This window comes from Bubalus kerabau, unplaced genomic scaffold (assembly GCF_029407905.1).
Source record: "Bubalus kerabau isolate K-KA32 ecotype Philippines breed swamp buffalo unplaced genomic scaffold, PCC_UOA_SB_1v2 scaffold_50, whole genome shotgun sequence".
NCBI lineage: Eukaryota > Metazoa > Chordata > Mammalia > Artiodactyla > Bovidae > Bubalus > Bubalus kerabau.
Window position 1 is genome coordinate 1012563 of NW_026577904.1, and position 121896 is coordinate 1134458.

At 41.2% G+C, this 121896-nt stretch overlaps 2 protein-coding genes and 3 long non-coding RNA genes across 5 annotated transcripts; 3 read left to right on the forward strand and 2 right to left on the reverse strand.

Annotated features, from left to right (window-relative positions):
- Positions 1-36271: 36271 nt before the first annotated feature.
- Positions 36272-41597, reverse strand: LOC129640881 (uncharacterized). Its single transcript, XR_008709019.1, has 3 exons — positions 41517-41597; positions 38820-38886; positions 36272-36452 (listed from the first exon to the last, which is right to left on the reverse strand). It is a non-coding gene; the product is annotated as an uncharacterized LOC129640881 (long non-coding RNA).
- A 33252-nt stretch (positions 41598-74849) lies between these two features.
- Positions 74850-82950, reverse strand: LOC129640886 (uncharacterized; the record flags this gene model as incomplete). The annotated part of the gene is made up of 5 exons (XM_055565858.1): positions 74850-75904; positions 76583-76686; positions 78393-78511; positions 81322-81468; positions 82452-82950. Coding segments are annotated over 3 exons (762 nt in total), but the record flags the coding sequence as incomplete, so codon positions are not given.
- A 6187-nt stretch (positions 82951-89137) lies between these two features.
- On the forward strand, positions 89138-89696 carry LOC129640887 (uncharacterized). Its single transcript, XR_008709021.1, has 2 exons — positions 89138-89270; positions 89406-89696. It is a non-coding gene; the product is annotated as an uncharacterized LOC129640887 (long non-coding RNA).
- Positions 89697-89784: 88 nt separating this feature from the next.
- LOC129640885 (translation initiation factor IF-2-like) lies at positions 89785-108716 on the forward strand. The gene is made up of 2 exons (XM_055565857.1): positions 89785-91344; positions 107919-108716. Exon 1 carries the CDS (start codon positions 90127-90129, stop codon positions 90658-90660), a length of 534 nt encoding a protein of 177 aa, XP_055421832.1. The 5' UTR covers positions 89785-90126; the 3' UTR covers positions 90661-91344; positions 107919-108716.
- A 5481-nt stretch (positions 108717-114197) lies between these two features.
- LOC129640879 (uncharacterized) lies at positions 114198-117050 on the forward strand. Its single transcript, XR_008709017.1, has 3 exons — positions 114198-114304; positions 114412-114542; positions 116526-117050. It is a non-coding gene; the product is annotated as an uncharacterized LOC129640879 (long non-coding RNA).
- The last annotated feature ends 4846 nt before the right edge of the window (positions 117051-121896 follow it).

The following is a 121896-nucleotide window of genomic DNA, read 5'->3' on the forward strand; positions in this document are numbered from 1 at the left end:
TGGGCGGTTGACATCCGCTGGGACGGTCGCAGCCAGAGATCAGCTCCCCAGAAGAGACACACGGCCCACCTGAGACGGGCAGGCCTGCTGCCACCCAGGAAATCGAGCGGCTGGGATGGGGGAGGTGATAAGACACACCACACTTGGGGGGCACTGTGCTGGCTAAGCACCTGGTCGCCTGAGCTGCTCGGACCTGGGAAGGGCACAAAACGCAGGTCCGACTGAGTCTGTGCCTTTGTGGAGTACCTGAGAACCTGAACCTGAACGGCTTAGACCTGGGAAGCGCACGCAACCCAGGGCCCGCCTCAGACAGTTGCACACAGAGCAACCTGGAGTCTGAGCCGCGTAGACTGGGAAAGCACACACACCGTGAGCGGGGTCTAACCTAGTACGGCCAGGACGCTGTGAGCACACGCCAGGGATATTTGTTTGCAGTGCCCCTCCGTCCCCACAGCACCACTGAATAAGTGAGCCTAAATAAGTGACCACCTTCGCCCCCATGAGTCAGGGCGGAAATTAGACCCTGAAAAGACCAGCAAACAGAAGAATTTAAAATAAACAGAGGGATCCGCTCTGGAAAAGACAGGTGCAACAGATTAAACCCTTGTAGTTAGCACTGACTACATTGGAAGTGGCCTAGAGATCTTGAGAAGTATGAGCTGGATATGGAACTATCTGAAACTGAACTAACACCGCACTGTTCACAACAACTCCAGAGAAATTCCTAGATATATTTTTACTATTATGATTAAACAAAATTTTTTTAAATTTTTAAGTCGTCTATTAGTTCTTTAATTTTAATTTGTATAACCTACTATTACCTTTCCAAAAAAAAGACCGAATTTTTAATGCAAACTTCACATATATATATTTTATCAATTTTTGTGATTTTTTTTTTAGTAGTGTATTTGGGATACTCTAACCTTTACTGTAGACTTGTAATATTTGCTTTTTGGTATTTGTTATCAATTTTGTACGTTTAAGAACCCAATCTTCACTACCCATTTTTACTTGGGAGTTTGACCACTGCCTTGATTGCTCTCTCCCCCTTTTGACTCTCTTTTTTCTCCACCAGGACACCTCTATGTCCTCCCTCACCCTTTTCTTCCCTACCCTATCTGTGAATCTCTTTGTGTATTCCAGGCTATGGAGAACACTTTGGGAACTGATTACAGGCTGGATTTGTCTCTCTCCTTTTGATTCCCTCTTTTCTTGTCCTGGTCACCTCTGTCTACTTCTTCCTTCTCTTCTCTGTGTAATTGCATGAGCCTCTCTGAGGGGTCCAGATTGTGGAGAGCACATATGGAATTGATTACTGGCTAGCTTGCTCTCTCCCCTTTAGATTCCCCCTCTTCTTCCCCTGGGCAACTCTATTTCCCTCCTCCTATTCTCTTCTCCATCTAGCTTGGTGAACCTCTCTGGGTGTCTCTCACTGTGGAGAAGCTTTTCATCATTAATCTAGATGTTTTATCATCGGTGCTGTACAGATAGAGAAGTCTTGAGGCTACTCTAAGAATAAGACTGAAAACCAGAGACAGGAGGCTTAGGTTCAAAACCTGAGAACAACAGAGAACTCCTGACTCCAGGGAACATTAGTGGATAAGAGCTCATCCAAAAGCCTCCATATCTACACTGAAACCAAGCACCACCCAAGAGCCAACAAGTTCCAGAGCAAGACATACAACGCAAAGTCGCCAACAACGCAGGAACATAGCCCTGAGCATCAATATACAGGCTGCCCAAATTCACACCAAACCCGTAGACATCTCAAAACTCCCTACTGGACACTTCATTGCACTCCGGAGAGAAGTCCAGCTAAACCCACCAGAACAGGGACGCAAGCTTCCCTAAGCAGGAAACCTTGACAAGCCACTCACACAACCCCACCCACAGTGAGGAACCTCCACAATAAAGAAGACCCACAAGCTGCCGGAATACAGAAAGGCCACCCCAAATACAGCTATGGAACTGATGCTGAAGCTGAAACTCCAATGCTTTGGTCACCTGATGTAAAGAACTGGCTCATTGGAAAAGACCCTGATGCTGGGAAAGATTGAAGGCAGGAGGAGAAGGGGATGAGAGAGCATGAGATGGTTGGATGGCATCACCAATTCAAAGGACATGAGTTTGAGTAAGCTCTGGGAGTTGGTGATGGACAGGGAGGCCTGGTGCGCTGCAGTCCTCGACCCCAAGGACTTGGGGTCACTGTAGTCCTTGGGGTCCCAAAGAGTCGGACACGTCTGAGCAACTGAACTGAACTCAATGAATCGTGATGTCTCCTAAAGCTGTACTAGTTGCTTTTGTAATCAGAACAGTCTTAACCTTGCTTTGCTCTCACAAGTGGGAAACTTCCCATGTCTTGGAGCAGATGGAAATTACTGCCCTTAGAATGTGCTTTGGGCTCTAGGATCTCCCATTGACCCCTGGCAGCCTTGCTGTCTTTGGCATCAAAGCCAGTTACATTATTCACGTACCTGCAACCTTCTCACTGTTATCGGTAATATCAGTGATATCACTGTTATCAGAACTCACTGAGGTCTCTCCAAAGAGAGAAGTGATATCTTCTCCAAATATCTTGAGACAGTTTTCAATGAGAAATTGTACGAAAGAAATCTGTAACACAAAGGGGCAAAAAACTGGGTATTACTGTACATATGGTGTAATAGTAAATCACATTTCATGCATGAATCTTGGCTCTAACTAAAAATGCAAAGAAATCTTAGAAAAATTCAGACTTGACTAAAAAATATATAAATATATTATATATACATCAGCTTTTTCTAAGACATAACTGATACTTTGAACAGTAGTTTGGCCTCAAATTTTAAAATTCTTTGAGTCAGTGGGCTAAAGGTATATACTATGTAGCCTGGTTTAATAGCTAAAATTTTGTAATGATGGTTAACATGCTTAAAACTAGGATGATTTTTAAGTAGCCTGCATAGGATATTTGGGACAAAAATGTATATTCTCTTATTCAGTTTTATTTATTTTTAATAAAATTTTTTCTAGTTTTATTGAGATAGATTTTATATATCTCCTATTATTAAAATTTATAAAGTATCGAATACAACACCAATTGTGAATTTCATTTCAGTGAAGAAATGTCTGAAACTTGGGTAGCAGAGGTTTCTGTGTGGGCCGGGGTGTTTGGGAGCAAAGAAAGCATCTGGAGAGAAAACATGTCTGTCTGTCTTAGCACATTCCCTTGCCTCACACTTGCTGTCCGGGGGAGCTTGGAGAAGAGCTGTGATCTTATTAGGCATGTTGTGGCTCTGTTAGGATGTTCTGAAATATTTTACTAGCTTCCTCATCCTCAGGCTGAGACACAATAGCAGCCAAGTGTTTTCCTGAATGAGCCACAGCTGGCAGAGTGCGGCCAGTTATGTGTGGAGCCTCAGGTGCTCATATTGCCCAGGCCGCCAAGATGTGCCGACAGTGACCAGATGTATTGGGTGTTGTCATCATTGGGTAATGATGAAATCATAGTTTGGAGGCTTGCACACCCTCAGAGATTAGGCTGAGAGTTGAACCTTGGCTCTCTGATTCCAAAGCCAGGTTCTTTTCTATCATATCATCCTACTCTTACCTCTCTATCGTTTAATCTCTTGGATGGCAAAGGGGAAGTGAGTCAACTGTTCTCAGTTATAATACACCTTCCCATGCCCAACCAGAGTAGGACTCTGCCACCCCAAGGCAGTGTAATTAAAATGTGCACTTTAAAAACTGGTTCATCAGAGTTACTACTACAGACTTCAGGTTCAAGATGGGGACTCTGCTCTGCAAGGCATAAAAATGAGAGCTCTCGTTACCTGTTTGGTGAGGTTTTCTGAGCTGCCAGAATTAGGCAGACAAAGAAGGCTTGATGTTATACACACTGATAAATTATAAGCTGTCATCTGATTGGATGAGGAATGTTGCTCAATATTGTGTAAAACTGCAAAAAGATATCGCAGAAAAACTACATTGGCTCTGGGCAGCTGGTCTAGAAGCCTAAGGACAGAAAAAACACTTATAAATAAAGCGAGTCATTTTGCTTAGTAAGTGGAAATACAGAGAACAAAGTACTTCTTTTTATACCATGTACACAGTCCATTCTCACAGTTTCAGGCATGAATGCATACAAAAATGTTTCACTGAATTTAATTCCTGAACCAGGTAAGACCTACTCTGGTTAGTTATGTGTTTGTATTTAAGATCATACCACTGGCGGATTGGTTCTTTATCATCTCATTTTAGACCAGTGGGTTTCATCTCCAACAGTTTCATGTATTCAGAAGGTGTAAAATGGTCAAGCATTCCATGTTAATAAGATTAGGAGAAAAACACCAATTACAGTGTCACCAATAAGGCATGCATCTCTCTTCAAACTGGCTTCCATGGGCATGATCAAGTGAAACCCCATGATACTGATCATTATTTTCGAGGACACAGTTGTAAACTATAAGCTAATATTTTCCTAAGAGTTGTTGGTTGTATTTTCTCAGAGTTGAGTAATTATTGCATCATTACCTCTGGGTCGATGTTATTTTCTCCTCCTTGTTCCCTTGATCAATAACATCAAGCCATTTATCATAGAGACTGGTTGTAAATATGCTTCCTTGGATATTTCGAAGAAAATCCTTATATAGATCAAAAAGTATATATTATTCTTAGGATAAATTCAATGGAGAAATTGCAAAGAAAATATTTAGTGGAAAAATTCAATTCAGTCCACAATTCCTTCACAGCCACGCAGACTGATTCCCACAGAGCTTGGCTGTCATTCTCCACAGCCTTGCACACCCAGAAGTACTGGATGGATTTTCCCCAACTAAAATTAGAAGCATAAAAGCAGAGTCTGGGCTGCAGTGAGAATGAAGCTAAAGCTCCTTCTATCGCCTGGAACTTACTCTTTGTGTACATGTTAACACATTAGTACAAACTGGCAAGGTCTGGTGATAACTCATCCTAAATCCTATTAGTTTCTTGAAAAGAAACGCACATGCCCATTTTGTTTGTTTCCTTCAGACACATGCTTGCTCGTGATTCAAGAAAGAGAATTCTGAAATAAAACAAACAAAATTACACCCCTACATGCACTTATACAAATATTAAGAGAAAACCTGAAGTATGTGTGCTGTTTGGGAAAAAGCTAGTATTGAAATAGCTTCAATCTTTCTCTTAAAAAAAAAAAAAACCATATAAAAATTCAGTTCTACAGACTTATAAGCAGCAGGTGTTAGGAATAAATCAAAAGCCCCAATGGTAAACTACATGTTACCCTTACAACTCTTTGAATGGAATATATCCACCCAAAGAAGAAACTGAAAATTTAGATACATTGCAACTTGACACCTGTGGGATAGAATATGCAAATGTCAGCTTCCGAAGAGGAGGCCTGGAAACTATCCTGATGACCAAGTCTTAATATCTTAGAATGGGGCCTATTAAAATAGATGAAGTTGTAACCTGTTGTGCGAGACTGAGGGGAAATGATTGCATTGCCTTGCCAGTTTCAAAGGCACAACTTGCTTCCACTGGTCTTAATATACAGCCTGACTTCTCTTAATAGTATCTTCTTTAGGCAGTGTTTCTAAGGCAACTATCATGATTGTAATCCTGTTAGTGTTCGCTTGTTTCAGGACTTATTGAGCTGCTGTTTGTGTCAGGCACTCTCTTGAGTACTGAGGACAGAGTATGAAGATAATGTACAAAGTCTCAGTCCTCGCATACTTTTTCTTGTAATTGGTATACAGTACCCAATGATGGTCATCAGGGTTTCACTAGGCTTCTTATGGAGTGTCCGCAGTACATTTGGAAGGAGGAAGCACTCCATTTCAGTTCAGCCATTCAGTCCTGTCCTACTCTTTGCGACCCCATGGACTGCACACCAGGCTTTCCTGTCCATCACCAACACCTGGGTCTTGTTCAAATTCATGTCCATGGAGTTGGTGATGCCATTCAACTATGTCATCTGGCTTTGACTTCTGGGAGTCTGGGAGTGTGCAGCAGGGCCTATGCTTTGTGTGCCAAACTACATGCACTTGGAGTGTGTCTCCTCTCTCCTGAACCCTGTGCTGTAGAATCGATTGGTGAGACTGAGTATGGCTAAGCCAGGACATGACTCATGCAGAATATGCCATGGGTATTTGCTATTGGACCACTGTTTATAGACAGTTTATTGAAAAACTCAATGTGGTTCTGACTATATATTCCTTTCTGATTTAGACCATCTCCATGGTTGCTTTGACATATGGTATTCTCAAGGCCAAAGTTGCAAGGTTTGATTCCCCACCAAGATCAATCAACTTTAGGAAGAGAAAAGTGTGGGACTGTCAAAGACCTGTACCCATAAGTAGCCACCCTCTTACTAGTCTGTGCTTATAGCATGGAAACAGGCAAGAGCCTAGTAACACTTGCTCAAAAGTCAAATCAGTTCCAAGTGTGCACCTTTGAGAGGGTGGCACTCTACTTGCTATTTGCATACCTAGTGTGTATTAGTATGGGTCAAGTGTAGTAGGGGTCAACTCTAAATCATATCTGCACTGTGGCTATTATCATACAATCGAACATTAGTAGGGGACAAGGAAACACCATATGTTATTTGGTTTCTAAGATAATTTTAATAACCTGTCTGTAGTTATTACTACATCAAAATATTTTTGTTCATAGCTGCTAACAAGTACCAAGATGGATTGATTAATTTTTTTCTTTCTGTTGTATTATCGCCCTGGTAGAAATTTAACTACACACTTGTGATTTAGCTGTATCATTTCAATCTCAGTCTATTTTTTGTATAAATCTATTGAGTTTTGCAAAATTCCAAACAGATTTTGATTTTTGCACTCACTTTAAAAATAAGATGTATAAGATTAGGCACGTAGTAAAACTGGTTACCATGTAACTGTAAGCTTGGGTGGTGGGTTAAACTTACAAGTGTTAACAAAGCCCATTAAAGACAGTAAGGGAGATAAAAGGAGGAAAAAGGAGGAACAAACGGTGGCGTCATCCCTACAGTAATTTTCAAGTAAAAGGCATTGAGACACAGGGCAAGGAAGGATGATGAAGTGATCAGAGATTTTGGTGGCCTCACTAAGTGTTTTTTGATCCATTGTAAGCCAAATGGGCTTCCCAGGTGGTGCTAGTGGTAAAAAACCTGCCTGCCAATGCAGGAGATGCAAGAGATGCAGGTTCGATCCCTGGCAGGAAGATCCCCTGGAGAAGGGCATGGCAAACCACTCTAGTATTCTTGCCTGGAGGATTCCATGGACAGAGGAGTCTGCTGGGCTACAGTCAATGGGATCACAGAGAGTCGGCTGCGACTAGGAGACTAACACACACAGACACACACACACACACTCACACACACACTAAACACATGAGTTTACCGTAGTGAGTAAACATCTGTCCTGCATCCATGCTAAGTTGCTTCAGCCGTGTCCAATTCTGTGCCACCTCATGGACAATAGCCTGCCAGACTCCACTGTCCATGGGATTCTCCAGGCAACAATACTGGAGTCGTATGCCAGTCCCTGTTCCAGGGGATCCTTGCAACCCAGGGATGGAACCCAGGTTGCCTGCATTGAAGGTGGATTCTTTAGTGTCTGAGCCACCTGGCAAGTTACTTCTGTTAACTGTTTCCAAAAGCTTAATAGGAATTTTCTTTTGGAAATGTAGCCTTCATTAGGAAGGTGATGAGGAAGTCACCCAAAGCAGGAAGCTTGTTTTGGTAAACACTCAATGTGTAAGTGGGTATTTTGAAATATATTGTTATTCCTTTGCATGGAGTGTTCCGGAGTCAAGATGTGCAATGAAAAAGGAAAATATCTAATGTATGGGGCTTATAACATTTGAGGTACCTTCCTTCAGTTTTGGCTTTGTGAAGTGTTTTTCACTTTTCAGATCCTTCCTCTCTTATGCCTATTAGGGTTCTTGGGCACTCATAATGAAGGATCAGTCATATAGCTTCGGATTTACCGTGTGTGGATAATGCTCAAACTTTCCTTACCTTTAAGACCCACGCTATGACAAGAATTGGTTCATCTTTCAAGTTCACTGTGTCTCCACAGTTTAGTTTCTTCTTTAGGGCTCTGCATGATTTTATACTGGCTGATTTTCTAAAGATGCCTTGTGTGAAGGGCCCTTTTTGATTGATAAAGGAAAGCATATCCTATAGGGAAGGAAAGAAAAGAAAACTGTGGGACGTTTCATGCCTAGAAGCCCAGAGCACAAGCTTGCTCCTGTTTTGACAGAGCTGTGGTATATGAGGGTACAGTTCTAGAACAGCACCGAAGTCAATTTGAAATTTTTTCTTCAGTGTCTCTAAATATATTTTCGACCCAACAATCGATTTGACATTCATACACTGAAACATTTTAAACACTTGTGTAATCAGATTTTCCGTTTCAGTGAATTTACTGTGTTAAACGTCTCTGCTTTGAGGCCTTTGTAGATTCACCCTCTCCTCCTTCCCCGCTCCTTTCTCATTATTCCCTATTACAGAGGCTCTTCCCTAAGTGTGGAAATCTTTTTGCCATATTCATGCTCTATTCATTTATTCTCCTTCCAGGGACTGTCCACCCCGTTCATTCCTGTTTCCTGTATTCCCTCCCCTCAAAATCAGGCTCAATATGCCTCTCCTCCTTCTCCGATGACATTCCTCTCTCATCAGCCTTTCTAGTTCATTTTCCTGTAGTTTCATGTCCTCTGCTGTCTGCAGAGTTAGAGAAATAACAGATATTGGAGCCAGGTTTTTCAAGAAATGTGGAGTCTGTTATGCCAGTCTTCCACTCTGCGACTATGGGCATAGCACATACTTGGGTGAGGCTCTTTTGTTTTTCATTTATGAAGTGGGGGTGATGATAGTCATGGCTACTCCCTAAATTTTCTGTGAAAGACGCACGGTCTGGGGTAGTAGCTAGCACGTAGCTAGTATGATAAATTTCTTCATATATACGATAAAATTCCCTGCATCTAGTGTAGTGCTTGCAGAGATAGTGGACAGTGACCAAGAGTTAATGCTTACAGTTCAATACACTAATGTGATATAGCACAGTCCAAACTCTGTGGCTCTCTTTTGACACATTCTGTCAGGAGCACATGATTCATCTTTGGCAGAGGATGCGTAATTTATGCTTAAACACTTGAGTTGCATATGAAATCCGTGCGAGACATTTTGCATCATAAGGGGGAGTAGACTCAGCTGAAGGAGTCTTGAGACTCGTGTGGACTTCAAGGGAGGAGATGAGGAGACATATGAGGATGAGGTGGACTCTCAGAGATTCTTACACACAGAGTCTGAAGGAAAGCTACGCAGCTCAAAATAGCCTGGAGTTCAAAATCTCCTCCAGGAACTCCCCACCATTCTATGCAAAACAAGTACTCTCTCACCCAAAGGAAAAAAATGGACACTGGGTGGACTTTGCCCAGCTCCCAGCCAGTCCCAGCCTCTGGCTGACCTCCAGAATTCCTTGCCGCAGCTGTTTAAGCGATAACTACTCTGAAGAACCTTGCACAAGAACAGGCCCCCTTAAGACAGGAGGTTTCCACCTACGTGCCTCTATATACTTCTCTTTTCTTGGGTAAGGGCAGCAGCTCACTAATCTGACTGCTGCCCCTTCTCACCTCATAAAGGTGATCTGTAAAAGACTGCTGTCATTCTTTTTCTCAACCTCGCCTTCTCTAACTGTCTTAACTTATAGAGTCTATGTTAACTGGTCTGAGCTGGTATAGATGGGTCTTTGTTGAAATCAGCGGAATGGATGAGAGTATCTTTTCATCTTGTAGTTGCCTTCTGACTCTGCAGTACCTAAATCAGGTCTTATTCTTTCAAGTAATGTTATGAGTCTTATCGGACAAAGTCAGACTTCTTCATTTGGGAGTAGATTTGGAAGAGAACACTTGATCTCTCAGAACTCCCCTTCTCAGGAAGGTTACAGAAACCAAAATAAGACCTACCAGAATTGGGGTGGGCAGGGTGTCATTATCACATACATCCTCAAGAGCAGCTCCAAAGAGCTGTTTTGGCTTTGTGGGTGGTAGACAAGCGTGTTGGTTGTCCTCGCGGGTCCTTGATATACACCCAAAGGCCCACTTTTTGAGAGAATTCTTCCTAACTGTCTTCTTGTCTGAAACTAATGTAGAAGAGAGATTTTCACTACTAGTAGCTTAGCTTATTTAGCCTGATTTCCACCACTTACATTCAGCAGCATGTTCATGGCAGAGGCTGAAAGAGAGAAACTGAGCCGTTTGTCATATAACATTCCCCTCATTCTGAAGCAGGCTATTTGCATCCTTGTGGTGTTAACATGTTCTTCCCCATATTCGGCAAGCCAGTAGTTAAACCTAGAGGCGTGATCAGACTCAGGGTTGATTCTCCCTGTGACAGTATTCCCCCAGACAGTGCTCTCTATTCCCTTTGCCCTGTGTCATGAGGCACTTAACCTATAGTTATACAGGTTTCCTAATGTGAAGTATTATCAGTGGATTCTGGTTTCAGATCTCATTAGAAAAGCCAAAATTATTTAATATTCAAATCAAGCAGCATTTGTAGTAAGTTTCCTTCCTCTGTTCAGTTACCTGTTTGGCTTTCTGAATACCCAGTCATGCCCAATTTTCTCCCTTGAAAGGAGTCGCCTTTCACGAGACATCCTGCCTGACAGTACTTATCAGTCAGCCTCTGGACCTCTCCTCTGGTAGGCCACACACCTCAGTCAGCTCCAAGGATGACTTCCTGCCCTCAGGGTCCTTGAGAAGTAGTCATTAATTGCAGACAATGTGGTTAGATTACAGGGGCCCATTTTTTGTGTGTGTGTGACACCTTACTGAGCTAACCCAAAGATGAATTTTAACTACCAATAGCCCCAGTCAAAGGAATGCTTTTCAAAAAAGAGTGATCAGCAATGAAAAATTGAGTTCAAAGTGTCTCGTGCCCAGCTATGAATATTTTCCTGATATTTGCTCAATAAACCTGCTTAATATTTCCTTAAATAACCTGCTTAAATAACCAGCTACAGAAGTCAATCAGAGGAGCCCAGTTGTAGAAAAATAAACAGAAGAATTTAACCAAATCTTTTAAAATGCCCATCCACTTGTCTTTCGGAGACATAGTGAGTGCGTCACCATGTCCATTCAAGTGAGCGAACCACTTGTGGAGCTGGGTGAGAGAACCAGAAGGCTCCTATTCTGCCTCTTAATTGGATGAGTTACCTAAAACTCTTTGAGCATCAGTTTGCTCAAATGTAACATAAATTATGCTACTTACACCTCACTGGACTACATAACATAATGTACTTCCCAGCACAAGACATGGCACATAGCAGCCTTAATAAAGGTAATTTCCCTCCTTCAGAAGGCCTAAGGCAGCTTAGACATCAGTCACCTCCCCCTAAGCAGACCCCACCCCCATTCTCCATTTGATTGTGCAGCCTCCAGAAGGTGTGCATTCCTCAAGGAATGCCATCACTTTGCCTTAGGCTCTTCCTGCCCTGACATTCATACTACCATCATTTTCAAAGGAGAGAATGAAGAAAGCAAATGCATTCTTAAATTCAGGAAGAGATTCTCCTAATTAATATGTACAAATGTTAAAAAGATACAGGTTTATATGGGTTGAGTTGCTTTATGCACCCTGGTTTCCCTACTCTTAACCTGATTCTTTTATTTCTACAGTACCCACAGGTATTCATGTATTTCAAATGTATTCATTCATTGTTCAGTTTTAATTAAAAATACTCTTAGGAAGAAAGCTCTATCAGTTGGTACATAGCTATATGGCTAGCTAGACTATAAGCATAGATGCAAAGCAAAATAGACATTAAAGCCTACGCTTTTATTTTCAGGCCTAGATGGCCCTTTCGTAATGTACATTGGTTGGCGTTAGAGTTCTTGTGGGCTCTGTGACCAATAAAACTCTATACTATAGCCACGAAATGTATGGTGCTCAGTTGTTCAGTCATGTCCAACTCTTGCCACCCCATGGACTATAGCCTGTTAGGCTCCTGTCCGTGGGACTTGCTGGATAATACTACTGGAGTGGGTTACTAGGGACTGTTAATCAGGTTAACTTTACAACCTCATCTTTCTTAAAGAATCCTGGCAAGATTTAGGTTAGTGTTTTTCCTCATGCTCATAGTAGGGTTTGAATGATAAAAAATGAAATTTTGTAACTGTGTGGGTATAGAATAACAATTATAAGAATACAAATACTTTAAGTAGAAATACTATTCTGGTCCCAGTACTTGCTAAATTAGTAAGACATTTTATTCAGAGAAAGAAATGTCAATGGGACAATACTGGAATGGTAGCAGGGATAATTGCAAGAAGAAAGACTTAAAAACAAACAGACATATAAACATTCAGTCCAGTTCCGTTTGCAACCTAGGTCTGAAGCAGAATGGAACGAGAGCTTGCTGTGGAGGTAGAATCCAGAGTTCAAGTCTCAGGGGCGGTCCTAAAGTGGCGGAGGAATAGAACAGAAAGACCACTTTCTCCCCACAAATTCATCGAAAGAACATTGAATGCTGAGCAAATTCCACAAAACAACTTCTGAATGCTGGCAGAGGACATCAGGCACCCAGAAAGGCAGCCCATTGTCTTCGAAAGGAGGTGGGACAAAATATACAAGAGAAAAAGAGAGACAAATGAGGTAGGGACAGAGATCTGTCCTGGGACGGGAGTCTTAAAAGAGGAGAAGTTTCGAAACACTGGGAAACACTCTCACTGGCAGGTCAGTGGGGAGGTTTGGAATCTCAGAGAGTAACATAACGGGGAGGAAAAAGAAAGAAAGAAAGAAACCCCACAGATTACGTGCCTAACATCAACTTCCAGCAGGGAACTCGTCCAGACACTCACAATTGCCACCAGCAAGCGGGGGGCCTGAACAGGGAGGTGCGGGCTGCATTGCTTAGGGTAAGGACCAGGCCTGAGTGCCCTGAGGGCAATCTGAGGGAGCTAATGTGAGATAGCAACCCAAATTGTGGGATAGCCAGAGAGAGAGAAAAAAAACTATCCTGTGAAAAGCCCTAAACTAGGGCACTTCCTGGCCCACTCACAGAGCAGAGGACTGAGAGAACACCAGAGCAGAGTTGGCTGGCTGTGCACTGATTCATCTCGCACCAGAGACAGGGAGGCAGGTGGGGGCAGCCAGAGCCTGAAAGGGGCAATCTCAGCCCCAGAGAGGCATCCTCTACAAAACTGCAAGTAGGCTCCCATTTGCTAACCAAGACTTGTTGGGATACTGGGCGGTTGACATCCGCTGGGACGGTTGCAGCCAGAGATCAGCTCCCCAGAAGAGACACACGTCCCACCTGTGATGGGCAGGCCTGTTGCCACCCAGCAAATCGAGCAGCTGGGATGGGGGAGGTGATAAGACACACCACACTTGGGGGGCACTGTGCTCACTAAGCACCTGGTCACCTGAGCTGCTCGGACCTGGGAAGTGCACAAAACGCAGGGCCGACTGAGTCTGCGCCTTTGTGGAGTACCTGAGAACCTGAACCTGAACGGCTTAGACCTGGGAAGCGCACGCAACCCAGGGCCCGCCTCAGACAGTTGCACTCAGAGCATCCTGGAGCCTGAGCAGTGTAGACTGGGAAAGCACACACACCGTGAGCGGGGGCAAACCCAGTACGGCCAGGACACTGTGAGCACATGCCAGGGATATTTGTTTGCAGTGCTCCTCCGTCCCCACAGCACCACTGAATAAGTGAGCCTAAATAAGTGACCACCTTCGCCCCCATGAGTCAGGGCGGAAATTAGACACTGAAAAGATCAGCAAACAGAAGAAGTTAAAATAAACAGAGGGATCCGCTCTGGAAAAGACAGGTGCAACAGATTAAAACCTTGTAGTTAGCACTGACTACAGTGGAAGTGGCGTAGAGATCTTGAGAAGTATAAGCTGGATCACGGAGCTATCTGAAACTGAATTAACCCCGAACTGCCCACAACAACTCCAGAGAAATTCCTAGATATATTTTTACTATTATGATTAAAAAAAATGTTTTTTAATTTTTAAGTCCTCTATTACTTCTTTAATTTTAATTTGTATAACCTACTATTACCTTTCCAAAAAAAGACCCTATTTTTAATGCAAACTTCACATATATATTTTTTATCATTTTTTGTGTCTTTCTTTTTTTTTTTTTTTTTAATACTGTATTTGGGAGACTCTAACCTTTACTGTAGACTTGTAATATTTGCTTTTTCGTATTTGTTATCAATTTTGTACGTTTAAGAACCCAATCTTCACTACCCATTTTTACTTGGGAGTTTGACCACTGCCTTGATTGCTCTCTCCCCCTTTTGACTCTCTTTTTTCTCCACCAGGTCGCCTCTATGTCCTCCCTCACCCTTTCTTCCCTACCCACTCTTTGAATCTCTTTGTTTATTCCAGGCTATGGAGAACACTTTGGGAACAGATTACTGGCTGGATCTGTCTCTCTCCTTTTGATTCCCTCTTTTCTTGTCCTGGCCACCTCTGTCTACTTCTTCCTTCTCTTTTCTGTGTAACTGCATGAGCCTCTCTGAGGGGTCCAGATTGTGGAGAGCACATATGGAATTGATTACTGGTTAGCTTGCTCTCTCCCCTTTAGATTCCCCCTCTTCTTCCCCTGGGCAACTCTATCTCCCTCCTCCTATTCTCTTCGCCATCTAGCTTGGTGAACCTCTCTGGGTGTCTCTCACTGTGGAGAAGCTTTTCATCATTAACCTAGATGTTTTATCATTGGTGCTGTACAGAGAGAGAAGTCTTGAGGCTACTCTAAGAATAAGACTGAAAACCAGAGACAGGAGGCTTAAGTTCAAAACCTGAGAACACCAGAGAACTCCTGACTCCAGGGAACATTAGTGGATAAGAGCTCATCCAAAAGCCTCCATACCTACACTGAAACCAAGCACCACCCAAGAGCCAACAAGTTCCAGAGCAAGACATACAACGCAAAGTCGCCAACAACGCAGGATCATAGCCCTGAGCTTCAATATACAGGCTGCCCAAATTCACACCAAACCCGTAGACATCTCAAAACTCACTACTGGACACTTCATTGCACTCCGGAGAGAGGTCCAGCTCCACCCACCAGAACAGGGACGTAAGCTTCCCTAAGCAGGAAACCTTGACAAGCCACTCACACAACCCCACCCACAGTGAGGAACCTCCACAATAAAGAAGACTCACAAGCTGCCAGAATACAGAAAGGCCACCCCAAATACAGCAATCGAACTGATGCTGAAGCTGAAACTCCAATGTTTGGTCACCTGATGTAAAGAACTAACTCATTGGAAAAGACCCTGATGCTGGGAAAGATTGAAGGCAGGAGGAGAAGGGGATGAGAGAGCATGAGACGGTTGGATGGCATCACCAATTCAAAGGACATGAGTTTGAGTAAGCTCTGGGAGTTGGTGATGGACAGGGAGGCCTGGTGCGCTGCAGTCCTCGACCCCAAGGACTTGGGGTCACTGTAGTCCTTGGGGTCCCAAAGAGTCGGACACGTCTGAGCAACTGAACTGAACTCAACGAATCGTGATGTCTCCTAAAGCTGTACTAGTTGCTTCTTGTAATCAGAACAGTCTTAACCTTGCTTTGATCTCACAAGTGGGAAACTTCCCATGTCTTGGAGCAGATGGAAATTACTGCCCTTAGAATGTGCTTTGGGCTCTAGGATCTCCCATTGACCCCTGGCAGCCTTGCTGTCTTTGGCATCAAAGCCAGTTACATTATTCACGTACCTGCAACCTTCTCACTGTTATCGGTAATATCAGTGATATCACTGTTATCAGAACTCACTGAGGTCTCTCCAAAGAGAGAAGTGATATCTTCTCCAAATATCTTGAGACAGTTTTCAATGAGAAATTGTATGAAAGAAATCTGTAACACAAAGGGGCAAAATACAGGGTATTACTGTACATATGGTGTAATAGTAAATCACATTTCATGCAGGAATCTTGGCTCTAATTAAAAATGCAAAAGAAATCTTAGAAAAATTCAGACTTGACTAAAAAATATATAAATATATTATATATACATCAGCTTTTTCTAAGACATAACTGATACTTTGAACAGTAGTTTGGCCTCAAATTTTAAAATTCTTTGAGTCAGTGGGCTAAAGGTATATACTATGTAGCCTGGTTTAATAGCTAAAATTTTGTAATGATGGTTAACATGCTTAAAACTAGGATGATTTTTAAGTAGCCTGCATAGGATATTTGGGACAAAAATGTATATTCTCCTATTCAGTTTTATTTATTTTTAATAAATTTTTTCTAGTTTTATTGAGATAGATTTTATATATCTCCTATTATTAAAATTTATAAAGTATCGAATACAACACCAATTGTGAATTTCATTTCAGTGAAGAAATGTCTGAAACTTGGGTAGCAGAGGTTTCTGTGTGGGCCGGGGTGTTTGGGAGCAAAGAAAGCATCTGGAGAGAAAACATGTCTGTCTGTCTTAGCACATTGCCTTGCCTCACACTTGCTGTCCGGGGGAGCTTGGAGAAGAGCTGTGATCTTATTAGGCATGTTGTGGCTCTGTTAGGATGTTCTGAAATATTTTACTAGCTTCCTCATCCTCAGGCAGAGACACAATAGAAGCCAAGTATTTTCCTGAATGAGCCACAGCTGGCAGAGTGCGGCCAGTATGTGTGGAGCCTCAGGTGCTCATATTGCCCAGGCCGCTAAGATGTGCTGACAGTGACCAGATGTATTGGGTGTTGTCATCAATGGGTAATGATGAAATCATAGTTTGGAGGCTTGTACACCCTCAGTGATTAGGCTGAGTGTTGAACCTTGGCTCTCTGATTCCAAAGCCAGGTTCTTTTCTATCATATCATCCTACTCTTACCTCTCTATCGTTTAATCTCTTGGATGGCAAAGGGGAAGTGAGTCAACTGTTCTCAGTTATAATACACCTTCCCATGCCCAACCAGAGTAGGACTCTGCCACCCCAAGGCAGTGTAATTAAAATGTGCACTTTAAAAACTGGTTCATCAGAGTTACTACTACAGACTTCAGGTTCAAGATGGGGACTCTGCTCTGCAAGGCATAAAAATGAGAGCTCTCGTTACCTGTTTGGTGAGGTTTTCTGAGCTGCCAGAATTAGGCAGACAAAGAAGGCTTGATGTTATACACACTGATAAATTATAAGCTGTCATCTGATTGGATGAGGAATGTTGCTCAATATTGTGTAAAACTGCAAAAAGATATCGCAGAAAAACTACATTGGCTCTGGGCAGCTGGTCTAGAAGCCTAAGGACAGAAAAAACACTTATAAATAAAGCGAGTCATTTTGCTTAGTAAGTGGAAATACAGAGAACAAAGTACTTCTTTTTATACCATGTACACAGTCCATTCTCACAGTTTCAGGCATGAATGCATACAAAAATGTTTCACTGAATTTAATTCCTGAACCAGGTAAGACCTGCTCTGGTTAGTTATGTGTTTGTATTTAAGATCATACCACTGGCGGATTGGTTCTTTATCATCTCATTTTAGACCAGTGGGTTTCATCTCCAACAGTTTCATGTATTCAGAAGGTGTAAAATGGTCAAGCATTCCATGTTAATAAGATTAGGAGAAAAACACCAATTACAGTGTCACCAATAAGGCATGCATCTCTCTTCAAACTGGCTTCCATGGGCATGATCAAGTGAAACCCCATGATACTGATCATTATTTTCGAGGACACAGTTGTAAACTATAAGCTAATATTTTCCTAAGAGTTGTTGGTTGTATTTTCTCAGAGTTGAGTAATTATTGCATCATTACCTCTGGGTCGATGTTATTTTCTCCTCCTTGTTCCCTTGATCAATAACATCAAGCCATTTATCATAGAGACTGGTTGTAAATATGCTTCCTTGGATATTTCGAAGAAAATCCTTATATAGATCAAAAAGTATATATTATTCTTAGGATAAATTCAATGGAGAAATTGCAAAGAAAATATTTAGTGGAAAAATTCAATTCAGTCCACAATTCCTTCACAGCCACGCAGACTGATTCCCACAGAGCTTGGCTGTCATTCTCCACAGCCTTGCACACCCAGAAGTACTGGATGGATTTTCCCCAACTAAAATTAGAAGCATAAAAGCAGAGTCTGGGCTGCAGTGAGAATGAAGCTAAAGCTCCTTCTATCGCCTGGAACTTACTCTTTGTGTACATGTTAACACATTAGTACAAACTGGCAAGGTCTGGTGATAACTCATCCTAAATCCTATTAGTTTCTTGAAAAGAAACGCACATGCCCATTTTGTTTGTTTCCTTCAGACACATGCTTGCTCGTGATTCAAGAAAGAGAATTCTGAAATAAAACAAACAAAATTACACCCCTACATGCACTTATACAAATATTAAGAGAAAACCTGAAGTATGTGTGCTGTTTGGGAAAAAGCTAGTATTGAAATAGCTTCAATCTTTCTCTTAAAAAAAAAAAAAACCATATAAAAATTCAGTTCTACAGACTTATAAGCAGCAGGTGTTAGGAATAAATCAAAAGCCCCAATGGTAAACTACATGTTACCCTTACAACTCTTTGAATGGAATATATCCACCCAAAGAAGAAACTGAAAATTTAGATACATTGCAACTTGACACCTGTGGGATAGAATATGCAAATGTCAGCTTCCGAAGAGGAGGCCTGGAAACTATCCTGATGACCAAGTCTTAATATCTTAGAATGGGGCCTATTAAAATAGATGAAGTTGTAACCTGTTGTGCGAGACTGAGGGGAAATGATTGCATTGCCTTGCCAGTTTCAAAGGCACAACTTGCTTCCACTGGTCTTAATATACAGCCTGACTTCTCTTAATAGTATCTTCTTTAGGCAGTGTTTCTAAGGCAACTATCATGATTGTAATCCTGTTAGTGTTCGCTTGTTTCAGGACTTATTGAGCTGCTGTTTGTGTCAGGCACTCTCTTGAGTACTGAGGACAGAGTATGAAGATAATGTACAAAGTCTCAGTCCTCGCATACTTTTTCTTGTAATTGGTATACAGTACCCAATGATGGTCATCAGGGTTTCACTAGGCTTCTTATGGAGTGTCCGCAGTACATTTGGAAGGAGGAAGCACTCCATTTCAGTTCAGCCATTCAGTCCCGTCCTATTCTTTGCGACCCCATGGACTGCACACCAGGCTTTCCTGTCCATCACCAACACCTGGGTCTTGTTCAAATTCATGTCCATGGAGTTGGTGATGCCATTCAACTATGTCATCTGGCTTTGACTTCTGGGAGTCTGGGAGTGTGCAGCAGGGCCTATGCTTTGTATGCCAAACTACATGCACTTGGAGTGTGTCTCCTCTCTCCTGAACCCTGTGCTGTAGAATCGATTGGTGAGACTGAGTATGGCTAAGCCAGGGTATGACTCATGCAGAATATGCCATGGGTATTTGGTATTGGACCACTGTTTATAGACAGTTTATTGAAAAACTCAATGTGGTTTTGACTATACATTCCTTTCTGATTTAGACCAACTCCATGGTTGCTTTGACATATGGTATTCTCAAGGCCAAAGTTGCAAGGTTTGATTCCCCACCAAGATCAATCAACTTTAGGAGGAGAAAAGTGTGGGACTGTCAAAGACCTGTACGCATAAGTAGCCACCCTCTTACTAGTCAGTGCTTATAGCATGGAAACAGGCAAGAGCCTAGTAACACTTGCTCAAAAGTCAAATCAGTTCCAAGTGTGCACCTTTGAGAGGGTGGCACTCTACTTGCTATTTGCATACCTAGTGTGTATTAGTATGGGTCAAGTATAGTAGGGGTCAACTCTAAATCATATCTGCACTGTGGCTATTATCATACAATCGACCATTAGTAGGGGACAAGGAAACACCATATGTTATTTGGTTTCTAATATAATTTTAATAACCTGTCTGTAGTTATTACTACATCAAAATATTTTTGTTCATAGCTGCTAACAAGTACCAAGATGGATTGATTAATTTTTTTCTTTCTGTTGTATTATCGCCCTGGTAGAAATTTAACTACACACTTGAGATTTAGCTGTATCATTTCAATCTCAGTCTATTTTTTGTATAAATCTATTGAGTTTTGCAAAATTCCAAACAGATTTTGATTTTTGCACTCACTTTAAAAATAAGATGTATAAGTTTAGGCATGTAGTAAAACTGGTTACCATGTAACTGTAAGCTTGGGTGGTGGGTTAAACTTACAAGTGTTAACAAAGCCCATTAAAGACGGTAAGGGAGATAAAAGGAGGAAAAATGAGGAACAAACGGTGGCGTCATCCCTACACTAATTTTCAAGTAAAAGGCATTGAGACACAGGGGAAGGAAGGATGATGAAGTGATCAGAGATTTTGGTGGCCTCACTAAGCGTTTTTTGATCCATTGTAAGCCAATTGGGCTTCTCAGGTGGTGCTAGTGGTAAAAAACCTGCCTGCCAATGCAGGAGATGCAAGAGATGCAGGTTCGATCCCTGGCAGGAAGATCCCCTGGAGAAGGGCATGGCAACCCACTCTAGTATTCTTGCCTGGAGGATTCCATGGACAGAGGAGTCTGCTGGGCTACAGTCAATGGGATCACAGAGAGTCGGCTGCGACTAGGTGACTAACACACACACACACACACACACACACACACACACACACACTAAACACATGAGTTTACCGTAGTGAGTAAACATCTGTCCTGCATCCATGCTAAGTTGCTTCAGCCGTGTCAAATTCTGTGCCACCTCATGGACAATAGCCTGCAAGACTCCACTGTCCATGGGATTCTCCAGGCAGCAATACTGGAGTCGTATGCCAGTCCCTGTTCCAGGGGATCCTTGCAATCCAGGGATGGAACCAAGGTTGCCTGCATTGAAGGCGGATTCTTTAGTGTCTGAGCCACCTGGCAAGTTACTTCTGTTAACTGTTTCCAAAAGCTTAATAGGAATTTTCTTTTGGAAATGTAGCCTTCATTAGGAAGGTGATGAGGAAGTCATCCAAAGCAGGAAGCTTGTTTTGGTAAACACTCAATGTGTAAGTGGGTATTTTGAAATATATTGTTATTCCTTTGCATGGAGTGTTCCGGAGTCAAGATGTGCAATGAAAAAGGAAAATATCTAATGTATGGGGCTTATAACATTTGAGGTACCTTCCTTCAGTTTTGGCTTTGTGAAGTGTTTTTCACTTTTCAGATCCTTCCTCTCTTATGCCTATTAGGGTTCTTGGGCACTCATAATGAAGGATCAGTCATGTAGCTTCAGATTTACCGTGTGTGGATAATGCTCAAACTTTCCTTACCTTTAAGACCCACGCTATGACAAGAACTGGTTCATCATTCAAGTTCACTGTGTCTCCACAGTTTAGTTTCTTCTTTAGGGCTCTGCATGTTTTTATACTGGCTGATTTTCTAAAGATGCCTTGTGTGAACGGCCCTTTTTGATTGATAAAGGAAAGCATATCCTATAGGGAAGGAAAGAAAAGAAAACTGTGGGACGTTTCCTGCCTAGAAGCCCAGAGCACAAGCTTCTCCTGTTTTGACAGACCTGTGGTATATGAGGGTACAGTTCTAGAACAGCACCGAAGTCAATTTGAAATTTTTTCTTCAGTGTCTCTAAATATATTTTCGACCCAACAATCGATTTGACATTCATACACTGAAACATTTTAAACACTTGTGTAATCAGATTTTCCGTTTCAGTGAATTTACTGTGTTAAACGTCTCTGCTTTGAGGCCTTTGTAGATTCACCCTCTCCTCCTTCCCCGCTCCTTTCTCATTATTCCCTATTACAGAGGCTCTTCCCTAAGTGTGGAAATCTTTTTGCCATATTCATGCTCTATTTGTTTGTTCCCCTTCCAGGGACTGTCCACCCCGTTCATTCCTGTTTCCTGTATTCCCTCCCCTCAAAATCAGGCTCAATACGCCTCTCCTCCTTCTCCGATGACATTCCTCTCTCATCAGCCTTTCTCGTTCCTTTTCCTGTAGTTTCATGTCCTCTGCTGTCTGCAGAGTTAGAGAGATAACAGATATTGGAACCAGGTTTTTCAAGGAATGTGGAATCTCTTATGCCAGTCATCCACTGTGTGACTTTGGGCATAGCACATACTTGGGTGAGGCTCTTTTGTTTTTCAGTTATGAAGTGGGGGTGATGATAGTGATGGCTACTCCCTAAATTTTCTGTGAAAGACGCACGGTCTGGGGTAGTAGCTAGCACGTAGCTAGTATGATAAATTTCTTCATACATACCATAAAATTCCCTGCATCTAGTGTAGTGCTTAGAGAGATAGCGGACAGTGAACAAGAGTTAATGCTTACAGTTCAATACACTAATTTGATACCGCACAGTCCAAACTCTGTGGCTCTCTTTTGACACATTCTGTCAGGAGCAAATTATTCATCATTGCCAGAGGATGCGTACTTTATGCTTAAACACTTGAGTTGCATATGAAATCCGTGTGAGACATTTTGCATCATAAGGGGGAGTAGACTCAGCTGAAGGAGTCTTGAGACTAGTGTGGACTACAAGGGAGAAGACGAGGAGACATATGAGGATGAGGTGGACTCTCAGAGATTCTTACACACGTGGTCTGAAGGAAAGCTACGCAGCTCAAAATAGCCTGGAGTTCAAACTTGCCTCCAGGACCTCCCCACCATTCTATGCAAAACAAGTACTCTCTCATCCAAAGGAAAAAATGGACATTGGGTTGATTTTGCCCAGATCCCAGCCAGTCCCATCCTCTGTCTGATCTCCAGAATTCCTTGCTGCAGTTGTTTAAGAGATAACTGCTCTGAACAACCTTGCAGAAGAACAGACCCCCTTAAGACAGGAGCTTTCCTCATACATACCTATATATACTTACTCTTTTCTTAGGTAAGGGCAGCAGCTAACTAATGACTGCTACCCCTTCTCGCCTCACAAAGGTGATCTGTAAAGGACTGCTCTCATTCTTTTCCTCAACCTCGCCTTCTCTAACTGCCTTAACTTACAGGGTCCATGTTAACTGGTCTGAGCTGGTATAGATGAGTCTTTGTTGAAATCAGCAAAATGGATGAGAGTATCTTTTCATCTTGTAGTTGCCTTCGACTCTGCAGTACCTAAATCAGATCTTATTCTTTGAAGTCATGTTATGAATCTTATCGGACAAAGCCAGACTTCTTCATTTGGGAGTAGATTTGGAAGAGAACACTTGATCTCTCAGAACTCCCCTTCTCAGGAAGGTTACAGAAACCAAAATAAGACCTACCAGAATTGGGGTGGGCAGGGTGTCATTATCACATACATCCTCAAGAGCAGCTCCAAAGAGCTGTTTTGGCTTTGTGGGTGGTAGAGACGCGTGTTGGTTGTCCTCGCGAGTCCTTGATATACACCCAAAGGCCCACTTTTTGAGAGAACTCTTCCTAACTGTCTTCTTGTCTGAAACTAATGTAGAAGAGAGATTTTCACTAGTAGTAGTTTAGTTCATTTAGCCTGATTTCCACCACTTACATTCAGCAGCATGTTCATGGCAGAGGCTGAAAGAGAGAAACTGAACCATTTGTTATATAGCATTCCCCTCATTCTGAAGCAGGCTAATTGCATTCTTGTGGTGTTAACATGTTCTTCTTCCCCATATTCTGCAAACCAGTAGTTAAACCTAGAGGCGTGATCAGACTCAGGGTTGATTCTCCCTGTGACAGTATCCCCCAGAGAGTGCTCTCTATTCCCTTTGCCCTGTGTCATGAGGCACTTAACCTATAGTTATACAGGTTTCCTAATGTGAAGTATTATCAATGGATTTTGGTTTCAGATCTCATTTGAAAGGCCAAAATTATTTAATATTCAAATCAAGCAGCATTTGGTTATCATTTACACTTGTAGAAAGTTTCCTTCCTGTGTTCAATTACCTGTTTGTCTTTCTGAGTACCCAGTCATTCCCAATTTTCTCCCGTCAAAAGAATCCCCATTCTTGAGACAGCCTGCCTGACCGTGCTTTTCAGTCAGGTTCTGGAGCTCTCCTCTGGAGGCCACACACCTCAGTTAGCTCCAAGGATGACTTCCTGCCTCAGGGTCCTTGGGAAGTAGTCATTAAATACAGACTCTGTGGTAAGATTACAGGTGGCCATTTTTCTGTGACACCTTACTCAGGTAACCCAAAGATGAATTTTAACTACCAACAGCCCCTGGCAAAGGAATGCAGATGAAGGGCTTTTCAAAGAAAGAGTAATCGGCAATGAAAAATTGACTTCAGAGTTTCTCATGCCCAGCTATGAATATTTCCCTGATATTTGTTCAATAAACCTGCTTTATGTTTCCTTAAATTACCAGCTAAAGAAGTCAACAGAGGAGCCAAGTTGTAGAAAAATATACAGTAGAATTTAACCAAATATTTTAAAATGCCCATCCACTTGTCTTTTCTGAGAAATAGTGAGTACATCACCATGTCCATTCAAGTGGGATCAACACTTGTTGTGCTGGGGGAGAGAACCAGAAGGCTCCTATTCTGCCCCTTAAATGGATAAGTTACCTAAAACTCTTTGATCTTTAGTTTGCTCAAACTTAGCATAAATGATGCTACTTACTAACCAGCACAAGACATGGCATATAGCAGCCTTAATAAAGGTAATTTCCCTCCTTCAAAGGGCCTAAGGCAGCCTAGACATCAGTCACCTTCCCCTAAGCAGACCCCACCCCCATTCTCCATTTAATTTTGCAGCCTCCAGAAGGTGTGCATTCCTGAAAGAATGCCATCACTTTGCCTTAGGCTCTTTCTGACCTGACATTCATACTGCCATCATTTTAAAAGGAGATAATGAAGAAAGCAAATGTATTCTTAAATTCAGGAAGAGACTCTCCTAATTAATATGTACAAATGTTAAAAAGATACATGTTTATATGAGTTGACTTGCCTTATGCCCCCAGGTTTCCCTACTCTTAACTTGATTCTTTTATTTCTAAACTACCCAAAGGTATTCATGTATTCCAAATGTATTCATTCATTGTTCAGCTTTAATAAGAATACTTTTAGGAAGAAATCTCTATCAGTTGCTACAAAGCTATATGTCCAGCTAGTCTATAAGCATAGACCGAAAGCAAAATAGGCGTTAGGCCCTATACTTTTATTTTCAGGCCTAGATGGACATTTTTAATGTACATTGGTTGGTGTTAGAGTTCTTGCTGGCTGTGTGACCAATAAAAATATATACTATAGCCAGGAAAAGTATGGTGCTCAGTTGTTCAGTCGTGTCCAACTCTTGCGACCCCATGAACTATAGCCTGTCAGGCTCCTGTCCGTGGGACTTCCTGGATAATAATACTGGAGTGAGTTGCCAGGGACTGTTAAACAGGTTAACTTTATAACCTCATCTTTCTTAAACAGTCCTGGCAAGATTTAGGTTAGTGTTTCCTGATGTTCAAATTAGGGGTTGAATGTTAAAATGTGAAATTTTGTAAGTTTGTGGGTATAGAATAACAATGATAAGAATACAAATACTTTAAGTAGAAATTCTATTCTGGCCCCAATACTTCCTAAATTAGTAAGACATTTTATTCAGACAAAGAAATGTCAATGGGCCAATACTGGAATGGTAGCAGGGGTGATTGCAAGAGCAAAGACTCAAAAACAAACAGACATATAAACATTCAGTCCAGTTCCAATTTCAACCTAGGTCTGAAGCAGAATGGAAAGAGAGCTTGCTGTGGAGGTAGAATCCAGACTTCAAGTCTCAGGGGCAGTCCTAAGATGGCGGTGGAATAGGTCAGGGAGACCACATCTCCCCCACAAATTCATTGAAAGAACATTTGAACGCTGAGCAAATTCCACAAAACAAATTCTGAATGCTGGCAACGGACATCAGGCACCCAGAAAGGCAGCCCATTTTCTTCAAAAGGAGGTAAGACAAAATATAAAAGATAAAAAGAGAGACAAAAGAGGTCGGGATGGAGATCTGTCCCAGAAGGGTGTCTTCATAGAGGAGAAGTTTCCAAACACCAGGGAACACTCTCACTGGCAGGTCAGTGGGGAGTTTTGGAATCTCAGAGCGCAACATAACCGGGAGGAAAAATAAATAAATAAACAATTCCCACAGATTACGTACCTAACATCAACTTCCAGCAGAGAAGTAGTCCAGACACTCATATTTGCCTCCAACAAGCGGGGGGCTGAACAGGAGGTGTGGGCTGTATTGCTTAGGGGAAGGACCAGGTCTGAATGCCCTGAGGGCAATCTGAGGGAGCTAACGTGAGATAGCAACCCAATCTGTGGGATAGCCAGAGAGAGAAAAGAGAGAGAGAACTATCCTGTGAAAAGCCCTAACCTAAGGCACTGCATGACCCACACACAGAACAAAGGACTGAACGAATTCCAAAGGAGAGCTAGCTGGCTGTGCAATGGCCCATCCCCCGCCAGAGACCGGGAGGCAGGCGGGGGCAGCCAGAGCCTGAAAGGGGCAATCTCAGCCCCAGAGAGGCATCCTCTACAAAACTGCAAGCAGGCTCCCATTTGCTAAAGACTTCTGGGCAGTTGACATCCGCTGGGACGTTCGCAGCCAGAGATCAGCTCCCCAGAAGAGACACACGGCCCACCTGAGACGGGCAGGCCTGCTGCCACCCAGGAAACTGAGCGGCTGGGATGGGGGAGGTGATAAGACACACCACACCTGGGGGTCACTGTGCTCGCCAAGCACCTGGTCCCCTGAGCTGCTCAGACCTGGGAAGGGCACAAAACGCAGGCCTGTCTGAATCTGTGCCTTTGTGGAGCACCCGAGAACCTGAACCTGAGCGGCTTAGACCTGGGAAGTGCACGCAACCCAGGGCCCACCTCAGACAGTTGCAGGCAGAGCAACCTGGAGCCTGAGCAGTGTAGACTGGGAAAGCACACACACCGTGAGCGGGGGCAAACCCAGTGTGGCCAGGACACTGTGAGCACACACCAGGGATATTTGTTTGCAGTGCTCCTCCCTCCCCACAGCACCACTGAATAAGTGAGCCTAAATAAGTGACCACCTTCGCCCCCTTTTGTCAGGGCAGAAATTAGACACTGAAAAGACCAGGAAACAGAAGAAGCTAAAATAAACAGAGGGAGCCACTCTGGAAATGACAGGTGCAACAGATTAAAACCCTGTAGTTAGCACTGACTACATTGGAAGGAACCTATAGATCTTGAGAAGTATAAGCTGGATCAAGGAACTATCTGAACTCACCCCACACTGCCCACAACAGCTGCAGAGAAATTCCTAGATATATTTTTACTATTATCATTTTTAAAGTAAAAAAAAATTAAGTCCTCTATTACTCCTTTAATTTTCATTTTTGCAACCTACTATTACCTTGCAGAAAAAAAAAGACCGTATTTTTAAAGCAAACTTCATATATATATATATTTTATCATTTTTTTGTGACTTTTTTTTTTAATACTGTATTTTAGAGAATCTAACCTGTACTCTAGACTTTTAATCTTTGCTTTTTGGTGTTTGTTATTAATTTTGTACCTTTAGGAACCCAATCTTCACTACCCATTTTTCCTTGGGAGTGTGATTACTGGCTTGATGGCTCTCTCCCACTTTTGACTCTCCTTTTTCTCCACCAGCTCGCCTCTATCTCCTCCCTCCCTCTTCTCTTCTCTGCCCAACTCTGTGAATCTCTTTGTGTGTTCCAGCCTGTGGAGAACACTTAGGGAACTGATTACTGGCTGGATCTGTCTCCTTTTGATTCCCTCTTTTCTCCTCCTGGTCACCTCTGTCTCCTTCCTCCTTCTTCTCTTCTCTGTGTAACTGCATGAACCTCTCTGAGGGGTCCACACTGTGGAGAGCACATAGGGAGTTTATTACTGGCTAGCTTGCTCTCGCCCCTTTGGATTCCCCTTCTTCTTCTCTTGGTCATCCCTGTCTCCCTCCTCCCTCTTCTCTTCTCCATCTAACTCTGTGAACCTTTCTGGGTGTCCCTCACTGTGGAGAAGCTTTTCATCATTAACCTAGATATTTTTTAATTTGTGTAGTATAGATAGAGAAGTCTTGAGGCTACTCTAAGAATAAGACTGAAAACCAGAGGCAGGAGGCTTAAGTTCAAAACCTGAGAACACCAGAGAACTCCTGACTCCAGGGAACATTAATGGATAAGAGCTCATCCGAAAGCCTCCATACCTACACTGAAACCAAGCACCACCCAAAAGCCAACAAGTTCCAGGCCAAGACATACCACGCAAATTCTCCAGCAATGCAGGAACACAGCCCTAAGCTTCAATATACAGGCGGCCTAAAATCACACCAAACCCGTAGACATCTCAAAACTCCCTACTGGACACTTCATTGCACTCCAGAGAGAAATCCGTCCCCACCCACCAGAACACCGATGCAAGTTTTCCTAACCAGGAAACCTGGACAAGCCACTCGTGCAACCCCACCCACAGGGAGGAACCTCCACAATAAAGAGGAAGCACAAGCTGCCAGAATACAGAAAGTCCACCCCAAACACAGCAATCTAAACAAGATGAAAATGCAGAGAAATACTCAGCAGGTAAAGCAACATGAAAATTGCCCACCAAACCAAACAAAAAAATGAGGAGATAGGGAGTCTACCTGAAAAAGAATTCAGAATAATGACAGTAAAAATGATCCAAAATTTTGAAAACTAAATGGAGTTACAGATAAATAGCCTGGAGACAAGGATTGAGATGATGCAGGAAAGGTTTAACAAGGACCTAGATGAAATAAAAAAGAGTCAATATATAATGAATACTGCAATAAATGAGATCAAAAATACTCTGGAGGGAACCAAGAGTAGAATAACAGAGGCAGAAGATAGGATAAGTGAGGTAGAAGATAGAATGGTAGAAATAAATGAAGCAGAGAGGAAACAAGGAAAAAGAATTATAAGAATTAGGACAACCTCAGAGACCTCTGGGACAATGTGAAACGCCCCAACACTCGAAACATAGGTGCCCCAGAAGAAGAAGACAAAAAGGCCATGAGAAAATACTCAAGGAGATAATAGTTGAAAACTTCCCTAGAATGGGGAAGGAAATAGTCACACAGGTCCAAGAAACCCAGAGAGTCCCAAACAGGATAAACCCAAGGCAAACCACCCCAAGACACATACTAATCAAGTTAACGAAGATCAAACATAAAGAACAAATATTAAAAGCAGCAAGGGAAAAACAACAAATAACACACAAGGGTATTCCCATAAGGATAACAGCTGATCTTTCAACAGAAACTCTTCAGGCCAGAAGGGAATGGCAGGACATACTTAAAGCGATGAAAGAGAAAAACCTTCAGCCCAGATTACTGTACAGAGCAAGGATCTCCTTCAAATATGAAGGAGAATCCAAAAGCTTTACAGACAAGCAAAAGCTGAGAGAATTCAGCACCACCAAACCTGCTCTCCAACAAATGCTAAAGGATCTTCTCTAGACAGGAAACACAGAAAGGGTATATAAAGTCGGACCCAAAACAACAAAGTAAATGGCAACAGGATCATACTTATCAATAATTGCCTTAAATGTAAATGGGTTGAATGTCCCAACCAAAAGACAAAGACTGGCTGAATGGATTAAGAAAACAAGACCCTTATATATGCTGTCTACCAGAGACCCACCTCAAAACAAGGGACACATACAGACTGAAAGTGAAGGGCTGGAAAAAGATATTCCATGCAAATAGAGACCAAAAGAAACCAGGAGTAGCAATACTCATATCAGTTAAAATAGACTTTGAAATAAAGGCCGTGAAAAGAGACAAAGGAGGACACTACATACTGATCAAAGGATCAATCCAAGAAGAAGATATAACAATTATAAATATAACAAATATGAAAGGCGAAATTAACAGTAACACAATAATAGTGGGAGATTTTAATACCCACTCACACCTATGGATAGAGCGACTAAACAGAAAATTAACAAGGAAACACAAAATTTAAATGATACAATGGATCAGTTAGACCTAATTGATATCTATAGGACATTTCACTCCCAAACAATGAATTTCACCTTTTTCTCAAGTGCACATGGAACCTTCTCCAGGATAGATCACGTCCTGGGCCATAAATCTAGCCTTGGCAAATTCAAAAAAATTGAAATCATTCCAAGTATCTTTTCTCACCACAATGCAGTAAGATTAAATGTCAATTACAGGAGAATAACTATTAAAAATTCTAACATATGGAGGCTGAACAACACGCTTCTGAATAACCAACAAATCACAGAAGAAATCAAAATATGCATAGAAATGAACAAAAATGAAAACTCAACAACCCAAAATGTATGGGACACTGTAAAAGCAGTGCCCAGGGCAAGGTTCATAGCACTACAGGATTACCTCAAGAAATAAGAAGAAAGTCAAATAAATAACCTAACTCTACACCTAAAGCAACTAGAAAAGGAAGAAATGAAGAACCCCAGGGTTAACAGAAGGAAAGAAATCTTAAAAATTAGGGCAGAAATAAACGCAAAAGAAACAAAAGAGACCATAGAAAAAATCAACAAAGCTATTCTTTGAGAAGATAAATAAAATTGACAAACCATTAGCCAGACTCATCAAGAAACAAAGGGAGAAGAATCAAATCAACAAAATTAGAAATGAAAATGGAGAAATCACAACAGACAGCACAGAAATACAAAGGATCATAAGAGACTACTATCTGCAATTATATGCTAATAAAATGGACAACTTGGAAGAAATGGACAAATTCTTAGAAAAGTATAACTTTCCAAAACTGAACCAGGGAGAAATAGAAAATCTTAACAGACCCATCACAAGCACGGAAATTGAAACTTTAATCAGAAATCTTCCAGCAAACAAAAGCCCAGGACCAGACAGCTTCACAGCCAAATTCTACCAAAAATTTAGAGAAGAATTCACACCTGTCCTATGCAAACTCTTCCAGAAAATAGCAGAGGAAGATAAACTTCCAAATTCATTCTATGAGGCCACCATCACCTTAATATCAAAACCAGACAAGGATGTCACAAAAAAAGAGAACTACAGGCCAATATCACCAATGAACATAGATGCAAAAATCCTTAACAAAATTCTAGCAAACAGAATCCAACAACATATTAAAAAGATCATGCATCATGACCAAGTGGGCTTTATCCCAGGGATACAAAGGATCCTTCAATATCTGCATATCAATCAATGTAATACACCACATTAACAAATTGAAAGATAAAAACCATATGATTATCTCAATAGATGCAGAGAAAGCCTTTGACAAAATTCAACATCCATTCATGATAAACACTCTCCAGAAAGCAGGAATAGAAGGAATATACCTCAACATAATAAAAGCTATGTATGACAAACCCACAGCAAACATTATCCTCAATGGTGAAAAATTGAAAGCATTTCCCCTCAAGTCAGGAACAAGGCAAGTGTGCCCACTCTCACCACTACTATTCAACATAGTTATGGAAGTTTTGGCCACAGCAATCAGAGCAGAAAAAGAAATAAAAGGAATCCAGATTGGAAAATAAGAAGTAAAACTCTCACTGTTTGCAGAATACATGAGCCTCTATATAGAAAACCATAAAGACTCCACCAGAAAATTACTAGAACTAATCGATGAACATAATCAAGTTGCAGGATATCAAACTAACACGCAGAAATCCCTTGCATTCCTATACACTAACAATGAGAAAACAGAGAAATTAAGGAAGCAATTCCATTCATCATTGCAATGATAAGAATAAATACTTAGGAATATATCTAACTGCTTCCCTGGTGGCTCAGAGGTTAAAGCATCTGCCTGCAATGCAGGAGACCTGGGTTCGATCCCTGAGTTGGGAAGAACACTTGGAGAAGGAAATGGCAACCCACTCCAGTATTCTTGCCTGGAGAATCCCATGGACAGAGGAGCCTGGTGGGCTACAGTCCACGGGGTCGCAAAGAGTCAGACACAACTGAGAGACTTCACTTTCACTTTCAAAGAAACAAAAGACCTATATATAGAAAACTATAAAACACTGATGAAAGAAACCAAAGAGGACACAAATAGATGGAGAAATATACCATGTTCATGGATTGGAAGAATCAATATAGTGAAAATGAGTATACTACCCAAAGCAATCTATAAATTCAATGCAATCCCTATCAAGCTACCAACGGTATTTTTCACAGAACTAGAACGAATAATTTCTAGGAGGGAGTCTCATGGGTTCAGAGGTTAAAGCATCTGCCTGCAATGCAGGAGACCTGGGTTCGATCCCTGGGTCGGGAAGATCCCCTGGAGAAGGAAATGGCCACCCACTCCAGTACTCTTGCCTGGAAAATCCCATGGATGGAGGTCCTGGTGGGCTACAGTCCACGGGGTCGGCAAAGAGTCGGACACAACTGAGCGACTTCACTTTCATCAAGCTACCAATGGTATTTTTCACAGAACTAGAACAAATAATTTCACAATTTGTATGGAAATACAAAAAAACCTTGAATAGCCAAAGCATTCTTGGGAAAGAAGACTCGAACTGGAGGAATCAACCTGCCTAACTTCAGGCTATACTACAAAGCTACAGTCATCAGTAGAGTATGGTACTGGCACAAAGACAGAAACATCAATCAATAAAACAAAATAGAAAGCCCAGAGATAAATCCACACACCTATGGACACCTTATCTTTGACGAAGGAGGCAAGAATATACAATGGAGAAAAGACAATCTCTTTAACAAGTGGTGCTGGGAAAATTGGCCAACCAATTGTAAAAGAATGAAACTAGAACACTTTCTAACACCATAAACAAAAATAAACTCAAAATGGATTAACGATCTAAATGTAAGATCAGAAACTATAAAACTCCTAGAGGAAATCATAAGCAAAACACTCTCGGACATAAATCACAGCAGGATCCTCTATGACCCACCTCCCAGAGTAATGGAAATAAAATCAAAAATAAACAAATGGGACCTAATTACACTTAAAAGCTTTTGCACAATGAAGGAAACTATAAGCAAGGTGAAAAGACAGCTTTCAGAATGGGAGAAAATAATAGCAAGCGAAGCAGCTGACAAAGAATTAATCTCAAAAATTTACAAGCAACTCCTACAGCTGAATTCCAGAAAAATAAACCACCCAATCAAAAAATGGGCCAAAGAATTAAACAGACATTTCTCCAAAGAAGACATACAGATGGCTAACAAACACATGAAAAGATGTTAAACATCACTCATTATCAGAGAAATGCAAATCAAAACCACAATGAGGTACCATCTTACACCGGTTAGAATGGCTGCTATCAAAAAGTCTACAAACAATAAATGCTGGAGAGGGTGTGGAGCAAAGGGAACCCTCTTACACTGTTGGTGGGAATGCAAACTATTACAGCCAGTGTGGAGAACAGTGTGGAGATTCCTTAAAAAACTGGAAATAGAACTGCCATATGACCCAGCAATCCCACTGCTGGGCATACACAGTGGGATTGCTGGGGGGATGATTTGAGAGAATAGCATTGAAACGTGTATATTACCATATGTGAAACAGATTGCCAGTCCAGGTTCGATGCATGAGTCAGGGTGCTCGGGGCTGGTGCACTAGGATGACCCAGAGGGATGGGATGGGGAGGGAGATGGGAGGGGGTTCAGAATGGGGAATACATGTACACCCATGGCTGATTCATGTCAATTTTGGAAAAACCACTACAATATTGTAAAGTAATTAGCCTCCAATTAAAATAAATACATTTTTAAAAGAGAAAAAAAAAAGATTGCCAGGAGAAATATCAATAACCTCAGATATGCAGATGACACCATCTTTATGGCAGAAAGCGAAGAAGAACTAAAGAGCTTCTTGATGAAAGTGAAAGAGGAGATCAAAAAAGTTGGCTTAAAACTCAACATTCCGAAAGCTAAGATCATGGCATCTAGTCCCATTACTTCATGGCAAATAGATGGGGAAACAGTGGAAACAGTGGCAGACTTTATGTTTTGGGGTGCCAAATCACTGCAGATGGTGACTGCAGCATTGAAATTAGAAGATGCCTGCTCCTTGGAAGAAAGGTTATGAGCAACCTAGACAGCATATTAAAAAGCAGAGACATTACTTCGCCAACAAAGGTCCATCTAGTCAAAGCTATGATGTTTCCAGTAGTCATGAAAGTATGTGAGAGTTGGACTATAAAGAAAGCTACTGCTGCTAAGTCACGTCAGTCACGTCCAACTCTGTGCGACCCCATAGATGGCAGCCCACCAGGCTCCTGTCCCTGGGATTCTCTAGGCAAGAATACTAGAGTGGGTTGCCATTTCCTTCTCCAGTGCATGAAAGTGAAAAGTGAAAGTGAAGTCGCTCAGTTGTGTCTGACTCTTCACGACCCCATGGACTGTAGCCTACCAGGCTCTTCCATCCATGGGATTTCCCAGGCAAGAGTACTGGAGTGGGGTGCCATTGCCTTCTCCGATAAAGAAAGCTGAGCACCAAAGAATTGATGCTTTTGAACTGTGCTGTTGGAGAAGACTCCTCAGAGTCCCTTGGACAGCAAGGAGAACCAACCTGTCCATTCTAAAGGAAATAATTCCTGAATGTTCATTGGAAGGACTATTGCTGAAGATGCAACGTTGTCAATACTTTGGCCACGTGATGCAAAGAGCTATCTCATTTGAAAAGACCCTGATCCTGGCAAAGATTGAAGGCGGGATGAGAAGGGGCGACAGAGGATGAGATGGTTGGATGGTATCACTGACTCGATGGACATAGGTTTGAGTAAACTCTGGGCGTTGGTCATGGATAGGGAGGCCTAGTGTGTTGCAGTCCATGGTGTGGCAAAGAGTCGGCCGTGACTGAGCAACTGAGCTGAGCTGAACTGAACTGAACAACGTTGTTTAGTTTTTATTGCTATTTTTGTCTTCTGTGAAAGTTTATTTTCTTTTTTTAATGCTTTATTTTATATTGGAGTATAACTGGTTAGTAATGTTGTGGTAGCTTCTTGTGTACAGCAAAATGATTCAATTATACATATATCTATTTTCTTCAAATTCTTTTCCTATTTAGGTTCTTACAGAGTATTCAGCATAGTTCCCTGTGGTATAGAGCAGGTCCTTGTTGGTTATCCATTTTAAATAGAGCAGTGTGTACATGTCAATCCAAAACATACCTAATGGATATATGTCTTTTATCATAGGTCACTTTAAACCAGCATGGGAAGTAATCAGAATGAACATTTTACTAATGATAACATTAATTAGTAAACTATTCATTAGGCACAATACCAGACATTCAAACACAAGTGTCTTAAGATTTCTCTTCTCTCGAAAATCAAAAGCATAGGAAAATATTGAGTAAAATAGTCTTCCCCCAAAGAGAACTAGCACATTCAGTTTACTGACAGGAAAAATAAGAATATTGATAACTGAATTATATTGCAAGACCCTAATTTAAACTACAGTCTTCCCCAAAAGAGAACTAGCACATTCAGTTTACTGACAGGAAAAATAAGAATATTGATAACTGAATTATATTGCAAGACTCTAATTTAAACTAGTTAAAACCGAATATTAGATTTTCTATAAATAGATATTTGACCAAGGTGCTTGATAATTTACCTTCTCTGCTTATAGACTATATGCAGGAGCATTTGGACTTTCATAATTACAAAATACACTGAGAGACAATTAATTTTGCTAGCAAATAGCAAATGGTTTACTGTTCTTTTTGAAATATATTTTCTTCAATAAATATACTAATGTAAAAAAAAAGAGAGAGAGTTCAAGTCTAACCAGAATGTCCAAGTCCACTTCAGCCTAAGCCCAGAATAGATTCTGGGTCTTCTCTAAGCCACACAGTCATCTAAGCACCTCCTGTGAGGGGCCCGAGATACTAGACAAAACCTTGGGATGGGGAACGTGTGTTTCCAGGCCATAAGAAGCTCATGTTCTAATAAGATACATAGATGCGTGTGTGTGTGTGTGTGTGTGTGTATGTGTGTTTATGTATGTGTCTTTAAGTTTTTCAGTCATGCCCGACTCTTTGTGATCTCATGGACTGTAGGCTGCCAGGCTCCTCTGTCAGTGGGATTCTCCAGGCAAGAATATTGGTGTGGCTGATAGCCATTCCCTTTGCCAGGGGATCCTCCTGACCTAGGGATTGAACTCAGATCTCCTGTGTTGCAGGCAGATGCTTTACCATCTAGGACACCAGCAAAGCCCACACAGATGTGTGAATACATAACTATATGTAGGAAGTGCTATGCTGTCTACCTAGAGGAATCTAATAAAAAAAAAAAAAAGCCTTCCTAGAAGTGAATTGGGTCTTGATTTCAGACCTTTGGGGCTTCTCTGGACTTGATTCTGGGTGGAATTGGTGCCTGCCTATACTGCCCTCCAGCCCCACATGGAGAACTGTCTGTACGTCAACAGTTTGTTTTCAGGAGTAGAGACAAGAGCCAAGAGAAGCCACTTGCAGGAAGGGAAGGGGCTCACCTTTCCCTCGCTGATTCCTGGCTTGGTTTCTGGCTGAGTGCCTGGGTTTCAGGATAAACTGGTCTTGGATCTCTTGGGGCCCCTCCAGGAAGGCCTCCTGGAGGGCAGAAGCAGAAGTGGAGCCCTCCAGTTCCTGCTGCAGCAGCCCAGTACCTGGAATATAGCTCAGTTTAATTCCATAAGGATGTTCATGACCTATATGGAGAAAAAGCTAAATACAGATTCAGACCGATGGTGATGGGTGGGATCAAACCCACTTTACCGTGAGCGAGTATGCCACACTGGTGTGACTGCTGACCTTCAGGGGCTTCTGGGTAGAGAAGGCTGTGACTCCCGAGTAAGCACAATGTGCACTCTCTCAAGGGGACACGCTGCAAAAAGCAGGTGCCCAAACAGAAGAGTTTAAAACATAACAAGAAAAATGTTTTTAGACACCTTGCTTGGCTTGGAAGGCATTTCATCAGTGAATTGCACAATATTGACTTTCATTGTGTTTCCATCTGAGAATATTTATGGCCTTCTAGTTTCTGCCTTGACACACTACACCTGTACATCTTAGGCAAAATGCTAGCCTTAACATTCCTCCTTTGAAACACTGACCCTCACACATAGACTCATAAGGATCAAAGTAAATATATTAATAAGCATTGGTGCTTAATATTTTTAAAATAATCGGACTATGTATGTTAAGAATGGCTCTGATCAGTGTTCTGTCCCACATGTCAGTTTAACAGATTTTCCATTTCCTTTTGTCAGTTCAGTAGGCAGAGTGCAGTGGGGTGGTTTGCCTTAATGTTTCCCTCCCGCTGCTGCTTCCCTCTAAGGGGTTTCCTACGAGACAGTGATCAGAGACAAGCCTGCACGGCCGAGAAAACCCAGAAGTGCAAAACGGTGTTTACAGAGTGGAAAACCACACCAGAAATCATCGGGAGTTGCCTGCCAAGTGATTTGTTTTGCTCTTTCATGCTATAAATTGTTTCCTCTCCATAGAATTCTCTAAGACCCTGTGCTGTCCTGTGGATTCCATCTTTAAAGAATTGCATGAAAGCTCCTTTTCTTTTGTTTCTGATTTATTAAATGCAACTGGAGGAGTTCTTGCTTGTGCTTTACATCTGGCATAAACACAATGTCAGTGCTCTATTCAGAACAAGAATCACAGCGACTTCCATCCTTTAAGGCAAAAGAAGCTTCTGTGAGAGTAGTAAAATACAACCAAGTCACCAGGATAACCAGGAGCTAATCCATAATTGTGAGCTGAGAACATGTTAAGAAGCGCATTCAGAATGACTGCTGAGGCAGCAGCATGAAAGACAGCCTCTTAGGAGTCCTCAGAGCCAGCCATGCTGTTTGAGGCTGTTCTAAGCTTAGAAGTTGTCATCTACATGGTCTTATTTAAATTAATGCATTTTATTAAACTAAATATGTTTAAATATTCAATTTTTTTTCACTTTACTGCTGACTGACTTTTACAAGGATGTCAACAAGACAAGAAAAACACATGAAATGGGTGAGGTGGTTTTGTCTTCAGCTTTATACTTGGTGACTCTATGTATTCTAAGACTGGGAATATACATATCACAGAAAAAACTTAGTTGTTTAGATTCTTCAGACCACATGAAAATGTTCCTCAGATCACTTGAAAGAGTAATAGACTCACAGGATTGTTGAACAGATGAAAAAAGTTAAAAGAGGAAGTGCTCTAAGATTTCTAGTGGAAGTCATTGTCACCATGACTATATTGCAGGTTCCACTACAGATTTTGTCTTTGCCCTTGTTTTAATTCCTCCTTTTTTCACTGACCACCCCTGACAGATTTGCTCATCCAAGAATGTGCATTATTATTTTTAGTTAACTTGCTATGATAACTATTTTAGGAAAGATGTAGTCTATTTATCAAAAATTTCAAGAGCAGTGCTAGTGAACTCAGCTTGAGAAACAGCAAAGCACATGCAGGTGGTTTTTAGTCAGTGAAGAATCTAAGTGTCTGATTGTGATTATTTCATTTTCTTTATGATGCTGAGAAAAGCTTTGGGCACAGAATAGGTATTAAATAAATGTACTTGAGGGCAGAGGTATGGCTGGATTTTAGAAGATGATCACGAAATAGAGACAACTCAGTAGTTAGGAAATGGAACTGAGAACGTCAAGACTGGAATATGAAAAATAATGTATGAGCAAAAGAAATTCCCGCTTGTGTTGCTTTCCTACCTAAGTGAGTAAATAGAGAGTAAGTAAGTAATTGTTTTCAAGACAACTCTGTTTGTCAAGTGGAAAAAGTAAAGAAGAAAAATCCACACTGCTGTTCCCAAATAGACCATAAGCTGCTGCATGAAGAGATGCTATCTGTGCTTGGGAGAGAGCAGGTGCTTAGAATTATTTAAGACGTGTATAAATGAATACTGCAAGAGATTTTCAGTTTAAGGGCATTTAAGCTTAAGACTGATCAACCATTACTTTGAGACTTTAAAGTTACAATTTGGATCCCAACCAGCTCCATCTTAGGTTTTCCCTGACACTTACCAGTAAGTGGATATGAAGTCTTTTTCTCAGCAGAACTGATCCACAACTGGTAATCTTTCTCAGAGCCCTTGGAAAGAAAAAGAACTATGTGTCACAGCAAATATTCCTAGTAGGTACTTGAAGAACTCATTTCCTTAGCATTTCTATACTTTCAAAAGGAGAATTTGGGCCAGGATAAATGCTATTTGGTCCGTGGAAGTGGCAACAATTTTTGAGTGAACAATGCTGATTCCAGTAGCCCCTGCCCCTCTCTCATAGCCTCCAATGGATCGACTGAGATTCTTGTCCTTTTGGATAAAGGCTGAGGATCTGTGCAGCCACAGTGCAGTCACAGGCAGCCTCTCACTTTGTGGGCGGTCCATGAATTAAAACAAAACATAGTACTTTTTAATAAAATTATAAATAAATATATAAATTATAAATAAAAAATAAAATAATTAAAAAAAAACTTCTCTTCACTATGGAAGAGAAGTCTAATCTCAAGAATCCTGCTTTCTGCTGTTTTGAGACTCCTTGGAGAATTCTGGCTTTTGCCTTAAAATGTCCCTGCCCAGTCAAGCATGTTGTCCAGAAAGCCACATACTCTGCCATGACTATTCCTGAACAAAGTAAAACTTGAAAGGCAGCATTAGCTCAGCAACTGTTAACACAATGAGACAGATGCCCAAGAGGCCTTGAGTAGATGGCAGCCTACTGGCTGTGATGTAGGCAAGCACCACTCAAGGGAGAGAAGGGACAAGGACTCTAACCTGAAGAAGGAGTCAGATGTAGAAAACAGTTTCTTCCAGCAGAATCCCTGCCTAGGAATTCTGAATATCCCATTTGAAACAAGTATAAATTACAAAGACTGCTAAATTAAAGAGCCCTCCAGGAGAAGATAAAGCAAAAGATGTTTGAAATAGAGTTGTTGGTGATAGGTACTAGGTACTACACTTACCTTTGACTCCTGATTAAAAATCACGGCCTTGCCATGAAGGAAGTAAGCTCCCAGGTATGGACGCAATCACACACACAAACACACACATGTGACTAAATAGGCTTAAAATGGCATTGCGAATAGAAATGAGAGAGCTGATAAAAATCTTTTCTTTTAAGGTAAAAACTGGAAAAACTATGATGGAATCCCATAAATCAGGCATATATATATATATATATAGGCAAATAACCCTAGTTATTCACTGAAATAGAAATTTTTTGTCTAGTGAGATTGATCACGTTAAGCAAAGGAAAGTTACAAAAATGAAATAAAATGAGTTCTAACATTAATCAGTCTCCCCAACCTTATCCCTAAAGCCACTTTCTTCTAAGATTTGACTCTCATTCAGGGCATAAATATCATATAGATTAGAAATCAGTGCAGAGGGGTGCTGTACTCAATGCATATGAATTCAATTTTATTTAAAATGTATTATTAAATTATATTTTTACAGAAATCTTGATGTCTTATACCAAATTCTGGCTGTCTTGAGGTTTTAAGGGGCTTTATTATACCATTGAGAAACACAAATATGAATATTGTAATTATGTCATATCACAATAGCAAGACATTTTCACATTTATGTATAAATATGTATTCATAATTATATTTATATGTACATTTTACACATTGATATGTATATATATATATATAAATATATATAATTTTATATAAGGATCTATGCTTTACAAGTGCTTTGTTCAGTTCTGTCCATCTGAATGTTCCACTCCTCTTTCTGCTTCTGAACCCTCATCCTCAAACATAGCCATCTCTTTCACTAAAAAATGTTTAACAAGCATAACAGTCCTATCAAAACATAAAAGAGCAGACACTTGAAAACAAAATGAGATGAAAGAGATGTGCACACAAACGCTTCCAGACCCATGGTCTTATTCAGAACTTGTCTTCTTCAGCAGTTCACAAGAGGCATTAGCCATTGCATTATAGGACCTGCATCAAGGGGATGTAGCTTCTTGCCAGGTGGTCTTTACATCAGATTTACAACAAAACATATCATTTAGGATTTTCTCATACTGAGATTGAGTCCTCAGGCGCAATCAGGGTAAATGGAGATGGGACAGGAGGAATCAGGAAAGAAGATACAAAAAGAATAATCCAATAGAGGAGGAAATATTTAGAATCATAAATATTTTCTTGTCTATGTGGGGGTGTGTGTGTGTGTGTGTGTGTGTGTGTGTGTGTATATAATAAAAATACATTTTTTCCTTAAAACTGTAAAATTATAGCCTGATTTCATTGTGCTATGACTTCAGTTCACACAAAATTTATAATGGGAATACACAAATAACACATCTGTATAGATTATTAAGGGGCTTCCTTGGTGGCTCAGACAGTAAAGAATCTGCCTACAATATGGTAGACCCAGGTATGATCCTTGGGTTGGGAAGATCCTCAAAGAAGGGAATGGCAACCCACTTCAGTATTGTTGCCTGGAGAATTCCATAGACAGAGCGTCCTGGTGGGCTATAATCCACGGGCTCTCAAAGAGTAGGACATGACTAAGTGACTAACACACACATAGGTTATTAATATAGTTTGGCTGCCTTCAAATTCTACCAAATATGATGGAGTTATCTGAAATAATCAGCTGTCTTATGATAATAGATACATTATACACAAACACAGACATACACATACACACACAAATCTCAAAAATCAAAGTTGGTTTTTTAACTAAAAATAACTTGCAGGTAACTTACAGTTATTCCTAGCTTTGAAAGTGACATATTGATAACATCATTCACTGTGTCTGAATTTGTCACTGTTACAGTAACAGACTGCAAAAAAGAAGCGAGAAAAGCTGCTATAAATTAAACATTTTTAAACAAGTGAGTCAATAATTATTGTTATATTGTTATCTATATTCTAAAGGCAAAGCTTATAATTCAGGTAATGACAAAGTAAAATGCTTGTATATAGAATATAATCCCCTAATTATAATCTATTTCCATTCCTTTATATAACATGAAGCTAGTAGAAAGCATTTCAGTAAAACAAATATTTCTGTTAAAGGATTTGAGGCACACAAAATATAATAGCTTAAGCAAGAACTAGAAAGACTGAGAATTCCACAAGGGCACATAGGCTACCCTCAGCACCTTAAGGCTGTTTCCATAATGGAGGAAAGATAGTTTAAAAAAAAGTACCATCTTGGTCTTCCTGAGTTGTGCTTTTATAATATGGATTTATTTATTTGTCATTACATAGTCAGTTTTAGTAAAATTAGAATGAGAACTGGTTATTAAAGTTTTTTTTTTTTAACTACTATTCAGTGATTACTTTCTTTTTGTCAGGTGTCATGATTACTAAGATTTTCATGATTGAAATCTAATGAATCAATTAAATAAAACCAATTAATCTAGGAAATGAGATTGAAAATTTTTTAAATGTAAGTTCCATTCTAAACTGCCAGTGAACAGGGTGTTTATAATAGCTCTTGAGCACACAACACATTAAAAAATGCTCCATAAAAATAGGAAGGCAATTTATAGAAAATTAATACAAGAGAATGATGACTACAATTTCTCAAACTTGGTGAAAGACATAAATTTATAAATTCAAGAAGTTCAGAAAGTACCAAACAGGTAGATTAAAAGAAAACCATGCTTTGACACTTCATAGCTACACAGCTAAAAACCAAAACTAAAGAGAATATCTTGAGAGCAGCTGAAGAAAAATGACAAGTCACACATAGAGGGTTGATGTTTGAGTGAGCACAGAGTACTCATCAGAAAACACAGAGACTAAAAGTGAAACATCTTTACAGTGTTGAAAACATTTGCAAACAAAATTCTATATCCAGCAAAAATACCCTTCAAGACTGAAGGTGAAATAAAGACATTTCAGGTGAAAGAAACTAAGACAATCTGTTGGTACCAGATATGTATAAGAAAAGGAAAGTTCTCCAGGATAAAAGGAAGTACTAGAAGGAAACTTGAATCTTCAGGAATGAAGAACATCAGAAATGTTTATTTTGTGTAAGTTACACATAAATAAAGTTGATTTTTTAAAATTTCTAGGTGAAAAATTCTGAATGTAACCCATTGTCACAAATCAAAGTAGGCGGAGACGAAAGTGTGCTTTGCTGCATGAGAACCCTCTAGATGCATCTCTTGCCGGCATTGCATTTATCTGGTGGTCAGGAACAAATTGGATTTTGCCTGGCTTTGCTCTTGGCCAGGAAATAACTGTCTTAAATGACTTCCTTTTTCTACCTTCAAATACTGTTGTGTGTCATCTAGAGTTACTGTAAACTACAGTAGAACAAAGTATCATAAAAAAAACATCCAGAATATCTTTTCATCACAAATGTCTAGGCTACAGCACTACACTTTCAGAAATCAAATTACATGCAAATAACTGGGGCTAATGGTATGATTTTTTCCCCCCAGTAGCATAAACAAAATGAGGTAGAGATTTGCTGATCCTTTCAAAGTATCATCCCTTTTGGCTCAGTTCTATCCAGATATTCCTCAGAATGAAAGACCTTTCAAGGTGAAAAGACAGCCTTCAGAATGGGAGAAAATAATAGCAAATGAAGCAACTGACAAACAACTAATCTCAAAAATATACAAGCAACTCCTACAGCTCAACTCCAGAAAAATAAATGACCCAATCAAAAAATGGGCCAAAGAACTAAATAGACATTTCTCCAAAGAAGACATACAGATGGCTAACAAACACATGAAAAGATGCTCAACATCACTCATTATCAGAGAAATGCAAATCAAAACCACTATGAGGTACCATTTCACACCAGTCAGATTGGCTGCGATCCAAAAGCCTACAAATAATAAATGCTGGAGAGGGTGTGGAGCAAAGCGAACCCTCTTACACTGTTGGTGGGAATGCAAACTAGTACAGCCAGTGTGGAGAACAGTGTGGAGATTCCTTAAAAAACTGGAAATAGAACTGCCTTATGACCCAGCAATCCCACTGCTGGGCATACACACTGAGGAAACCAGAAGGGAAAGAGACACGTGTACCCCAATGTTCATCGCAGCACTGTTTATAATAGCTAGGACATGGAAGCAACCTAGATGTCCATCAGCAGATGAATGGATAAGAAAGCAGTGGTACATATACACAATGGAGTATTACTCAGCCATTAAAAAGAATACATTTGAATCAGTTCTAATGAGGTGGATGAAACTGGAGCCTATTATACAGAGTGAAGTAAGCCAGAAGGAAAAACACCAATACAGTATACTAACGCATATATATGGAATTTAGAAAGATGGTAACAATAACCCTGTGTACGAGACAGCAAAAGAGGCACTGATGTATAGAACGGTCTTATGGACTCTGTGGGAGAGGGAGCGGGTGGGAGGATTTGGGAGAATGGCATTGAAACATGTAAAATATCATGTATGAAATGAGTTGCCAGTCCAGGTTCGATGCACGATACTGGATGCTTGGGGCTAGTGCACTGGGACGACCCAGAGGGATGGTATGGGGAGGGAGGAGGGAGGAGGGTTCAGGATGGGGAACACATGTATACCTGTGGTGGATTCATTTTGATATTTGGCAAAACTAATACAATTATGTAAAGTTTAAAAATAAAATTAAAAAAAAAAAGTCTTCTGCATTTAGCATTACCTTCCTCTTAATCCTGTGCTAGAAAGGGGCATTATTGAGATCAGCTAACAAAATGGAAAAGTAAATGGTTGATTAAAGTATTACACGTATGGTAATTTACCAAAGGTCATAGCTGTGTGACGGTTATATGAAAGACTATCCTTATTCTTAGGACATACCTAATTATTTAAGGAGAAAGGGCATGGTGTACGTATGACCCTCAAAAATAGTTAGATACACACACACACACATATATATTTATATATATATATATATATATATATATAGAGAGAGAGAGAGAGAGAGAGAGGAGACAAATAAATGGATCAAACAAATGGAACAAAAGGTTCATAAATAGGTGAATTTAGGTAAATGGCATATGGTGTGTTCTTTGCACTATTTTTTTAACTTTTCTGTAAGTTACAATTATTCCAAATAAAAACATCACAGGGGGAAAAAACAAAACAAAAAACAGTGGAAACAATCCAAACCACAATGTAATGACACTCATCTTTTCACGGGAAAATATGTGTTCCCACACAGTGCTTGCTAAATTACTCCCCTCTCTCTTTCTCCTCTTTTTTGTTCTCCCTCCTACCCACCCCATCTCTCTATCTCTTCTGTATATCTCCCATCAGTTTCATTTTGCTAAGTTGAGAACTTGGAATTTAATTTTTGATCTTAAAAATACTTACACATGCACTGTTTTTGATGTCCTCAGTGAAGATTTGGAGGGGAATGCTTTCTGATTGATCCTTCTCTTTGGCTAGATTGACGTACCTAATAAAATTCAGTAATAACCCAGGATAGGGTAGACAAATTAGCTTTAGCTATTAGCTTATTTTCAAATCAATCAATGTTGCTAATCTTTTAAATACTGTTATTATTTTCTTTAAAAAATTTATTTATTGAATTCGTTTGGCTGCACCGGGTCTCCCTTGTGGTACACAGGATCTTTACTGGTGGCATGCAGACTCTTAGTTGTGGCATGTGGGATCTGTCTAGTTCCCTGAGCAGGTACTGAACCCAGGCGCCTGCACTGGACCACCAGGGAAGCCCCTTATTTGTTATTATTCTTCTTTTAATATCTATTTTTTTTATTTCGCCTTATTTTAATTTCTAAATTTTCGGCTGTGCTGGGTCTGTGTTGCTGTGGAGGCCCATCTCTGGCTGTGGCCAGTGGGGGCCATGCTCTAGCTGCAGTTCACGAGCTTCTCCTTGCAGGGGCTTCTCTTGTTGTGAGCACGTGGGCTTCAGTAGCTGCAGTTCGGTTCCTGGGCTCTGGAGCGTAGGCTCAGTTAATTGTGGTGCACAGGCTTAGCTGCTCCGCGGCATGGGGGATCTTCCTCTATCAGGGCTCAAACCTGTATCTCCTGCATTGGCAGGCAGATTCTTTACCACTGAGCCGTCAGGGAAGCCCTTGTTATTATTCTTAAAAGCATGGAGAGATAAACTGAGTAAAATCAAATTAGGGATTGGAAGAAGATATGCAAAAATATTTTCAGGAAAATAAGATATGACCCAGAAAGTAACAGGTCGCCTTTGTTATGTGCGATTTGGGCAGCAGATCCAATCCTCAAAGTTTTCCTGCCTAGATTGGCGGGCCCAGGGCCTTCCTGGGTTCAAGGACAGGACGTGGCATTTGCTTTGGGAATCTTTCATTAGAGTAAGTAATCTACACTTATGGAAATTTTACATATGTTTTGAGAATAATGTTAGTTCCAACCATTAGGATGGAGAGAAAGGAAAGATGACAGTGACACACAGAACTTCCTTAAAGCTAAGCAGAGCATACGTGTAAATGAGAGAACATTCTTTGCAGCAGCAGTCAGGATAAACCTAAACAAGAAGTTACTTGAGGGGAGTCTAACAATTCCTACCAGGGAGAAGGACACAGTTTGGGGGCACTGCCTTGAAGAGATTTGCATTCTTCTATCATGGATTAAAGATTTAACATACGTATACTGTTGTCAAAATACCTTTGAAGGAAGGACTGCCATTTTTCCTTTTGTTCAGGAAAACTGCAATCTTAAAAAATGGGAGAAAAATTACATAAAATACTTACACTAACATATTGCTGCTGCTGCTGCGTCGCTTCAGTCATGTCCGACTCTGTGCGACCCCACAGACGGCAGCCAACCAGGCTTCCCGTCCCTGGGATTCTCCAGGCAAGAACACTGGAGTGGGTTGCCATTTCCTTCTCCAATGCATGAAAGTGAAAAGTGAAAGGGAAGTCGCTCAGTCGTGTCTGACTCTTAGCGACCCCATGCACTGCAGCCCACCAGGCTCCTCCGTCCATGGGATTTTCTAGGTAAAAGTACTGGAGTGGGGTGCCATTGCCTTCTCCACACTAACATATTAAGACTTGTATTAGCATATTAAGTGCTATTCCAGATTAAAAAAAATATCAGCAGCCAGTTGTTAACTAATGTGTATGCATATGTAAGTTGTACCCTCTTCATAATTAGGCTCTTGATATGGAGTCTCTCTTTGTTAAACCATATTACAGTGATGAGAAGTAGATGTTAAACTTGACAAAAAGTTGGTTTGAAATCTAAACACTTAACTGCAGGTGTCATGCAAGCTGTGTAATCATGGGCAAGTCACTGAACCACTCTGTGCCTCAGTTTCCAGAACAGGAAAAGGATTAATTATACCTGAGTGTTCTTATAGGTAGAAGTGCTATTCAGATATAAAGAACATGATTATTCAGATTAAATCATACTTAGGAATTGGCATTTGGATGGAACTATGTTATCTCAGAAACAGGAGTATCCTATTAGGAAAAAACCCTACAATATTTTAGTCCTTTATGTGTGTTCAGTTCAGTTCAGTTCAGTCGCTCAGTCGTGTCCAACTCTTTGCGACCCCATGAATCGCAGCACTCCAGGCCTCCCTGTCCATTACCAAATCCCGGAGTTCACTCAGACTCACGTCCATCGAGTCGGTGATGCCATCCAGCCATCTCATCCTCTGTCGTCCCCTTCTCCTCCTGCCCCCAATCCCTCCCAGCATCAGAGTCTTTTCCAATAGTCAACCCTTCGCACGAGGTGGCCAAAGTACTGGAGTTTCAGCCTCAGCATCATTCCCTCCTAAGAAATCCCAGGGCTGATCTCCTTCAGAATGGACTGGTTGCATCTCCTTGCAGTCCAAGGGACTCTCAAGAGTCTTCTCCAACACCACAGCTCAAAAGCATCAATTCTTCGGCACTCAGCTTTCTTCACAGTCCAACTCTCACATCCATACATGACCACTGGAAAAACCATAGCCTTGACTAGACGGACCTTTGTTGGCGAAGTAATGTCTCTGCTTTTGAATGTGCTATCTAGGTTGGTCATAACTTTTCTTCCAAGCAGCAAGTGTCTTTTAATTTCATGGCTTCAATCACCATATGCAGTGATTTTGGAGCCCCCCAAAATAAAGTCTGACACTGTTTCCACTGTTTCCCCATCTATTTGCCATGAAGTGATGGGACCAGATGCCATGATCTTCGTTTTCTGAATGTGGAGCTTTAAGCCAACTTTTTCACTCTCCACTTTCACTTTCATCAAGAGGCTTTTGAGTTCCTCTTCACTTTCTGCCATAAGGGTGGTGTCATCTGCATATCTGAGGTTATTGATATTTCTCCCACAATCTTGATTCCAGCTTGTGCTTCTTCCAGCCCACTTTATGTGTGTACCATATAGTAAATTGTAATATATGAAATTAGTTTCTAGGAAACTTATTCTTCATTAACTATGATCCTCTGATGCAGATCAATCTACTGCTAAATTGTTAAAGATTAGCATTTTCTGTGCTAAAGTTTGTGTAGCATTTAATTATCCAGAGCTGAAAATGTTTTAGGCTCATTCATACACAGACTTATCACTTACTAAATTTTATTTATTGTGGTAAATTATGCATAACATAAAACTGACAATTAGTGATCATCGGTAGATTAACAAGATTGTGCAACCATCACCATTATCTACTTCTGGAATATTTTCACTACCCAATGGCAAACCCTGTGTGCATTAAGGAGTCACACCCCAGTCTCCTCCATCCTCAGGCCCCATACCAGGTTTGGTTTATACATTCATTAGTTGATAAACACTTAGGCTATTTCCAATTTTTTTTTTTTTTTTTTTTTTTGGCTGTGGTGGATAAAGCAGCTATGAGCGTTTGTGTATAAATTTTTTGTGTGGATGTAAGTTTTCATTTCTCTTGGATATATACCCAGAATATGTATGTTCTCCTATGGCTGCCACATTTTATATTCCTACCAAAACACTGCTCCTACCCCCCATCCCCATTTCAAGAACTGTTTCACCAGGAAGTAGAGTGCCCCCTGAGCTCCCAACCTGCATATATACCCGAACACAGCTGCTAATTACTCATGGCAACCTGCAGAAGAGTAAAATAGCAAATGGCCAAAGCACTAGGTGTCAGGCATTGTTATGAATGCCGTGTATGTTCTCACACAGCTTTTAAACCTAAATAACATGTGTAAACCTGGCTTCCTCCTTTCTAGCCTCACTAGGAAAAAAGTTTCTTGGACACTCCCTTATCAGAAATTGCACATTCCCAAATGAAACTGCTTCCATTCACTTAAAACATGGAAAAGATGTTTAAGCAATAGGAACTGGATCTTTAGAGAAATAAGTCATGGAAAGCAGACATACAGAGAATGATACAAATACATATTTCTTCCCCAAAAGCTTTCAAAGTTTTCATTAAGTCAACAGCTGAATTCTAGCATTTAGTCAGTTTACCACTTGGCAGCATTTTAGTTGTCTTAGCTCTCTGATGATACAAGAGATCTTGGTGGTCAGGTGAGGAGGACAAGAAAGTGTGTCAAGTGCGTGTGAGGAGGGCCCAGTGTGCGCACGAGACTGAGATACGGGGTATGGTTGTTCCAAATGGCAGTTGTGAATGTTTCATGGCACTGGCGAACCTGGGACTGTCAACTTGGGATAGTCACATTCCCCATCCTCACTCCAGTCTAAGAATGTAATTGGAAAACTGACCTGTACTCCATGGAATCGTAGCTTTGTTTTATTGTCACCCTTCTACACACACCAAATAAGATTATTTGTACACAGCAATTCAGGCAACCTACTATTTGATGACACAATTAATGTTATGTGTATAATTAAGTCCCATTTTAAAGGGAATTAATTTGGGAGTATAAAGTCAGTTTTTCAAATATAATTGTACTTTTTCAAGAAAGATAATCGGGATTGGATTGAGGGCAGGATATTGGTGAGGGGTCCTAGAGTCTTGCTCTCATGATCCTCCTTCCTCATACAAGGATACCATGAACACAAGAGGATCTGGCTTCCCAAGGAGCTCACATAGCCCATCTGAAAAACCACTGATCAAAACCAAAGGAAATCACTCCAGTCATTTCCACTATTTACTATCCATATGCATGCATTTGCACATGAAAACCTTTTTAGGAGGGAAAAGTACAAGGCATATGTGTCATTTGTTGTTGTTTATGTCACTCAGTCGTGTCTGACTCTTCTTGTGACCGCATGGACTGTAGCCCGCCAGGCTCCTCTGTCCATGGGATTTCCTAGGCAGAATGCTGGAGTGGGTTGCCATTTCCACCTCCAGGGGATCTTCCTGACCCAGGGATTGAGTGGGCGGGTCTTCCGCAAGTCTCCTGCATTACAGGCAGATTCTTGACCACTGAGCCACCAGGGAAGCCCGTATGTGTCATTATGGTCAGTCAAGAAGTGAGTCACTGGCTTAATAGACAATCAGATTAAAATGTCCTCCTTTTGAACCCACGTAGATCCAGGACACCAAGCTGTAGGTCTCACCTGGAGGGGGCCACAAAGTTCACCCTGGGCCAGCCCAGGACAAAGGACTTTCTGGCAACGACGCCGGCTTCACCAGCCTTGTGTATACGGTTGTCAGTCCATGTGGTGCTCAGTGGTGTTTTATCTTTTATCTTAACGTTCTTTTTATACCTGGAAAGAACCAAATAATGCCTCTGTTAGTTTGTTTCTGAAACGTAATGGGAGCAGCTGTGTTCATGCTAAGATGGTGTTTCTTGTTGCTGGAGGGCCAAGCATGCCTCCTTCATCTCTATTTCTCACTGTGGATGGCGTGGCTAGGCATTTGATAGACCTTTTCAAAAATACGTGTTCAGCGGAGGCTGGTCCAGGAAGTCCCTGAAAACACTTCCTTCATGGTGGGAATAGACATTTTCTGAATGTTAAGTAATGAGTATAGACCATCCTTTATATCTTAGAGCTTTTTTAGAGAACCATTAACTCATTTATCAGTCTCATATTTATTATTATATATTATATTAAAAATAAATCTTATATAAATGTAAATATTTAGCATTTTATAATTATAATAATATAAATGTAGAAAATATAAAAATATGTTTGTAATTATTATAATTAGTTTATTATTCATTCATGTCTTGCATATGTCAAAAAGTATTGAGAGGCTGAACCAAAATACATGCATGATATATGGTTTATAAAAATAGTTACACTGGAGAAGGAAATGGCAACCCACTCCAGTATTCTTGCCTGGAAAAGTCCATGGACAGAGGAGCCTGGCAGGCTGCAGTCCATGGGGTTACATGACTGAGCATGTGTGTATGAGGGTGGAGGGTCACGGGTTGGTAGCAATAAACTGGTAGAACTAAAAAAAATAAAAATAAAAATAGTTACACAACTATTTCCTTAACAGAGACCAAATAATAATAATAATAATAAAGGCTAGACTAGAGAGATTTAAAATACATTTTCAACTTTAATTTTTTAAACAAGATGTTTTATTTTCTAGCATAGGTTATTTTAAATTTCCTTTCGTAAATTTTGTTCATAACATTTTCTCTTATAGGTAAAAACCGAAAAATTGTTAGCATACAAATTGAACCCCAACTTAAAACTCAATCAATCAGTCAGTCAGTCAACCTCAGATCAGTGGCCAGGATGTCTTCTGCATAGATGAGAGACATCTTTCCCATTTACCTCTGGGGAGTCAGAAGGTCACCAATGAATCTGCTCTCTGACAGTTTCTGCTGATTCTCTTTTGACTTCTAACATGGAAACCACCATATCTCTTGGTTAATTCACAAATTTAACTCTTGGCGGGCCTGAGATTTAGATAGCTACAAGCCCTATGAAAGATGCCGAGGTAACTGGGGTGCACAGCTCTGGAACTTCTACAATTCAGAACCACATGTAGACACACTAAATGTAGAATGAGATCCGAGATACCTCGTGTGCAGAAATGCCTTTGATTCTTCTGGTTCAGGGAACAGTTAAAGCTCCAACTCTTCAATGGGACTTATGAAATGAAAATAATTTTGCAGGGAGCCCACTTGAAGGATAATCTTGATTCAGTGGGCACTATGAATATAAATATGATGGAAATCTGCTTTGCAATACAAGGTGGGTTTTTTCTACATCTGATTTCAACATTTTTACCCTGTGCCTGTGTATTTGAAGATTTTATGAAACACAATTATCAAATAAAATTATTTTTCTATATAGTAACTCTAAAAGCATTTTCAAATTAAAAATATATGCCCAATGGGAAAGAGGGCTTCCCTGATAGGTGGTAAAGAATCCACCTGCAATGCAGGACACACCCGTTCGATTCCTGGGTTGGGAAGATCCTCTGGAGAAGGGAAAGGCTACTCACTCCAGTATCTGGCCTGGAGAATTCCATGGACTGTATACTCCATGGGGTCGCAAAGAGTAGGACACGACTGAGTGACTTTCAGTTAATGGGAAAGAGAGATGCCTATCTGCTGGGTTTTATAGGTTTTTTTTTCTCATGTAGATGTCTAAGTGTGTTGACACCCAAGGTACTGTGTGGAACCGTCCAAATACACTGACCTGGGAAAAGGCATTTCAATAATTCTCTTCTTAGTGAAGTGAAGCGCCAAGATCATTCACTCCCTTGAAACCAAATCAAGGAGTTATCCAAAAGCCCAGAGCATGGTTTGCATTCTTCAGTAACACTGAGTATTTACCATATAGTGAGCATTGTTCTAAGACTTTTATAAACATTTTTTTCATTTAATGGTCAACTACACCAAGTAGTCTTTAGTAGCTCCATTTTAGGAGAAAGCAATGGCACCCCACTCCAGTACTCTTGCCTGGAAAATCCCATGGGCGGAGTAGCCTGGTAGGCTGCAGTCCATGGAGTCGGTAAGAGTCGGACATGACTGAGTGACTTCACTTTCACTTTTGACTTTCATGCATTAGAGAAGGAAATGGCAACCCACTCCAGTATTCTTGCCTGGAGAATCCCAGGGACGGGGGAGCCTGGTGGGCTGCCATCTATGGGGTTGCACAGAGTCGGACACGACTGCATCGACTTAGCAGCAGCAGCTCCATTTTACAGGTGAGGTTAAGTCAATTTCCCAAAGCAACAGAACCAGGATTTGAACTCAGACAGCCTAAATCACGAGCCTGTGCTCCTACCCACTTGGCCTCCATCGGTGTGGACCTCAGCTTCCCTGAGGTACCCTTCTCCTCTTTCCTATCCTCAGCCTCAACTCTTCTCCAGGAGCCACCAGGCTTTCTGACGGGATTGTTCTTTAATTTGCAGACTAACATGATAAATCTCATGACACTATACCAACAAAGCTAGATGCCAGCTTGGAAATGTTTAAGACAACAAAACTTTATACTGCAGTGGATTCTCCTAGGGTCTCATTGTATTTCTTCAGCCTTAGTCATGACTTAATGAGATTCTCTCACAAGTTAGAACGAATCTAATATAAAATGACTGAAGGATGAGAAGGAAGAGGAGGACTACATTTAAAATTTTTATTGTGTATCCCTTACTACGGATTCCCACACCCCTCTCCTTTCCTCTTTGTTGTTGTTCTTCAGTTGCTAAGTCATGTCAGACTGTTTGCAACCCCATGGACTGCAGAATGCCAGGCTCCCCTGACCTTACTATCCCGCGAGTTTGCTCAGATTCAAGTCCATTGAGACAGTGAGGCTATATAACCATCTCTAACTCTGCCCTTCTCCTCATACTGGAAGGTAAGCCCCAATGGTTTGTGGAGTTTCTGGGATTCTAGGCAGACTTCCCCTATTCCAACACAAGACTGTTCCTTTAGATGCTTGGAAATAGAGATTGTGGTATGGTGTGTAACTGTCTGCTGTTTCACTGGTAAGTTAATAGTAAATTATCTTTTGATCTAAATAACATTCATTTTTTATTGTTTCTGTATTCTGTAACAACTAAATGTGAGGATAGTGATGTCTAAAAGTGGTGTTGGCTATGTATGGTCCCTTCCTATTTGTTAATTCTTCATAGGCCTCTGCTAGTATTAATATCGTAATATTTATAAAGTAGATCCTGTTATAAAAAATAAAAGTAATCATTTTATTTGAAAGATAGCTTATTAGCATTCTAATGAATATCAAAATGATGTTGAAGAATTCATGAGATTAATTCTTGAGAACAGATGTTTCTAATGTTTGTAATATGGGAAAAAATGACTAAAAAATATCTCAAAATAATTTTAATTGAATATTAACATCCCACAATTGGAGAAATATAATTTCTCTGTGAAGAAATAAATATTTAAATCCCCCTTATTATTACCTAGAAACTAAAATGTACTTATTCTCATCAAATGCATAGGGAGAAGTTAGTAAACCATTTATTCCATTTGTGTTAATTTCTATGGCATCAGCCTCAAGATGAGTGAGTTTTCCACTGAAGTCTGAAGGTGAGCTGAGGCAATAGGGAACCTCAGTGTCCCCACCTCTTCTTATGGCTAAGTGGCAAAACTAGGTGCTACACTCAGATTATTAATTTGAACAGATTGATTCAAGGCAGGATACAATATTCCATCTAAGAATGAGGCATGACAGGAAGAGATGTGTTTGTTATCACGGGAGGTGATTTCTTTTTAGTTATTTCCTTCTGAAAAAAAAATTTTATATTAATAATAATCATGAATACACCTAAATGTTACTGTGGGAATGATCTTCTAGGTCTTTTTCCAAAACTTGTGTGAAGAACAAGGACTCAGTGCTGTGGTTACTGCAGTGGGGGAACTGTGTCCCCCGCCCCTCCTGGCTGCTAAAGTCCTTAATACAGTGACGCCCTCCCTGCAAATGAGACTATATTTGGAAAATGAGCTTTGGAGGATGTCATGGAGGCTAATGAGGTCATAAAGGGTAAGATTCAAATCCAGTAGGATGGTGGGCTTATTGGCACCAAGGAAATGCCTTGTGAGCACACAATGAGAAGACAGCCATCTGCAAGGCAGGAAGAGAGCTCTCACTAGAGCCTCATCATACAGGTACCTTATTGTGGATTTCCAGCCTCCAGAACTATAAGGGAACACATTTCTTTTGTTAAGCCACCAAGTCTATGGTGTTAGTTGCATCTATGTTGAGGGTTGGGAGGAAAGTGCACCCCGCTGGTTCTGTCTCCAACATATATTCCACATCTGTGTGGCTGAATCTTTTGTTTTTACCACCAACCCCAGGGTGAAGTCCTTGATACTGTTCACAGGACTGTTGCCTCCCTAACTAGTCTCCCTGCTTCCACCCTTGCTTACTCCAAAATCTCTCGTCTTCCGATAGCCAGAAAGCTTTGCTAAAAAGTATATGTCAGATATGGTTACTATCCTAGTTAAACACCTTTCAGCATGTATTTTAACCCCTTACTGTGGCCTGTGGGGACCCTGTGTGGCTGGACCCCTGACTACAGTGTTATATCTAATGTCATGCCCCTTACTTTAGGCTCCGGTCACATTGGCCTTCCCAGAACTACCCCATCCACGGGGCCCAGCTGCACCCAGTCAAAGCCTGCTGCTCCCTCAGCCTCGAAGGCTCAGCCGCCTTGGCTGAGATTGGAGGCTGCTTCTCAAGCCACAGGTCTAGCTTAGAGGCTGGCTTCTTGAGAGGTCCTGCTGAACAACCCCTTTCAAATATGGTCCCATCGTCTTCATGGTCCCCTTCATGATGCTCATGGTATCTACCTTGTATCACAAGCACGACGCAATCTCTCCTTTCCCCCTCTCCTTTTTTTATCATCTAAGTCACAGAGAAGAGAGACCTTGCCTGTCATATTTTCCTCAAGGTTAGCAGAGGTGCCATTTTATACTAGTTAGGAAAGCATGTAATATGTACTCACATGGTATTAGACGTAGGCAACGCATCACTAAATGAGGAGAGGTACCGCTTCTGCTTCCTCCAGCCGCTTTTGAGTTCTGCGGGGCTGTGGATCAGCAGGGTACCGTTGGCTCCCTCGGATGATGAAGTACTCTCCCTCTTGGTGGCCACCTCAACGGAAGGGCTTCTGAAAAACATCAAACACCACAGAACAACGAGTCACTGGTCAGATATATGATGGGGTTTATGTTAAATGTCAAGATCGACACAACTTTAAAAAGAAGCCTCAGTCTCCCAAACAGGGCTTCACAGCTCAAATCCAGGAATCAGCAAGCTATAGAAAGTTACTGAGAGAAATGAGGTCACTCGGGCAGTTGATGCGGACAGGCGACAAGTTCAAGGACAAAGCCCTTGGGCATGTGGACTCTTAGAGGCAGGGAACAGAGAAAGGAGCGGAGCTGGTCATGAACTCTTAGGAAGAGGAGAACCAAGAGGCCAAAGGTAGAGACGATGGCAGGAAGGCAAAAACAGACAACGTTAAAAACCCAATAACCACACAAAATAGGATAATGTGTGGCCTATTAGAGATAAAAAGATATGGAGATCTGCCAAGAAGTAATTACAACTTGGTTTCATGATGGTCTAAAATTTTAGATAACCGAGGATTCTGGAAAACTGACTTCAATCATATCTAAATCAATATTCAAATTTTGGGGAAAATTCTCTAAGATCAGCGAAATAATACTGGAAACATCAAAAAAGTTTCTAAATACTAGGCAGTGCCTAGTTATTCGTTGATTGAGCTAAGGTCTCATAGAACTGCCTCATCAAAACAAATACGTTACACTGAACATAAAGATCCTTTGATAAATAGAGCAGATATTTTCATAGATCTACAGAAAATTCTAGGCTTGAAGCCAAGAAAATGTCCCCCTACACCCTGGCCCACCCTGAAGATGTAAAGCTGCTCACTTGTGTTCCGCAGTATGAATCTTAGGAACGCCAGTAGCTTTTCATGAAACCCATGCTGAAGTTAAAAATTAGTTCATGTCTTAGAAGAAACAAAATAAAATTCACTGTGAACACCAGTTTGTTTTGATGATAAAAAAAAATAGTATATTAAAGGATTACCTGATGTGGTAAAACCTTGAATGACAACCAATAAGTTCAAAGTGCGTTTTGATTGCCGTGAAAATCCTTTTTTCTCCCAATTCTCGGCACTGAAAGCTGAGTGTGTCTACAATACTCGGCAGAGTACTGTGAACAAACCCATGAAGCCTGAGGATTCTGTAGTAGTCCAGGTCACTGGCCATTATGATGTCAACATTGTGAGGCTCATGCCATAGCTGACAAGCTTTAATGTTTGTTTCCCTGACTTTACACCTATCTTTCAATGTTTTTGGAGAAGGGAATGGCAACCCACTCCAGTATTCTTGCCTGGAGAATCCCATGGACAGAGGAGCCTGCTGGGCTACAGTCCATGGGGTCGCAAAGAGCTGGACATGACTGAGCGACTGACGCTTTGATTTTTCTTAATTAATATTTTTACTTTGAAATAACTCTAGGTTCACACACAGTTGCAAGAAATAACACAGAGTCTATAACCTTTTACCAGTTTTCCGCGATGGTAGTATCTCTCTATAGTACAATATAACTAGGATATTAACATTGAAACGGTCAAGATACAGCACGTTTCCATCACCTCAGTGATCCTTTACAGCCACACAGACTCCCCTCCACTTCTGCCACCTCTTTAATCCCTGCAGCCACTAAGTTTTCTCCTTTATTTTTGCCCTTTCGAGAACGTTATATCAACGGGATCATACAGGATGTAACATTTTGGGATTTGCTCCCGTTTTGCTCCCTGCTCAGCATAAATGGAGATTCATCTAGACTGTTGCAGGTATTAATAGTTCATTTCCTTGTACCTCTCAGTAGCAGTCCATGAGAATGATGTATCCGGGTTTGTTTAACCATGTTGGGGAACGCCTGTGCTGTCTTCAGTTTGGGGCCATTACAAATAAAGCTGCAGCAAACATTTGTATACACTTTTTTTGGTGTTGATGCAAGGATCCATTTCTCTAGGTTAAAGGCCTAGGAGTGTAAATGCACGACTGTATGGTAGTTGTAAGTCTTCCCTGGTAACTCAGGGGTAAAGAATCTGTCTGCAAATGCAGGAGACGAGGGGTTGATTCTTGGGAGCAAGATCCTCTAGAGAAGGACAAGGCAACCCACTCCACGATTCTTTCCTGGAGAATCCCAAGGACAGCGGAGCCTGGTGGTCTACAGTCTACGAGGTCACGAAGAGCTGGACCCAACTTAGCAAATAACAACAGCAATGGTATCTTGTGTTTAAAGAAAATAAAGACAGTATTCTCCTTCCACTAGAAAATTGACCATTGTACAGTTGAGGAGGCTGCCACTCAGTTAGTCTGGATACCTGTGAGGGCAAGAAGCCCAGTATAATAGTAATGAAGGATCAGCTCCAGCCAACCCAGGGGTCACGCAGCTTCTGGGCAGCAAGGCCCCTAACCTCTTCTCCTGAGGACGGTCTCTTTCCTTTGACAATGGCGGAGAACTGAAATTTGACCATGTGGCAGTTTGTGGTTTCTCTTGTTGGCTCTTATAATATTAATCTGAATACATATTTTATATTCCCCACTAGACTCTTTCAGGGGCTTCCAAGGTGGCAAAGTGGGTAAAGAATCCACCTGCAATGCAGAAGACACAGGAGATGTGGGTTCAGTTCCTGGGTGGGGAAGATTCCCTGGAGGAGGGCATGGCAACTCACTGCAGTATTCTTGCCTGGAGAATCCCATGGACAATAGGAGCCTGGCGGGCTATAGTCCATGGAATTGCAAAGAGCCAGACATGACTGAATCAATTGAGGATGCATGCAGACTCTTAAGGACTTCAAGGAATGAGTCTATTTTTGATATATCATTTAATTCTCACAGGCATTGGCACATGGGAAGAATTCAGAACATTTTATTGAATAAATCAGTGAGATAGCTTTCTGCCGTGGTTGTAGGGGACAAAGGATCATCTCAAGTAGTCTCTCTTTCCCTTCATTTGTTCAACAGTCTTTGAACCTGCGCTAAAGGAAAGGCATTTGGTTAGGTCTGGGCAGAGGGAGCAAAAGGGATTCTAGCTCAACTCTAGATTTAGGTGGAGGAGACAGAAATTAAACAGTCTCACCAGTAAATCTTAATGCCAGACTCTGATAGGTACTACAAAGAAAAATTAGAGAGTGAGATGAGCAATTACCACTGAGACTAGACACCTGACTTTGTGGAGAGGGCAGGCGAGGAAGGCTTCTCTGAAGGACTCATGCGAAATGAGCTTTTAAGTTAATTTGGAATTAATTAGAGAATTGGTGAGGCGTGGGAGGGAGAAAGAGGGATGGAGACAGGAGGAGAGACAGAGAGGGAGAATGAGAAAGGGAAAAAGAGAGAAGAGGAAGAAAAAAGTGTTTGGTGAGAGGATGTTTCAAATTTCATGCCAAAGGGATAGAACTCGGATCTATGACATTTCAGAGACAGGAAAGAGTTTACTGGGTGGAGACACAAACAAGAGGTATAAGAAGGTGAAGTAAGTCTGAAAAGGTAGGTGGAGGCCAGAAGTAAAGGTCTTTGTAGTTTTTATGACCTTGTTAAAGGCCTATCATCTTAAAACCAAACTGGCATGGCAGGCAGGTTCTTTACCACTAGCACCACCTGGGAAACCCAAGCATGGAAGCAGCAAATAGTGGCCTCCAGAGACTGCTTACTGCTTTTAAAGGGATGGGGCCACTGGACATGCTGGACTGTATTTAGAACCATAGAGGCTCATTGGGCAACACTTTCTGGCCTCTTATCAAGGGTCTGGCAGAATCTATTTAAGGCAAGAAATGCAGACAGACACATCTCTGCACTTTCCCCAATTCCCAGATTATCTCCATTTTCTGTCTTACTCCTTCAGAGCACTCAGAGCCAGGAAAACTCCCCTTCTGTAATCTATTCACTGGTAATCAGTTTTGATCTGCTTCAGACTTTTTAGGCTATCCTCCTCCAGAGGTTCTGAGCCATCAGATCCAAAGCACCTGTATTTGTGGAAAGTGTTTGTGTGACCTTCATGTAACCAGGATAGTGGTTGTGTTTTAGGTATCCATTGAGAAAGAAGCGTTCTTTTATCATCTTTCCCTTGGAGTGAAGCGAAAGAGATAAAACTTTTTTCTCAGAAAGATCAAGGGAGCTTTCCTTAGTTATATAGTAGTTAACTTTAAAGCTTAATTTTTACCAAAATACCATTACTAGTTGTTTTAATTTTTGAAAGAACTAAATGGAATAACAAAGTGTTTTATTTCATTGAACGTTGAACTCTTGCCCTAAATATCAAATAGAAGACTTGATCCTATGCCAGTAATACCAACATTTAAACACATTGCAAAGACAAGACTATTTTCTTAATTCTGCTTTTTCCCTTAGATTTTTAAATTTTTGATTAAATATCTGTATTGGAAAATGGATGGTGTATTGTCAAGAACGTGAGTTTTGGATCCCAGTTCCCCAGCTTTGACTCCCTCCTTGCTCTTCACTACATACACGAGAAGACAAGGAAAACCCGTTTACAATGTCCTCATTTGTAAAAGAGAGATGATAGTAAAAGTACCTACCGAATAGGCTTGGTATTAAAATTAGATAATACTTTGGAAAACTCACTATGCTTCCTAGCACAGTAGTCTGTTGGGGGCCGGCGTGAGGCACTCCGCCCATGGCAAAGGTCACGAGCAAGGAGGCTCGACATACGCAAAGGCGGGATCGAGCCTCAGGAGTCCCCCTGGAAATCCTCGAGCATCTACCCCCATAACCAGAGCCTGCCTACTTTACTACTTTGTGCTCTCACCTACACCTCTGACTTTACAGGGGGCTGTCCCCCACCACCTCTTTCGGAGAAGGAGTTAACTTAGAGCTCCAGTTAATAGTAATTCCTGGGCGTGATAGGAGTGTTTTAACCTACAAACTCCTCTGAAAGTTCTCTAGCCTGCCTGACAGGCTTGTCCGGCCACACGTGATTGCTCACAGCCTCCCAACTGTGAGAGGCACGAGATGCTTTAAACCTTCTAAAAACAGGTTCTTTAGAAAAGTTGGAAAATTATTAGTATAAGTGTAATGGGCTGATTAGAAATCGTATTGGTGAAGGGTTTTTCATTTGTTGAGCCAATGTTTGTTGCTAAGTCTCCATATCCCCTGCCCTTACACACATTAATGAATATATAGAAGAAATAAGTATTAACGTTTGATATAAATCACGTTAGACCTTAGGCTAAGTAAATTCTTTCCTTAACTAAAACCCACTACACCCTCACCCTATAGGAATGTAACTTTATTTGGGTGGCGTCTGTTTTAAGAATAATCACCCCTGGAGAAATAAGTGTCCTGGTTGACTGACCGCTGTCACAAGGAGAGGGTCGTAAATTGTCAGCAGGCCCCCTGGCCAGAAGATGATGTAACACCCCTAAGACCTCTGTATACATTTGTATGAAGCACCTGACTTTGATAAAAGTCAGGACTGCTGACCCCACGTGACTTTTGCATAACATCTCAGTGTATAAAAGTAGACCATGGAAAATAAAGAATTGGGATCAGTTCCTCGAAAGACTGGTCTCCCCATGTCTCTCTCTCTCTCACTCTGGTTGAGTCTCCATCTGGAGCGCGGAACCCACCATGCTTACTAATTATGCCTGGGCTTCTAAGATCCGACCGGGGAGGCCTCAGTGTCTCCTCTCCTTCGGGAGAACGGAAGGACGCCTGTGGCCTACGTAAGTGGTGCAAACTTCTTGTCTTGAAGTTTTATTGGTCCCCCGCGTAAACCAAGCTACTCAGCCTCTTTTCTCCACTGAATTTTCCTACTGAGCTATCCTCATTCTATTACTCTTTATATCCTTAATTAACGTTTAATTAAGCAGTTGTTCCCTGACCCTCGCCTACGCCGTCTCTCCTTCGAATACCCTGGATCAGCTGGGGCTGGACCCCGGCAGTAGTCCCTCAGTTAATGTTAGTCATACTCTTAGGAGACTGTGAGACTTGGTATTGCAAAACAGAACACAGTCTCATGGCGATCCCCCCATGGCGAGGCAGGGAGATGAACAGGCGCCAGTGCTGACTGACGCGCGGGGAGCTGCGTGCTCCCTCTCAGGGGTTGACGTATGTCATCTGATTTCTTTGCAGCAGATTTGTGAGGTAAGAATCATTATTTATAGCTTTACAAACAGAGAAACTGAGGCTCAGTAAAGTTAGGTAACTGAGAGTCATGGATCTAACAATTCATAGAGGCGCGTTTGTCTAATTTAAAAGTCCTATGGTGTTTCCACAACTAGCGAATGTTTGCTCTCTGGAGGAAGGACGTGTATCTAAGCCACCTCACGTTTAGGTTGGTTCCCAGATTATTTAATTGGAATGTATCTGTTTTCATTAACTGTCAGCATTGTACTCAGGCAGTAAAGAATTCACCTGCAATGCTGGAGACCCTGGTTCGATCCCTGGGTTGGGAAGATGCCCTGGAAAAGGAAATGGCAACCCTCTCCAGTATTCTTGCCTGGAGAATTTCATGGACAGAGGAGCCCAGCAAGCTCCATGGCTTGCAACCCCAAGTCCATGGGGTTACAAAGAGTCGGATGTGACTGAGTGACTCACACACAGACACACACACACACACACACACACACACACACACACACACACTCTTCTCCTCAAAATGGCAGGTCGTGGTACCCTTAGCCAAAGCTGGAAACGTGGGCCAACGCTCAGACAGGAAGTGTGTATCATCTCCCAAGGTGGATAGTACACTCCTGTTACTTTAAGGACCCTTACTTGGGCTTTAGACAGACTGGGGGGAGCAGGCAGGACTTGAAAGTACTCTAACTGATGATTCACCTCCTGATGTCCAGTTGTTCACGTCTCTAATGACAGATACCAGAATGAATTGTGGTTGAACCTTTCCACTGCCTCTCCAACCCATCCCCATTCTGGGTCACTGTCGCTGTGAGGAACTTCTCTCCTGCTGCTGCCTGCTGATTGATTGCTGCCTTCACAAAGAGGGAGACCAATCCTCGGCAGTGAGCACTTGCTCCACTACCCTTGGCTGCCCTCTGCTGACCATACCTGGAAATTATGTTTAACCTTCAAGCCCTCGGTTGAAGGCAGATTTCTAAACAGTGAGTGAATCCTGGCATACAAAAAATGAAATAAATAAAATAACTGATATATCATGCATCATTTTTAAAAGTCGAATTTAAAAAATATACATTAAAATGTATTTCAAATTTCAAAAAAAAAATACACAGTGAACTAAATATTTAAACTTACCTTTAAAAAATACAGTCATACCTCAGTATCTATGAGGGGTTAATTCTACCCAGTATGCCCTGTGGATACTGCAATACATGGCTATTCAAGTGCCTGGTGTAAAGTGGTGTAGTATTTACATATAACCTGTGCACATCCTTCTGTATGCTTTATATCATCTATAGATGATAATCTTATAATCTATAGATGCAAGGCAAATATAATGTAAATATTACATAGTAAATATTTACATAGTTGCCAGTGCACAGCAAATTTAAATATTGCTTTTTGGAATTTTCTGGAATTTTGAGGGGAACACTTTTTTATCTTAGGTTGGTTGAATCCGTGGATGTGGAGTCTGTGGACACATAGGGCCTACAGTACTAGCTTCTATGCACATAAACCCTGCCATCCACCTCTTCATTCATGGGAGAGGTCTGATAGCACAGATGAAAGTTATGCAACCAGTATTAATCTTTGTCATCATGCATGTGCATGGAAAAACCATGATGTTTAGAAGATACCAACAGCAAAATATAAGAAGGTCCAAGTGGAGCAGATTTAAATTGACCCCTGAAGAAAACAGGAGTCTCTTTACTTAAGAGAACTGAAAAAAATTTTTTGATTAAACTCCCTGCCCTCCAAAACTTGATATCTGCAGGTCAAGAACCCAAATAATAAGTGGTTAGGAAACAAGAATAATCAAAGAAAGATTTCTTAGAAATTAAAGGTCAGTTCAGTTCAGTTGCTCAGTCGTGTCCAACTCTTTGCAACCCCATGGACTGCAGCATGCCAGGCTTCCCTGTCCATTACCAACTCCCAGAGCTTGCTCAGACTCATGTCCATCAAGTCAGTGATGCCATCCAATCATCTCATCCTCTGTCGTCCCCTTCTCCTCCTGCCTTCAATCTTTCCCAGCATCAGGTTCTTTTCCAATGAGTCAGTTCTTCGCATCAGGTGGCCAAAGTATGGGCGTTTCAGCTTCAGCATCAGTCCTTCCAATGAATATTCAGGACTGATTTCCTTGAGGATGGACTGGTTGGATCTCGCTGCAGTCCAAGGGACTCTCAAGAATCTTCTCCAACACCACAGTTCAAAAGCATCATTCTTCAATGCTCAGCTTTCTTTATAGTCCAACCCTCACATCCATACATGACTACTGGAAAAACTATAGCTTTGACTAGACAGACCTTTGTTGGCAGAGTAATGTTGCTTTTTAATATGCTGTCTAGGTTGGTCATAGTATCATTGCCTAAATGAGTAATTTATTTGAAAGTCTTGAAGATTGAATTTAAGGAATCTGATTTGACCTTGACACTTGGAACATTCATCTTTCCATCTTATGATATAGAGTCCTTATTTTTCTCAATAAATAAAGCTATTTAATGTTTCAGTAAGTAGTAATTCATAATGCAGTAATGTAAATGCTATTTCAGATTATAGAATCAGCATATAAATAAAACTTGGAAGACAATAATAACTATAAAAGAGAATCTAATATTCACATTGATCTTGTAAAAAAAAAAAAAGGAAGTTTGAATGTTAAAGGCAGCAGACACATGTGGAAGGTTATGTCAGACACAAATTTTTCTCACCTTCTCAAGATACGCTATCTAAAATTGATGTAACAAAATATGGAGACTAAGCATATTCTTTAAAATTATAGATAACCACCAGAAGTACCAAAATACTGTGACTGGAAAAACTTAGCAATGGATAGATAAAGAAATATGAACTAAGTTTATCATCTCTCAGTAGATACTGTCTAAAGTTGATGAACAAGAGGTGGAAGAACTAACGTAAGTTTCAGAGGTATGGTAATAACTAGCAGCAGAATTAAAAAAAAAACGTTTAAAAGTGGGGAGCTGAATTAGATATGGGGAGTAGGAGAATGAGGTCAGGTAGAGAACTTTTCATTCAGCACAACTCTGTACTGTTTGGTTTTAAAAAAAAACAAACTTGCATATGTATTAATTTTATACATTAAAAGTGAAAAAAGCAAGAAATTTCTGCAGCTGCAACTCTTGGCACCACTTCCCACCGCAGCTGCAGTCTTTCTCCTTACACTAACGATCAGTCAGATCCTGCCGAGACAGGAAGGAGGGAAAAAGCAAAGTTTCTGCCCTGAAGTTTAGGTTTAGGTTTTTCTTTTTTTCTTTTTTGGCTTATGCTTATGTTTTATCTTTTAAATGGCCCACCTTTTGGAATACTAACTTTTGAATTTCATCTGTGATATCTAGACTCTCCTTAAAGTCTTACTAAACTTCTGTATCCTTCTGTTCCTTTTTCTCAATTAAAAAAAAAATGAGGTAAAATTAGTATATCATATTCATACAAACTTCAGATAGACAATATTACAAATCAATATTGGCGTACAGTACAAAGTAATCAGTAAGTCTAGTAACCAGCCATCACCATACACTTGATCCCCTTCCTTCATCTCACCCTCCTTCAACCCCTTCCCTTCTGGTAACCAGCAGTCTGTTCTCTGAATCTATGAGTTTGTTTTTGTTTTTTTTTTTTCTTATATTCCATGTAAGATAAATTATATGGTATTTGTCTTTCTTCATCTGTCTTATTTCACTTAGCAGAATGCGTTCAAGCTCCATCCATGTTGTCGCAGATGACAAGATTTCCTTCATTTATGGCTGCCTACTCTTCTGTTGCGTGTGTGTGTGTGTGTGTGTGTGTGTTTGTGTGTTGCATCTTTATCCATCTTGGACATGTCAGTCATTTCCATATCTTGGCTGTTGTAATAATGCTGCAGTGAACACAGGGATGCATATACCTTTTCAGATTAGTGTTTTTCTTTTCTTCAGACAAATACCTGAAAGTTTTGGGTTGGCCAAAAATGTCATTCAGCTTTTTTTCTATAAGATGCTATGGAAAAACCTGAATGAACTTTTTGGCTAACCCAATAGAATTGCTGCATCAGTTAGAAATTCTGTCCTCAATTTTTAAAGAAACCTTCAAACTGTTTTTCACAGTGGTGGAAGCAGTTTACATTCCCACCAACACTACAAGAGTAATCCTGACCCTCTGGTCTTACTGAGATCCTGGTGTTTTAATTTTTTTGTTTTAATTTTGACTCTGGTCACCTACTGCCTATCTAGGTCCAACTCAACCTACCTAGGTAGGAAGAAAAAGTTTATGGAAGAGTGATGACAATCATAATCATCAGACTAAATAAAGCAGCGTATATTATTAAGTTAAAAAACATAGTGCTAAGGAAGTAGGGTGATGGTCTCTACCCAATCCCTTATATTTTCATGGAGAAAAGTGTACTTCACTCCTAGAAAGAATGTGGTTGGAAGAATTTGGGAGTAGAGGTTTTCTCTAGGCCACAATCTTCCATGAGACAAGAAACTAGAATATCTAAATTTTCTAAGAAGGCAATAATGTCTCACATGTCCCTCTGAGACAAAGTAGGCAGCATATACGGGGAGATCGCATGAGCACCACCCAAACAAAACAAGAAAAAGCACAAAGAAGAAATACACACATATATTAAACATGGACAAGCACAGCTGTTGGGCAGTTTCCGGTCAGTGAGTGCAGATTCCGAGACCGTGGACTTGACTCTGGCGCAGCTGGCTGGCCTGCCGTGGGACTGAGACCCGCTCTTCTCAAGGCCTCACTGTCTCCAACACAGGTCCCGCCGAGTCGTCTGTCATGTTCTTTGGCTGAGAATAGCAGCGTTGACCCACACTACACAACTAGAGATTAGGTTTAGAGAAGCTACATTCTTATGAAAGACCAGCTGCCCAGGACGCAGCTGCAGATATAGGAAGCCAGACAACTGTGTAAGACCCTCTGGCTGAGACTGAGCCCATAACATTGGGAGTGAAGGCATTTGGGCTTTAATTTCTATGGTCTTTTATTTGCAGGGGGAGTTAGTTTTGAGGAAGTCAAATAATAAGAGCTGCCTATTGTTTGAATTTGGAGCGTTTTTACGTTGTTGATCCAGTCTTTGTGTTCATTTCATAAAGTCTGGCGATGTATTTTGGACAGCATGCTAGGACATAATTAGTGATAAGAATAGAATAGGGACTGAATTTTGAGTTTATGGTGCTGCATGGACTCCTGTCTGACTCATATGCTGCTAGAGTCTTTTGTGGGCAGAGTGAAATGCCCGTCAGTGGCTCCAACGGGGAGGTCTGTGCAGCAAGGAGCAGAGTGCCGGATGGCGAGAGCACGCAGCACTGTGAGCACGCAGCCTGCCCCGCTTAGGGACGGCCACCCTGGCTTACGTCTGACCTCCTGAAGCCATGGCTCATGACATCGCCGCCAGCCTCCCTTCATATCCACGCTGCCTTCGTGATTTTTGTTTGCCTAGCACCCACACTAATACTTCAAAAAAAAAAAAAATGTTATGTGTACTTAAAAATCTTTAGCTCGTATGTTAAAATGTGTTATGTATTTTTCTGAATACATATTAAAATACATAATTAGCAAAGTAAAAAAAAAAAAATCCTTATCGCCATCACCATGAATATTTCTTTCACACAGATGCCTGGAAGTATTGGGCACCAAAGTAACTGGCATGGTGCGAGCAGAACACAGTGGGGTACGACAGAAGGTCAAAGACCCAGCAAACACTGGGGGGGGGGGGTGCACACTACTCCTGCCTCCAGGTTGCTGCTCTGATACTGCTGATGGGAGCTGGCACTGGAGAAATGTTTGCGGCTCCTCTCTCCACTTTCTCTCACACCATCCCAGCAACGAAGAGGAACACTTTCTGAGACTGACAGGAGCTCAGGTCAGGTGCTTTCTAGTTCTACCCTTGGAATTCAGGATGCAGGTCTTCTACTCCCATGCTGGTGCTGGGGTTGAGTGAGCAGGATGGAAGTGTTCTGAGTGTTCACAGTTCATCCATGGAGGAGGAGGAGGAGCAAGCCTGTTTCTGCTTCCTCCTACCCAGCATTAATAGCAACCCCATAGTTTAGGTAGTAATAAGTACATTTCAATCTCTTCCTATTTTCTGTGTCTGTTTCTCAAATGGGTTAAAGTCCATAAAGTAGAAACCCAAATTCTAACACAGCACTTGGTGCAAAAACAAGTGAAAGAATGAGAGAAGAAAATGTTGATAGAAGAAAATGCTCCTGTTACACAGCAAAATGCTCTGTGTTTATAAACATTTAGTGATAGCTTATTATGAAAAAGAGTCTTTTAAAAAAGTTACACCTCGACAGTCAAATATTGTGGCTGTGAGTTTTCTCTTCTGCAGCCTGGGGTTAGATTCAGTGGTAAGTCTCCTTGGCTGAGATGGGCACTGGAGCAGGGGAGCTCTTCCTTGTTCCCTAGTCTCTGAGAGGCAGTGAGGTACAGTAGAAAGAATATTGGTTTTGAAGTCAGGTCTGGGAATGTATTCAGGATGTTTGAAGTTGGGCAAATTACTTAACCTACCTGAATCTCACTTTTTACAGGTGTAAAATGAAGATAGTTTGTTCTAAGGATTGAGATAATGTGTGTGTGTACTCAGTCGTGTCTGACTCTTTGCGACCCCATATACCATAGCCTGCCAGGCTCCTCTGTCCATGGGATTTTCCAGGCAAGACTGCTGGAGTGGGTTGCCATTTCCTACTCCACAGACAATGCATATAATGTACTCACTTGATGCCAGAGCCCATTCCTGCCTACAACTTGAGCTAAAGATACTCTATGAAGGGCTCTTCCTACCTACTCAGTGTTCCTTCACGGTTACCCTCTAGGCATCAGGAGTTATGAAACCTTCCTTTTGGATCCAGTCCTTCTCTTTCCACACTCTTCTCTCCTCGCAGTCCTGAACTGAGGCTTTGGAGCCGTTCCTTACTGCGGAGGACTTGTCACTGAGACTCAGACCTCATCCTTTTCTTTGCTCCGTGGCCCTCCCCGTGTCCCCTCACCAGTTCCCAAGGCCACAGGGTGCAGCCCAAGTCTCTCACTTCTTCACGAGCCCCACCCTCCGGTCTCCTAGAAGGAATGAGGCTGAACAGATGTAAAGCATTCATTGGTGCTTGGCACATGGTAGATAATCATTGCCTACAAATTTCCTTTCTTAGATCTGGAAACCTTGAGTTGGTTTCCACAGAGCTGTATTGATTATTATGGTTGAGTACAGCAATCCAAGAATGGTATTTTAGACATGAACTATTTTGGTATTACTGACTCAATCTTTAAAACCACTAACTTCTGCACATAGACAAGGAGACTGCCCTTCAGATAGAAATCATATCCATGTCTAGGCATCTACTTGATATATCTGTATCTAACTAGTTTTTAAAGATGTTTGAGATCTTTCCCTTGCATGGAAGCAGAGTGTGGTTAGCCTGCTTATGCTCAGAGGCCTTTTCCAGCACAGATGAAATTCCAAGACAATAAAGATTCTGATCTGATGTTAAGTTCCTTTGTGCAAACCAGCTTGCATAGCAAAATGATGCAGATAAATGTAGATGAAAATGGACCTAGACAAATAAATGAAACTGTATTATGTTTCTCTAGTATAAACATAGATTAAGTGGTAAGAGGACAAAAATAGGTGAAGAGGTAACATAAACTGACTTGTGTAATCAAAGGGTCAGCTCTGACATTTTTCTCTCTAGGCCTTTTCTAATAGTTTTGTCGCTAGGGCTACAATGTTTTTGCCAGATTGGAACCGGATTGTCCGCTCTAATGGAGATTAAGTAGCTCTCCCAGCTAGATTTTTTTTTTTTTTTTTAATAAGCATAGGTTAATTCTGCTGACTTTCAAAGCCATAATCATGAAGAATGGAAAGATTACTAAAGATCTGTTTTTAGAAAATATAACTAATAAAATGTGAAGTTTAATAGGTTTTATTCCATTGTTATTCCAACACAAACTTTGATCATGGTTACAATGAATAAGTAACTGAAATACAGTTTCATACACGGAATTTTTAAAAATGAGAAATTATTTACAAGTTGAGCCAAGAATTAATGCCCCAAGGAGTAATGAACAATTCTCCTGGCAAGTTGGAAAACTGGTTCACAAATGCTTGAAAATTCATACTTGATTTTTTTCCATAACCACTATAGATAAGGTATAGGAAAATGTCCTCTGTGTTTTGGTTGCTGCCCATCATTGGTCAGTCATCTGAGGTGGAAATACAAACTCACCAATGAAACTTAAAGCCCAGTAAAGGAAAACTTGACTTATTCTGGACACTCAGTTGCTAACAGGATGTAGACGGTTAACAGCCACCAAGAAAATGGTGAGGAAACACTCCTTTCGATGTGCTTGGTATGGAGTCAAATGAACTTCCATGGCCGCGGACAAAGGAGACCATCTAAACTTTAAAACAGTGCTGTCTGCATGCCCACTGACCCTGCAATGCTTTTTGTGCACTAAAGCATAAGAGTTAAATGAGACAGTTCATGTAAAATGCCTCGCAAAGGACAGATGCTGTGTTTTCTCTCCCGACGTCTTTTTGTAGCCAGAAGTCCCAATGTTAACTTTCAATAAGAAAAGTGGAATATTAGTCTTTAGAGTCAAAAGAAATTCACAGTATTAGTGACGCCTGGTGGAAAACTTAGGTATTACAATGTAGCATTATTTCAGCTATCCTGAATTTTCACACTTAATAAAATTAAGATGAATCTTACAATTACATGAAACAGAAGGTAAAGAAAAAATTAAATATGTGTGTGGATACCTACTTTATTATGCTAGTAATTTTTCAGTCCATAATTACAAAACATACAGGAGGTTAGGAACCTAAGAAACTGAATGCATACTGGTAATAAAAATGTATTCAGCATCCATGTTTCTACAGTGATTAAAAATAGAAGCATGTAGCGTTTTCGCTGTTCTCAACCTCTTCATAGGCGCCATATGCCAAAGAGGCTCCCTTCCCAAGTTTTCAGATACAAATTCATGGTAGGGTGTCCTGAGGAGTACCTCAAAGAAATAGCCAGTTGTTTCAATACGGGATTGAGATGAAATAGAGGGCCATCCCATTTGAGGTACTGTGGATAGATTCAATAAATAATGATGTTTTAAATGTGAGCCTTAAGTATCAGAGAATCAGTTGCTTTGAGCCAGGGACAGGTTTGAACATTTGCGAACAAAAGAGCAAAAGTATCTATTACAGGGTCAGCAAACTGTAACCCATGGACCAAATACAGCACATCAGCTTTTTGTTACTGGAACACAGCCATGCTCATTCGTTTACTTACTGTCTGAGGAGCTTTCATAACAACTGACTCACTTGAGTAGGTGCAAGAGACCATATTGGCTGCAGAGCCTCAACTGACCCTTTACAGAAAAAGTTTGCCAATCCCTGGTCTATTAGAGCCTTGCATTCGATTTTCACACCTCTCCCCACCATCTCCTGGGGAGGAGTGTATTTCCCTTTCCCACTCAAGTTTGGCTGAACCATAAGACTTGCCTTGGTCAGTGGAATGTGGAAAAGCATCAGTGTACAAGTTTGAAGTGAAGCCTCCGAGTTCTGTGCCTCTTCAGCAGTAAAGCGAGAATGAGGCCATCTGCTGACCTGCAGGCTTGAAGGAGAAACAAATGATTGTTGTCACTGTTGTGCTTGTCTGCCTGTTAGTTACTTAGTCGTGTCTGACTCTTTGCAACCCCATAGACTGTAGCCCACCAGGCCCCTCTGTCCATGGGATCCTCCAGGCAAGAACCTTGGAGTGGGTTGCCATTTCCTTCTCCAATGCATGAAAGGGAAAAGTGAAAGTGAAGTCGCTCAGTCTTGTTTGACCCTCAGCGACCCCATGGACTGCAGCCGACCAGGCTCCTCCATCCATGAGATTTTCCAGGCAGGAGTACTGGAGTGGGGTGCCATTGCCCTTCTCTGGAGATTGTTCTACTTCTGCGTCAAAGTACCAGAAGACTGACTTCTCTGTCCAGCTAACGCTATGGGGAGAAGGACCCTGAAGACTAGGTGGGGTTCAGTCCCTTCTGGGGCTCTAGTTCAGACTTTGATGGGCTCAGCTGGAACATGTGTTCATTCCTCTACCTATAGTAAGCAGAACTGAGTCAGAGTGCAGAGTCTGGAGGCTTACCAGACTCTCTTGGCATCAACTTCTTTAACACGGTGGGGATGTCAGTCACAATTCTTTCCTGTTAGATTAAATATTTCCCTTCCAAGGTGAGCCTCAAGGTATAGAAAGAGTGGGACAAGTTCAATGGGAATCGTAGGCCGAAGTTTTTCAGTCAAGCTTTCTCAATAAAGCTCACAGCTTGGCTTCTTCCTACTCAACTCCAGTAAGTATATTTCTGAATTGATATATAATCTGTAAGAGGTAAAAAAGATCATGACTAGCTCCTCAGAAAACTCGCAATAGTAATATGCAATCTAATTTAACCATCTTAACAATGCTGGCTGCATCAAAGTGATCAAAATATTTAAAAATGCAATTTCCCAGAATTCTTAGTCTTATATCTCAGCTTGTTAGAATGCTAAGGCTCCTCATTGTCCCTTTTTTTTTTTTTTTTTTTTTTTTAAACTATCCATATTACTCTTTTTGAAACCATCAGTTTGACTCCTTTGGAGATGTCACTGGGTAACACCAGTGACCCATTTATTAGAGTTCACAAATTTGTGACTTGAGAGTCCTTGGGGCTGCCCTAGTTCTCTAGTTTTCAGCCTTCCCTTTGATTCTTTATGTAGTTAATGTTCTTTCATTAATTTTTTTAAAGCCAATTTTTGCTGTTTTTTTTAAGAGCCTAGCTAATGCAGAATTGGTACTACAGAGTAACTTCTAGGCAATAGACTATGGCAGAAGCTCCTACTGAGACTAACATTCAAATCCAGAGCATGAATTTCTGGACGTAACTCTTGAAAAGAGAGTATGAGTCATAATAAATCAGTATTAAGATCACTAATACTAAATGCATAAATGACAGACATTTAAGTGTTAGCAGTAATCCGTAATGTTGCTACTGGTGTGCTTTTAGGGGAAAGAACCACATTTATTATTCCTATTAGCAAAGAGGCAGTGTTTCCAGAAGCAGTCATTGCTTTCTATAAAGATTTTCAAACGTATTTCCTAAAAACAGGACCATAATTTTCAACTCTCTTCATATTTTTACTCAAGTTCTACTTCTGCTTTCCTTCTCAATCTCTCAAACGTCAACAGCCCAAGAATTCGACTGTCTTTTAATAGTGACCGCTATAACGCACCTCACACTGTTTGGAAACAGAGACTCTGTTGTTCTGTTGCCAAGTTGTCTGACTCTTTGCAGAACCCCAGGGTCCTATCCTCCACTGTGTCCTGGAGTTTGCCCATATTCATGTTCATTGATTCAGTGATGTTACCTAACCATCTCGTCCTCTGCCGCCCTCTTCTCTTTCTGCCTTCAGTATTTCCCAGCATCAGGGTCTTTTCCAATGTGTCAGCTCTTCGCATCAGGTGGCCAAAGTATTGGAGCTTCAGCTTCAGCGTCAGACCTTCTAATGAATATTCAGGGTTGATTTCCTTTAGGATTGACTGGCTTGACCTGCTTCCAGTCCAAGGGAATCTCAGGTCTTCTCCAGCACCACAGTTCAAAACATCAATTCTTCGGCGCTCAGCCTTCTTCACAGTCCAACTCGCATATCCATCCATGACCACTGGAAAAACCATAGCCTCAACTAGACGGACCTTTGTTGTCCAAGTAATGTCTCTGCTTTTGAATATGCTGTCTAGGTTGGTCATAACTTTGCTTCCAAGGAGTAAGCGTCTTTTAATTTCATGGCTGCAATCACCATCTGCAGTGATTTTGGAGCCCCAGAAAATAAAGTCAGCCACTGTTTCCACATCTATTTGCCATGAAGTGATGGGACTGGATGCCATCATCTTAATTTCCGAATGTTGAGCTTTAAAGCCAACTTTTTCACTCTCCTTTTTCACTTTCATCAAGAGTCACATCTTTTCTTCCAAGGAGCAAGTGCCATTTAATTTCATGGTTGCAGTCACCATCCACAGCAATTCTGGAGCCCGATAAAATCTGTCGCTGCTTCCACCTTTTCCCTATTTGCTGTAAAGTGATGGGACCAGATGCCATGATCTTTGTTTTTTGAATATTGAGTTTTGACCATCCCTAAATCAACACAATTTCCACTTCTACTTAACTGCTTTTCTTATTCAGGAAAAAAAAGACACGGGTGGGCCTAAGTTAGATACTTCCAGCTCCTCTCTGGGGATGGCTTTTACAGCAGTATACATGATACCCATCATCAAAACCTGGTACCTATTTGTCCAGCAGCACCAAGAGATGAAAGAATGTGAGACATCGCCCTTTATTCTCAACAAGCACCCAGCTGGATCAGAGAAAGATTATTCCAAGTGAAATAACACAAACACACAATGAAATAAACCTCTTTGGTTACTTGATGGTCCTCTGTCGTATACTTTCCTCTCCTTCATAAGATCTCAAGCTTTAGAAAGGCCAGGACTTTGTTTCATTCTTCGTAATACCTGGCATGCAGTATTCTTTTTCTGCACATTAATAGATGCTCATTATGTAATTTTTGAATGAATGGATACAGATTATGTATATTTACTTAATAGTGAAGGTTGAATGAATACATATAAAGATCTTAAAACAGTGTCTGCTACTACATACCTAAAAAAATGAATTCTTACAAAATGAGCTAAGATTTAGTATAGAGATTAGAAAGCAATTTTTATAAGTTTGCCTTAAACTGACTCTGGAAAAATAGGTGGGAACTGAAAGAACATACTTGATGAGAGTATTAATGCAGGCACAGGCAGAGGAATAAACGTGATGTTTAAGTATACAGCTGACCTTTGAACAACAGTTTGAACTGTGCAGGTCCACTTATATTTGGCTATTTTTCAATAGTAAATACTATAGTACCACATGACCCATGGTTGGTGGAATCCATGGGTTTGGGGTGACCACAGATATGAAGGGCTGGCTATAAGTTTTACTGGGATTTTCAATTGCTTCAAGGGTCAGTGTTCCAACCCCCATGTTGTTCAAGGGTCACTGATAATAAACCTAAGAGCATAGAAAGGTTGTATACAATCTAACATTTGCTAAACTCAATTAATTCCAAGTGACATTTATCATTTTACATAAAGAACAATGTTTATTTTAAATCTACTGTTAGAGGGTGAAGGAGGTTTAATAAAAGTTTGTCCAATAAGCTGAAAGTACCTCAAGACTTACTCTACTTTGTGTCCTTAGGCCCTCCCTACAATATAGTAGGCACAGGAAATAATATGCCGTACTGAATCCATAATAACTACGTAACTGTATCAATACACCAATATAAAAAATTTAATACAAATGTAAAACATACACATGTAACTTTATTTCATCATTGCCATTTAAAGCCTGATTTTATAAAACATCAAAGACATTCTTAAGAGTGCTGTATCACAACAATTTGAAAAGTGGGAATATCCACAGCTTTATAGGCTCAAGTTACATAAATTAAACTCAAATAATTGGACATTTTTTCAATACAGAAACTATACAAATGAAATAAATGACAAGAGGATGCAATAGGAGAAATATGTCACTACTTATGGACTATCATTAGTTACTTTCAGGATGTAAATGAAGATTCTGAATATTCATATTTCTTTTGTTCTATTTCATATTTAAATATTTCTCTACATTCTGAGTCAAGCTACTTGACCAAAAGTCTGATTTAGGAAGGCATTTAGCAAAAGTTTTTCCACCTATGGTTACTACCTCCAAAGAAAGTAACACTGCAGTACTGATGCAATCTGCGCAGTAACTTTACTTTAATGTCAACCCTATGGAAAGTCAGATAGGTACCAAAAACGGAACAATTTTGCACAGATTCAGTTAGGTATCATGTTAAGTTTTCCTCATCTAAAAATTAACCAATGAAGTAAAACATACCAACTACAGTTGACCTGGTAGGAAAACCACATTTGAGAGTTACAAGTACGTTATTGTCCATATCTCATCCTCAGTCATTGACAGGAATTTTGTAGGCTACCATGCTATTTACTTTGTGAATTGTAGTAGTAAATGAACGAAGACGAACTTCCTCAGGATTGGTAATGAACTGTGGTCCCGACTCTTCCCATTTTTCAGGTACAACCAGATCTTTGTCTGTATAAATGAGGAGATCAAATGAACCTAAATTGGAGATAAAATCATTAAAGTACATTATTTTTTTCCAAAATAGAAGAACCCTCCTTGTCTCTCTCACATTTTGAACCACCCAGAGTATTAGAAAAGAGAGTTTAGCATGGTCTGTAATGACTAGTCAATTGCTTTTCCTCCATAGACATTTACTGTATTACAGAAAATATTGTACTCCTTTTGCTAAACTTCAAGTTTTCTTTTTTTTAAAAGAGAAAACCGTTATCTGCAGAAAGTATGGAGTCCATCACACAGGACAGCATAAAGGCAACCTGAAGGAAAGCTAACATCTGGGCTCTGTGACTGATGTAGCCTGGGGCCTAGAGCAGTGTCTCGCATACAGTAGGCATTCAGGAAATATCGGATAAGGTCGAAAAGCAAGACAGTTATGGCTAGCCTTAAAAATATACATAAAAAATTAAGATAATGAACGGGATTACATTAAGACATTCAAGAATGAATACTGTGGAATACTTTCATTCCTTTCCTTTTCAGAATTTCCAAATTTCTAGAATGCATATAACACTACTTCTGCTTTATAATGGGTTTTTCATTTTTATTATGTAATATTAATAATTAAGAAAAAATTTAATAAAGGGCTAATTCTTAAAAGAGTAGCTTAGTCTTTTCTCTGACAAATTTTAAGTCAATGTGACGTTGTAGAATACTTACAAGAAACTTCCAACAGTGGCAGAAATGTTACTGTAGCTGTGATCTATCTGATCACTGAACGGATTTCATCTTGGATAGCTTTCTGAGACTTTTCTCTGGGTGCACTATTGAAGAAACCAAATCAATTTAAGTGTTAACAAATTATTTAAAACACTGTTAAGACTGATTAAATGTTTCCAAGATCAAATAATTAATACATTAAAATGGATTTTTTTTTTTTTGTAAGTTATAAGTATATCATTAGGGCCTATATCTCACAAGAGGCATATGCATTTTTATTATTTCATTTATCATTCCAGTCATTTTCTAGAGGTGGTCTTAAAATCAGGTTATTTGGTATCAGATAATCAGAAAACTGGCCAAGTGCTTCAAGTTAGGAAAACTACAGCACCTTTCAAAAAATGAAAATAATATCTAAAATATTTTGTTGGTGCATTTTTCGTAATGCTTAATTCCCTACTGCCTCAAATAAGGTATTACATTAAATACCAAATTATTTTTATAAGCTAAACATTTCCTAAAATAAACCAAAGCCTTCAGAAGCAAACTACATTTCATTATGAAAAATGATTCTGAATTTACCAGTAAGCAAGCCTAGGACTATGCTAGACATGATCATATAAGCATTTCCCATTCAGGTGGGCTGGAAACTTTTTTATGAAGTGTCTTAGAAAATTTGGGGCATTCAATGAAATACAATAGAGCTGAATCTTAGGCTTGGGGAATCTAGGATAACCCCTGATGGTTAAAAGTACCTTTAAACAATTCACTAAACGGGCCACCAGGTACATACTACCATAAACACTGAAGGGTGAAATTCACCAATTTACTCTATAGGCAATTATGTTAAAAGTTCACTGTCTTATATAAGACAGTGAACTATCCTTTGCCACAGGAGACTAAGGATCAAATTAAACGTCCTAGCAATGGCACCCCACTCCAGTACTCTTGCCTGGGAAATCCCATGGATGGAGGAGCCTGGTAGGCTACAGTCCATGGGGTCACTAAGAGTCGGACACGACTGAGCGACTTCACTTTCACTTTTCCCTTTCATGCATTGGAGAAGGAAATGGCAACCCACTCCAGTGTTCTTGCCTGGAGAATCCCGGGGACGGGGGAGCCTGTTGGGCTGCCGTCTATGGGGTCGCACAGAGTCGGACACGACTGACGCGACGCCGCAGCAGCAGCAGCAGCAGCAGCAGCAGCAGCCATTAAAAAGAATACATTTGAATCAGTTCTAACGAGGTGGATGAAACTGGAGCCTATTATACAGAGTGAAGTAAGCCAGAAAAACACCAATACAGTATACTAACGCATATATATGGAATTAGGAAGATGGTAACGATTACCCTGTATGCGAGACAGCAAGAGAGACACAGGTGTATAGAACAGTCTTTTGGACTCTGCGGGAGAGGGAGAGGGTGGGATGATTTGGGAGAATGGCATTGAAACATGTATAATATCATATAAGAAACGAATCGCCAGTCCAGGTTCGATGCAGGATACAGGATGCTTGGGGCTGGTGCACTGGGATGACCCAGAGGGATGGTACGGGGAGGGCGGTGGGAGGGGGGTTCAGGATGGGGAACATGTGTGCACCCATGGCGGATTCATGTTGATATATGGCAAAACCAATACAATATTGTAAAGTAATTAGCCTCCAATTAAAATAAATAAATTTATATTAAAAAAAATAAACATCCTAGAAAAAAATCGTACTTTATATGAAACTTGTTCAATAGAATTAGAACTCATTTGGTAAAGAAAATAAATTTTAAAACATACGAAAATGGAAGTAGTTCCTACTTACCTGTCATCTTTTGCATCTTTTGAACTCAATATCAAACTGCCATCTTTCAAGGACCTCTCCACCTTCAACATTTGAGATGACTACCACCAGTTTCTGAACTGAACACTTGTATAACCATTCTGCAACACACAAAACAAGGCATCTCTTTTAGTTTACTGCATTACAAAGCAACTCTCCTCTCACGACCAACTTCCTATCCTCAGCAAATTTCTCCCACTGCTATTTTGGTTCTCCTCCAAATTGTGCAGAAAATTTGCCCCATCAATGGCCTAGCTCCCAATTTCAAACTCTCAGTATTTGTGCCAGGTATAGCACTGGGTGCTAAGACAGTGAACATGAGGTACTTCCATCCTAATCCAAGGGAAGGGTGAAGGAGATGTCATTACTCTAACAGCAACAATAAATGTGCAATTGTAACTGCTGTAACTGCTGTGATGGTGCAGTTTCCTAGGACATAATAGCGGTTACCTATGATGGTGCAACACATACTACAATTAAAGCACAGAATAGGAAATTCTGACTGAGGGGGTTTGAGTTTTGTTCTAAGAGACAACAATATACATATGCAAAACAGGGAAGAGGGTATAGGTTTTAAAACACGAAATGATGGGTTTATGTTGGTGGTGTGAGGTCTTAGTTGAGGCACGTGGGCTCTCCCTGCTAAAGCTATAGGTCTTGGACTCAAAACAGATCACTGGATCAGAGGACTGAAAGGAGGCCAATACAACTGCAATTTAAGAAAGGGAGGATGAACAAGGCTGGTCTGACAAGAATAATGGGCCACACCACACAAGGTCATGAGCGCCAAATTAAAGATGTTACACTCTAAGAACTAAGGAGGTCATTACTGTGTTTGAAGCAGAGTATGATGTGACTCAAGTTGTATTTGAAAACTATCCTTCTGGATGTGATGTAGAAAGTAAACTGGAAGTAAACAGGGGATCTAGGGCACTAATTCATGAATAACTCAAGCAAGAGCGAATCAAGACTTAGAGAAAGATATACTGGTAGAGATGGAGCAGTAGACAGATTCAGGACATTTCATGGTTAAAACTGTTAAGATTTATTGGATTACTTCAGGGTAAGGAAGAGGAATGAGTCAGGGATAGCTCCCAAGTTTCTGATTTATATCAGTAATCGGATGGTTGATCCAGTCACCAAGAGGAAAGAGAACTGAAATGGAGATGATCCTAAATTCAGTTTTTAATACACCGAGTGTGAAGTGGTCTAGTATATAGCTGCATAAAGACATTAAGGGAGTCACTCAATATATGAGCCAAGAGTTAGGAGAGGCTTTGGTTAGATATTGGTTCATGAGTCAGATACAAAGTTGTTACTAGAATTATGTATGTACATGTTAGGAGGTCAACTAGAGAGAGATTACTGTTAAGAGGGCCTCAGACTGAGCCCTCAATCTTAGAAACTGAGAATACTTTATTCAGGAATCGGCAGGTTGTTTTGTTTTTTTTTTTTAAGAGATAGAAAATATTTTAGAAATATTGAAGGCCTATGGGTCACCTACGTAGCATAGTCTTCTTTAAAATGTAATATTCTTAGCTTGCAAGCAGTACAAAATCAGCCACTTGCTGGATCTGGCCTGTTGGCCTCACTCACTCCTGGCATATATGAACAACTTTTACCAGCTTACCTGTGAGAAAGAGATTGAGTGGTCATTTGAAGATATGGGGAAGTTGGTGATTTTTTTCTCTCTTAAAAATGGAAATGAAACCAATGGGAATAATCCAAAAGGAAACAAAGAAATTGACAACATAAGAGAGAGGAAATAGGGTAAAGTTCCTAAGGCTAGAGAAGTGGAATTTAAAAGACTGAATACTTTGCCTGTAAAGCATTTCCTCCCTTTTAACTACAAGGGAGAAATTAAGTAGGAAAGTGTAGATACATCTGACAAGAAATGTTATTGGTCTCAAAGGACACAAACCAAAACCCAGTAACTTAGGCAAGGCTGGCTTGCTACTTCTTCAGATTAAGATGAAGACATACATCCATAGTTGCCTAGAGGTTCCATAGCAAACAATCTGAGTACAGCCGTAGGAATGACTATGGGTGGCTTAGCTCTGAAGTTAATGAAAACGCAATGATGTAATCTGAAAATGAAGCTAGTTGAAACAACAAAAGTGATTCATGAATTTTAAAGTGAAAAAAAAAAAAAAATGCGGCTGTAGTATTTTTAGAACTAGTATTTTGGAAGATCTAATGAGCAGAAAGGGAGAAACAATTTACAACACAGAGAAATTAGAAATGAGAATCCTAAGTGGAGAGAAATAGGAAAAAGAAACAAGTAGAAATTCTAGAAATAAAAGGAATAGATGGAGCATACTAATCCAACAATACTGCAACATCTTGAGCTAAAAGAAGAAAATGAGTGTGCAGACAGAAAAGGCTTACTGACTCACAGGCATGATTAAAAAAAAAAAGACAAATGGAAACAGGTGAAAAATAAGAAAATGCCAATGAGTGCTGTTATTTAGTAGTTCCTTCTTTTTCAAGTTTAGTTCCCTAAGTTGAATCTGATTTTAGTTCCTTCATCTTAATATATATAATGATGGCTTTAGACTCCAAGCAGCTACCAAAAATAAATGCAGTGGATTTTTCTCAGATAATGAATGCCATCATAATTACATAAAATTCCAATGTGTTCTATCATCCCTGAAGGAGTTGATGGAGATTGTTTTGTTAAGCCATATCAGATTCCGAACCTTCAAATATTCAGCCTACTCAAAAACGGAGGAAGGGTGGGAATTCTTTCAATTTGTATGTTATTTGCTTCCCTCCCAAACTGTATCGGAGATGGTAGTGCGGTTTACACTACCCTGTACAGAGCTGAAAAATGACGGCCAAGAAGCTAGAAAATGTGGATCGTAGGTGTGCTGGTATCCAACTCTTTACAACCCAATGGACTGTAACCCACCCGGCTCCTCTGTCCATGGGATTATCCCGACAAGAATACTGGAGTCAGTTGGCATTTCCTCTTCAAGGGGATCTTCCAGACTCAGGATGGAACCTGGGTTTTCTGTGTCTCCTCCATTGGCAGGTGGATTCTTTACCACTGAGTCACCTGGGAAGCCCCGAGGATCTTATTAACATTAAGGCCTGCAAAACTCAAAACTGTGTCCAACCATAAAATATCTTTTAGTTGATCCACCACATTATTTAGGTATTTTATGAGCTCAGGATCAGTAGTTACAAGCAAGGTGAGTCCATATTTCTGCACCCGAGTAAAGGTTTCCGATGGATATATGCCACGCTGATACAAAATACTGTTGATGCCAAATGCTGAAAACATAAGAAATATTAAAGTCATCGTCACATTGTAAGTTCAGGGGAAATAAAGCATATGTAGATGGGGCTATGGTTTCATTAATACTGTAAAGTTATAAATGTCTAAACACGTGTTTGTGTTTTGCTGAAAGCCGAGTGGGTACAAAGTGGCATTAAAAAAAATCCTTAAAATCTTGCGTCTAAGTGATAGCTGCATTTATGTGGCAACAGAAGAAAAATGCCAAACTGCACTAATCTACCAGTGCCAAATTTCATGTCATTGTAAAACAAGTCCAGATGCCTCTTTTATGATTCGAGGGTGTCAAAACAGGCAACTGACAGACGGGTACCAAGCCCGGGCAGGCCTCTCCCCGTCTCTCTTTCCTCCTCTTATCCTCACCAGTCTTGCCAGGTTCTGTCAGCAGGTACACCTGGCCGAGCTCAGAACAGCTCTTCCCGAGGTCTAGCCCGTCACGGTCCACCCCCGAGGCCCCTCGCCGTTGGGGGCGGGGGGTGTGGGAGGAGCTCTGCATTGGAAAGAAACGCTCCCGCAAAGGGGCTCCCCGCAAGGCGAGCCCCTGCAGCGCCCGGGCCGCCTCCTCCGCCGGCAGCAACACGAGCGGAGGCGGCGCCCGCCGCCCCACTTCCTGAGCCCTCCTGCGGGCACCGGAGGCCGCGGTACAAGGGCCGGGATTCGGGGCCGCTCCGGCCGAGCCGCGGGCCTGCGGGTGGCCTGCGCTCGGCTCTCCCCACCCTCCGCCCCGCGCGAGGAGGACTTACAGCAGAACTCGGCCACGATCTCGGCGCTCCCGCGCAAGGTGATGCCTTGCTCCCGGGAGAGTTGCAGCGCCATGGCCAGGCCCACGGATGACGGTACGCGTTTCCACCCAGCAGACAGCGACGCCAGGGGCTTCGGGAGCAGTTCCCCGCCACTCGTTTCAAAAGGAACGACGCGGGACGCCCTCGCGCCCTTTGCGCAGGCGCGGAGCGCGTCTAGCCCCCCGCCCCCTCCCGTCGTGCCCTTTGCGCAGGCGCGAAGAGCCTCTAGACCCCGCCTGTCGCGCCCTTTGCGCAGGCGCGAAATGCCTCTAGACCCCCGCCCTGCGCGGCGGTGTCCGGCCGGTTCTCTAGGCCCCTGCCGGAAGCGGCGGTTCGCGCAGGCGCAGTGGGGAGGCGTGGCGGCGCCGTTCCCGGGCGGTGACACCTGGCCGGGTTCCTGCTGTAGTTGTGGGCTGGCTGGCGGGCTGGCGGCTAGAGGGGAAGACGGTAGGTCCAGGTTTTAGTGGCCGCTCTCTGGGTCTGCGGACAGAGCGACCTAGGAGCACAATTCCCGAGTTTGGGAGATTCTTTGAAAGTTTTATGAACTGTCCGCCACCCTGAGTGGCCCCAGTGATCCTTAGTCAGCGGTTGGAATTTGCTAGGTGCTCTGGGAGTTTGCTTCCCCAGTGGCTCAGACGGTGAGGACTCTGCAATGCCGGAGACCTGCAATGCACGATCCCTAGGTTGGGAGGATTCCCTGGAGAAGGGAATGGCAAAGCACTTCAGGATTCTTCCCCGGGGAATTTCATGGGCAGAGGAGCCTGGCAGGCTGCAGCCGATGGGGTCACAGAGTCGGACGCGACTGAGCGCCTAACACTTTCAGTTTCAAAGCAGCTGCGTGCCGCAGACAAGGTTTTAGAGATATTACTGTGCCGGCGTGGTGTTTTCCTGAGAAATTGGGCTAGGGATGAAAGGGACGAACGGAATCCCTTTTTCTTTCCCTCGTCCTGGCTCAGCTCGAGTCTACCCCCGACCCCGCTGCTAGGCGGAGCCTGGGGGCAGCAAAAATCTGCGTCTGATAGTCCAGCCTCTACTCTGTGTACCCCACCACCCCTAGACAGATGGTCAGGGAATAAAGTTCTCTTACCAAAAAGGCTCGTCAACACTGAAGAGCTTCTCAGGGAATTTTGACTCAAATCCAGTGGCTTTGAATGTTTCTATGAGAAGTATTAAGCAGATGTTGTTTAGTCGCTAAGTGGTGTCTGCCTCTTTTGCGACCTCATGGACTTGTAGCCTGCCAGGCTCTTGTGTCCATGGGCCTCTCCCCGCAATAATGCTGGAGTAGGTTTCCATTTCCTCCTCCAGGGGGTCTTCCCCCACCCAGGAATCCAACCGGCTTCTCCTGCATTGGCAGGCGGATTCTTGACCACTGAGCCACCAGGGAAACCCAATTAAGCAGATAGTGCACTACTACTGTCATGTCAGTTGTGAAGCAATTGTATTCCTACAGCAGGTGGAGAAATTATTTGTGAAATGAAGTCTGAGAAACCTGCCCAGATGTAGTTATTTAATTATATGAGAAAGTGCCTGAGTGTATTAGTTTTCTATTGATGTGTAACAAATTAGTGTGTGACACATTAGTGATTTAAAAACAAAAACAGCAACACCCATTTATTATCTCAGTCCTTAGATCGAGAGTCTGGGCATGGCATGGCTGGGTGCTCTATGTAGCCTGGTAAGTTTGAAGTAAAGGCACCTGGCTGCATGAGAGATCTCACCTGAACTTCTTTGTTCTTAAATTGAGGTCCTCATTGGGTTGCTAGCTGTTGGCCAGAGGCCAGTCTTGAGCCCTTGTCACACTTCCACTCTCTCTCTTTCCAAGGAGGTCCTTTTTAACAGCTCATATAATTAAGTCAGACGCAGGCGGGTGATTTCCTCTTTGTTAAACCTAATCTTCAAACTACCACAAAATTGCACTCATCTCACACGCTAATAAAGTAATGCTCAAAATTCTCCAAGCCAGGCTTCAGCAATACATGAACCGTGAACTTCCAGATGTTCAAGTTGGGTTTAGAAAAGGCAGAGGAACCAGAGATCAAATTGCCAACATCCGCTGGATCATGGAAAAAGCAAGAGAGTTCCAGAAAAACATCTATTTCTGCTTTATTGACTATGCCAAAGCCTTTGACTGTGTGGCTCACAATAAACTGTGGAAAATTCTTCAAGAGATGGGAATCCCAGACCACCTGACCTGCCTCTTGCGAAACCTGTATACAGGTCAGGAAGCAACAGTTAGAACTGGACGTGGAACAACAGACTGGTTCCAAATAGGAAAAGGAGTACATCAAGGCTGTATATTGTCACCCTGCTTATTTAACTTACATGCAGAGTACATCATGAGAAACGCTGGGCTGGAAGAAGCACAAGCTGGAATCAAGATTGCCGGGAGAAATATCAATAACCTCAGATATGCAGATGACACCACCCTTAAGGCAGAAAGTGAAGAGGATCTAAAAAGCCTCTTGATGAAAGTGAAAGAGGAGAGTGAAAAAGTTGGCTTAAAACTCAACATTCAGAAAACGAAGATCATGGCATCTGGTCCCATCACTTCATGGGAAATAGACGGGGAAACAGTGAAAACAGTGTCAGACTTTATTTTGGGGGGGCTCCAAAATCACCGAAGATGGTGAGTGCAGCCATGAAATTACAAGACGTTTACTCCTTGGAAGGAAAGTTATGACCAACCTAGATAGCATGTTGAAAAGCAGAGACATTACTTTGCTAACAAAGGTTCATCTAGTCAAGGCTATGGTTTTTCCAGTAGTCATGTATGGATGTGAGAGTTGGACTGTGAAGAAAGCTGAGCGCTGAAGAATTGATGCTTTTGAACTAGGGTGTTGGAGAAGACTCTTGAGAGTCCCTTGGACTGCAAGGAGATCAGCCCTGGGATTTCTTTGGAAGGAATGATGCTAAAGCTGAAACTCCAGTACTTTGGCCACCTCATGCGAAGAGTTGACTCATTGGAAAAGACTCTGATGCTGGGAGGGATTAGCGGGAGGAGGAGAAGGGGACGACAGAGGATGAGATGGCTGGATGGCATCACCGACTCGATGGACATGAGTTTGAGTGAACTCCGGGAGTTGGTGATGGACAGGGAGGCCTGGCATGCTGCGATTCATGGGGTTGCAAAGAGTTGGACACGACTGAGGGACTGAACTGAACTGAATCTTCAAAATGATTTTGCCTCATAAATACATGTCTGGCCACACTCAAGGGGAGGGATTATATAGGATATGTTCCCTAGAGACCACAAATTTGGGGGGCCATCTTAGAACTCTGCCTATACGCAGTGTTATATATCAGAATTGAATCAGTTTGAAGAGTGAAACAGGTATATAGGTAATAAGCTGACTTGATCCAGTAATACTTTCCTTACATCTTTTAGTCTCTGTGGTACAAGTGTGTTTGTGTGTCTTTAAATCACCTCCTTTTCATTTCTGCCACCAGGATTTTGGGTTAGAGCCATGCTGGTAGAGCGTGATGCCCACCTTTCTCCGTGTAGAAATTGTCTCTCTTTCTAAGGAGCTTACAGCTTAGCACTTCAGGAAAGACATCCTTCAGTTTCACAATACTATAGTTTGTAAATTTTTTGAAGATACAAGTAATCATTAGTATCAATATAATTTGGGAATTCTAGAAGGCTGGTGAAATATATGAGGTTTCCATCTATAGAGGAAGTATTTGTTAGTACTTTCTTTGTGTTCTTAAGAACTTAAGTTCATGTGACTTAAGAACTTGAAATATGCTGGTTTGAATTGAGATATGCTACAAGAATAAGGTACCAGATTTTGAAGTCTTAGTATGAGAAACAAAAAAATATATATATATATATACATGTAACAAATGTATATGTGTGTGTGTGTGTGTGTATATATATATATATATTTAGTTAGGTGTTCAGTCGTGTCCAACTCTTTGGGGCCCATGGACTGTAGCCCACCAGACTCCTCAGTCCATGGGATTTTCCGGGCAAGAATACTAGAGTGAGTTACCATTTCTTTCTCCAGGCAATCTTCCCGACCCAGGGATCCTATCTGGGTCTCCCACATTGCAGGCTGGCTATTTACCTTCTGAGCCACCAGGGAAGCCCTGTAAAGTATATTGATATGTCTTTAATTGATTACTTATTGCAATGATACTATATGTGCATTGGGTTAAATAAAACATTAAAATAATTTCACTTTTTTTTTTCTTTTTAGGCTTTTAACCTATCAGAACATTTTACAATAACGTATGTAACTTGTATTCTATGTATACTGGATAGTGCTGGTCTTTTTTATGGAATCTAAGAGATAACTTGTTTTAACCAGAATCCCAAATGATTCTGATGCAAGTTCTTAAATCACTCTTTGAAAAGCAGTAAACTGTGATGGTGATTTTAGTAATGCCAGCCTAGGAGCTTGAATTCTTGGACAAAGTGGATGCCAGAGCTTAAATAAGAAGATGTACATCAGAGCAAGATGTTTTGAAAAAAGAATTGAGTTTTGATGACTGATGTGGAGGAAGAATGAAATGGTAGTACAGAATCCAAGGTGGCAAGCATGTAGTATATTCTGGTATTGGTCAAAGCTGCTTAACTCTGGGCCTGTTCTGTTTCTTGTTTATCACGATACCACGTGATTCTAGAAGCTTTGGTGGAACTCCTTTCACATTAACTTTTGGGTGCTTGGTTTGATGTTGACTCCATCTTATCTAAAGCATACACTCTTATCCTTACAAAAAGTTTTTTAAAAACTTGTTTTCAGTTACTTGAGTTGACTTTTATTCACAATTTGGTGACATCTTTCTAATGTGTTTTGAAGGTTTTTTGGACAGGGAGAAGTATAAATTAAGATTTATTTCTGAAGAAAATTCAAGCAGACTGCATAACCTAGCAATTAGAATTAATAAAAGATAAATATGAAAATATATGTCATAAACAGGCCTGTATTCCATATTAGGATGCTAAAATCAGAAATACTTATGCAAATTTCTAAAGCTAGAGTCAAATGGAATTTTAGAGAGAAAGTGACAATAACTTAGCGGGACAAGCTTAGAGATGAAGAAAATGAGGTCCAGAGTAATTATATAGTCTGTTCAGTATCTGGTTTTTGTGGTTCAGCCTCTCAGTTGTGTCTGACTCTTTGCAACGCCATGGACTGCATCATGCTAGGCTTCCTGTCTATTAACCCAGTATCTGTTTAGTAGAAACTTTAGTAATAGAATCTAGGGTTCCTGATTTAGTTTCTTTTAAAAGTATTTGAAGATACTCTGGAAGATGCTTGTTTTTAAAATATTAACTGCTTTTAGACTAAGCATGTTCAGTAACCTTAGGTTGTTGAGTTGTTGCTAAGTTGTGTCCAACTCTTGCAGCCCCACGGGCTGTAGCCCTCCAGGCTCCTCTGTCCATGGGATTTCCCAAGCAAGAATACTAGAGTGGGTTGCCATTTCCTTCACCAGCGGATCTTCCCCACCCAGGGATCGAACCCACGTCTCCGGCATTGGCAGGTGGGTTCTTTAGCACTGAGCCACTGAGGAAATCCTGTGAACTTTCAGTAGCCTCACAGCTGTCAGTGTGTTAGTGAAGTCGCTCAGTCCTGTCCGACTCTTTGCGACCCCATCGACTACACAGTCCATGGAATTCCCCAGGCCAGAATACTGGGGTGGGTAGCCTTTCCCTTCTCCAGGGAATCTAGAACACGAGCTTCTTGTTAAACACACACACACACACACACACACACACAACTTAGCTGTAAAGTTAGTGTCGGCAATAAGAGTTTACCACAACCGTGTGAATCACACGGTGTTTAGCAGGTTGGCATTTTTATGTCCAACCTCTCATTCTTAAAATTTTAAGTCTCCAGTTAACGCTATCAAATATAAGCCCAAACTGGAATATTGTTTCTAGAAAAAATTATGGCTACACACAAGACTCAGATTATATTCTTCACACTGACAACTTTCAGCACTTTATAATTCCTAAAGCTGAGGGCCTGCACTATTCTTGAATATCTTCACTTTCGTTTTCCAACTTCTACTCAACATAAACTCTTCTCTCAAGATTAGATATACACACACACACATCACAGAATGTGTTCAACCTACTCTCAACATCAATTGTAATATAAAAACTCCAGATGATCTAAATTTTACACTAAGTAGTGTAATTTTGAGAATTGAGATTTTAATCCTATGCTACTTCGGAGGAAAAAAAAAATGGGAAAAGAAATGTAACTTAATTCATTTATTAGGAAAAAAATATTACTCTTCAAGTTTTGGCAGGTTCCCAAAGTGAAGTGTTCTTATGTATGAGTTAAAAGCTACCGCCAAACACGCCCAAGTTTGTGTTTTTAAAGGGAGAGGAGAGAAAACAAAGAAAAGGACATCAACGCTGATTTTTAAATAAATACTTTCGTTCGTTCTTAATAATATGCCTAAGGCACATCTCTAAAGAACATCCCCCCACACACTTAAAAGATCAGCCCAGTTCTCCTGTCCAGTCTCTTCTGCGCTGTAATTCATTAAGGGTGGAAGTGTGCAAACGGTGAAAGGAATCCGGGGACAGACAGCCTCGGAGGAGGCGACCTCTAGAAACTGTCGGCCTCCAGCAATGGATCATTCCAGGCCTAGAAGGTCTTGGTGCTCACCCCAAACGCGCAGAAAAGTGCCCTTCGGAAAGAAACCACTTTTATTCAGGGTTTATCCTCTGGTCACTCCAGATTAAATACTGTGATAGAAGACGAAAGCGACGGAGAAGAGGATTTTAAAAGGAAGGCGGAGTAATTAAACAGAAGAGATAAGGTTTGTCCCGAAACCTTCGCCTCTGTTAAAAACCCCCAAAGTCATCAAACCGATAGCAACCCTGAACGTTCGCTGGGAGAAACGGGAGTTAAAAAGACTCAGTTAACTAAGATTTCAAAAATATTACATCTGCAGGAATGTAAAGGAAGACAAAAATGTCAAAGAACGCATTTTCAATAAAGCATCTCCCAGCCAGTGTGACCCGGGTGCCACCACCCAGCACAGCACCCGGCCCCACCGCGCCCCCCGGGAAAACTGGGAAAGACTGGGGCAGTGCTGAAGGAAGTACCTTGTTTTGTCTCCAAAAGGCAACATAGCAAACGAGGGGAGTTGGAGGTGCACACCAGGCGGCCTCGGCGGACCCTGGACTGCAGGAGGCGTCGGGGGCGACGACTCGCCCAGGTGAGGCGGGTCGCTCGAAGCCGGCTTCCCTACGGTCCCCGCCGTCGCGCCGCCGCCGTCGCGCCGCCGCCGTCGCGCCGCCGCCGTCGCGCCGCCGCCCGCTCGCCCCGCGCCGCGCCGCCCCCTGGCGGGGAGCGCCAGGCCGGACCGCGGCGGTGCGCCGGAGGGTGGGAGTCCGGCGGCCAGCCCCGGCCGGCTCCTCCACCATCACCGCCCCGAGCGTGCCTCCCTCCCGCCCGAGGCGGCCAGCGCCGGCTGCCCGAAGGCCGCTGCCCCGAGCCGGCGACGGCGAAGTCCGGGCCCCTTCTCCAAAGGAGTGCGCCTGGGAGTCAGCACCCGTCCGCGCGCAGCAGCCTCGCCCTCGCTGCGGCTTCGCATCAACTCTCCGGCTTCCGGGCACCCTCCCGCCTCCCACTCTTCGTTCCACCCTCCTAGCCCCTCGGCTTCAGCCTGGATGCCTCTCCAATTCTCCCGCGGGCGCTTCCCACGCGCGCCTCGACTGTCCGCTGCGCAGCCTCCTCCCCAAGCACAGGCTCCCTTCTCCCCACCCTCCGCAGCAGCCGCCCCGGCGCTTGGCTCCGGACCAGGAAGACTGGCCTCCGGGGTCGCCTCGGGCCGCGCGGGACCTGCCACCCCCCCCGGGTCAGCTCTCCGCCGTCCTTTGTGTGCGCGCCGCCAGCCCCTCCACGGAGCGCCTTCCACGCCGCCGCCTTGCGCACAAACGCGAAGGAAAGGAAGAGCGCGGGACAACCAGGGGACTGGGAGGGGGGGCAAAAGACGACAGCACTCACTCTGGGAAGGTTCCGGCATGGTGCTGCCTTTGGGTGCTTCTCGGTCTCGCCCCTACCCCGGCTTCTCCGCCCCGCCAGGGCCGGGGCAAAGGGGGACGGGGGAGGAGCGGAGCCACGGGGACCGCGTTGGAAATGGTGCTTCCGGAGCTGCAGGGAAGGGGGTCAAGCACTGTTTTGGTTTCGCTAAGGAGAGTTAGGGGAACCAGGAGGCTAGAGAAAGGCCCGTGAGAACAAATATATGGAAATAATCTTGCTCCCAGGGACTACCAGGGCTGCCGGCGTGTGGAGGGGGTGGGGGTGGGGGTTCGGCACATACATTTTTGTATTTGAACTTTTGTGAGCAAGTTGGATCGGATCCGACGCTTGGGTTTTTCGACTGCACTCGCCTTAAAAGTCGAGGTCTCTACACCGTAAGATCATGGCCCAACTTCAAAAGCAAAGGGCCTGAGAGTGGAGACTGCTTAATGCTTAAAGAAGGGGAGCATTCAATAGAGGAGAGAGAGAAACCCCAGGTCACGCTCCATGCCCCCGCCGGGGCTTCCGCGGCTCCTCTTCTTACCTGGTGCCTTTCCTAACAAAGTAAGAGAAGGTAAAGTCCCAGTGATCGTCCAGCCACGCTTCGACCGAGTCCTGGTCCCATTGCCGTTGCGGCCGCGCGGAGCCGGGGCCGGCCCTCTCCATGATCAGCGCGGCGTGTCTCTGTGGTCAGTTGGTGCTGGTTTTCCACTCCAGCTGGGGTCCCTCCCTCGGAGGAGCAGAACTCGCCTCGAGACCCTCCCCCCTTCGCCCTGCTTCAGTCGGGCAGGCTTTCGGCGGAGCTGCTCAGTCGCCGGGCCAGCCTCCTGCCGCGCCCCGCCTCTCCAGGTCCTCACCGTTTCCAGGTGCGGAGGGCGGGGGGGGGGGGTGGGGGTGGGGGTGGGGTGGGGGTGCCGCAGCCCCGCGCCTTCCCCGGGGTGTGTCTGAGACTGGCTCTGGAAGTCTCTCTAGTCTCTAGATTCCGGGGCGGCCAGGGCGGCGACTGGCGAGCTCTCCGGAAGCCTAGTGGCCAGGACTAGAAAGGAGGCCGTGCGGCCGCTGGGGTGCGCTGCATGCCAAGCCGGCTCCGGAGGAGCGCGCAAAGGTGACGGTGGATGTGTTCGCTGAGCGTCCCTCTCTAGGCAAGGAAAGGTCACGCTGTGGAGACCCAGCCCAAACCCAGAGAGCTGTAGCTGGGGAAATTTTCGCCCGAAAATGAGAGGTGCTGGTAGCCCGCGCTCTTTTCCCCGGGCCTGGGAGAACAATGACTGTCCTGCCTCACTTTCCGCCAGATCAGCGCGTGGGTCTGGGAGGAGCTGGGACCCACCTCCCACGAAGCCCTGACGGCGCAACGGCTCAGGGCGCCCCAGCCAAGGGACCACATCTGGGGTGACGAGATCTGGGACGTGAGTCACCAAAATAGATTTAACAGTCCTGGTGGGTAACTTCTAACAGAGCCATTCCTGTGATTAACGTTAATAACCATAGTAAGTATAAATTAACTGCCTTCACAAGAAAGGCTTAATTTGCATTAAGCCCCCTTTCCTAACTGGAAAAAGATAAAGGTAAATTGAGATACAATAATCACCATGGTTTGTGTATGAAATCACAAATCTCCATACAAGTAGGTTAACTTGATCTACGGGGCAGTCCCCAGGTACCGTGCAGAGCAGCCAGTTAGCCCAGTTTTTAATTCTTCATTTATATTGAACTGGAGTTAAAGTACACATACCACGAAAAATGTATCCGTTTAAAAGGACTCAGCATTCCTACCCTGTTTTGTCGTTATCCTCATCATGCTTTGATAGGGCTTCCCTTGTGGCTCAGCTGGTAAAAAAAAAAAAAAAAAACAAAAAACAAAAAACAAAAAAAACAAAAAAAAAAACTGCCTGTAACTGCGGCTGGGTTCGATCCCTGGGTTGGGGTGTTCCCCCGGAGAAGGGAGAGGCTACCCACTCCAGTGTTCTGGCCTGGAGAATTCCCTGGACTGTATAGTCTGCTGCTGCTGCTAAGTCGCTTCAGTCGTGTCCGACTCTGTGCGACCCCAGAGACGGCTCCGCCGTTCCTGGGATTCTCTAGGCAAGAACGCTGGAGTGGGTCGCCATTTCCTTCTCCAATGCATGCAAGTGAAAAGTGAACGTGAAGTCGCTCAGTCGTGTCCCACTCTTCGCGACCCCATGGACTGCAGTCTACCAGGCTCCTCCGCCCATGGGATTTTTCCAGGCAAGAGTACTGGAGCGGGTTGCCTTTGCCTTCTCCGCTGTATAGTCTACGGGGCTGCAAAGAGTCAGACAGGACTGAGCGACTTTCACTTCACTTCTATCATGCTTCACAAAAAAGAATTGGGAGTCTTCCCTTGCTTTATTCTCATCCCCATCTCCCTGCGGTTTTAATATGGTATTTTGCAATGACCTAATTTTTTTGGCAGAATTAAACTGGAGCTGTGTGTTTCACAACGTGTGAACGACACCATTAGCAGTGATATACCAAAAGTGATTTAGCTGACATACTTTTAACAAACTCCTTTCCAAATATTCTTGGCAAGAATGTAAGACATTACTCACTACATAGAAACACGTAATTAAACAGATAATATGAGAACTTTAAGAAATGTCTTCCAGTCCCCCAGTGCAATGGTTTATACTTCCTTCATTAAATGATTGTCCTTTTGTCATTTCCGTTTCTTTGAAACTTCACTGCTGTATGCCAGTAGCCACAAACCAGTAAAAAGCAAGCAAAGGAGTATGAACTAATACATGATAAGTTATATCAGATTTTAAAATGAGGATGATCTTCTAATTTCTTACTATGATAGTGATTATAGCGCTCATGACCTAAAGACCATCTCCTCAGTGCTCAATTTTTCTCTGTGGAAGGTCATGCATTTCTCCTCTCAGGAGGTCAATTATATTTTAAAATTCTACTTCCAACTAAGGATGGAGTGAATTTTTGGCTTAAAATGCTTGCTTTGGTTGGCTACCATGATTAAATAAACAGGCATTATCCAAATGTCCCTTTTCTCTCCCAACCTGAAAGGGTTAAATTATCAGAAACCAGGAAGGCGTCTAAAAAAAATTGTGCAAGAAAAACAATCCCTGGACTCTCCCATCAGTGAGTCTCAATTCTGTGTGGTATAGATGTTGGGTGGGGGTTACTGTGAAGGGATGGGATGAGGCATTTCAAACTGTTCTAGTCTCGAGAAAACTCAGAACAGTACCTCTTGTAACTTTAAAGTACTTAAAGTTAAGAATATTTTGAATTGGCCTCACCCTGGCATCTTGTTCTCTGGCTTCTTTTATTCTTTATCCCAGTTTCCTCCATTTTTTTTTTTTTAACATACATTCTTTCTAACTTATTGATATGGATTGCTCTAAGCATATCAAATCTTGTTTTAGAATAAGTTGAAGGATGAGTAAATAATAAACATTACGAGGAAATAACTTGGAAGGTGAGGTAAATGCTACTTAAAACAACAACAACAAAAAATGCAATGACCTAACAGACAAGCCCTCCAACCTGTTATATTCTCATTGTACTAGGAAAAAACTCAAATCTCTAACATGGCTTACAAGGTTCTGTATGACTTTTACTCATTTCTGTTGCTAAAGGTTTTGTTCATACAACTAGAAAAAACAAATAAAACCATGGATGATCAAATTCCTTTTCCAAAAGAGAACACAGATTATGAAAGTCATGACATCTTTCCTGCCTTGTTTTTTTTTTTTTTTCAAATACTACATAGTATCTTCTTTTTTCTTACAGCAAACATATATTCTAAGCTTGAGAAAATTGAGTCAATATATTAGCACATATAATAGGATCTAGGTCCCTCATTGTTGAAGGGGAAGCCTAGAAGGTACATTGTGATGTTGAAATGGAATTGGAGGTTAAAAATTAAATGTGTGTGTGTGTGTGTGTGTGTGTGTGCATGATGTGGGGAAATCCCACATGACAAGGAAATGCAGGCAGCTTTTAAGAGCTGTGGGCAGCCTGCAGCTGATAGCCTACAAGGAGCTCCAGCCACCAAGAAAATTAATTTTTTGGTATTATAACTGTAAGATTAAGAACTAAAGTGAGCTCAAAAGCAGATATTTCCCCAGTCACGCCTCAAATGAGACCACAACCACAATTCCAGCCAATAAACTGATTGCACCCTTATGAGATGCTAAGCAGTAGACATCTTCATAACCAACATCTTAATAACACTGAGTCCTATATCTATTAATGTATGTATTTATCCATTTACTTCAATCTTTTAAAATTTCTCCCAGCAGTGTCTTGAAGTTTTTAGTGTACATGTCTTACATGTATTTTGTTAAACTTATTTCAATATATATCCCACTGTCACTGAGAAATACTAGAAGCAATGATATTCATGTGTCAGAGTACACTTAGTCCTAGATTTTGGCTTAAAAATATGTTTCTTCACTTTAAAAGAAACCAAGAGTCTCTGTAGAAGATTCCAGGTCTGTGACAGGGAAAGCGCAAAATATACCTGGAAAATATTGTTTTGACAGAATGTAAGAAAGACTTAAACATAATGCCAGCATATCAGAACAGAGGACTTCCAAAGTCTAATACAAGTCTGAAACAATTAGAATATCAAAATACGTATTGATATATATTGACATATACTGATAGTAACAAATTTTAAACCATTGACTAAAATAAGAAACTGTGATTCCATACTGATATAAATAAATAACTAGATAAGCAAATAAACAGAAGAGAAAGGAATGTTCCTTACACTAGAATGTCAACAAAATGAATATAAAAGGAATCATGTAATTACAAAATCATTGAAAATAAGTTGTTAGTCACTCAGCCACCTCCGACTCTTTGCGACCCCATGGACTAGAGCCCACCAGGCTCCTCTGTCCATAGAATTCTCCAGGCAAGAATACTGGAGTGGGTAGCCATTCCCTTCTCCAGGCGATCTTCTTGACCTAGGCGTTGAACCTGGGTTTTCTGTATAGCAGACGGATTCTTTTACTGTCTGAGCCACTAGGGAAGCCCAGAAAAATCACTAATGGTCATTAGAATTAACTGATGAGAGTGTGATGATGGGTGGGATATTTACATAGCTTGAAGTATCACCTGGCAGGTTTCTTATTAGTTACCATGGGCAAATAGTATCTTTACAACAAAGAGACTCTAACCAAGTGATTCATTATCACTTCAGATCAGATCAGATCAGTCGCTCAGTCGTGTCCGACTCTTTGCGACCCCATGAATCGCATCACGCCAGGCCTCCCTGTCCCTCACCAACTCCTGGAGTTCACCCAGACTCACGTCCATCGAGTCAGTGATGCCATCCAGCCATCTCATCCTCTGTCGTCCCCTTCTCCTCCTGTCCCCAATCCCTCCCAGCATCAGAGTCTTTTCCAATGAGTCAACTCTTTGCATGAGGTGGCCAAAGTACTGGAGTTTCAGCTTGAGCATCATTCCTTCCAAAGAAATCCCAGGGCTGATCTCCTTCAGAATGGCTTGGTTGGGTCTCCTTGCAGTCCAAGGGACTCTCAAGAGTCTTCTCCAACACCACAGTTCAAAAGCATCAATTCTTCGGCACTCAGCCTTCTTCATAGTCCAACTCTCACATCCGTACATGACCACAGGAAAAACCATAGCCTTGACTAGACGGACCTTTGTTGGCAAAGTAATGTCTCTGCTTTTATTGGGACAAACCAATAGTATACACATTTAATAGAACATACTGAGGAGGATACAACATTATATTTATGTCATTACTGTCAAAATTGTGAATCTAATCATGAGGATGAGATTGATTGATTTCCATACAAACATACCTAGATTGAGGGACATTCTGCAAAATAACTCGCCTGCATGCTTCAAAGATTTTAAGGTCAAGAAAGGTAAAGACTGAGCTGTAGTTATCCATTGCTATGGAATGATATTACCACAATATTAGTGGCTTAAAGCAACACACATTCATTATCTCTGTTTCTGTGAATTAGGAGTCTAGGTTGGTTGAGCTGGGCACTCTGCTCAGGGGTGTCTCACAAGGGAATCAAGGTGCTGGCCAGATCTACAGTCTCATCTGAGGCTCAACTGGAGAAGGATCCTCTTCTACGATTACTCAGACTGTTGGCAGAATTAACTTTCTTGGGATTACAGAACTGAGAAATTCTTTCTCTTGCTGGATGCTGGCTGAAACTTTTACAGGTCACTGGCTGAAGGCCCCTCTCTGGTTCTCAAAGCCACTTTCAGTGCCTTGCCACGTGGAGCTTTCCAACGTGGCCACTTGTTTCCTCAGAACCAGCAAGGGAGACAGCCTCCAACAAGAAGGGCAGTTTTTTAATAATGTCATCCAAACTGTCACAGACGCATCATCACATGCATACCTTTGCCATATTGTTTGTTGGAAGTGTGGGCAAAAGAACACGTTGCCTGCCGTTTCAGTAAACAGCGAATGTTGCCTGCCATCAAGCCTTCAGCCACTGCAGCTGTCCCAACCGTGTGCCCAGAGGGGAATATAGGACGGAGACACACAGGATACTAGTCTAGATAGTTAAGATGCATATCTAAAAGGACTAATTTCTATGACCCCAGACTCTAGCATCTTCCCATACACAGAAAAGCACTAAAATCATTCATTTCAGATGGCTGTGTGTGTGTATGATTAGCAGTAATATTTTGATGTTTGACAACATGGTTTTTGTTTTGTTTTTCAGCAAAGACTCTTTCATGCTCTGGCTCCTCCCTTATCTCCTTGGAATAGTCCCTCAGAGCTATTTGAGAGGATGCGTCCTAGGCTACGGGCTTCTGTAGTGGCTCTGATGGTAAAGAATCTGCCTGCAAAGCAGAAGACAGGTTCGATCCTTGGGTCAGGAAGATCCCTTGGAGAAGGGAATGACAACCCACTCCAGCATTCTTGCCTGGAGAATTCCAGGAACAGAGGAGCCTGGTGGACTACAGTCCATGGGGTCATAAAGAGTTGGGGACAACTGAGTGACTAACATTTTCACTTTTCATCCTAGCTATAGTCCTTAGTAAGGCCAATGAATAAAATATAATTCTCAACTTTTAGGTTGTACTTTTTTTTTTTTAGTAGAAAGAAACAAATTAAGGTTTTGCCCTTGACCATACCAGGGTGTAAATAGAGGATGAAGGGATCATGGAGGCTACCTCAAGAATCCACCTAGAATAATATTGTAGAATAAGGTATAGTGATTGGGACATAACATGTGTTCAGTAGCTATTTGTTGGGTCAATTTAAACAGAAATGTGGGCTTTTTAAAGAGTATTTGGCAGTTGTTTTTGTTCAGTCATTAAGTCTTTGTGACTGTGGACTGCAGCACACCAGGCTCTTCTGTCCTCCACTCTCTCCCAGACTTTGTTCAAATTCCTGTCCATTGCGTCAGTGATGCTATCTAATCATCTCATCCTCTGCTGCCCCCTTCTCCTTTTGCCTTCAGTCTTTCCCAGCATCAGGGTCTTTTCCAAGGAGTCAGCTTTTTGCATCAGGTTGCCAAAGTATTGGAGCTTCAGCTTCAGCGTCAGTACTTCCATTGAAGATTCAGGACTGATTTCCTTTAGGATTGATTTCCTTGGTTTGATTGGTTTGATTTCCTTGCAGTCCATAGGACTCTCAAGAGTCTTCTCCAGCACCACAATTCCAATGCATCAATTCTTTGGCACTCAGCCTTCTTTATGGTCCAACTCTCACATCTGTGCATGACTACTGGAAAAAACAGTTTTGACTATACGGACCTTTGTCAGCAAAGTGATGTCTCTGCTTTGTAAAATGTTGTCTAGGTTTGTCATAGCTTTCCTTCCAAGGAGCAAGTGTCTTTTAATTTCACGGCTGCAGTCACTATCCACATTGATTTTGGAGCCCAATAAAATAAAATCTGTCATTGCTTCCACTTTTCCCCTTTTGTTTCCCCCTTTTATGAAGTGATGGAACTGGATTCCATGGTCTTAGTTTTTTGAATGTTGAGTTTTAAGGCAGCTTTTTCACTCTCCTCTTTCACCATTGTCAAGAGGCTCTTTAGTTCCTCTTCACTTTCTGTCATAAGGGTGGTATCATCTGCATATCTGAAGCTGTTGATACTTCTCCCAGCCATCTTGATTCCAGCTTGTGATTCATCAAGCCTGGCAGTTGGATGATGCTTATTTAACTGCATATAAGTTAAATAAGCAGGGTGACAATATACAGTCTTGTCATACTCGTTTCCTAATTTTGAACCAGTCCATGTCTGGTTCCAACTGTTGCTTCTTCACCTGCATACAAGTTTCTCAGGAGGCAGGTAAGGTGGTCTGGTATTCCCATCTCTTTAGGAATTTTCCACAGTTTTCTGTGATCCACACAGTCAAAGGCTTTGGTGTAGTCATTGAAGCAGAAATACATGTTTTTCCTGGAATTCCCTTGGTTTCTCCATGATGCAATGAATGTTGAGAATTTTATCTCTGGTTCCTCGGCCTTTTCTAAATCCATCTTGTACATTTTGAGATTCTCGATTCATGTACTGCTGAAGCCTAGCTTGAAGGATTTTGAGTATAAGCTTGCTAGCATGTGAGATGAGTGTAATTATATGGTAGTTTGAACATTCTTTGGCATTGCCCTTCTTTTGGAATGGAGAGGCGTTCCATTGGGATTGGAATGAAAACTTATTTTTTCCAGTCCTGTGGCCACTGCTGAGTCTTCAAATGTGTTGAGATATTGAATGCCACACTTAACAGCATCATCTTTTAGAATTTTGAAGTGAAGTGAAGTCTCTCAGTCATGTCCGACACTTGGCGACCCCATGGACCGTAGCCTACCATGCTCCTCCGTCCTTGGGAGTTTCCAGGCAAGACTACTGGAGTGTGTTGCCATTTCCTTCTCCAGAGGATCTTCCCAACCCAGAATTGGGAAGATTTAAAATTTTAAATAGCTTTAAATTTTCACTCAACTTTGATACTGCCTATGGCAGTACTTTTGCTTATTGGATATATGTAAATATGTCAGCAACTGATCTTTGGGAAAGGTTTATTTCTTTTAGTGGTCTGTGGAAGTCTTATCACTCGTCACAAGATCATCCTTTATTTTTAGCAGCACTAGGCTCATGTGATCTAGCAGTTCTCTACAGAGAGCATTGGAGTACATATTTCAAGGTGTCACATGGTAGGGATCAGCTTAATATTTTAACTGCATAAATTTAAATCAAACCATAATTATGAATTTCAAAGACAGAACCAACCTATGAATAATAAGACCGTGTTATGGTGCAGTGCAATGATTTCAATCAGTACACAGCATTTTCCCTCCAAATCAAACATAGGGTTTTTTACCTAAGTCTCTTGAAGCAGCCAAGAATTCTATTTGATATATAAAGGCTGATCTGTGTGAAGAGACATTACACAGTGCATGGCGAGCAGCTGTTCTTCCCATCAAGGAAGGTCACAATGAAAGGAAATGGACTTACATTCAAACAGGAGAGATTCTGGACAGATACTAGACACACGTTCCTGACAAAGGGATGCAGCACAGATGGATTCAGGATGAAAAACAACTGTGGAATTTCCCCCTAGCAACTTTTACAAATGAGGTGGACAACCATCTGTTGGTAACGCTTTGAAGTCCTGTCTCAGGGCAGATCAACCTCAGGAACTCCTGAGGCTTCTCACTACCCTTTCACCTGCATCTGCAGAAGATATTAAACAGAAGAATGGTGGTGTTTTAATTGATCAGTATAATAGGCACCATTCACAGAAACATGAAATAACCTAAAACACCTATACCCAGAACAAACCTATGCTCCTTTCATCCACTTTCCTGTTAAAGAAAAGATTTCATTCTCTAGAGAAAATATCTTGTGCTAGTCAGAATGGCTAAAAATAAAATAATTAGTTTAGAAAGAAATAGCAAGGAGTGAAACACTTTTAAAAGTCAACTGCATCTGGGTGTGACACACTTAACTAAAAACCAGTTTAAAAGTAGGTCATTTAAAAATAGACTCTTTAAAGGTTAAAGGAACAAAAATGTGTATGTTTAAATGTAAATCAAGAGATATAGTTTTGTTGATCTTGATTCCAGCCTAGAGAATCATTTGTCTTTTCTTTGTAAGTTACAGACTAAAATTTTTTTTAGGTGATGCTCAGTCTCATTTAAAACATCTCAGATGACTGCATAGACATCATTATGAAACCTGCTGCTGCTGCTGCTAAGTCACTTCGGTCGTGTCCGACTCTGTGCGACCCCATAGACGGCAGCCCACCAGGCTCCCCCGTCCCTGGCATTCTCCAGGCAAGAACACTGGAGTGGGTTGCCATTTCCTTCTCCAATTTTGAAGCCTGCCTTTTTCCAAATACGTAAGGAAAGTGTGATATAATTATAATGCCACAGAAAAAAAAAAAAAAAAAAAGAACCTCATGACCAGAGATAATTTTCATCTCTTAAGAGTAGCTTTTGGATAACTTGTTTGACTCAACTCTGAAAACAAAAGTCAACATTTTATAATTTAATAAAATCAACTAAAACTCAAAAAAGACCCAAAGTATTAGGGACACTTATGCAAAATTCTTCATTCAATTTTGCTACATGCCTTGAAAATAATACATGTTTTAAATAAACAAAGGCTGTATGGAGATGAAGCCAGAAGTTCATTCTTTTCACAGTGACTCAATTTTCCCATTCACTTCTTATAGGGAAATGAACAATATGTTGAAAGTAGGTAATGTACAACATTCTAGTCTGGAAGTTCCAGGATAAAATTCCAGCTATGCTTACATAAAACGTTGTCTTTAAATAATGGCACTTCCAAGAACAGTAATCAATAAATCAGTTGAAAGAAGGAACTGCTCTATGGAACAGGCCCTGCCTGATTCCTTCAGTTCATTTGTTTTCATTCTTCTCCGTCAGTGGAATCACTGAGGTGGTGCATATATTGGAAGTATTGTGCAATACTAGTCTGAGAACGTGAAAAAACATTTCTATAATGTCTTAAAACTCTAGAATTGATCAATGTAAGTTATTGTCTCTTTGCCATAGTTACCTTGGAAAGCCTTATGTTTTTATAAACTGTGTTGCCATTGCTTGAAACATTTTGGGAAATTTCTCTTTGAATTGCTTTCAGAGTCTGCATTTGACTTTTTGCATCTCTTCAGTAGTGACAATATTTTGGTTTGTAGATTTCATGCTGAGAGTGATTTTTTTATTTTTTTGGGTATATTTTAAAGAGCCCAAAGTTACTTCACCTATGGTCCGTTGGGAAATATGAGGGTTTTTTGTTTTTTTTTTGTAAAATGGTTACAAGGTTATGAGACTGATTTTTATAGTCTAGATTAGAAGTGTTGGAGAAGACTCTTGAGAGTCCCTTGGACTGCAAGGAGATCCATCCAGGCCATCTGAAGGAGATCAGCCCTGGGATTTCTTTGGAAGGAATGATGCTCAAGCTGAAACTCCAGTACTTTGGCCACCTCATGCAAAGAGTTGACTCATTGGAAAAGACTCTGATGCTGGGAGGGATTGGGGGCAAGAGGAGAAGGGGACGACAGAGGATGAGATGGCTGGATGGCATCACTGACTCAATGGATGTGAGTCTCCGTGAACTCCGGGAGTTGGTGATGGACAGACAGGGAGGTCTGGCGTGCTGCAATTCATGGGGTCGCAAAGAGTAGGACACAACTGAGCAACTGATCTGATCTGATTATCCTGTTTGTCAGCTATGTGACTGCCCAACACCTCAGTTCCTTTATTTGTAACAAGAGTAACAATGGTTCACATAGACTTGTTCTATTAAGTGATATAATAAATACACCATAGTAGTCAGAGTGCCCAGCACACAGTTAAACAGTTCTCACCTAGAGAATAACTCCATGAAGGGATTTCTAGACCTCTCCTTTCTATTAAACTCTCAACCCATCAATTCAGATCCAGCACATCCTTCAAAACTGACTCCAAATCCATTCTCTGAAGTCACCTTTTTTGTGTAAATAATTCATTTGTAATTTTCTCTTTTTCCAAGCAGTCATGGAGTCCTCAAGACTGATCTTTCATCATGACTCTTAAATCTTTTTCTCCAACCCACTTCCTGTCTTCAATCCTTGAAGCCATGCCTTCTCCATGCTACAGGCAGAGTGATCTTTCTGAAGTGTTAGCCTGATGGAGTCACTTCCCTCTTAAAACATGTCAGTGTCTCCCCATTATCCTCTGGTAGAGGATAATCTTCTCAGTAGGACATAGAAAGCTATTTGTGATCTGAAGTTGGTTTACTGCAGAAACTCAATGCCTCATTTCTTTAAATGTAGCATATTCTCATGTTCCTAGGATTTTGCATGAGGCTGAAATTTGTTCTCTTTTGCTTCTGGCTAATTCCTACTATTTCCTCTGGATTTATTTTAGACATTTAGTGCTCCAGGAAGCTCAACACTCTCAGGCCCTCTAAGGGCCCCACTTCCCACACAAGGTTTATTTATGTATACCTCATAAGTAATCTCATAACACCTGCTCAGCCATTGCACTGTATTTTTACCCTTTATTTGAAATTTATTTACAGGTACTGTGTCTTAGTCATACCAATCTTAGTTACACCCTCCAGGACCCTGTGTTCATATTTGTATCCCTAGGAACATCATGTGCTCAGTTGTTCAGTTGTGTCTGACTCTTTGTGACCCCATGAACTGTAGCCAGGCTCCTCTGTCCATGGGATTATCCTGGAAGAACACTGGAGTGGGTTGCCATTTCCTCCTCCAGGGAACATAATAGGGCTCAGTAATCATTTATAGAATGAACGAATGAATGAATAATGTTTCTGACGTCTTATTTACTGTTCTTGTGACTCATTAACAATTTTTATTGCTATTAAGATTTTATAAAAAACTTTCAAATGTTTGCTCTCACACCTGCCCTCTCTGCCTTGGAAAAATCCAAATAGTTGCATTGAATCTACCTCAACCTCTCACTTAATGTGGATCTTTAAGGATCTTCTTAAAGGATCATCTCAGAAGGGTCTTCTGAGTAAGCAAATAAGACACACAATCAGAGCTGCCAAACAGAGCTGTGACTTTCTTGAGGCGTTTGTCTACTCTGGACATTATATTCTATATTTACTACTTTTTTTTTTTTTTTTTATTCCTGATGTCTGTAAGCTTCATAAGGTTGAGTTTGCTTCATTCACCACTGGGTCATCAGGTCCCACAATACTATCTGGCACATACTGGGTCTTTAATTTTAAGTAAAGTATTGAATACCAGATTACAAGATCCTTGAGAACAGTAAATTGTGTATGTTCCACATCATAACCTAAAATGTCATATAGTATGTGATTGATAGATATATGTTCATGTATTTTTTTGTTGTAGTTGATGATAAAAAATAACAGGGTGCCTCTTGAGGCAGACAGTACCTGTAGGTATCCTTTGAGGGGGAAAATTAAAAATTAAGTGAGCACTTCCAACCTGTGAGAAAGAGGGCAGACAGTTTCTTTGAATCAGATCTGCTAAAAATCGCATGGAGTATTGCCTGTAGTTATGTACAAGTGGTATAGGAAGGTTTCCCCTAAAGGGGGAACCTGGGACCCCTTGAGCAAAGAAAGATTCCTAGGATGGAGTTAGATTAATTTGCATAAGGAACTTGGAACTTCTGAAAGAGATGAACTAAAATGTATATCTGAATCACCTGAGATTTAGCCCTGGGAGGCAGCCAGGGGTGGCGGGGGTTGGTGGAGACTGTGGCAAGCTGAGTCAGGATGTCCCTGATCTAGGTACAGAGGCAGAGAAGAGCACTGGGCTCCTCCTGAGGAAAATTCATCTGCCGAAAGGGCAGAGGTGGTTTCACCTCAAAGTTACGGAAGCATACCGCATCGTTCACTTACAGGACACCTTCTGAGTCTGAGAGAGTCCTAGCAATGTGGTCACATTGTTGCAACTACTTAACTGCTGACATTGAGCGAATGACTGTTTCCACCCAACATTTCCTCCTCAGACTCTTCAGTAAGATCACTGGAGTGACTAAAGGCATTTGGGGGATTCAGCTAAGAGGAAGTTGAGTTAGGAATACATTTAGTCTGGTTTAAGGGGGATATCTTTATGTGGTTCAAAGTCAGTTCATTTTTTAAACAATTAATTTGTATTGGAGTATAGTTAGTTGAGCCAACTCTGGGAAATAGTGAAGGACAGGGAAGTCTGGCGTGCTGCAGCCCACGGCAGGGTCGCAAGGAGTTGGACATGACTGAGCAACTAAACAACAGCAACAAAGAGCTGCTTTACAATATTGTGTTAGTCTCTGCTGTACGGCAGAGTGAGTCAGCTATTTGTATACATATATCCCCTCTTTTGGGGATTTCCTTCCCATCTAGGTCACCACCGAGTACTGAGTCGAGTTCCCTGTGCTATACAGTAGGTCCTCATTCATTATTTATCTGTTTTATACATAGTAGTGTGATATGGTGATCCCAGCTCATCCCACCCTCTCACCCCCCAAGCCTGGTGTCCATACATTTGTTCTCTACATCTGTGTCTCTATTTCTGCTTTGCGAATAAGTTCTTCTGTATCATCTTTCTAGATTCTACATATAATCGATATGATGTTTGTTTTTCTTTTTCTGTCCTTTCCTTTTTATTGTTGAGTTTTTGCTAGCTGCCCTGATGTAGGAATGACTTATAAGAATATCCCTACCACCCATTCTTCAGAATCACCTAATCCCAGGACAAGAAAGGTCAGACATCCTGTCAAGATATGAATGTGCCTATGTCACCTGTCACTAGAATTAGGTGGATAATTCTAGAGTAAAAAGACTCCGATTTGGAGAATCAGGAAAACTGTGAAGAAACAGTTTAAAATGAAACTGTGAGATGTTTTAAAATTACTGGACAGCAAAAAATTCTGGAAGGTATAGAAGGAAAATGCTACTTTACTAGCCTTTGCTGAAAAAGGTATTAACTATTTGATTCTGGAGACAAACCAAAAAGAAAAGGATGTAGGGTATGGTTTCCAGGGCCTTCACCTGATACTCTACCATTCCCTACCCTCCATCATTTTTTTAAACAGAGCTTCATGGTGGCAGAGGACATGGTGCCTGACGTTGCTGGACTCCTGGGGGTGCAAGTGCGCTGTACCCCGAGTTTCAGTATGCAAGCACAACAGACTAACATGTGGCCAGTGGCCCTGTGTAAGGATAATCTGTCAAGATATCCCAATGGTGGGATTCCAACTGGAAGTAAGTCTATTTTTTCCTGTAGGTGGGAAATAGACTACCAGAAATTGAGGATGTGTAGGTGATGAAATTCTAGCCCAAACCAAAGAACACTGTTGGGTATGAATGCAGATTAAGAATGAAAGGTACAACAATAGGAAATACAGATGTAGGTAATGAAGGGCTTATATGGTTCCCTCCTCTTGGTGATTCCTATGTTCTCCTGTATAACCATAGCACAGTGTTTGGAAGTCCTAAAATAAATATTTGAAGATTAGGAGAGGCACTGGGTATCTTCTGTTTGTTCCTCTGGCTCTTCTGTTCCCCAGAGGGCTGGCTTATAAGGACTGTATAAACAAGTTCCTTTGGAGGCAAGAATATATACAGTGGAGAAAAGACAGCTCTTCAATAAGTGATGCTGGGAAAACTGGACAGCTACGTGTCAAAGAACGAAATCAGAACATTCTCTAACACCATGTACAAAGTTAAATTCAAAGTGGATCAAAGATCTAAATATAAGACCGGATACTATAAAACTCCGGAAAACTCAGGCAGGACACTGACATAAATTTCAACAATACCTTTTTGGAACCATCTCCTAGAGGAATGGAAATAAAAACAAAAATAAACAAATGGGACCTAATTTAACTTAAAAGCTTTTGCACAGTAAATGAAACCATGAACAAAATGAAAAGATAACCTAAAGAATGGGAGAAAATATTTGCAAACAATATAATCAATAAAGGATTAATATCAAACATATATAAATGGCTCAATATATAAAAAAAAGGACAACACAATAAAAAATGGGCAGAAGATCTATATAGACATTTCTCCAAATAAGACATACAGATGGGCAACAGGCACATGAAAATATGCTCAACATTGCTAATTGTTAGAGAAACGCAAATCAGACCTACAATGAGGTATATTACCTCACACTGGTCAGAATGACCGTCATCAAAAAGTCTACAAATAATAAATACTGGAGACAGTGTGGAGAAAAAGGAACCCTCCTACACTGTTGGTAGGAATGTAAATTGGTGCAGCCAGTATGAAGGACAGTATGGAATTTCCTGAAAAAACTAAAAATAAAGTTACCATCAATTCAGTTCAGTTCAGTCGCTCAGTCGTGTCCGACTCTTCACAACCCCATGAATCGCAGCACGCCAGGCCTCCCTGTCCATCACCAACTCCCGGAGTTCACTCAGACTCACGACCATTGAGTCAGTGATGCCATCCAGCCATCTCATCCTCTGTTGTCCCCTTCTCCTCCTGCCCCCAATCCCTTCCAGCAGCAGAGCCTTTTCCAATGAGTCAACTCTTTGCACGAGGTGGCCAAAGTACTGGAGTTTCAGCTTGAGCATCATTCCTTCCAAAGAAATCCCAGGGCTGATCATATGATCCTGCAATTCCACTCCTGGACATAAATCCAGAGAAAACTATAATTCAAAAAGATGCATACACTCCAATGTTCACTGCAGCACTCCTTACAATAGCCAATACATGGAAGCAACCCAAATATCCATTGACATTGGAATGGATAAAGAAGATGTGGTATACTTATACAATGGAATACTACTCAGCCATAAAAAGAATGAAATTGGCAGCAACATGGATGGACCTAGAGATTTTCATACTAAGTGAAGTCAGTCAGACAGAGAAAGACAAATATCATATGATGTCATATATATCTGGAGTCTAAAAAAGTGATAAAACTGAACTTATTTACAAAAGAGAGACTGACAGACATAGAAAACAAATTCATAGTTTCCAAAGGGGAAATGGGGAGGGAGAGATAAATTAAGAGTTTGGGATTAGTACAGATACACTGCTGTATATAGCATAAATAACCAACAAGGTCCTACTGTATGGCACAGGGAACTATATTCAATATTTTGTAATAACCTATAAGGCAAAAGAATCTGAAAAAGAATATATATGTGTATATATATGAACTGAATCACTTTTTACTGTACACCTGAAATGAATACATTGTAAATCAACTATTGTTCAATTTAAAAATATGAATATAAAAACATATTAACCAATATAATATATAATATGTGATTATAAAAGTATAATAATATAGATTTGTAAAGTTTCTCATTTTATTAAATTTTAGCAGGATTAAAAATAACAAGTTCCTTTGCCCTCTGGCCTTTGGTTGTCTTGGTTAATAGGGAGGATCAGCAAGAGATGGCAGGCCAGGAGGAAAATGAGCTCAGAATCTTTAAGAAACCTGCTATGGTAAACTAAACATGATGCCATTTTTTTTTTTTTTTTTCTTTTTGCTGTTGAAGGGTGAAGTCTAATTCCTATCTCCCCTGTAATCAGGACTGGCCTAAGTAACTTGCTTGAACAACTGAATGCAGTAGAAGTGACATTTTGAGGCTTCTGAGGCTAGATCATCACAAGCAGACTTACAGACCCCGCTGCTTCAGTCTCTTGGAGAACTCACTCTTGGAGTTCTGAGCTGTCTTGTAAGTAAGAGGTCAATTACACTGAGACTTCCCTGCTGGAAGGACCCACAGGGAGAGAGCATGGAGAGAGTGATGCTGGCCACCCGCTAGCCGTTCCAGCCCTCTGAGGCAGATATGTGAGTGAGGACAAGGTCTTGGAGGACATGGCAGTCCCAGCAGATATCTCGTGAAGAAGAACCAAAGGAGCCAGCCAACGGCTTTACTGAGGCCCCAGATATATATGACCCCTGTTGTGCTGGCTCAGACAGCTCCAGCTGCTCCAATCACCCCAGCCGAGGCTCCAGGATTTTGTGAAGCAAGAATAATCTTACATCCCTGCTGTGCCCTGCCAGAACTAGTGACCCACAAAACTGTGAGCACAGTATGTGATTATCGTTTCACAGCAATAAACAACCAAACACCTGGTAACCTCCTAGCTGGGTGAGCCCTGATAGACTCTGTCCCTCTGCCAAAGACTCTTCAAGACAGCCTCTCCATAGAACCACTCTCGCTTTACAGCCTGCAGGAGGGAATGACTCCCCGCCATCATGCACTGTACTATCTTTTGTTATGGGCTTTTGAAAATCTTGTCCACCTTTCAAAGTAAAGTCCCCTAACTAAATTCTCCTGAATCACCTAGTTTGAGAGTGTTATCTGTTTCTTGTCAGGATCTTGGCTTATAAACCAGACTTGATATATATATATACACATCTCAAGATTTATTAAAGAGCAGAGGAGAAAGCTACAGTCTATGTAAGGAGGTTCAAAATTATGCTTTAGAAAGCCACAAATTAACAAAACAGCACATGTACATACTTATATCAGGTAATTAGCATGTTACCCTTAATGAAATGTTTTAGAATACTTTAGAAGAGACTAGGTGTTTAAGACTGTCCTTAAGGTTTTCTGGATTCATTGAGTCTTACTCATTCTTTTGCTTTCTGTGGAAATTGGTCATTTTCTGGTACTGTGTTATTTTATTTAACAGTTTTATGTCACACTTTCTATATTCCAGGCACTCTGGAATAATATACAAATAATAATTCACTCAATCCTCCTAATAACCCTATCAGCCGTGAGCTGCTATCATCGCCATTTTACAGATGAAGACACTGGGGCATGCAGAGATTATATTAATGGGCAAAGGGCTCACAGTAAGTGGCAGAGCTAGTGACTGAAGCCACACAGTGCAGCTAGAGGGTATGCACTCTTTGCCACTGTGTTATACTGTGAGGTCTTGTCAGGATTATTTGTAAAAGTGTGGGAGTGTTTAAAGAAAACAAAAATAAGGATTGTATAGAACTTCCAAGCTAGTAACAGTAGAGAGCCATTACCTTTCCCTGGACTGAAGGAAAGGGAGAAGTTACCAGACATCAAGGGAGCTGTTTGTACAGGGTATCTGACAAAAGTTGGTAGCATTTAGGGAGAGATGCAGATAGCCAAAGATGACCCAGTGGAGGAGAAGGAGGGTGAATACACACTCTCATCTCATTGTCCCATGCCCTTCGATCTTCTGCTTATCTAACCCACCTGAAGCCAAGTGGCCAGGGCAGTCCACGTAGGTCAGCCTTCCAAGACTACAGAGCAGGGTGCTGGTGAGAATGGTGGAGGATGGGTCTGGACAAGCAAATAGAAGATAGCCAACACACCAAAATCTTACCGAGGGTCAGGTTAGGGTGGTGTAAGGCGAGAAGGGTGTTTTGGAGAATTACCAGGTGTTCCATGTCGAGCTCTAGATGAGTGTGGCTGGGGCTCAAAATGCAACCATTTACAGACTTTATGTTGTACCATATGACATTACCATTTTTATAGGTAAAATACCTGGAAAAATTGTCAATTTCATATAGTTCAACCTAATAGTCTGTGTATTTTCCCATAGAGTTGCTAATAGATAAACGACTCATACCAGATGACTAAATATGTTGCTTCTCACTTGTCAGTTAGGGTTGTTAAACAGAATGGGTATTCTAATTGGACTACATGAAACATTTTTTTCTTTTTTGGTTGTTCAGGGATGAGTCATTGCTCTTCTCTGTTACCATGTCTTGGTCAGAACCACCCTAGTCTATCCTGACAGGTCACTCTAACTCCAGATTTCTGTCCTGGTCCCAATCTCTCTAAGGCTCCAGGGTTCTTCATGCACATTTCTCGTATGGGTTTTTAAGCAGCAACAGTAAGGAGTGAGTGTCAAAAGGAATCTATCCTCCTAGGTGCCCCCTCACTATATTCATGTAACTAGGAAAATCACTTTTATTAGTTCCCTATGGCTGTGGTGAGTGGCTTAACACAAATCTATTCTTTTATACTTCTGGAAGTCAGAGGGCTGAATTAAGTCTCACAGGGCTAAAATCAGTGGGACTAAAACTGATGTGTCTGCAGGATTGGTTCATTTTGGAAGAGAATCCATTTCTTGCCTCTTCCAACTTTTAGAAGCTGCTAGAATTCCTTGGCTCATGTCCACATGGCTCCAACCTCTACTCCATTGTTGGCAAGGACCCACCAGAATGGAATTGTCTGGTCCCTGGGGTTCTTGGTAAATTGATGGTGGGATAGGGAGGGGAGGGCTGGGAATGAAGAAACGAAACTATACCAAAGGCAACCCACTCCAGTGTTCTTGCCTGAAGAATCCCAGGGACGGGGGAGCCTGGTGGGCTGCCGTCTATGGGGTCGCACAGAATCGGACATGACTGAAGCGACTTAGCAGCAACTTAGCAGGGAGGGGAGGGTTGGGGGTGAAGAAACTAAACTGTACCAATTACTACATTCTTTATTCTTTGCTCTTCACTAAAACAAACAAATAATCTTATAATACTATACAATAAAAGGATTTGTACCTACATGTTTCAATCCCTTTGATGGTTAACTTCTTTAATTAGGAGACTCCGTCAATGGGCATTTTCTAGAAGTCGCTAAACCCTTATGGTCTGTGTGCACGCATGCTCAATCGCTCAGTCGTGTTCAACTCTTTGTGACCCCATGGACTGTAGCCCATCAGGCTCCTCTGTCCATGGAATTCTCCAGGCAGGAATCCTGGAGTGGGTTGCCATTTCCTACTCCAGGGAATCTTCCCAACTCAGGGATGGAACCCGGGTCTCCTGCACTGAGACTCCTGGGCCTATTTTATGTCAGGCATTGTCTCATGATCTTACATAGTTCATTGCATTTAAATCTTCCCTCCTTCAGTAAGGCAGATTGTCTTTCTATTTTATAGATGAAGTGATAAGGCTCAGGAATTTTTTCTAGCTGGTTATAAGAGACGGGTCTCTAGCCATATTATTGGTTTATAAGCATCAATTACGGTCACATTTAAATCAAGTGGCAAGTGAAGCAAGAGTATTGCTGGATGCTTGAATGCAGCTAATCTAGGAACACAGCCAAGATGTTATATAATTGTAAGATGTAATGAGAGTTCGCATAGGTCCTATTTTGTTCTAATTAATCCCTCACTCCAAGCAAACCCTATTATCCAATACCCCAGCATATCCTCCTTAAACTCTCTCACCACCAAATCCCTGAACTATATATATATGTCAGTAATGTATGAAAGATGTGTAAAAAGTACCTTGAGTAAGGATGAGTGTGTGTGTGCTAAGTCACTTCAGTCATGTCCAACTATTTTTGACCCCATGGACTGTAGCCCACCAGGCTCCTCTGTCCATGGGATTCTCCAGGCAAGAATACTGGAGTGGTTGCCATGCCTTCCTCCAGGGGATCCTCCTGACCCAGGGATCAAACCCATGTTTCCTGCGGCTCCAGACTTGCAGGTAGATTCCTTGCCACTGTGCCACTGGGGAAGCCCAGGTAAGGATAGTGCTCGTTAAAGTTTGGTTGAATAAAAAGTTAGAAAAAAACATAATCTGAAATGCACAGTAACAAATACAGAAGGCAAATAAAATGTTTGCTACCATTCCAAAGTTACAGCCTTATTCTTTACCACTGAGCCTCCTGGGAAGCCCAGTTTAAAAAACAGCAGCCACAAAATGACCAAGTTGGTATATAAGTCCTTTTTGAAAAAAGGTTGAAAGCACACCATGAAACTGAAAGACAGGACTGCAAAAATCTCCTGACTGAAAGATTATGAAGCTACAGAACAACAATTCTGTATATATAGAAGAGTGCTCCCTCAAATTTTTCGCTTGCTTTTGATTTTTGGAGAGCTGTATTTTATATATGAACAACAATCACCATTTGAAACAGACATTTCTGCTGCGTACAAGCATTGGTTTCTCCCTTCCTTCCAACAATACCTAGACTTTATTCAAGGTATCGTCTCTTCCCCATACCTCTTGTAGGTCTCAGGAGAACTTGACCTCATCACTCCAGGTTGCTCTGGCGGGCGGGTCTAGTGCACCTAAAGCTAATTGCCCCTCTAGACCAAGTGATGGGTGCTAGAGATGACATGTGACCCAGCTAACTGAAAAGAGGTTCGCAAGGGGCCTCTGAGAAAGACTTACCATCACAGTGAGAGAGATTCCTAGAGTAACCCTCTCTCTAGACATTATCCTGAAAATGAAACTTCTATTTAGAGTCAGGCGGGTCATGGTGGAGAGGTCTGACAGAATGTGGTCCACTGGAGAAGGGAATGGCAAACCACTTCAGTATTCTTGCCTTGAGAACCCCATGAACCGTATGAAAAGGCAAAATGATAGGATACTGAAAGAGGAACTCCCCAGGTCGGTAGGTGCCCAGTATGCTACTGGAGATCAGTGGAGACATAACTCCAGAAAGAATGAAGGGATGGAGCCAAAGCAAAAACAATACCCAGTTGTGGATGTGGCTAGTGATAGAAGCAAGGTCCGATGCTGTAATGAGCAATATTGCGTAGAAACCCGGAATGTCAGGTCCATGAATCAAGGCAAATTGGAAGTGGTCAAACAGGAGATGGCAAGAATGAACGTCGACATTCTAGGAATCAGCGAACTAAAATGAACTGGAATGGGTGATTTTAACTCAGATGACCATTATATCTACTACTGCGGGCAGGAATCCCTCAGAAAAAATGGAGTAGCCATCATGGTCAACAAAGGAGTCTGAAATTCAGTAATTGGATGCAATCTCAAAAATGACAGAATGATCTCTGTTCATTTCCAAGGCAAACCATTCAATATCACAGTAATCCAAGTCTGTGCCCCAACCAGTAACACTGAAGAAGCTGAAGTTGAATGGTTCTATGAAGACCTACAAGATCTTTTAGAAGTAACACCAAAAAAAGATGTCCTTTTCATTATAGGGGACTGGAAGGCAAAAGTAGGAAGTCAAGAAACACCTGGAGTAACAGGCAAATTTGGCCTTGGAATACAGAATGAAGCAGGGCAAAGGCTAATAGAGTTTTGCCAAGAGAACGCACTGGTCATAGCAAACACCCTCTTCCAACAACACAAGAGAAGACTCTACACATGGACATCACCAGATGGTCAACACCGAAATCAGATTGATCATATTCTTTGCAGCCAAAGATGGAGAAGCTCTATACAGTCAGCAAAAACAAGACCGGGAGCTGACTGTGGCTCAGATCATGAACTCCTTATTGCCAAATTCAGACCATCAATCATCAGGGAAAAGCATACCAAAACCATAATGAGATATCACCTTATACCTATTAGAATGGCTATTATTTAAAAAGTCAAAAAATAACATTTCTAGGTACTTTTGCCCTAAGCATCTTTGCCACAAGCATTTTGCCACATTTTTGCAGCAAAACTAATTGGCTATATGGCAATTTTTCTGTAAAAATAAAATGAATGGTTGATAGTTTGGTTTGATGTATAAAACGTGTGACAGATGATGATGACTTTGCACCAAAAGTTGTTTTTGTTTTTTGTTTTTGAAATACAGTACATTGGAGGAGAAAGAGGCCAAATACCCATTTCCCACAGAACTTTGGAATGCCGCTCAATGGACATGTGACAATAATATTCCAAGAAAAACCAATAGTGTGGAAGGTTTACACAACACAGTACAAAGCTCAGTTATAAATAGGCATCCTAATATTTGGAAAGTCTATCTAAATGAAGGAAGACATTTTAGTGAAAAAAGAAAATGTATGGTTCTGAACAAGGAGAAGGATCAACAAGCCAAAAAACAAAACAAAACAAAACAAAACAAAACAAAAAACAAAAAACCAGATATAAAATACTACGAAAATAGACCTGGAAGACAAGTGTTTTGGTACAAGCCAATAAATTTGTTTTGAGAAGTATTGCCATGAGTCTACACATATTTTAAAGGTATTCAAGTATTTTGTATTTTGCAATAATCTATTCCTTTCTGATGTTTCCTGTTTACATTCTTTTTGATGTCCTTTTATTTTTTGTTACTTATCTTTTATGGCAAGACTGCCTTGTGGCTAAGTAGTTATGCGGCAAGAATGCTTGTGACAAAGATGAAGAAACCACCAGACATGAACACAGCACATGTTGGTGAGGATACAGAGAAAAAGAACCCTTATGGACTACTGCTGGGAATGTAAGTTAGTGCAGCCACTATGCAAAACAGTATGGGGGGGAGGAGGCCTTCCAGTCTTAATAACAGAAGTCCATGTGATCTAGCAATTCCACTTCTAGGTACTTGCCTAAAGAAAAAACAAAAAAACCACTAATTCAAAAACATACATGCATCCCCATGCTCATTGCAGCATTATTTACAATAGCCAAGTCATGGAAACAACTTAAAACTAACTGACAGATAAATGAATAAAGTACGGTATCATAAATAAATACAATGCGATATTATTCGGTCATAAAAAATGAAATCTTTCCATTTGCCACTGCCACTACGTGGATGGACCTTGAGGGCATGACGCTAAGTGAAATAAGTCTAACAGAGAAAGAGGAATACCATATGATTTTACATGTGGAATCTTAAAGAGAAAACAAGCTCATAGATCCAGAGAACAGATTTGTGTTTACCAGAGGTGGGGGGTGGAGCTCAGCAAAATGTGTAAAGGGGTAAAAGGCACAAGTACAGATTTTCAGTTACAAATAAATCACATGGATGTAATGTACAGCATGGTGACTATAATAAAAAATCATGTATTGCATATTTGACAGTTGCTATGACAGTAGGTCCTTTTTTTAAATTTTATTTTATGTTTTAACTTTACAATATTGTATTGGTTTTGCCATAAATCAAAATGAATCCGCCACAGGTATACATGTGTTCCCCAAAAGCACTCGTCACAAGAAAAGCATTGTTTTGGTAGCTCTGTGTAGTAATGGACGTTAACTAGACTTCTTACAGTGATCATTTTGCAGTATATACAAATAACAAATCACTATGTTGTGTACCTGAAACTAATACAATTTCCTATTTCAATTACACCTCAATTAAGAAAAGAGAAAGTGAACACTCATTTCAAGAGGCTTTGAAAATTCTGAGCAGGAGGATGGACATAGGACGCTCAGGAAAGGCCTGGTTGAGAAGTGACATGAGAGGGAAACGTGAGAGGATAGCTTGTTCAGAAATAGCAATAAGGTCATTATGGCTGAAGCGGACTGATGGAGAAAGTGGTAGGAACATTCGCTGCCTCTTACCTGGATTACTACGGTAGCTCCCAGACGAATTTCACTGTTTCAACTTTTGCTTCTTCCCCAACCCCATGGGTTGAGAGTAGTCTCTGTGTGTGTATAGTATGGTATGGAGGTACAGGTGGGGATGGGTAGGCAAAAATAAAAACACTGAAATTAGTTAAGAGGCTATTTCAGTAATCAAGATGAAAGAGGATGGGGATTCAATCCATAAGTGAAGATGAGGAGAAGTGTTCATATTCTGGGTGTTTTGAACATGGAATCAATAGGATTTCTTGGATAAGAGAAGAGAGAAGTTTGGATAAGAGGTATGAGAGAAAGATGTTAAAAATGACTCTAAATTTTGGTCTTGTGCAACTCTTAGGATAGAGTTGCATCAACAGAGAAGGGACAGTATGTGGGTGGAGCAAGTTTCTGAAAGAGTCAAGATTTCAGTTTTGGAACACCTTGTACTTAACGATTTCTATTTTAAAAACGCAAACTAAGTATAGGAATTAACACATGGTCTCTGTTGCTGACTTGATGAGATACATCTTTTACTTAACACCAGTACAGACACCAATCTGCCAAAACTTTGCATTGTGGATAGCTAAAGATATTAAGAAAAAGCCAGAATTAAACAGATGCTATTTGTACTATTATTTAATTTGCACTTTCTCTCCCATTTTCCAAAAATCTTACTGGTTTTTAGAACTTGCCTTTTTGTGTGTGTGGATTAAGGACCTTGCTCAAAGTATTTTTTGAACCTGTTTTACCAACCAACCAACCAACCCAACCCACAAAATCACAACCAAGAGAACAACAAAATTGTCTACTTGTCTTCTTATGGAATGAGTAATCATTCTTCAGTCTTCTGCTTTTAAAATTCACACCCAGGGCTGACACATAACTGTGAATTAAATAGACTGCTTTCCTCCAGCAGTTGAAGAGGTGATGGAGGCAGCTGGGAGAGCACTAGAGACTGAGGAGAGGAAACTACAGTCCTCAGAGATGAGTCTACACAGAGGAGTGTGGCTGTGGCCTGTCATCCTGGGCATACCCTGGACTCTTTTCCCGCTTCCTTTGAAGTGAGATGTGGCCATGTAACTGAGTTCCAGCCAGTGGAATATGACTATTAGTCACCTGTTCTATTTCCAGGTCTTGTCTAGGAAACCTTTCCACTGATGATATTTATTCCTTTCCCTTTTGATTGACTGAGGCCTAGTCTGCCATACTGGAAACAACATGCTGAAAAGAACACATCCTAAACTGGAGAAATGGCTGGATGGCATCACCGACTTGATGGACATGAGTTTGAGTGAACTCCAGAGTTGGTGATGGACGGGGAGGCCTGGCGTGCTGCGATTAATAGGGTCGCAAAGAGTCGGACACGACTGAGCGACTGAACTGAACTGAACTAAAACTGGAGAAGCCTGGGTCTCTGAAGTTTGCTCAGACCATCCACGAACTAAGAACTTCAATTTTTGAACTTGAGTGGGAAATAAATCTTTACTGTAGTTGAGCTAGTGCACATTTGTGTGTTTATTTGTTATAGCAGCTAATGGCCTCAAATCTAATCCTAAGAGAGAAATAGGGGTTCAAAACATACTTACTGCCCACATTTTCCTATTTAACTCTCCCGTTTGTAGCCAGTTATTTCCTTCAAATCCCCTATAAGTTTATAGTTGAGGAGTGGAATTACAATTACATACCTTTAAATGCAGAGCTTAAATTAAACTCACGGAACATTCCATATACTATAATACTGACTTAGGCAAGAATTCAAAGATGTAAACCTTTGAGGCTTGAGAAACTGGCAGCATTACTGAGATGTTCAGTTTTCCCAATTTGATTTGCACTGCCAGCCCCATCTGTTTACTGAGTGCATGGTGGTATTTAGAGATCTAATTCAATGCTCTATTTGAAATTTTCTGATCATGCTTTTGAATCATAGCCTTTCTCAAATATTATATCCTTACTAGTGCAGTATATGGCACCCCACTCCAGTACTCTTGCCTGGAAAATCCCATGGATGGAGGAGCCTGGTAGGCGGCAGTCCATGGGGTCGCTAAGAGTCGGTGGCGACTGGGCGACTTCACTTTCACTTTTCACTCTCATGCATTAGAGGAGGAAATGGCAACCCACTCTAGTGTTCTTGCCTGGAGAATCCCAGGGACGGTGGGGCCTGGTGGGCTGCCGTCTATGGGGTCGCACAGAGTCGGACACGACTGAAGCGACTTAGCAGCAGCAGTGCAGTATATATTTTTAAAAGTTTCCTTAGAAGTTTTTTTTTTCCCATTTTTAATATATCCATTCCTTGTCTCTAGAGGCATACAGTGTAAAGCCTATATTTTCAAATTTCATATACACATGTCCTTCAGAAAAAAATAAAGTTTTTTCCAACATAGGGTAATCTTCTGCAATGACTCCATGTTAAATATATATTCTTTAAATTAAAGTACAAACTTACAAAATGGTGTGGACTTTCTAACCTTGGACTGAGAGGAAAAATATAAGTAAATTAACATTCTATAAGGAAATAAAAATACTTGAAGATTTTTGTCTACAAATGTAGATACCAAGGGTAAAAATCTTCCAGTATTTAAACTCTGGTTTAGTACCTGGTATACTATGATAATATATGAGCAGTGACAGGCTCCCCTTCCTCAAATATCTCCTCTAAAAATATGATACAGAGTCTCTATGTCCTGCAATATTCCAAATAGTAGGAGTAGTAGTAAGAAAAAAAATTTATAATAAAAATAAAGTTTTATTGAACACTATCATGTGTCAGGGATTATGTAAAGCACTTTTTTTTAATGACTCTTTTAAGGTAATTCTCACAATGACTCTATGAAGAGGCAGATATTATTTCCTAATTTTCCAGTGAGGAAGTTGAAGCACAGATAAATTTAATGACTTGTTCAAGGTTACATTTAGTATGTTGAGAGAGCAAGGAACTGAACAATTTGGCAGTCTGGCTCTATAACCCATACTCAATATTCCTGGAAAAGCTAATATATTAAGCCCCTTTCATCAAGTGCAAACTGATTCACCATTTTTACTAATGATAGACATATTAGGTGTTAAAATAATCATGCAAGAAATTAAAATAAGAAATTATTAGTACTTATCTATATATATCTATATATATATATATATATACTTATGGTTATTCTTATATACTTATAGCTAAACTTATAGTACTTATGAGAAATGTAGTACTTACACTAATACATTAATGCTATATACTATATATAAAACTAAGTCATGGTTTAAATATTATGAAATTTTCAATTTATTATTACCTAAAAATATAGCCAAACCTTAAATATTGAGAGAGATATATATATATATTATACATACACATAAACTATACTATATGCTAATACATTATACTAAAGAAACCATGACTCATATAAATAATAATCAGTGTAAATACAATTAAATAAAATATAAAAACCATGACTTTGTCCTAATCTGGGGAAAGCTCAGATTTATGTGAAACATATGAAATACATGAGATAAAAATACATTTTAAAAATACATCTCTAAAAATGAACTTTTTTGGAGGACCTTAGGTGATTTAATGTTCTTAAATATCTTCAAAGTGGTAAATATATAATATTTATAGTAATATTAAACTATAATGTCAAAGATACATATTTAATTTCTAGGACAGAAAGCTTCTTGAAGGCAAATCATTTAAAAAATCTCCAGCACTAGTCCAGTGTCTAGTATAGTTCAGATAAAGGAATAACTAACAATTAAAGAGTTGTATTAGTCAGGGTTCTCCAGACAAACAAGACCAACAGAATACATACAGACATATAAGAGGAGATTTATTGTGGGAATCAATTCATGCAGTTATGGAGAGACAGGAAAGCTGGTTGTATAACTGTTTGAGCCCAAAGGTCTGAGAACCAGGGGAGTTGATGGTGTTCAGTCCCAGAGTCATAAGGTCCAAGAACCAGGAGCTCTGACCTCCAAGCGTAGGAGAAACGGATGTCCCAGCTCCAGAAGAGAGAGAAGTGCCTTACCGTTAGCTTTTTGTTCCGTTCTGGCCCTCAACTGATTGGAAGATTCCCACCCGCACTGGTGAGGGTGGATCTCTTCTTAGTCGACTAATTCAACTGGTAACCTCTTCTGGAAATACCCACACAGCCACACCACCAAACAAGTTTTGCCTGGCATTCCCTTAGCCCAGTCAAGTCGACACCTAAAATTAACCATCACAAGAGTGTTTTCAAGTGAAGGTCCATTTAGACCTGTTTCACATCAATGAATAATAAAAGTGATTCATCATCTAACAAATTTATTATCTATATTAATTCATTATGTCCCTATAGAAGTGAAACGTTTGATCTATAATATTTTTCACATTGTTAATCTGATTATCAGCCATTTTCTTTATAGCTCATAAAGTCAGCGATAGGTTAGTTCAACTAAAAAAATCATGGTTCCTAAATTGGTAATTTTGGAATTAACAAAATGATATTGTATAGCTGAGCATGATAACTAGAAAGGCATATTTGAGAGCTGTGCTGACTAATACAGTGGCTATGCGCTACATGTGGCTATTTAAATTTAAAAGAATTAAATTAAAACATTAGTTGCACCAGTGGTAACTGCATCGAACAGTACAGATATTTCCATCATCACAGAAGGTTCTCCCAGACATTGCTATTCTAGAGAAAGAATGTATAATCTGAGTCAATTATTGTGTTTTTGTTCAGTTGCTAAGTCGTGTCCAACTCTTGTCTTCTCAGTGTTTATCCAATGACTTAACTGGCATGAATCTGAAGTCTTGCCTCCCTCTTGCTCTAGCGCTGGAGAAGGCACTAACCATGGCGAAAGTATACCTAACGGAAGCAAGAAGGAAATTAAAGGCAAGAAGCAGGATAACATATAAATTCTGCCATCAGCTTTTCTGAGATCAAGAAATTTGTATATAATACACCATAGTTCTTTAGTCTTACGGCTTTTGTGAGCAAAAAGGTCCTTGAAGGAGATACAATAGAACTATGGAGGATTATGTGACCTGTCAGTTGGGTGAACAACCTAAAATCAAATAGTGCAAACAGAAAAAGGCATTAGAAACAACAAATATGAAAGGATATAGGTAAACCCCAAACCATTTAGTAGCAATGTTATCCAACTGCTGCAGAGGATGGAGTTTTCCCTTGATGCTTCCACACTTAGAGGATGGGGATTCCTGCTGCTTTCTTCCTTTCAGCAATCAGCCTTTGAGGGGTCTCTTGATGTCTAGGTTTCCCAGTACAACTACCAGCTCTTCTCTAGGTACTACCCTTGTACTTTGAACTTTTCAACCTAGGATTCCGTTCTCAAACTGAGTCTAACAAAATGACTAATTACATCCAAGGCAATGACACAATATCAGCTATTTAAATGTTCTAGAAAAGTTCCTATTTCCATTACAAACAAATTCATTCCTAACCTCTTGCTGACCTAGTTATGGTAGGTTCATTGTAATTAGATCTCTTAACAGTTACCATCTTTTCTTTTTCAAGCTGCATTTTAACCTGTCTCTTTTTCAAACAAAATGTAATAAATATTAGATTTAAAATATTCACAAAGACAAGCAAAAAGAAAAAGGTGTTTGCCCATGAGTGGGGACATAATTCACTGCAGTGTTTAATCTTTATCTTTTTAAAACGAACTCTAGCTTTGGGAGGAATACTGCAGGAAATAGAAAAAGGAAACAATGTCTCACATGCTTCTAAATGCAGCTGAGATATTTTAAATCAAATATTTAGCCATTTAACCAAAACTTTCACTTTTCATCACCAAGCAATTCTGACAATATGAATTGTCCATATATTGCATTGTGCAACAGGCATCAATTTCATTTTGAGAATAATCAATGGAGAATATATGCAAGAGTATTTTGGCAAGTCTTATTTTGGTGGCTTATTTTGAACCAAGAAAAAAATAATTAAAAATTATAACTTTTACTTTCCCTTCTTAGGCTGCTGTTTACAGTCACTTGCTGGTCATACACCTGGCATAAGACATGTGAGGCCACACTGAGCATACCTCAAAGAAGAACTTTGAGCCTCCTGGAATTAATTTCTGATACATATTTTCTTTAATAGAAGGAGATATTTAATATTTTCTAGTGGTACTGTGGTGTTGAGCTTGGGAGGATGATAATTTTTCCAGAACGTCAGTAAGTTATACACTTGATTCAGAGCTAGTATATATTTCAATATTTTTACTAACATGGAGGGATAGATGAGATAATAAAATGACTGGGTAGTGTGTAGCGGAAGGCCACATTTGAACTATGCTTA

Bases quoted from the DNA above. Each gene is read 5' to 3' on its own strand.
- LOC129640885 (XM_055565857.1), top strand. From the start codon at position 90,127: ATGCCTCTCCAATTCTCCCGCGGGCGCTTCCCACGCGCGCCTCGACTG.